This window comes from Triplophysa dalaica, chromosome 4, assembly GCF_015846415.1.
Source record: "Triplophysa dalaica isolate WHDGS20190420 chromosome 4, ASM1584641v1, whole genome shotgun sequence".
Taxonomy (NCBI): Eukaryota; Metazoa; Chordata; class Actinopteri; order Cypriniformes; family Nemacheilidae; genus Triplophysa; species Triplophysa dalaica.
The window spans coordinates 3,055,050-3,164,793 of NC_079545.1; the positions used below are offsets into that span (position 1 = coordinate 3,055,050).

The 109,744-nt window shown below is 37.0% G+C and overlaps 11 protein-coding genes across 14 annotated transcripts; 5 read left to right on the forward strand and 6 right to left on the reverse strand.

Moving 5' to 3' along the window:
- Nucleotides 1-15,274: 15,274 nt before the first annotated feature.
- olfm1a (olfactomedin 1a) lies at nt 15,275-31,100 on the forward strand. 2 transcript variants are annotated; one of them, XM_056745714.1, is made up of 6 exons: nt 15,275-15,709; nt 19,310-19,459; nt 19,592-19,747; nt 22,082-22,301; nt 28,407-28,513; nt 29,489-31,100. In XM_056745714.1, exons 1-6 carry the CDS (start codon nt 15,644-15,646, stop codon nt 30,161-30,163), a joined length of 1,374 nt encoding a protein of 457 aa, XP_056601692.1. In that variant the 5' UTR covers nt 15,275-15,643; the 3' UTR covers nt 30,164-31,100. The 2 variants fall into 2 exon arrangements, with proteins under 2 accessions (XP_056601692.1, XP_056601691.1); XM_056745713.1 differs by lacking the exon at nt 15,275-15,709 and adding an exon at nt 17,570-17,953.
- Nucleotides 31,101-43,964: 12,864 nt separating this feature from the next.
- On the reverse strand, nt 43,965-51,400 carry lix1 (limb and CNS expressed 1). Its single transcript, XM_056746534.1, has 6 exons — nt 51,066-51,400; nt 49,106-49,269; nt 47,551-47,691; nt 46,981-47,076; nt 45,696-45,773; nt 43,965-45,192 (listed from the first exon to the last, which is right to left on the reverse strand). The coding sequence occupies exons 1-6, from the start codon at nt 51,106-51,108 to the stop codon at nt 44,809-44,811; spliced, it is 906 nt and encodes a 301-aa protein (XP_056602512.1). The 5' UTR covers nt 51,109-51,400; the 3' UTR covers nt 43,965-44,808.
- Nucleotides 51,401-54,958: 3,558 nt separating this feature from the next.
- On the forward strand, nt 54,959-61,711 carry lrrc8ab (leucine rich repeat containing 8 VRAC subunit Ab). The gene is made up of 4 exons (XM_056747113.1): nt 54,959-55,086; nt 56,555-56,852; nt 57,056-59,177; nt 59,254-61,711. Exons 3-4 carry the CDS (start codon nt 57,063-57,065, stop codon nt 59,527-59,529), a joined length of 2,391 nt encoding a protein of 796 aa, XP_056603091.1. The 5' UTR covers nt 54,959-55,086; nt 56,555-56,852; nt 57,056-57,062; the 3' UTR covers nt 59,530-61,711.
- Nucleotides 61,712-61,951: 240 nt separating this feature from the next.
- On the forward strand, nt 61,952-63,413 carry ppil3 (peptidylprolyl isomerase (cyclophilin)-like 3). The gene is made up of 6 exons (XM_056747110.1): nt 61,952-62,070; nt 62,321-62,395; nt 62,509-62,602; nt 62,704-62,771; nt 62,861-62,979; nt 63,184-63,413. The coding sequence occupies exons 1-6, from the start codon at nt 62,068-62,070 to the stop codon at nt 63,308-63,310; spliced, it is 486 nt and encodes a 161-aa protein (XP_056603088.1). The 5' UTR covers nt 61,952-62,067; the 3' UTR covers nt 63,311-63,413.
- Nucleotides 63,414-63,546: 133 nt separating this feature from the next.
- On the forward strand, nt 63,547-65,527 carry zgc:101858 (uncharacterized protein LOC449555 homolog). The gene is made up of 8 exons (XM_056747109.1): nt 63,547-63,814; nt 63,946-64,116; nt 64,195-64,373; nt 64,685-64,778; nt 64,891-64,960; nt 65,035-65,071; nt 65,154-65,217; nt 65,296-65,527. The coding sequence occupies exons 1-8, from the start codon at nt 63,791-63,793 to the stop codon at nt 65,452-65,454; spliced, it is 798 nt and encodes a 265-aa protein (XP_056603087.1). The 5' UTR covers nt 63,547-63,790; the 3' UTR covers nt 65,455-65,527.
- Nucleotides 65,528-65,564: 37 nt separating this feature from the next.
- Nucleotides 65,565-68,516, reverse strand: zbtb26 (zinc finger and BTB domain containing 26). Its single transcript, XM_056747108.1, has 2 exons — nt 68,400-68,516; nt 65,565-67,428 (listed from the first exon to the last, which is right to left on the reverse strand). Exon 2 carries the CDS (start codon nt 67,420-67,422, stop codon nt 66,193-66,195), a length of 1,230 nt encoding a protein of 409 aa, XP_056603086.1. The 5' UTR covers nt 67,423-67,428; nt 68,400-68,516; the 3' UTR covers nt 65,565-66,192.
- Nucleotides 68,517-71,437: 2,921 nt separating this feature from the next.
- krt1-c5 (keratin, type 1, gene c5) lies at nt 71,438-77,309 on the reverse strand. Of its 2 annotated transcripts, none has more exons than XM_056746782.1 (10): nt 77,170-77,309; nt 76,379-76,797; nt 76,161-76,243; nt 75,908-76,064; nt 75,477-75,641; nt 75,222-75,347; nt 74,157-74,374; nt 74,053-74,078; nt 73,863-73,971; nt 71,438-73,542 (listed from the first exon to the last, which is right to left on the reverse strand). In XM_056746782.1, the coding sequence occupies exons 2-10, from the start codon at nt 76,769-76,771 to the stop codon at nt 73,500-73,502; spliced, it is 1,320 nt and encodes a 439-aa protein (XP_056602760.1). In that variant the 5' UTR covers nt 76,772-76,797; nt 77,170-77,309; the 3' UTR covers nt 71,438-73,499. The 2 variants fall into 2 exon arrangements, with proteins under 2 accessions (XP_056602760.1, XP_056602759.1); XM_056746781.1 differs by having other exon boundaries at nt 73,863-73,974.
- Nucleotides 77,310-80,133: 2,824 nt separating this feature from the next.
- lhx6b (LIM homeobox 6b) lies at nt 80,134-82,998 on the reverse strand. The gene is made up of 6 exons (XM_056746783.1): nt 82,977-82,998; nt 82,699-82,820; nt 81,567-81,787; nt 81,334-81,428; nt 81,053-81,148; nt 80,134-80,850 (listed from the first exon to the last, which is right to left on the reverse strand). The coding sequence occupies exons 2-6, from the start codon at nt 82,767-82,769 to the stop codon at nt 80,707-80,709; spliced, it is 627 nt and encodes a 208-aa protein (XP_056602761.1). The 5' UTR covers nt 82,770-82,820; nt 82,977-82,998; the 3' UTR covers nt 80,134-80,706.
- Nucleotides 82,999-86,391: 3,393 nt separating this feature from the next.
- ptgs1 (prostaglandin-endoperoxide synthase 1) lies at nt 86,392-99,372 on the forward strand. Of its 2 annotated transcripts, XM_056746990.1 has the most exons (12): nt 86,392-86,720; nt 86,806-86,895; nt 88,322-88,438; nt 88,898-89,038; nt 91,996-92,139; nt 92,304-92,485; nt 93,107-93,190; nt 94,307-94,553; nt 94,876-95,162; nt 95,609-95,756; nt 96,545-96,751; nt 99,148-99,372. In XM_056746990.1, the coding sequence occupies exons 1-12, from the start codon at nt 86,714-86,716 to the stop codon at nt 99,222-99,224; spliced, it is 1,731 nt and encodes a 576-aa protein (XP_056602968.1). In that variant the 5' UTR covers nt 86,392-86,713; the 3' UTR covers nt 99,225-99,372. The 2 variants fall into 2 exon arrangements, with proteins under 2 accessions (XP_056602968.1, XP_056602967.1); XM_056746989.1 differs by lacking the exon at nt 99,148-99,372 and having other exon boundaries at nt 96,545-98,054.
- A 1,153-nt stretch (nt 99,373-100,525) lies between these two features.
- LOC130419963 (uncharacterized) lies at nt 100,526-101,672 on the reverse strand. Its single transcript, XM_056746991.1, has 3 exons — nt 101,148-101,672; nt 100,887-101,047; nt 100,526-100,810 (listed from the first exon to the last, which is right to left on the reverse strand). The coding sequence occupies exons 1-3, from the start codon at nt 101,633-101,635 to the stop codon at nt 100,683-100,685; spliced, it is 777 nt and encodes a 258-aa protein (XP_056602969.1). The 5' UTR covers nt 101,636-101,672; the 3' UTR covers nt 100,526-100,682.
- LOC130419409 (roundabout homolog 3-like) lies at nt 101,644-108,918 on the reverse strand. Its single transcript, XM_056746135.1, has 10 exons — nt 106,151-108,918; nt 105,891-106,077; nt 104,055-104,152; nt 103,630-103,783; nt 103,437-103,555; nt 103,090-103,281; nt 102,343-102,456; nt 102,186-102,238; nt 101,744-101,875; nt 101,644-101,649 (listed from the first exon to the last, which is right to left on the reverse strand). The coding sequence occupies exons 1-10, from the start codon at nt 106,263-106,265 to the stop codon at nt 101,644-101,646; spliced, it is 1,170 nt and encodes a 389-aa protein (XP_056602113.1). The 5' UTR covers nt 106,266-108,918.
- Between the last annotated feature and the right edge of the window lie 826 nt (nt 108,919-109,744).

A 109,744-nucleotide genomic window follows, 5' to 3' on the forward strand; every position in this document is an offset into this window, starting at 1 on the left:
GTATTGATTTGAAGAAACCTATAGCAAGCACAGACTCTGAATACAGAGTGACGGCTGCACCAATCTCCATCTCTTTCATGGTTTATAGTTCAAGGTTCGTGTTGTGCATGCAACCTGTCATTTCTAATACAACATTCTCTGTCTGTGCAGCTGGTTGGCTACTGATCCGGTATGTTTGTTTGAAAAAAGAAGACTGCAGTCAGTTTTATTAACTTCACATTGAGCAGCACTGTGTGAACTGTGATTTTATTGCTTATATAGTTGACAGAAGATTTGACTGTAGATTGCGGATCTTGGTGTCTCGGTGAAGCTGACAATAGTTGAGACATTGTTGAGAGAAACATCCGATTACTAGGGTCCTTTTGTCATGAATCAGTGAAAGGTGACACTTAAGCAAACCCAAAGGGCTTTTTTTTAGAGATGCACCAATATAACAGACAATAATCAGTATCGGCTTATTCAAAATAGGGACTCAAAAGAGGACTGGAAAATGCAATGAATTTGTGCCCATGTATAGAAAATGTTATGGAACATCACCAGTTTGATGTTCATAATTAATAGTCATTTTAGGAATTAATAACGTTCGGAAAGTTAAGAAATATTAATTTAATCTTCAGAATCAGATATCACTCTGAATAGCAGTGTCGGTGGAGAAAGTTATTATCGGTGCATCAGAAAGTGATCTTTCACAGCTCAAAGAGATTTGATGGAGTTCTCGGTTGTTCTCAGATGTTTCTCCTAAAATTGCTTAGAAGAAATTAAAACAGAAACAAATGAGACAATTGTTAAAATCTATGAAGAGTGTAAAGGTGTTAAATGCATTTAGATATAGATGTAAAATTATGTAGATTTGTACGGTGGACGCTAGGTGTCACTGCGCTGCAACAGAAGAAAACACATGCAAACACAAGCAAATTCAGAAAGCATCTTCAGTAGTTTGGCGACACATGCCCTGCAAATACTCGAAACACAAACAAACACAGAAACACGATGCAAATACTCGAAACACAAACAAACACAGAAACACGATGCAAATACTCGAAACACAAACAAACACAGAAACGCGCTGCAAGCTGCACAGACGACAACGGAAGTGTTTCCAGGGGACCGCAAAAACAGATGCACCTGATTGAGACGCATTTCATTTTGACTGTTCAAATTCGTTAGTGGAGTTGTCAACCACATTGAGGGTAATTGCTTTATAACTTTATTTTAACTTTCTTAACATACGTACGTAGGATATTATTAGCCTGTCGATTTGAACAGTTTAACAAAAACTATGAGACGTAGTTGCTGCTCGATTTACTTAAACAAGTGTAACTATAAAAAAGTTTAAAGGTTTAAAAAAATGATTAAAAACTTGTCAACCTATTCTAGTCGACATAGTCAATGTGGCTGACAACACCACTAACGAATCTGAACAGTCAAAATGAAGCGCGTCCCAATCAGGTGCATCCGTTTTTGGGGTCCCCCGGAAACACTTCCGTTGTCGTCCATGCAGCTTGCAGTGCGTTTCTGTGTTTGTTTGTGTTGCGAGTATTTGCAGGCGTGTCTCTGTGTTTGTTTGTGTTGCGAGTATTTGCAGCGCGTTTGACGCCAAACTTATGAAGATGCTTTCTGAATTTGCTTGTGTTTGCATGTGTTTTCTTCTGTTGCAGCACAGTGACACCTAGCGGCCACCGCAGATTTGAGTTCATGAGGAGATCTTCAATAATATTGACTTTTGATCACAGACTTGACAAATCTGAGCTCAGTTTGTGACATATTTGAGAGCGGTTCTGAAACTAATGGAGACATATCAGCAAGAATATCTGAGGCCACATTTACACAATGAAAAGCGGAAACGTTTTTTTCTTTGCTTTATTGAAAAGTTTCACCTACACATGACAGCGTTATTAAAACGGTCTGCATATACACGGATCCAGGAAAACAGATAAAAATGCTGTAGTATGTACGCCAGGCCAGTAGATGGCGATGTTGTTATGTAAAGAAACAGGACGCTTGGCACAAACACATGTACAGTTATAAGCCAAAAGTGCTTTTAAAATATCACTGCTCGACGTATAAGTGTTTAAAGTCTTGCGAATGTAAATACTGTGTCTCCGCTGGTCTTATTGGTGCAGCAAATCCACATTTTGCTGGTGAACGTTAATACATAGCGGTGCAGCGAGAACTCACAGTACCGGAAGCCGCCATATTGTTAATGGCTTACTCGCGTCGCTGAGCGCGTAATACGCATGTGCGTGACGTCATCATTTTCAGAAGGTTCCATCTTGCAGTTTACATGGAAACGAAAATGGCAGCGATATAAATATGTTGCACTTTGAGACCCGTTTTCAGAAGTTTAAGTGTAAACGAAAGTTTTTTTGCTTTTTCACTTGAAAACGGTCTTGTGTAAACTGCCCCTGATACGCAGAAAATTTCCATTTGCTATCCTTTTAATCTCAGTTGAATCTGAAGGGCAGTTTGTATTGTGGATGTGACAAAGGCCGGCTACAGAGTTCATCTGATTTTAAAGTAACCTACAGTTCAGGGTGCTAATTGCTGCAGGCAGTTATAGTCTTGTAACATTACTGAAAATCAATATCGGTCACCAGAGAGAAAGAGAGAGAGCGAGAGAGTGAGAACAAGGTCTAAAAAAAGCTTTGAAATAAATGACCTGCTGAGTCTCCTCACATCTAGCTCTACTACACCATGTCAACTTCTGATCATTTCATCCATGCTGGAAAATACAATCCTATTACTAACAGCTGCATTGAAATGACGTTTCAATTCCTCAGACCGGTTGAAAATCTCCATCAGCAAGCGCCCATGTCCTCAATCGCTGTAATCCTCGTTTAGGAAATGACCCTGAACGGCTAACAGAGAAAAGAGAAAATCAATATCTTTGAGTACCTTCAGACAGCCTCTGAACTGCAGGACAAGAAAGAAAACACAAAGGTTGCGAGAGGCATTTCAAAAGGAGACTTTGAAGACCCCTGTGCAGTGAGATCCAAAAATCCGTCTTATTTTGCTGCAGGTTCTGGGGGGGTCCCCCGTGTCAACAAGTTTGGCCCCCCTTTGTTCCCCCTAAATCTGGAATTGTATTACACCAAACTGCACAATTTTGTCTAGCAAATAAATGAGGATGAAACATTCATTTGAGTTTAACTTGTTTTATCTTATTTTCTGATTTGTAAATAATCCTGAAAATAAAAAGTAGTGTAGCCCCTAAAAGCACAAGTCCCCCTGCCTGATCCCCCCCCCCCCCAGTTACTGTAGTCTAGAACCACCACTGGCTACAATATCCAGAGCAGCCGAATCACATTTCAGAACTAAATCCCAAGGTGAATGCAGTAGCCAACCTCATTAGCTGTTCCCACATCAGTGAATCTGACAGTTACAGCCTCTGTTGTCCTATTAGCCGCCTCTAAATCCTGTTTATCTTGAGTTCATCCCAAACATCAGATGTTTTACGATTTCTGCGCCACCTAAACGAAACTATAAATCTGAAACTATGAAAGCTTTATTGTCTGACCACCGCGTTGTACCAACAACATATCGGTTTATTTTTCTGGTTATGATGTACATTTATTGGAGCAGGGTAACGGGGCTGACAGCTTGCTGTGAAATGTTATTCTGCGTTTCAGATTTGAATTAGTACAGCAGAATCGATGCATATCATCAGCCTGTAGACGTCTCAGCTGCGCTCCATGAGATGTTTTTCCTTCGAACGCTATTCATTATGCATCCTCAGTCAACAGCCAGGGCCATCAAGCATTTTCAAATGCTAATTGTTGCGGTCGGTTCCAGCGAGTCTGTTCAGCGCGACAGGAAGAGATGAGATGTGACAAATTAACACATTTGTTATATTTTTTATGATAGTATGCATTTACATTGGCCGGAATTTTGGTCCTCGTGCTCAAGGGCAACTTTAAGGTTATGAAATGCCAATAATAATACCCAAACGTGCAATAATACCAATACCAAATAATACTACAAAATATAAAAAAATCTGTCTCGGTAGAGCAAATATAGCACAGCATTCATCAACAGCCCCTTTTAAAGTTGTAAACACTGTGTAATATAGTCCTTTAAAAAATATATTTTGGGATGTTTTAGAAGAGTTTTCTTTCCTCCATCCCGTTTTAAAACACAAAATATCCATGCAGCCTACATGGTGAATTGCTAAACAGCACAAATAAATGTTCACATACAATGTTGATTAGATCTCACTTTGGCTCAGAGAAAAGAGAGCAACGCTCAAGAGGATGAAGAGAGATCACTTGGATCATGTTGCTATGACAACAGGGGGAGTGTCAGGTGGGAGAGTGATTAAGGAGATGTGCGGGGCCACATTTAGAGATGCTCGACGTACACCGGTGCCGGTCCAGACAGACTACAGGACCACCGATCTTCATCATAAACACCTCCTCATATCTATTTCTTATTCATTATGGTACCTTTAGCTTCATGTATAACACACAAACAATGGGGGAGGGTGGATGGTGGGGAGGTTGTGCAACACCTACTTAAGACATGCACAAGATTCTATAATCTTACCATTTATGTACATTTAATTTTATAGTATTGTGCAGTGGGAGCAATCTGGGAGCATTAGATTTTATAGGTACATTTTTTTGTTTTTCTGTCTCGTTTTCCAGCAAAAATGATCTAAACATTGCTATTTCAATATAAACTTCCTTGAAATACAAAATATAAGATAATAACATTTAAGATTATAAATGCTGTTTTCCAAAGGTAAAGTAAAAAAAGTCTATGTGTTAACGAAAACTTAATTCATATTGGAAAAGAATAGCCTGCTTTCCTCACCACATTGGAAGATATTTTACGTATCGGGATGCAATATTGTTTTTAATTAAGATTAGATTTTAAGTCATTTTTCTTGCCTCATAGCAGATCATTTTTGTATTTTCATTTAAAACTATGTAGAATTTCAAATCATATAACAAACACAGATTATTTTGTGGACATGATTCTTCTTAAAAACAGGAAGGTTATTCTAGAACTATTTATACATTGATGTCACATTATTTTATAGTTGTTGACGCTGTTTTTTGACTTTTGTTTTGGTTACATTTTTTTTCTTGGGGAAGGGTCCCTTCCCACTATTCTAACCCCGTGTAAAAGCTATTTAAAGTCATACTTTTAGACCTGTGATTTAGTGCGTAGACAACCAAATTCAGCGCATTTGGGATTTATCAAGTTCTGCTACAATATTTTTATCTATTTTTCTTACCTCATAGCAGATCATTTTGGTATTTTCAGTGAAGTTTTTTTTTAAGGTTATTTTTCTTACTCCACTGGCAGATAATTTTTCATCTAGCTTTTTTTACTTAAGATAGATTTAAGGTTATTATTCTTACCATATTGGCAGATATTTTTGTATCTTGATTTCCAAAGTTTTTTGGAAAACAAAGCAAAAACATTTTTGTTAATTTTTTTGCCGAATAGCCAATGCTTTAAGAAGATGTAATAGCTTCTAGGATCTCTAGACATTGGTCATGCTATTCTGCAAGCTCATCATATTAGCAGGACTTGTGGGGTGCTGAGAGCTCATAAACAAACACGTACACCCACTCAACTACCACCCATACAGAAACCATCTGCTAACATAGGGTGGAATAGAACAAAATGTCACACACACAGGCCAGGTAATAGGGTTTTCCTTCCATAGAAAAAAACTGTCTAGGCCAAATCCTTTCAGTTATTATAAAATGTTTCTCAAAGTAAGAGTACGTGGACAATTTCAGGACAACAGACTCAATAGGGTCACTTGACATTTTCGTAAAAGGAAGCCAGAACGATAATAATATTTGGCAAATAAAGCAATAATCATGCATTAATATTTTGATTCAGTTCCAGTTGGATCTCACAACAACTATTGACTGATGTTTTATCAATAGGTTACAAAAAATTTACAATTAAAAAAATGTCACATTGTTTTATTGTTGTTGAAGCTGTTGTTTGACTTGGTTTTTAAAAATTTTATCATGGGGAAGAGTCCCTTCCCACTATTCTAACCCCACGTAAAAGCTATTTAAAGTCATACCATTAGACCTGAGATTTAGTGCGTAGACAACCAAACCCAGCGAATAAGTGATTTATCAAGTTCTGCTACAAGAATCCTTAACAGGGAGCTAGAGAATAATAAATCTGCACTGATGGAAAATATAATGAGAGGATGAGCAAATTCTAACAAGACATTTGATAGAAAATAAAAACTTTGAAACACACTTTTCTTGTTAGTCCCTATTGAAAACTGTCAGGGAAGGATTTCAAGATTTCAGAAGTCAGAGGTTTGTTATGTCATGATAATAATAATACATTTTTGTTTATATAGCACCTATCAAACAGCCAAGGTTGCTTTACAGAGTCAGGTTATAGCGACAATATATACAGTATACAGAGGTTATTACATTGTTATATTAGATTTATAATAATTTCTCTTACCTCATAACAGATAATAACAGTTTCAGCATCCTGCTGACTGAGAGAGGATCGAATACGAGAAAGGTGGAAAAAAGCTGACTTTTTAATAGTGAAAAGAGGAGGGCCCATGACTGATCCCTGGGGGACACCGGAACTTATATACTTGATGGATGATTTGTGTTTCGGTTATGTGACAAATTGCTTTCTGTCTGTCAATTAAGAGAAAAACAATCAAGAGCAGTGAGAGGAGTCTCTCATGACAGGCAGTGTCAAAGGCTGAGCTGTGGTTTAACAGTAGAAGAGTGCTAAGAACACCAGAATCAGCGGCTAGGAGAAGATAATTGAGAACCTTTACCAGTGCTGTTTCACCACAGTGTAGAGGATGAAAACCAGACCAATAGCATGTTTTTTTATCACCGAGGTTACAGCATGTTGCTGATTGTTGCGGCTCAGCAGACGCAAATGTGCGCTGAATTTAGACCTGCAGGCCGAGCAGGTGACACACATTATGTTCATGGAGGTGCCTTCCGTTCCAATCTGCTTTTGATTTAACACAGCTGGCAGCTGGTTCTGGCTCGAAAAACGTCCGTAATCCATTATACATAAGCGGAACGCATTAACACTATGAACAATGACAGCTCAATCCATAATAGAGCATGTTGAACTAGAACTGTACATTAATGATCAGGCTTTAACTCAAAGCTCACCAGTCCTCTGAGAACTCGGCAGTAATTCTCAGATTTTTGTGCTTGAAAATGGATGAATAAAATGCAGCGAGAAAGAAAGACAGTTTTGCGAATATGCTTAATGTACCCATCTCTAAAAAAGGCTTATCATATAATTCTAAGATATGGAACAATGGACATTGTGTTAATAAATTAACCAGAAACTTGTATACTTTTATAGTTTTTCAACAATATCCTAGTTACTCATATACCTGCATGAAAAAAAAGTATAGGGCACCTTCAAAGACGGCATGTAGATCTTAGGTTCTTTCTATTTTAAGGGACTGGCTTTTCATGAAAGCTCTGCCAATTATATTGAAAGCTCTGGCTGTATGACCCAAAGCACTCTGACACCCATCCAGGTCAGTCTGGGGCAGTTCTTGACGCATTAAGAGCTGCTACCTCAGCGGCTGATGGGAGTATTGAACAGGACATGTTGTTTACACTTGATTTGTAAGAGAATTGCAAGCGAAAGCATCTCGCCCTTCATGCTGCAATCTGTTCACAGAACACAAATCCGTTTAATGGAAATTGACCGTTCTGTACAGAACTTCAAAAGCAGGATAATTATATTGCCAGGCACCTAACGTTGCACAATTGTGAGAATGGACAAGAAAACCAGTCTTATGGGTTATCAATTTAGATGTTTACATCATCTGAAAGTTGAATCTAAATAAGCTTTCTATTGATGTATGAGTTGATAGAAGGACCATATCTGGCTGAGGTACAACCGTTAAATTCTGGAATCTGAGAGTGCAAAAAAATCTGAATGTTGAGAAAATTGCCATTGGAGTTGTTTATCATGGGCATTATATTTATACAAATAGGGGCATGATATATACAAAATATTTTTTTATATATGTTAAGTAGGAAATTTACAAAATATCTTTATTTAACATGATCTTTACCTAATATCCTTGATTTTTGGCATAAAAGTTAAAGAAACGGTGATACTCATTTTGGAAATAAACTCTTCAAATATAGGACAAATAAACCGAACCATGTGTCCTGGTGTGACAGCAAAAATGATGTGCAAAACCCATGAGAACCAAACTATTAGTGTGAACAATGTATATCTGATTGAAAGCTCACAGGTTGATGCAGTTTCTTATAACAAAATAATGATTTAAAGCGTGAAATAAATGTAAGATGTCATTGTGTGTTTAACTCGCCTTGATAAAATGCCATAGCTCCAAAAATGCAAATTATCAGTTATTTTATCGCTAAGGTTTAATTTTCTGTCGTTTCATGCTGAGACAAAAACAAAACACTGGTCGAATGTCTTTGTTCTCTGAAACTCTATGTTTGCACTTTTAAAGAGTTGATAGCTCAAGGCATTCTGTAACCGCACTCGTGGGGAATGTCAGACTCACTTACACAATGTTTTATGATCAAACCAAGCAAAGTCTCTACAGTCAAATCGAAACTGAACGCAGTTTAATAAATACAGCTTTGTTTGCGTTTTAACCTTTCTTTAATCCATGTTTGAGTCCATAAAGGCTGATGTTTTATGGCTGTTTTCCTCTGTATCAGTTTTATGCCTCACAGCTATGTTTCTATTAGACTCCTGTGAAATGATGGGAGGTCTGTTCATCTGCTGGCGGGTTTAGCTTGTTCAACAGCTTCCAGGCTTTACTGCGCTCCAGTGAGCTGTTTCTTACATGATAAACTGACAGGCATGCTCACATCGGGACTGTCAAAAAAAGAGTAGATATGAACGTAAACTCATTACATGAGATTAAACACAATCCATCATCAACCACCTGACCTTTGCGTGAAGTCTACTGATGTCTTGATAAACTGCTGCATGTATTACCAATGTTATACCTGTGCAATAACGAAGGGAAAACAATATTTTTGGCCATTAATGTGTTCTAGAGCATGGATTTTCAATCTTTTACATGCCATGAACACCCAAGTAGGACAACCTTATGTAAGGGACCCCCATCCTAAAATTAAAAAATCATGTTTCTTTCATAAACACCTAATTTACACACTGAAAACAATCTAGATTAATAATATCATGTTTCTTTTTATTAAGATCTATTAAATCTATAAGTATATTTCATATTTATTGCTGTTAAATGTATAAATTGTATTTATTTTAATTTCATTAATGTTTATTATAGATTTTTAGTTCATGTATATTTTTTCCTCAGGACCATAATGTGGTATAATGTGTATAATTTGTTTATTAATTATTCAGTTTCATTTATTTAATTGTAATATTTCAGCATTTAATTTTTGCATATTTTTTACATAATTTATTTCAATGTATTTACTTTAATACAATTTCAGCTACTTAACAGACTAAAATCTAACTCTCGCTATGTTGTTATTGTTATATTTTAATATAATTTTATCTATTATTATTTTTGAGACCATTTTACAGTTCTTTTACAGATTTTCACACTTATTTTTAGACTTTTCTGTGGAAAAGTAGCAAACAATGAAAGATTGAATCAATATATTTACTCTAATACAATTTTAGCTAGCTACCTAACAGACTAAAAAACTATTTTTGTAACTATTGTAACTTTGAAGTTGCTTTATTTTAATCTAATTTAATTTATTTTGACCTTTAAAGTTATTTTTCAGACTTTTCTGTGAAAAAATAGCAAAATAAATCTCATGATGTAACATGAAAATAAAAACGCATGAAGTGCAAGTGGATGGCAAAACATTTTAGATTGGGCAAACATTTAGGGTGGCGAAGCATTTTACACTGCAAGGTTTGTAATACAATTGATGCTCATGGAAAATTCAAGCTCTCAAGCATCAGCTTTATCGCTATGGGAGACGTTTCATGTCCTTTAGGCCAGTGTCTCCATTCCCTCGGCAGCAGTGCACTGTGGGTAAGGGAAGGAACCGTATCGAGGTGCTTGTTTGGTTACTGGATTAGAGAGCCAGATGGTCCCCACCGTCAGATCTGGTCCGTCATCCTCCTCTACTTGGCAGCAAACCTGACAGACTATGACTCAAGTCGGAGGCTTTTGGAATCGCGTGTTCTCATTTAACTGAGAGTTTCAATGACTAATTTGGATTTGCAATTATAAATTGGAGATCCTGTGAATGAGCAGTCACCATGAAGAACCCTGGACACTATTGGCCTGTTAGTTCGCTTTAATGTAACGACTTCTTGTTATTCCCCGCAAGCTAAAGCCTGAACATATGGTGATGTTCTCAGCCCTGTCTTTTTGTCTCCCGGAGGATTGGTTTAATAGGGGCAAAGGTCTTTTTAAAGATTGTTACAGAGACTTTTACTGCAAAGAACAGGAAACTGCATTGTTGGAAATCACATAATGGCAGAATTGAAATAGCCGTCTGATGGTGACTAAAAAATCATATTCAGTCATATTTTGTTTCTTTGTTCTTAAAATGTGCAGGGGCATTCTTTAACAAAGAGTATCACATCTCTCCAACTACCTGTATTTACAGCTAATTCATTGAGATTGATAACATACTGTCTACAACTACATCAAGTCCTTAAAATCAACACCATTATCCGAAACCAGTGAGAAATCAGAGATGAGATCTCTTTGATATCTCAGTTGTTGCTCTAAAACGCAAATGAGATTAAACGGACAGAAAATGAAAATGTTTGCTAAAGTCTCACGCATTTCAGATATTTCTTCTGAGAAAAAGAAGCAGAACGCTCACAAATGTCTCCATTAGACTTTCAGAGATCTCATCAAAATGAGATCAGATTTGCATCAAAAGCCAAAATCGCTGAAGTTTGCTTGAGACTTAATATTAAATAACAGATATATCAAGACAATGGCAAATTGTTGTTAGGCAGGTGTATTAACTGAACAGATGAGCAAAAATAATCCATTTGTTCATGGCGGGGAACACATGAAAATAGATTGAAGGAAAAAAGAAAGAGCGTAGGAAAATGAAAGAAAATTAAAATTCAACAGGACCGCAGTTTTCTAGGACAAGCATTTCACATCACGCTTTGAATGCCTGTGTGATGCAAGGAAAAAGGTGTCAAAAATGTGTTCACATGACAAAGGCTCACAAACTAAAAAGGTTCTTCAAATCTCGCAACAAAAGAATTTATTTTGATGCTAGCATGAGACAATCTGAGACAAGCTCACTGCACATAAGTCCTTGTGTGATGTTATTGATCATGTGGTTTTGAAACCGTGTACAATACAGACAATGACAAACGCTGCTCTCGAAATCGCATACTGTGACAGTACGTGATGAATTTGAAGTACCTACCTATCGGCCGTTAAAACAGTATGTTCTATATAGTGTGTGTGGGAGTATTAATACATTTAGGATATACTGCGTCCGCCATGTTTTATGGTCATGTGACCCGTATGTTCTTTGACCTGTATGACGTATTACAACCTACACGTGAGCCTTTTTTAAAAACATATTATTTAATCAGGAGAAATTCATTTATTTGCACTTACGTAAAAAAGCCTTAAAGTTTTCTGGTATATTTATTTTATTTCCATTTGAAATGTGACCATTGCTCGGCTCCCGTGGCATCATGGGATAGAGAAGTGTCCATCCGATCCACACTCACGAATCTCAGCGGAAGTAGTAGACCATCCTGTTTTTTTCCGCCTACTGTTTTGTGCATACTGAGGTTTCGGACGTACTATTCATGACTCATACTCAGTTTCGCCTACTATGTAGTATGGAAGTGGGCAATTTCGGACGCAGTAAAAGTCATTACATTCTTTACCCTGGAGACCTTACATTTCTTGTTATTGTATTTATGCCAAGCAGAATACTTAATAACTGAACACTGAGCTTTAACCATTTGTATTCTCATAGTCGTGCATATATAAACCGATGCATCACTAAGCAATCACAAGAACATTTTGTCCTTTACAACAACTAAAATTATATTCAACAATTATATTCTTAGTGTTTTAGATTCTAAATTAAAGGCTTGGTTGCTTTCTATTGAAAGTGTTTCAGAGAGAGGGTTCTTCCTCTGATGATACTGTAAAACAGGCACTGAACGCTATTGAGGATGGGTGAGATAATAAGAAGTCTCTTTGATGCTTGTCACAGCATGATTTTAATTCACACTTCTATTTTTGAGCGTTGCTGCTAGACGACTGTCGTTACAGAAAGAAAACTGTACAATTTTAAGTCATTCATGTCATTACCAGAAGTTCGTCATTAACCGTCATCATTTTGAACTTGAACGAGACACTTGGCCACAGGTAGTTCAATTGAACCGTCTGTCGCACGTTGATGTAAAACGTTCCGTCAAGTGACAAGTAACCAGGCAACAAAGGAAAAAGTCTTTGATTATGGAACCCTGCACTTGTGAGAACTGAGATCTCTTCCGCTGAACGTTATATGATGAGTGTGGCAGGGTAAAAAGATGCGGGAAATTGACGCGTTGAGAAAGCAAGGTGGCCTGATTTTCTGTAAATGAAAATGTCTGACGCTGAACGCCTTTCCTGTAGAAGCATCAATCAATGTCCAATCTGAAAAATAATGAGTGTTCTTTTGTGGTCAACGGAGCTATGATTAATCTACAAACCCAGCTTCAATTCCCTTTTAATTCGGCTTTCCTCATTGGAAAGCACAGGCATATAGTTTTGTTTATGCCATTGTTTAAGACAGATGCAAAGGTATTAGTAAGATTGAAAAAGCATGGAGCATTTCAAATGAAAATCAAAATGAACGAGACAAACTGAAAAGTGGGACACCTCCCCAAGCCTGTCTGGAATCTCCCAAAGGGCTTCATTTTGTCTAAGCGTGAGGTTCTATTTATGCACTCGGTTATAAGCCGGGTGCAAGTATTCGCAATGGATAAATCATTTTCCAGCCACTAAAATACAGTAATATCCAAGATATGCGAGAGCACATTTGTCTCATTGGGTAATTTTGGTGCCATGCCCTACTATTATTAGATGAAAACAAGACATATTCCAGCGTATCTTTTGTTAATGGCCGGCTCCGCAAATAGAACAATGTTCTCTGACTTCTCCAGTCTCCTCCCTATGATAATAAGCTCAGGTCCATGGAGGTGGACTCTCTTTCTGGATCATGAATACTGACAGGTAACGTTTGGCAGGACTTTGTGTCAGAGATGTTAGTGAGCAGATCTAAAGCCCTGAGGGAGATGTGTGACACATGTCCTATATTCCACTAGTTCTTCCCCAAAGCTTTTTTCACCCACTGCTGACTGCACTGAAAACAGAGAAAATGAGAATGTATGAAGCGGAGAAAGAGAGCAGCTGTTGGTGGATATTAGAAAGACAAAGGGGTGGTGATGGATTATCATCATGCCACAAAACCTCTTGCAGCATGGAAGTGATGGATGTTGTCCTGCTAGAACACAAGAGTCTACCTGATCAACACACTGGGTCTGACAAATGCAGACATGTTCAGGACAAGCCAGAGCTTGTTGTGTTTTTAGAAGTGGTTTGGATTTATAATTGGTGCATTAAGGAAATAGAGCATTTCAGACCGTTGTGGTATTCTACATGCATGTATTTATGCCAAAGTGCTTTAAAATAAAGGTGCTAAAGAGGGTCATTTGCAGCGATGCTATAGAATAACATTTTTGGTTAGCAAAAAACCTTTCAGTCAATTAAATTTCTCTCTCACCTTTTAATAGTCTGAAAACGAAATCCACTAGATGTTCCAGTTCCATATAAATCAATAAGGAGATCAAAACCATTTGAGAGTGTGGGTGTTGCTTCATGTGTTAAAAATTCATAATGTAGCCTGGTAATTTATTTGTTCAATATTATCATAAATCTATCAAAGTTTGTCTCTAAGTTCTAATGTAATGTGTTTGCACATGTAATTCTGCAACAGCAGGTGTAGACTCGACCTTTAAGGCACAGAGTTACTCTAGACTGTAGTGCTTCTTTAAAGATGACGTGGTGATGACATTTACCCTATTGCTCTTTTACTTGAGGTAATTACTGTCAGTAAACAGAGAATTATTAAACCTTAACGATGCCATTTAAGGTTGTTTATATTGATAACATTAAGGTATCAAAACGCCTATATTTAGTTTCAAATTATTGTTCTTGTTTTCCAATAAGTTTTATGTTTATTTGATAGATGAAAAATGTATTGTGTTGAGTATAATTAAGTATCACTTACAGAAAAAGAAATTTGGTAAAATATTGTAGTATACTTTAGTATTTAATCTAAATTTAATTAAAAAAATATTTAGTAAGAAGACTGTACGAAATTATTTACTACATCAATTCAGTTAAAGGAGTAGTTCACTTTCAAAATGATTATTCTGTCATTATTTACTCATCATGGTGTCTTTTTAAAGGTGTGATTTTCTTTCTTCTGCTAAAGAATAAGGTATTATAGGTCCCCATTGACTTCTGATGGTTTTCTACCAACATTTTTCGAATTATCTTCTTTTGTGTTCTGCAGAAGATAGTCATGAAGGTTTGATATGACAAGTGGGCCTGTAAATAATGACAAAATGTAATTTTGAAGTTAATCTATTCTATTGATCAATTCACCATCCAGTGTTACTCCTCCACACCCGTCACAATTTTCACTAACTGGACTTCAATGTATAGCGTGCACATCTACAACGTATTGTGGATTATATTTTGTATATTTCCTGTAAATTATTGTTTTTTTTGTATATACTGTAAATGAAAGTATACTGTTATTTGTAAAATGTCTAAATGTGTATAGTATTATTTGTTAAGCGTTTATTGTAAACCTGTATGTTATTTGTTAAATATGTCAATTGTATTCTGCTCTGTCTGGGGCATGCTCCCGCTTTTCACTCTTCACGGCACACGTGCTGTTAAAAGTGATTTGTTTTTATATACAGTTGTATCTAAATTACGAAATACGTACTATAATCTATAATATGATATGCTAACGTACTACAATATACTACAGCAAAATAAAATCAACATTTTGTGACCCGGTTCAACTGTGCATTTTCTCATCTTCCAAAGGAGGATGCAGTTTCCATGGCAACCTGACTCCTTTTGTCATCTTTTAGTTTAGCCCTCACACCTTTGCTGTGAACTGAGCTGTTTCACACTCGTGCCGACTGCTCATGTCCGACAGCGATAATATATTATCACGCGCGCACTCCCGCGTCGTTCACGCAGTTTAAATTTCCCACGCCAGTCCGCGTGTCACATCCGGTTCAGCACCATTGCTTGGCCCCGCTTCGCAAATTTCCTGCCCACACCTTCTCTGGTGTCTTACCCTGCCAAGTTTGTGTCGAGATGAAGTAGCCTAATAATAACACTGCTTTCCTCGCTCATCCCTACATTCGCGATCGGACCCGCGGTCGGCAAGCAAGCGGACGAGGACGCGTCGACATGCAATGAATATGCAAAGAGACGGCTCTGCAAACCAGCACCCTCTTTCCTATTATTTCGGTGCTGAATTTTACATCGCATCTTTATTTTAAGCGGAGAGTCGCGATAGAGAGCCGGACAGTTGAGGAGAAACAGATCTGCATGTGATATCTCTGGACCAGGTGGCATCGGAGGCAGAAGATGCAGCCTGCAAGCAAGCTCTTGAGTCTTACCCTCCTCGTATTGATGGGCACTGAACTCACCCAAGTAGGTTTACAAACGCCATTTGCAGCACACATGACGGGCTAATGAGCATGATATGAACAAAATAAACCGAATTCGTGTTTTATCATAAATGGGCAGAAACGGCAGATTAATTTTAGGGATGGAGTAGCCTAATATGTCTAATCCGAGTTCAGAAGAAAAATCACAGCGGGGTTTCTCGTATCTTAACCTTTTTTAGGCACATGGTTAATACTAACTTTTTGATGGATGCTCTTTTTGAGGGATGCACCATTATTACTGTAATATGGTTTCAGAATAAATCATTATCAGATTAATATTTGAAGACAAATTCAGCTTGGTAGCAGTGAGATCTCCAACTGTTTTATGTCCTTGTGAGGGAATCGTTCAGTGTTTGACTATTGGAGATCAAACACATGGGCTTGTGCAGTATATTCTCATTATCTGCATAGCGATTGTCTCTGACACAATGGCAAAACAGCAGGTGAACCGCTTTGCCCTCTTCAGCGCATTAGGTTTTTTCCTCCTAACACCTATAGATTGTAGGAAATGCTTTTGATGAGTTATTCTTTTCTGTACATCCTTAAAATGTTTTGCCTCCAGTTATTAAATCTCATTTCACTCCCTTTTTTAAGTCTTGACAATTCTTAGCTGGAAGACGAGAACGTAATGTATGTTAATGTTACATTCCTTTAAAAACTGTGATTTACTGGATGTGAATTAATCAATCCAATGAAACACAAGTGATTTGTTCCATGATTTGCAATACAACCCAAATGATGAGTAACTAAAAGAAGAATGTTCATAATGGAGCAGTAAACTAAGTTTTTCATGATACATTTCAATACATGTTAGCTAACTATTGAGTTGAAAACACTACATATCACATAAATGTATAATCTTAAAAAAAAGATCAGACAATATGTCAACATTAGACTAGTTGCATTTATAGTTTAAAAAAATCTACACAGCATTTATACATACGATAATGTAATTTAGGGAAATATGTATTAGGGTTGTGCAGCCCGTAATAAGTTGAGCCAAAATTGCAAAAAAGACAAAAACAACAGATGTGCAAGAAAGAGGACAGTGATGTGCTCATATCATGATTTAAATCTTTTAAAGGCTGAGTTGACTGAGTGTTGTCACCATTTTATAAGAAATGACAAGGAGAATGTATATTATATATATTCTAAATAATATAATTATATGAACCCAATATTGGTTAACATACTGTTTTTGTCCAACAAGACTGATTAGACCTGTCCAAGAAAAAATGTCAAAATAAGACAGCAACCTGCACTGCCCTCTGTTGGCCAAAAATATCATGACTACTAGAGAAGGGCCATTGGTCAGATATCGTAGTAAATGATCTAAAAAGACTCACAAAACATCGTTATAGAATGCAGATACACGGTTCATTTCTTTAATCTGGCACTGGGTGCAGTTGTATTATTTTTTAAATGTACATAGAGCAACAATAGCAATCCATAACCATTACATGATATTATACAGTACACCTCCGGGTGTGTCCGTTGTATTCTAGGTGGCAAGAATTACAACGATATTACATCAGCGATCCATAACCGTCAATCACGTTGAAAAAGTCAACATGATATTGAAAAAGTCAAAGAGAGGCAGCAAATATTAAATTAGCTCTATGCGCAGAGGTGCAATATTGGATTGCATTACGCAATGACAACAATGCCCGTTTTAACCTGAAAACCCTTCTGTGAGGCTATGCAATAACTTTTTTCTAGTGTTTAGTGATTTTGCATGTTCGTGCGTCAAGCGCCCGGAGGAGGTTTGCGATCTTTATGAATATTTCCCCAGCGCACTGGGTGGGAGGGGCACGGACCCAGTGAGACGAGATGGTGTGCAGAATGTACCGTCATTATTCGAGCGGAGAGAGAAGACAGAGCTACACTCCTCCGATAAACCTCTGAGCTCGTGTAATATAAAGTTCAGTATATGATAGTGCGCGTAAAAATGTCCGAGATGAACTCGTTTGCGATGGGCGCTGATGGGAAGCGCATCACCTCATTCAGGAGCGCGGGGTGCGAGCGCAGTTGTGAGCTGGGATGTTTATAATGAAGGTTACTGGGAAAAAGAGCAGAGATGTCGGTGCCTTTACTGAAAATTGGAGTGGTGCTCAGCACGATGGCGATGATCACCAACTGGATGTCGCAGACTTTGCCCTCTCTAGTGGGTCTGAATAACACCAAATTAAGCGTGGCACCTCCGGGTGTGCCGGACCGCAGCACCGGCGTGAGTTTCAATTATTCTCCTCATTTGTGTTTTCTTTATTATGTGTAATAATAAAATATGAAGTTACTTTAAACAAATTGTATTATTTAAATAATAATTTATTTCTAAACAGTGGAAACAATTATGTACTAATAATAATTACCTTTCCATAGATTCTAGTATCCATGGGTACAATTTTTCTTGACACGTTACCGTTGTACAGTAATATTAATTTGTAGCTCTACCATTCTAATACATGTTTTTGTATTTATCACATCAGTAACATAGTGTCTTTTGAATTACCATGTTATTCCCATGACACAAGAATATGCAAAACCGTTAGCACCATGGTATATACATCAAAGCATTTTGATTCCATGTAATATCATCATGTCTCAGTTTCTGCAATGATGCACAGATTTTAGTGTAATTTAGATATTTTCACGGTGAAACAAAACTACATTTCATTAATGTTACATTGACTTCACCAGTTGTGTATGAGGAAAAAAACATAGTATAGCAGCTAACAGCACAAAATACAAGGGTTTAATTTACACAGGGAACATATAAAACTGCTAACACGTATATAACCTGAATCCTCTCCGAGTCTGACATTTGCCAAATTTGCCAAACAAGTTAAAATATTAATGATATTAATATTAGACAATAATGTCTTGTAGTTGGGATATTTTGTGATTCATTTTCAATGATTTTCAATACTATGCATCACTTCAAACAAACAAAATCAATTTTAACTCCTTGGTGAAAAGGTGCAAAATGTGTCTCAGTGGGGAGATTATTGACTGTTGAAATGCTTTATACAGCAAGACTTTTTTGCAATCCCTCTGTATTTTTATAATAGCTTTCACTAGTTTGATATTGAGTGTAAACTCTGTCCAACACAAAATGATTAGATTTGATTATAATCTGAATTCTGCATTATAGTAACGCCAGATTTGCGACGACATTCTTCAGATTGAATAAAAAGCGCTTTCGGCCATCGCTTGTTACCAATATGGATTATTCATTGGATTACTCAGGATTAGGGCGAGGCATACGGAAACCGTCACTCTTCCAGATGGCTCTTTTATGTAAAGCCACTGGGTCACAAAATCCCCTTTGATAAAAGAGCATGTCACGTCAAAGCATCAAGTATAAAAATATATAAAAATGGTATGGCCGTATTTGACCGCTAATACACGGCTCAGCTCCAAATAGTCAGAGAGAAAAGATTATACTGTATAACGTTAAGGGAGGTAACCTTCTCAAAAAGCACACACTTCACAAGACAATTGTCACAAGGCCTCCCTTCAAACAATATCTTTGCTTTGGTCTTCAGCCGATGACCTTTCTTTTCTTTGTTCTGCCCCTGCCCAGGTGCTGCCCGCTAACCCCGAGGACTCGTGGCAGGTGTACAGTTCAGCGCAAGACAGCGAGGGCAGGTGTGTGTGCACTGTCGTGGCCCCTCAGCAGACCATGTGCTCGCGCGACGCCAGGACCAAACAACTGAGACAGCTCCTGGAAAAAGTACTCTCACACACGCACATAACCACACAAAGACACGACAAAAGAAAAAACGCGTCACTCACATTCTGTCACGGTCCCTTTCAACAAGATTCTCATACAAGATCTTATGTTTTTGCTTTTCCTCTCTCACAGGTCCAAAACATGACCCAGTCAATCCAGAATCTGGACCAGAGGACCCAGAAAGACCTGCAGTATGTGCAGAGAATGGAAGTTCAGCTTAGGGGCCTGGAAACAAAGTTCAAACAGGTGGAGGAAAGCCACAAGCAAAATATCGCCAAGCAATACAAGGTATGAATGCATTTGTGCTCGACAATATGTGGTTCAGATATCTGTTATTTCATTGTCAAAAATCTGAAAAATCGATTTTTCTCCATGTACAAAAATCGACTAGCTTATTTCAGTCACTTCCCAATACTGTTTTATTGTTGTTTTGTTGTTCTTAATGCTATTTACAATTACATTACCTAATCAATAGCTGTGCAATGAGCAAGTATCGAGCGAATGCTATGTTTTACAGTCCTGCGACATTTTTCAGTCCTGTAAGCTAAATAAGCAAGCTCGCTGAAAACATCAGTTACGAGCGATTTTCTCGCCACCACACGGATGAAATGATAAAATATGAATTATTTCGACATTATAGCGACCTGTACTTTTCCATTTTTGCTGTTGTTAGCTGGCTAAGCACATAAATTAATTCTGCACGCTAGGAAGGCTATTATGGCTAACTGACTATGCGTCGAAATCACATGCAACGATGGATGGATGGATTTATAGTGTCGCAATCGTTTAGCTCCGGAGGCATGCCCTTACGTGCTGGGTCTAAGCATTTCGCTTGTCAAACTGAATAATTCGATAAGGAATGAGTCGCTGTTCTACCGAAGATGTTTTGGGCACCTCCTGTTCAACTAAGAAAACATTTCAGATTATTTAATGGGTCTGCCCTTTTAGCGCCTGCATCTGATATTTGGATGCAAAAAGTGGAAAAGGTCAGCCTACACAGCATCAGATGATACACAAGTCCACTTTAGACATTCCGGCAGACGTAGAGCATATATTGAACAAACATGGCATTTCACGTGAACTATGATTATATTCTGAATACTGTATAGGGGTACATATCTTTGTTTAGATGAGGGTTATTTCAAACTGATCTGAAAATATAACTATTTTACGAGATGATTTTGTATAAATTCATCCAACTTGAAATATGGAAAATAAAATTCCGACCCTCCCCATCTCGAAATGTGACTTGTTGCATCTCAAATGGGTTATTAATATAGTTAATATTAACAGCTACTCAGAAACATTTTAACAATTTAACGTTTACTTGATCTGCAAGCCCATAGACCATATAACACAAATTATGCTTATGCACATGGTGGTTATTACCTAGATAGCACAGGTAAGATCAGCTTAAGATCTGGAAAACATCTGCGATGTAAAAACATCTGATAAGTGTCTTAGAAAAGGCAGTTTTGCATACTGTAGATCAAAAATCATAAACATCTTGGAGACATCATCATACAGTATAGACATCTTCTAGATGTCTATATGACATCTGATAGGAAACGTTTTAGAGACATATTGCAGATGAGCAAACAATCAAGAAATTAAAGGAACAGACTCTTTCCAACAAATGACAATTGTGTCTATTTGAAAAAAAAATTTACACTCAAAAATGTAGATGCAACAACTCACTAGAAAACTTTGTACAAATAGTGACAATGAATCCCCACCCCAAATCTTACGTCACTGCTGCGAAAGTAAATCATACTATAACATAGAAATGAGATCGCACAATTCATACAAATAAGCCACCTCGTAAAATAGTTATGAATTTGCATGAGATTGTGCAGGTTTTTTTGCAACTGATGGTCCATAGGCAATATACAATGACCTCAAAATAAACTACTAATGTTGTGCTTTATAAGTTTAATTAAACTTTATTTCAACAACATAGACACGTTCACCTCCAACTGTATATCATCGTGATTATTTGCATATCTGCAAATAATTTAAAGCATGTGTTTGTCTGTTAGTTCATCCATTTAATTCATTTTAAAGGTAAATGTGTTGCACACAGTAGCTTGTTTTCTGTGTGTATTAGAAAGGCTAGCGAGTTAGTTATTCAACCGAATTTCATTTCTTTGCTTGCAGGGCTAACTTTATGAGTTAAATCAAAGCCGCAGAGACTGAAGAGCAAGTTCAATCCCATTGTAATCCTGAACTGGTCAACTGAATATTTGCAACATTTAGTTTATTTGAAATGCGAAGCACCTTCGAATTCTGTTTGCAGTCTTTTTGTGCATGCCACTATTGCAGGCCTTCATGGATAGATTTTGTTCATCTCCATGTCTTTCCATGACTTTGGTTATGCATATTTGGAAAAAAGGGAACTGTTGTTGTATGTATAAGCATGTAACCCTTAACCCTTAATTGAAAAATAAAGAGAGTTTTTCAAATTTTTGCTGGTGTACTGAGAAGTTGTTTCACGATACGCATCCAACATGTATTTGCTAGACACACTCAGCATGATAGACTATAGCGGTGCAGGGCAAGACAGGTGTTTGGACCGATCGTTGCACGCATGCCTACTGAACCAAGCCTATTTTAACCTTTCAGGCCATAAAAGCGAAAATGGAGGAGCTTAGGCCAATGATTCCAGTGTTGGAGGAATACAAGGCCGATGCAAAATTGGTAATGCAGTTTAAAGAGGAGGTGAAGAATCTGACGTCAGTGCTAAGTGAACTGCAGGAGGAGATCGGAGCCTTTGACTACGAGGAGCTTCACAACAGGGTGTCAAATCTTGAGGAGAGGCTCCGTGCTTGCATGCAAAAATTAGGTAGGATGAGTTTGAGCACAAACACAAACAACCTCTCCATTTCATTTCAAGGCAGGCTCGCAATGAGGTTCGTTCAAGACGACACATTGCGTTTCATAACACAAATCTTAACATGTAAGCAAGTAGATGGTGTTTATTATGAAGATCTTGCGCCATTTTTAGTTTTGATTTGATAATAGAACATAGCAAATGTTACAGCAGATTTACTGAAAAAGTCACATATGCTTCCTTTAGATGTAGCAACTCAGCTAATCCAACCTGATTTTACAGAAATTCCTAACTTTTTATAAAGTGATTATTAATATATAATAATAATAAATACGATTAATTCATATAAATAATTAAAATGTGAATTGTACAAAAGCGTGTGATTATTAAAAAAATGCAATACTGAAGCCCCTCCCATAAACCCCACCCCTAAACATAACGTCAATGGCGCGAAAGCAAATCATACTAAAAAGTACAAATAAGATTGCACGGATTCATATGAATTAGCCACCTGATAAAATAGTTACGAAGAGAGTAGTTCATCCAAATAAGAAATTTACCTCATAAATTACTTCAACTAATGCTATTCCAGATGTAGATGACTTCGATCAACAAGTCATGTATCTATGTCAACATATAGATCGCCAAGGTAGGTTAAAATATGGCAAGCAATGATAAATTTAAATCTAATTAGTTCTAGCGTGTAACTCTGGATTAAATCATCTTTAACTTGGTGTTGATGTCAAGAGATTTGCTTTTTGAAGATTTACTTAAGTTTTCAACACAAAGAGTAGTTGTGTTGAAAACACAAATAGTTCACCTTAAAAATGAAAATTCTGTCATCATTTACTCACCATGTTGTCATTTTAAACCTGCATGATTTTCTTTCTTTTGCAAAACACAAAAGACGATATTTTAAAAAAGATGGCAACCAAAAGCCTTAACCCTAACCAACCAAAAACCTTTGGTCCCCATTGACTTCTATTGTATGGACACAAAACCAATGCCAGTCAATGGAGACCAACAGTTAAATATCTTTTGTGTTTTGCAGAAGAAAGAAAGTCATATAGGTTTGAAATGGAAATAGTATATGGCGTGAAAATAATGACAGACTTTCATTTTGAAGGTGAGCTATTCATTTAAGAAAAGAAATGGTAAATAAGGTAAATAAATGAGATTTTTCATATTTGGACAAAACGGTGAACACAGCTTTACAGCACAATACAAAATCACATGCTAGAATTTCTTCAACAAGTTTTCTCCTTTAAAACATTTTATCTCAAAATAGCGAATTTGACAAAGATAGTGACAGCAGATTCGGCTGTTGCTTTATTCTGTGAGTAATGGTCCTCGTATGGATGTTTGACACACATGTGACTAATGAGAACCTGCTGTGCTGTCTTCTCTAAGAAATAACTTTGGGTACACCTGAGACATGGCTTGGATTCATGCTGGCTTCACAGGTAAATTAAATAAGATGATCCAATAAAACATGACAGGCCACAATATCTGATCCAACCTGATCTTATTTACCGACAAAACCTCATCTTAATAAACATCATAAGGTTTACTTGAAAGAGAAATGTTCATAGCCATCTTAATAAACACTCAAGTGGTACAATATAGGTCAGCAGCAGCAAGCACTATAGACAATAGAGAATTGCTCTTCTTTTTGGAGCGTTTATTTTGGATTCAGTCGAAACACAGATTCAGTTCTCATGCATAATGTAAATGCAGCTCTGCTTTGATTGATTAAAAGAGGACGGCACACTTAACAATAAATACCAAGACAGAGCTGCGCTCTAAAGTTTTGCACCGAGCCAAAAGCTACCAACAGTGATAAAGAGGGCCATCTAAATATGATCATGGGATTTCATTGAAAGATTATTGCTCCCTGTACAGTAATCTCCTGACTGCATGAATTTATAATGCTGCATTATGCAGGGGAGTTAAACCTCGGGACGAGAGAAAAGTCCCATTGATATTTGCCAGACACGATTTCACCAATATAAATAAGGTGAGCTACGATAATATGCTTCGCTTCAGAGAAAGCCTGAACTAGATGTTCGTTGACAGTGCTTGATTTATTTTGGGGTAGTTCTAGCAGGTTTAGCAGTGTCGTAAAAATATTATAAACAGGGTGATATATTAATACATAAACTCATATTGAGTGACAGAAAACATGAAACCTTAGTCTTGTAGAACTGGAGGCAAAAAGATTATTTCAATTTTGATCAGACCTACAGTAACAGAATACTTTCCCATACATGTGTATGTAACGTGATGTTGAAAGAATTAAATCTTTTTGTGACAATCATTTATTTTATGAATTCTAGTATTTAAAAGTAAATAAAATATGCCTTAAAACGACATGGAAAATGTTTCAGCTAATCTGTGTAAATCCTGTAACAGATTATGCGACCTGTTGAATTTCAAATATTCATATCATAGCAGATTAAAACATTTCCCTGTCGTTACATCAATATTGGAGGAAAATACACACACTGTTAACCCCGACAAGTTAATATAACTCAAAACATTTGCGGAAACTGATTACCTCAAAACTTTTGAGTTGATAGTTCAATTCAATTCAAATTGATTTATAAAGCGCTTTTCACAATGTGCATTGTTCCAAAACATCTTTACAGGAGCAAATAAGAAAAAAACATAGAAAGGTAAAACACAGCACAGTGCATGGTGTTTATAGAACAAGCAAGATCATTCTAATAAATAATATCTAATAAATAAATAATTAAATAAATAAATGTAGTCTCCCGGTGAGCATGCCAACACTTCCTTGCTGTGGCGAGGAACCCAAACTCCAATGAATGATTAATGGAGAAAAAAAAAACTCGGGAGAAACCAGGCACAGCCAGGAGGGCCAGACCCCCTCTGACTTGTCATAGCTGCACTCAGTGACCCCGACCAAAAGCCACCGAGCAAACATCCACGAAGACTGGGAGAGCCCACCACCCGCAACCCAGGAAATCCCACTCGCCAAATCCGTGCAAGTCCAACCCAAGTCCCACTTCGAGATCGTCACCAGAAAACAGAGGAACGACCAGGGAAAAATAGTAACGGCATAGTGTAGCTTTATTCCTCTGCTTTCCGACATCGACTACAAAACAAGACCAAACCAGACCCACACATCCCCCCCAACCACAACCAACGAGCCCCCCCACTCCCCAAAAACGCCCACCCAGCAACCTCCAATCAGGGCCACTGAATGCTTCAAAACTGCTGTCATGTGATGTAAATATCAAGTATTGTAACTATAGCATTAATGTGACAAGTTGTCCGTCTTTGCTCTTGGTTGGGGGTGGAATTGTATGAGCTGGGGTGGTCAATTATTTTGAGTTAGGAACACTAAGTATAGTAAGCTTAAAATAATTAATTTTGAATAAACTTCATTTTTCATTATTTCATTTTACATTTACTTGAGTTTAACTTATCAATGTTGTCATGAAGGATCAACAGCCAGATACAGCTTGGCATTACCAATGTAATGCCTTGAGATCAAAACTTAAAATTTGAAATGAGTCTGTTTTCCTCCTAAGCAAATGCTCTACTCGTCATCTTGCAATGGTAACCTCATTAAAATCACCATTGTCACAAAACTCTTTAAAAAACAGAATAGAACAGAATACTAAACATTTAATATACTCTAGATACTTTTAATTTTGATATAAATACATGAAATAACACTTTATTTCGAAATTTACTTTGTTTATCCAGTCCACACAAAGTGTTCTGGGATTCCTCCTCATTGGAAGATAATATTAACATTTTTGAGTTAAGTGACTTTAATTTTTGTGTCCCTGGAACTCAAAATATCAAAATAGTTAAACGCACTTAAAAGTTGTAACATAAATGAACTTTTTCACAGTTTTGAGTACAGTTTGCTAATTTTTTAATGAGTAGATTATACTGTTTGGGAATACAAAGCATTAACACGAAATTAACCCTATTAACTATGCATAGAAACAGTCACAACAATGACGCAGGGGTTGTGAACTCAGCGTTTTGCATAATTTCATAATTGGGTTTAAATACATACTGCTGTGCACATAATCCTAATATGTGTACTTTATTATATTACACTTTAAACCAGTCCCAGATTATTGAACTAACGTTTGGCCATCAGGTGTTTTAAAGATTGAACAACTGTGCCGAGACTACGCTGAACATTGTGTGTCATACAATATTTTTGAATGTAGGTTATGTGTGCAACAAATCAAATGCTTAAAGGTCCAGTGTAAGAAAATAACCTGCATCTAGTGGTGAGATTGTGAATTGCAACCAATGGTTTACTCCACCCCTCCCTCCCTTTCAAAGCACTACGGTGGCTGACACAGGACAAAGATGTCGTCACGTTTTCACATCTTTCCCGAAGGAGAAAACATATTTAGGAAACACGCTCTGCAGAGAAGTTTGTCCCGTTTAGGGCTACTGTAGAAACAACATGGCGAATTCGCGCTCATAAGTACATTGCATACACTTATTTCGTCTATTCAAATGAAATATCTCAAAAAGTAAATACATTTACCCAGCCAAGGTGTATGGCTGGGTAAATGTGTTTGCTTTTTCAGATATTTCTTGAAAGAAATCACGACAGAAGTGGTCAAAAGTGGACCAAATAGACGCATTACAGTTGCAGGTGTAAATGGGTATGTGCCTCTTTCGTTCACTTGTGATCGATTGACCAAAACGCATCTTAATACCAGTCATAAACAGGGCCTTATAAAGACTGCAGGGGATCAAAAGAGCCACATGCGGCTTGAGAGCCACGGGTTGCCGACCCCTGTTCTAAGGGAATAAAAACATAACGCTTTAAGGTCTTTGTACACCTCTGAACACATAGTTATGTATATTATATTGCATTTCTGTTAATAGATCCTCCAAACAATGACACACAGCACCTTTAAAAATGCAATCTGTAAGCAGCTTTAAATGTCAGATATGGAAGCATATATTAAAAATCAAGGAGCCAGTATGACTCGCTGATCACTGCTTTGAAACTAAAAATAAGAATACGATATAAAATAGCTAGGTCAGTAAAAATCCATACAATACATTCACCAGAACTGGCTCTGCCGAGGCTTTATATAAACCAGAACAATAATGATCACATTTCACTGTCAGAAACAGAATATTGGAAAGATATCACAGGCAACCGAGGAGCAGCTATAAATGGACGTTTCGTTTAAAAACGGCAGTTGCTATTGCCCAGAGGACTGCCAGAAGAGCACAGCAGGAGAGAGAAAGAAAAGGAGTGTGAAAGAGGAGCTGTAGCATTCACGTTTCTAAAAGGAGAAAAGGGAAAACGACAGGCAGAAAGGGTTAAAAATGAAAGAGGAACGTGTCTCTTCGTGAATCAGGACTCTTACAACGCTGCAGACATCCACACAAGTTATGCTTCATTGAATCTGATGACACTGTGTCAAAACAGAGAGTATGAGAGCTTCACTGATGCCTGCAAACTCTTGCCCGAGTTCATAACACAAGCTGAAGTATGACAGAAACAAAAACACCCCCCTCTATCACATTTACCAGAGTAAAAGGGTCAAGCTGCATCACTCACTCAGAATAAAGTAAAGGAGGAATAGTTCACCTGAAAACAAAAGTTCAACAATATGAGAAAAAATAAATGACGATACAAGTTTTTTTTCTTTTTTGTTGAACAGAAAGTAAACAGAGTTGATTTTCTTCATTTATGGTATATGGATGGTTATCAGATGACAATTTAAAAATGACCATCATTATTGAAGTGATTCATATATTTTATATCTTTATATCTTCTTGGGGCCTATTGCCTTATTTCTTTTCTCATCTGTTGTAGTTTTTAAAATTGTGCTGCATAACAACCGACAAATAAGACATTGAGCACCAATTGATGTCATCTTAACATACCACATTAGAAGCTTTTTTATAATAGAAAACATGGAAAACAACAGAATAAACAGCTACTATTGCGTTAGATGTCAACTTAAAAATGATACAGGTTTGGAATGATCTGAGGGTGAGTACATGTTTACACAATTTTCATTTTTGGCTGAACAATTTATTCAAAGTTCTATCGCAATAACCTTCCTGTAATTTATTTATTGTGTTGACCAGCTTGCGGAAAACTGACGGGAATAAGTGACTCTATAACCATCAAGACGTCCGGATCCAGGTACGGCTCGTGGATGACCGATCCTCTTGCCCCTGACGGCGACACAAGGGTAAGTTCATCGAATCCAAGCTGAATTTCCCTGGATGTGTTACATAAATAACTGGCAGCCGCATTGTTTGGCGTAGGAGAAATAGCTTTAACCACAGCCCGCCCTTGACTTTAATCACGAAAATGCCTTTCACTTCATCTTATCAGCCCTCCTTCTATCCCCGCAGTGCATTTTCTTGAAAACAGGCCAACAGTGTGGTTTATTAAATTACCACCACACATTAGGATGCAAATGATAGGTGTAAATCTTGCAAAATTTCATTAGTGTATAGCAGAAAAGTCATTCCCAGTAAAGCTGAATGATGCCTGCTAATTCCTCTGTCAGAATTTATCCCACACAAGTGCTGATACACTCATTGCTTTCATTTCTGACATTCAGTGGAAACGACTTTTTAAGGTCTTTTGTTTTCAATTTGTTTAACATTGGTCAACATATGTCAGTAGTATGTAAACTGTTTTGCAACTAATCTATGACCCTATCATATACTAATGCAACAGCTGTAAAGAGGATAGCTTTGTGGAGTTATAAACTCTTTGAAGTGGATCAATACAGTTGAAAAGCCCTAAAACAGAAAAGCATCTGGCGTGCATATCTGTCTGGGCTCTGAATGATTGATGAGGGGTCAGAGAGTTGCCCTTGCGGGATGCCTCTGATAGACTTAGCGTGTGACTTCTAAACGTTTTGGTGGTGAAGACACACTGAACCGGATCAGACAGCACTAAAACAGAACTGGTGAGGGAATGACCGTGCACTGCATAAACATTAAGATCCATTACGTTCCATATGAAAGTGGCCGTTACTTGTCCTATGCAATATAATGGATTGCTGTGGTCATGATGATGGAGAATGAGTACTTACAAAGAAAGCTAAGCACTGGCTAAAATGTACACTGCAGCTATAGCAAACACACTTTTCAGATAGTTCATATGACCTTGGTTTGTATAACACAAAAATATGATATCTTCCCACCACCAGGTATGGTACATGGACGGTTACCACAACAACCGCTTTGTCAGGGAATACAAATCCATGGCCGACTTCATGTATTCCGACAACTTCACTTCACATCGACTCCCTCACCCCTGGTCGGGCACAGGGCAGGTGGTCTACAACGGCTCTATCTACTTCAATAAGTTCCAAAGCAACACCATCATCAAATTTGATTTCAAGACTGCCACCATCAGCAAATCAGGTCAACTGGACTTCGCCGGCTACAATAACCGCTACCACTACTCATGGGGCGGTCACTCCGACATCGATCTGATGGTGGACGAAAGCGGGCTTTGGGCCGTGTATGCCACCAATCAAAACGCGGGGAACATCGTCATCAGCAAGCTTAACCCAGCAACCCTGCAGGTCATCAAAAGCTACACCACCAACCACCCGAAGAGGAGCGCGGGCGAGGCGTTTATGATCTGCGGGACTCTTTACGTCACCAACGGCTACTCAGGAGGGACAAAAGTGTACTACGCTTTCAGTACCAACTCGTCAACTTATGAATATATCGACATACCCTTACAAAACAAATATTCCCATATCTCCATGCTGGATTATAACCCCAGGGACAGAGCTCTGTATGCATGGAATAATGGGCACCAGGTGCTGTACAACGTCACCCTTTTCCACGTCATTCGATCTGAGGAGCTCTAAGTGTCCACAAAGTGACATTCTCCATCCATACGAGATATACAGTAGCACCCATGGAATTTATTACTGAAAAACAGAGTATAGCCTAATGATTGTTCAATAAAAGAAGACATCATCATGTATCAAAAGTAATAGTTAATGAACAGCTGCCAAAAGATCTTTTTTCTGTTTTTTTAAGACTATGAATGCTTAGTCTAAGCTATCTTTTAGGCTAGATGACCCTGCTGGGATTTTCTTATCACAAAGTTCTTGTACAGCTTTATCTACGGACATGAACCCGAATCACCCTGTTAATAGGGGGTAAAAATGTACGATGCAAGAAATATGATATTTAGTTACGCCGTCACGTCCTTTGTATCAAGAGCAATCAAACCAACCGACATCCACTAAAGATCAGAAGGCACTGACTGTTGGAGACGCTCTGTTAAATAACCGCAGTACGTTGTTGTGATTGTATGTAGATTCTGACGTTCATCGAGATTTGCATGGAGATTTTTAGCACCGAGATTCACATGATTGTTTTGACCCGTTTTGCAGTATTTTGTGAATAGGAGATTAGATTAGTAATGGGTTTGCTATTCTTCCTGCCATGTTTACTTTTTGCTGTATCATTTGTATTCAGGTTATCTATTATTATTTTTAATTTGTGTTAATAAAGTGACTTAAATAGTAGGATGGATTGTATGTTAAAGAAACTGGAAGTATACATTCATATATATATACAGTATATATATATATATATAGGTTGTCAACCAAAAAATGGGTCAAATGACATGACAATGTAAAACAAATGTATTTAGAAGGTAGTAATCTTCGACTGTATTTTAAGACGGCTTTGTGTGTCTTAGAAGAAATAGACGGCGGCATCTAAAACTGTTACGCTTGCATATGTGTTGTACTTGCAATGTGATTCATATCAATAAAGCCAGTCTTTATTTTACACATCTGAACATATGACAAAGAAACTCAATATTGTTCAACGAAACCATGTGAAAAATAAATTTGATGTATATTATATGATTATATATATGTATTTAAATCAGAGATGCACCAATCCTAAATTTCTACACCAATACCGATAGCCGTGATAGAGTGAAATCTGCCGTTGCCGATTCAGAAGATTAAATTAATATTTCTTAACTTTAAGATTTTTAGTCATTCATAAAATGATTATTAATATTGAAGATAAAAATGATGACATTTTCTTAAGACATAGCACAAATTCTTTGTATTTTCTGTTCTCTTAATTAACTGATAATTGACCGCTATATCGGTGCAAATATAATATGTAATGCTGTATATGTCTGAGCGTTAAATTATAAGAGATGTAACAATATCAAAATCTCACTGCACGATAATACCGCTGTACTAATTCCACAGTACGATATTTATTGATATATTTAAAATGACAAATAATGACTTGGAAACGTGTCATAAGCATCCTCTTTTCTTTATCCTATAATTATAACTGTTGCTTAGAGGTATGAGCTATAGTTTGAGACGGGTCAAATGTCCTAAAAATCCATTCCATTCCATTTTCTACCGCTTATCCGAACTACCTCGGGTCACGGGGAGCCTGTGCCTATCTCAGGAGTCATCGGGCATCAAGGCAGGATGTCCTAAAAATCCCTTTTATTTAATTAAATAATTGCACCAGATGGAACTTGCCAAAGGTAACATCTATTATTTTTTCTTACACTCTCTATGTTAGGCCCGGAAGACCTATCGTTTCATACACGTGACCACGATAATATTGAGACAATTTTGCTTCTGCGATAACAGAATATGGATAATATTGTTACATCCAGTGCTCGAATTGAAGAGGGCTTGGGGGATCTGGGATACCCCATAAGAAGTAAAAAAAGACTACTGGTGGTCCCTCAGATATTTTTATTTGGGTAAAAATGACAAATATGATTAAATTTACATAGATACACCACGGGTCCCCTTGCATGTAATTGGACATGTTCTGTCAGCCATCGCAGTGTTTCGAAAGGGAGGGGTGGAGTGAGCAGTTGGTTGTAATTCACAACCTTGCCACTAGATTTTACTGATTGGACTTTTAAAATATGTTTTTTCCATTTCCTGAAAAAGGCAAATCTGGACATACAAGGTTTCAGAAGTATAGTGACGATACATACAGATATATCATATATGTATACAGTACATAAAACGGTCATCTTTAGAGATACAAGTGTCTGTGGAAGAAGTTTTTTGTGAAAAATGACCTGCAGGTAAGCAAAATACCATAAGCCGATAAATCCAGGGTGATGTCAAAAGGGACCAAATAGTCCAAAGAAAAAATAAGACCAGTCTAAAGGTGGAAATCATTAGCAGCCCATATTCTTTCTCCATGGCAACGGGGGTGGAAAGTGATGACCTCATCTCTTTGGCTGCTGTGAAACAGCTGATCTTGGAAGCAGTGGAAGCGCTGGGACATGCAAGACAAAGAAACTCATTAGCCCTCAGCTCTTGTCTAAAGTCACTGTCAAATTGAATTGTCTGGAATGTCTGCTTTCAGCAAACCTACGTTGAATTCAAGCCACCGTCACTGTTCAACCGCCGCTCGCTGAACACATCAAGGACCGAGGGTGCTTTGACTTAATGGATTTTTGTTCTTTGTTCATCTCAAGGTGGCCATCAGGCGAGGTGAAGTTTCAGCATGTTTTAATGTCTAATGTTCATCCTGGATTGGAAAAGTGAAACAGCAGCAGAACGGCTAATGTTCTTTCCCTTAAACCCTCAAATGAGTCTCTGCAGCCATACATGCCCTACGCTCAAGATAAGTCATCTGTTTTATTGCCTTTAAAACAATGTAATATAATCACAACGAATTGCATTGCTACAGACAATGACATCATCCCTGCAAATGCACAGATCATGTTATACCATATTGAACCTCACAGAGGGGTCAACGCTAGCATGGTCCCTTTAACACCTGCTGGTTGATGGCGTAACCACACCATCTGGTTCCAAAAAGCATTTTCTGCTTTGATAACGTGAAAGTTTTGATACATAGCAACAACATATAAATGGCAAAATCCTAATAGATGCAATTGGGACTTTCTCGTTAGATAGCTCACCCAGAAATTAAAGTTCTGTCCTTATTTATTCATTCTCATGTCATTCACAACCTGTATATGATATATGATGGTATATGTATATCCATATCTTTCTTCTGTGGAACACAGAAAAATATATTTTGTCTCTCTGGTTTTGTGCCCGTTCAATGATTAATCACGATTAATCGCATCCAGAATAAATTTGTGTTTAATACATGTCTGTGCACTGTGCATGTGTATTTTGTATTTATAAACACATACACATATACCTGTATATTTAGTAAATATTTGCATGTATATATTTTGTATATGTACTGTATGTGAATTTGTTTTTAAATACAAAACTAATATGCACAGTGCACTATGTAAACAACTTTTAGTATGGGTGCAATTAATCGAGATTAATCGTTGAACAGCCCTGGATTAAAATAGTTTCTTTAGTGTTCTGCAGAAAGAATAAAGCCATTCAAGATTTACTACACCTTTCAACATTATTTTCACATCAATACTCAGACTGATTAGTCACATGACAATATGACAGTTTAAGAAAATCTGGTTGAGGAAGACACTTCCAGTGAGATGAATGAAAATGCTAACAGGCAGCTGTCTCCAGTTATTACGGAACTCTAGAGTCTAACAAGCCCTGGTTAACAGACCATTTTCCATGTCTTTTTTTATTCATTTGCTGACTCTTACCAGATGAAATTAAATTGCGTAATGTGAATTAAATAGATTACATGCTATGACCTTCAGAGTGCAGCACTTGACCCTTCACTCAAACTTAATTAATGACCACAGATGGTCGAACCGCCACCATACTGCCACGATCACATGTTCGTCATGACAGTGAGTAATGTTATGTAACATCATCATCACCTGTTTAGATCAACGATGAACTCAAGGTATCACGTGTGTTTTGAAATTAACCTGTTTAAAAACGCTTTCTGGTAAGACGCTGCAGTAAATGCATTCAGTTTGGAAAATTGTAGCCCGGTTTTAGGACACCAATTGATGGATGTCTGAGCGTTGCGCTGCTCATCGGGATCCGAGACAAGGGCCAGTGGGGCCAGTTCTTTCTGTCCCTGCAGACGACGTAAATGCGCACTTATCTTTTTAGCTACAGCATCGAATTTCTTCCTCTCCTAGCTCTGCTTTTTGTTCCCTATCTCCCTCTCTCAGTTATATTTATGGGATGGCTTTTACGTAAGCTACATGCAGAATGCATGAACCATGTGCTTTGTCGTGAAACTGTTGCATCTTATATATGAAATCATTTGAAGTTAGACAGTTTTATAAATCAATATCACACCGGCAAGAGAGATTCTACTGAATATCAAAACTGCGGGTTTCTCCTCACGTGCAAAACATGAGGGCATGGTATAATAAAAGATCTGTGGTGTATTTTGAGCTGAAACTTCACAGACACATTATCTGGATCCCAAAGATTTATATCGCACATCGTCTGGGTAACTAAAATAGGGGTCTTAAATCACCTTCTGTATGTTTACTGTACAACGAATAGCAACTACATTAAAACATGAGCTGATGGTTTATCTTTTGCAAAAACTGAAGAACCAAGAACATCACCAAGTCTCATGCATTATTTAGCAGATGTTTCAGCACAATATTCCTTTGCTTGCTGCTTCTGCTCTTCTTGCCTCTCTCTCTCTTTCTCTCTCTCTCTCTCTCTCTCTCTCTCTCTCTCTCTCTCTCTCTCTCTCTCTCTCTCTCTCTGTCTCTATCTCTCTGTCTCTCTGTCCCACCTCACCTGGGATTCGTAAGGGTGCTAAAGTGTCAGTGTGCATACCTGTGCAACAGCCCGGAGCAACACCTCTCTGCCGACTGATAATGGCTTTTCAGAAAACAGACCATCTGCTTGTTGCTATTTTTACCTTCTTGATTCCCTCTCCTGTACGGTCTTCGGTGGGCCGAGCTATCTCGAAGATATACAAAGATATACAAAGACACCACCGAAAACCTTAGTCAACTCAAATGCTCCAGAACCATCATCACTTAAAAGGTTCACCCCGAGGACTTTACACATAATCCCACCTTTGAGGAATCGGCGTTGATGTCCCGGCGCGTCATTAATAGGAAAGTGCAAATGCTACCGAAACTTACTAAAGCAATTTAGTTTATTCGTTCTTTCATCTAATTAGGAATTTTTACTGGAGTTGATGCAATATGAAAAAAGTGAGAGAGGGAAAGGATATGATTCTTTCTATGTTACTAAGAAGATCAAGAATCTGCATAGCACCTGTGCCCATAGGTATTTAGATGTACATTTCTAATTATCATATGATGAATGTTCATGATGCGTGTTACTCTTATCCTGCGTGCCCTCATAAGAATCCCACTCATTCATAACTCAGCAGCTGAATCCAAGATGACTGGTTTCTTTGATGGATACTATTTCAGGATCACGGAGGAAGAAATTATTTAAGAACTTACATCACAAGGGAAGAGCATGTGGAACTTCAAAGATGTTTGAACATTGTGGAACATTGTGCATTCTGTCAAAGAGAGAAAGACAATGGAATATTAAATTAAATTCAATTAAATTGTGCAGGAGAAACAGTTTGATGGCAGACAATGATTCATTGTGAAATAAACTGATATGATCATTCTGAAAGCATCACTTATTTGACTATGGAAAATCAAGCTTTAAAAATATTTAAAGAATGCTTTAGGAGAGATTTCGCACAAGTATTTCAACCACCAAATATTGACATTTGTGCTTTCGATATGGTGACAACTTAGATTTACTTAAAGTGATGATTCACCCAAGAATGAAAAGTCTGTCATCATTTACTTACTCTCAGTTTGTTCCAAACATGTATACATTTCTTTGCTCTGCTAAACACAACATAAAATATTTTGAAGAACGTCAGATTTCGTCCCTCATTTACTGCCATAGTAGGGAAAGTAAATACCATGGGAGTCATAGTATGAGATCTGCTCGGTTACTGACAATCTTCCAAATAACTTCCTTTGTGTTAAGCGGAACAAAGAGAATTATAGAGGTTTAGAACAATTTGAGGGTGAATAAATGATGACAGAATTATATTTTTGGGTGAACTATCCCTTTAAGAAGCATAGAATGTGACATTTTGTTTTCAGAAAACATGTTTTCATGCTTATCTTTATCAGTGTCATGAATCTATTTTTTTATACCAAAATGTCAAATTGCTTTTTCTATCTTAAAGCAAAGACTCAACTAAATTCTGGTTTATGCTTGCCAAAGGGCAATTCATCATATCTTTAAAAGTAAAATGGATTTTGCATCCCATAAAAATCCTGTTTTATGGATATTTTGACATTTCTCCAGTAAAAGGTAAAGACAAAGGTAGAGTATAAAATATTTTTGCAAGTGTTGAATCCGAACAACGATCAGCAAAACATGTATTTCAGTGACTGAAAAGCTGAACTAAATAAAAAATGTGTGCTAAACATTTTTCATCGGATTAAGTACTCTACCCAACCATTTTACACATTGACTGATTACATAAAAACACATCAACAGTCAAAGCATTTTTTCCTGTCTTGCTTATAAAAGTTCCAGAGGAAAATGCAGATGTTCAGATTGGATTAAATGTTACATGGCTTTCCTTTGAGTTTATGAGGTTCAAAACATTTAACTACAAGCTTTGTTCTCTCTATATTAAGCTCTGATACAGTTAGAGCTCTTTGTTTCAGGCTATTGCATAAGCATTCTTGTAGCACAGAAATCACGGAGATACTGACCTGACTTACAGGCATCAAAGAGGCCTTATGTAATGAGCTTCCACCATGACGTGAAATGACAGGTGTCTTCTTCCAAAAGTAATAATCTAGTTACATCACTTTGAACAGGGTACACGTCAGCGATATTTCACTTCGCTTCACTGTCTGTTTTGTGTAGATGTGTTGAGTTTATACATTTAGTTTGTAAATATAGGCTATAGCGTAAATGCTTCATACCATTACGTGCTGACGTAACCAACGTATGATCTGAATCATTAAAGCAGCAGTCCGTAGTATTGCACAATGGGTGCACAAGTAGACTCATGTCACTTCAATATATATACCTGTATATAAAAAATAAATTACAATAAAACGAGCAGTTTGCTGATCTTTGTCTTTATTGAACATTACACTTTGTTTGGTCCGTTTTGTAACATGACTGCAATTAAATTACAGTGCTATGCATAAGTATACATGCTGGACACCTTTAACCACATGAATGCATCCATATATTATTTAATAATCCCTAAAGTACTTCATTCAATTCTTTGACAAGTTGCAAACGCTGTCTACTGTTGTTAGCGGTTAGCACTAGGTATATGGAGGGGCTCTGGGATAGATAAGTTACCCTTATTTTAGTGAGATGGAAGGGTCTGTAATAATTCCAACTGGAGAAAGCATGACAACTAACAAACCCATTGGCATCCATTTAAAAAACTAGCCTGTGTTCCGATGAAGCCAATGTGATAGCATTAGTATAAGCATTAGATATCTTAAACTATAATCGGGACTGGTCGAAACTCAATTAAAGATATCTTTAAATAGGTTTGCGTATGTGTGACGTGTTGATTTTAGATATCTATGACGTCATTGCAGATATCTCAAATAGAGTTTTGACTAGTCAAAACATATTTACAGATATCTCGAATCAGATTTCTTACTATCGCAATTATAATTGCAGATATCTCTAATTATCAATTTGGATAGTCAAATATTTATTATGACTCATCTGTCATCATACAATTAAAAACATATTCCTAAAAATTAAATGGAACCCCTAAATAAACTAAATATCTATAGCAAAGAGAGTACTTTTCAAAGACAAAATTGTTGTTAAATAATAAACAAATATATCAAAAGGCCTTTCGCGGTAAAATGTTTGAGCACACTCGCATTCCCCAGAGGATGTTACACGTGCTCTAGCAAACAATGTGTTCCGCTGAGAATAATCTAAACTGACGGAATAGGCCTACTCATTATAAATAATCGATTTTTTTTATATTTGAATATATATTTTAAGCAAAACATTTATGATTCTCATTTTATCCCTTATTGCGCAACCCTAGTTTGTATGACACTAAACATGTAGCCTAGTAAAAAGACTGTATCAACATAACGTTACGCCATACATAGTTACACTTAAAAGTAAACTAAAAAGTGAAAAATGTGAGAGTTTGTAAACTATCTTCTAACTCATATTTTGAGTCATTTATTTTACAGTTTTGCTAACACATTGATACATTTTCCGACTGTTGTTGGAAGTACAGCGCTGTTGCACCGACCGCTGGGCAGTGAGCACTTAGCATCACTCTTTACCTAAGGGACCTCTGGTCCTGTTTGCTCCACTCACCGATCAATACAGTACTCTCTCCTCAGGATAAAGATAGTTCAGCGGATTGAAATACAACTGTGATGTGCTGTCAGCTCGACAACCGGTTCAAATTGCGATTTAGATGCACATTATGTTTGCACATAGCAACACGGAGGAAAAACCTCTGCAGAATGTTTTCTTCTCACACAATATTATATTTCTGGCGGGTCTATAAAGAGCAAGACATAGCAGAGATAAATGTTTTACTTGTTTTGTCATCTAAATCTTATTTTCTCTTCCATTTGTTTTTCAAATTTCATCAAACTGTTGTTTTCTGTCTCAACAGAAATTGCTGTGTTCAATTACCCACTCAGAGCTCTCATGATCTTGGCACTAATCTATCTGACCTACACATGACTTTGTGGTTTCCTCTTTTGGAAATGTAATTTGGGGATGAGGCATTTTGTCATTGGCACAACCCGACTGTGTCAGACACTCTGATCCCGCTGTCTAGAAGAGAGAAAGGAGAAAAGGTGAAAAGAGTGACAGAGATATATAGAGACTGAGAGAGAGGGAGAGCTGAAGTGTCCAAAGTGGTAATTCCCCTGTTATCCTTCAGCATTAGGGTTGAGCTCTCACAGAGAATGTTGTAATGTCTTCGGACATCCTGTGGCACGTCGCATCTGTGCAACAGACAGCGATGTTCGAATGAAATGCCCCAGACGCGTCCGTTCAGTGTGTGGTTCGAATATATTTTTTAACAGGAAATTGAGATAAAGATGTGTTAAACTGTGAACATGAATTGTTCAATACTGAATTCATCTTGTTGGTGTTGTTAGGTGACCAGGGCTCATTGTGATGGGGTTCTGAATCACATGTCCCATGATGTTAGTGCATGTTTGTGCTGGTTTCTATTTTTAGTTTTCTCATTAGAATAACCATTTTGAATTCTATATGTGTTTCATAATTTCATAGCTGTCGAGCACAATAAAACCACATTGGCGCACTTTCCGTTGAAGAGATTCACCCAACAATGAAATTTCACCATTTACTCACCCTTGTGTCATTCTAAACCTGCATGGCTTTCTTTCTTCTGCAGAACACAAGAGAAGATATTTTGAAGAACGTGTGTAACAATATTGGCCCCCGTTGACTTCCATTGTCTGAACACCAAACCACATTTCTTAAACAATCTTCTTTTGTGTTTTACAGAAGAACGAGGCATGTACTGGTTTGCAATGTCATGAGGGTGAGAAAATAATGAAAGAAGTATTATTTTGGTGCGAACTATACCTTTAATTGTCATTTATGCATAGTTTAGTGTATTTTGAATGTCAGTTCAGAGCAGCTTGGCCCATTTTTTGTTGCAATTCATTCGTTGTTTAGTGTTTCATAATTGTTTTACTGTTTTCATTCGACAGAACGGCCTATAAAATACATAATGTTGAACAGCTTGTACTATGACAACTTATGATCTATTCTGGGGCATGTTGTCTAGTAAAAAATGTATGGAATTCATTGAAGTGATTTCTGTACAGTTCCTCTATTTAATGCAAGAATAGATATTCATTCACTTCTTTGTTTCATTTAATGAAGTTATAAGTTTATGTGAACTTTACTGTATTCGAAAGTCATCACACCACAGCTCCAAAAATAAGTCTTTGGTCTTCCCACCTTGGTGATGTTTTAAGCCAGACAGTTCTTGGTCTGATAGAGTCGGATGCCGTCATCAAGGTGGGAAGATACACATTTTTTATTTTTAGAGCTGTTGTTTTCCAACCCTTTCTTTTTTACCCATAGCATGGTCTCCATTGCATGTTTTAAGAAAGACATGTACACAAGATTGTTTAAATCCACAGTTTATTGACATAATGACTCAAAAACTTGCAAATGAGGAAACAGCACCGTTAAAATATTTTGAATGTGGCCCTCCATGTTCGTGTTTATAGTTTTTCATGGCTAATGTACCTTTATTGAGGTTTGTATAAGGGTCCTTAGCTTTGGTCAACTGCAATTATCCAAAGCAAGTTGAGTAGTGCCTGCAGTATATATCCATTTTTAATTCATTAGAGACAAAGAAGAATGAGAATAGCAAATTAAATCTAATTTCTTTCTCATCAAACCGTTTCTCCGGCTTTTTCCATTCTATTTAAGTGTACCCGAATGTTCCCGAATGAAAAGCTAACTTGAGATATACTGCCAAAACCTTCCTTCTTTCTTTTTAAGTGTATTCGACTTCGATCTGTTAAAACACCTTTTTTCTACCTGTGACTTTGTTTTCTAAAGCTGGTGGTTATTCATACCATCTTCGTACCTCCTTCGTGGTTGTCTTGGCACGCTTGACAGACAGTGAGCGGTGTGAGTAAATCTCATGCTGGGTTTCTATTTCTGCGTGTTTCTTCACTCGGTTTGTCTGGGGTGGATGGGACTGCGTTGGGAAGAACGGAGCATTTGCGCTCACTGCTGCAATAAAGCAAATGTCTGCACGAGGCTTCAGGGGCTCAACTGTGCATAGAGGACAAGCTGACAGTTCCATCTGCCTCACAATTTCTCCACAGATGTCCACACACACAGAGGCGTGCTCACACTCAGACACACACAGAGCTATTTCGTTCGTCCCATCACTCATTACGTTTCTTTCTTGCTTTGGCATCAGTTTCTGGCAGTGTCATTCAGGCCGGCAGCAAAGAGATAGACAGGTCTGATGGAAAACTCAAGCCATTTGTTCAACAAACCGCTGAATGTTTGAAAAGGCTAGCTTGAATTGAATGAGCTTAAAGGGATAGTTCACACAAAAAATGACAAATCTGTCATCATTTACTCGCCATCAAGTTGCTTTATTCTTGCTTGGAACAAACAAGGAGGGAGTACAATGCACCGGTTATTTCTTCCATACAATGAAAGCAAATGGTGACCATATCCATTTATTGTTCCAACTGTCTTTCATTGTATAGGAAAAAGTGAACATTCTTTTTCATCCCTCGTTTTATTCTACACAATAAGAAGCCGAGCACTCATTCGGAATAACAAAAGCGAACAGTTTACCAATTATTATTATTCATTATCATGTCATTCAGAACCTGTATATTATTCTATAGTCTGTGAGACACAAATAAAATATTTGTGAAATGTCTCAATGGTCAAAAGTAAATGGACGCCCATCTTTTGGGTTCTACAAAAGAAAGAAAGGCAAATGGAATGGAATGACATGAAGGCAAGGAAATGAAAGAAGAATTTTCATTTTTGGGTGAACTATCCCTTTAAGAACATTGTCCAGAATGAAAGTACAGTTGCTGTTGGTTTAATGAGAACCGAAAGGGTGAGATGTCCTCTGCTGGTTGAAGATCAGGCGAGTGGGTGAGCTGGGACACGCGTCGGAGGAAACAAGGGCCACATGGCGTTCACGCTGCGCCTGGTTTAGCTCAGCATGCTGCTGCACAGACGCCCTGACAGGTCCCTCCACGCAAGGTTAACAAGATGCAGAATTATGAACGTAAAGAACGGCCGGTCTGTCTATCTGCGTGGCACGGTACCATAGCAGAGCTCTCCTGAGATTTCAGACAGCACTGCAGGATCTGCAGAAACAGCACTTACATCCACGTCAATTTTGAGCGGATTGCAGCGTCAGATGGAGATTGCAGTCGGGTGTGTGTGAAAATCGAAAGGTGTGTTTTCAGCTGAGGGGAGACGAATAGCACAGCGCCTCTCATTTGTTGTTTTTCGTCTTCAATCATCATGGTGGATTCTTTTGTCGTTTGAAGGACAGAACAAAGCTAGTCTCACACTAACTTTTAAGAAAATGTACAGGTGTTTCACTCCATAAGAAATAAGAAATTCCATCTCCTGAAAAATTTGGTAAAGCAATGTCAGCAACGGATAGGTGTGGGTTCAGCTCCCAGGGAACACATACTGATAAATATATGTACACCTTGAATGGACTTTCAGTTGATTTGGATAATAGCACCTATCAGATATGTGGTCCAGGGTCAAGTTTATGCTGACGATAATAACGTTTTAGTTTTACGGTATTGTTTTCATGGTATACAATGAAAACATGATACTGTATTATAGAAATTGGGTTCATCATTCAAATTAAACAAGAATCTGGGAAGGGTACAATTTTTGTTTTGCAAAATGATCATAAAAATATGTCTCATAAATGTGTTTTCTTATTTGAAAGATAAAAGTGGTCTCTTAATTCTCTTTATTTATGATTCCTAGGTGGAACACCCATACATTTTATGATCGGTTTCGTGAGATTTACTCTCAAAGAAAATGAAGGCTCTTTGACCCCACAGCAACTCAAGCCAATCATTTCTATAGCTCACGATGCAAATGAGTTTTATTTCAATTCTCCGCAAAGTTCCCTTAAAATGATTAGAGGTGGACCTGAGAAAGATGGTTTCTAAATGGTTTTCATGATATGTTGAAACTGAAGTTTCCATCAAGTTATTAATTCAATATTGAAATAGGAAATATGATTTCTGCCCCCTTTGGTCAGCCATTGTGTGAAATTACTCTAATGCGCTCCATCTCATTGTCGTTTCCTATCAGCCCTGAGAACGGAATGATGTAATTTACATCTCATTGTCCTGAGAAGGAAAAGAAAGTATAGAATGTCACGCTTTTCAATTTGAGAGTGAAAGGGTTTTTTTCAAAGTAAATTAAAGCCAGCCACACCAATGGCTTCAGGTCTGCCACAATCCCTGAATGAGGAAAATTGCTGAGCCTCCCAAGAGTACCATGTACTCTCTAAAACAGCCAGAAACATCATTATTTCACACTTTCCATCCACTGTAGGTCGACCAGCTATATCATACCTTAAAGAGTGAAAAGAAATGCAAATTGGCATGGGAGGAAAGTGTGAAAGCTGCAAATTACAGACGTCTTGTTGTTTAATTAGATAATTTATGCAAAATCATTCATAATGAAAATGATTCAGGACGTATAATAACACCTTTTTTGCAGATGGAGATTGTGTAGGATCTGGAGATGAGTAGGTGACTTCAAAGTATGGATCAGACACATCTGATGCTAAAACCCATAAAACACCAAAATCTCCTCCTGCGAGGTTCTTTTGTCTCTAAAGGGATATCTTCTTTCTGAGTCGCGAAGGGAAATCAAAACAAACTTCCAGCCCGGTTCAAGTGGAAGAAGATTAGAAAGGGGGCAAATTAGCATTTTATATAACGTTATCAATTCCCAGTAAGAGTGCTTTTTGAGGACGCATACCCATCATTGCTGTAGCTCAAGATTTCTTAGTTTAGGTTCAATAGTCTCCTAGCAACTGCTGGGTTGGAAAAAAATAAAAGTTGAAAAAAACAAGATGTATTATGGCCTAGTTTCGTCTGTTTGCTCGAAAAGAAAGAGGTGGAGGTTTTAATGACCCTTGTTTAGAGTGGAGGCTGTTACAGCCAACACATGCAAATCAGAGGAAAAACTTTTATTACATTTGCTTTTATAATAGAGAAAAGTATGGAACAATGTCTTATTTTATAGATATGATGTTAGTCCTTAAGAAAGGAAACATTGTGCAAAACACATTTTAGCCCTCACAAAGAAGCAATTTGTATTGCCATCACTCCCAGCCTCCATGTACCAATTAACTCAACGCATTGCAAATCGACTCAACATTTATTCATAATTGCTTTGACAAAGTCCTGATTTCACAAAGCCTATTTTAAATAGGAGCTGATTAGGTGTGTGCGTGCATTTGTTTAAAAAAAAGACCTATTCACAGCTACATAATGAATAATGACGGAGCTGTTAGCGCTTTGTCCGCTCCAATTATGAGCGAGAGCTCTTTACAAAAGTACAGAAACACCTCCCTCTAGTGGACGATAAGTGCATGACACATAAATGCAGCGCTATGTTAGTAAATATCTTTCTTATATTTCATTGGAGGACCTTAACCAACATGTGACTAAAATATTTATTTCTTTTGATTAGTGAAACGTCAACCTTGTATCTTTAAAAAAACAGAAACAAAGTAAGTAATTCTAATGGTTTTGATGGCTAAATTGGAAAATGTATAGGTGGATAAGGAACGGTGTCCATAATGCTCTATGTGGGTTGTAGTGGTAACTTGAGTGTTCTGGTGGCATGTTGTATGAACCAGTTGAACGCCATCCATTAATACTAATGGTTTTAGCTGTGAACATCTAATGGTTCACAATGGCACTTGTAACAGAACCTATTAGATTTTGTAGTTTTGTTATCAGGGTGGTAAAAATCTTACATTATATAATACTACATTAAAACACAAAAAAATCCTAATTAAAATGTACAGTATATACATTTGATTCCTCGTCACTCACACTCCCCTGAGAGTAAAACTGTCTTGGCTCGCCATCCACCACACTGTCCTCCTGATGCTCAAACTCAGTCTCTTCTCTCCAGTACATCTCTTCACTCTGGTATCCTTCCAGATCCTCAGCGTTAGCATGACTGAGAGCCAAGCTCAGGATCTCTTTCTTCTCTTTGTAGAAGCGGAGCTCCCTGCCGGCTCGTCGGGCCTCCCCGAGCTCCTTCATGGCCAACTGCAGCTCCTGAGAGAGCAGACCGGGAGACTGACGCTCCTTCTGCAACCAGTCCAGAGCCATGTGACTGCGTGTGAGCTCGTTCAGACGCTGCTGTGAATAATACAGGATCACCTCCTGTTAAAGACACAAGAAATCAAGTTGATGTTGTTCAGTTTTATTTGCAAGTAATACAGTATCTCTTATTATAAGGGATGTGATGTAATAAGTCCATAAACCTTATATATGTGTGTGACCAAAACTTGAATGAATGATGATCAAATTGTGCATGAAGATTTAATCTTTTCAAAGACAGATACTGGATAAAATTGAAAATGAAATAAGACATATTTCAGATATTTAGTTACTGAATATAGACACTTCGGACCACCACCCAAAAACATAACACATTTAAAAATGCTGTAGTATATTTTAGTATTTACTATTTAGTATGTACTGTAGTATGTTAAAATACACTTTGTTTATTTATAACTTCATATAGTATGCTGTAACATTAACTATAGTGAATACGGTGTAGTGAATACTGTAATATAGTTATTATTTCCTGTAATACAAACACTAGCATCTAGAAACAGTTTACTGAAGTAAATATTCAAGTATGGTACAGTATTTATTCTCACCTGTCTGCTACATCTCATTTCCCGAAAAGCCTTCAGAGACCCATTCCAGTGCAAAAGCTGGAAAACTGTCATTATTTCCTTGACCAAAAAAGAGAGAGATGAGTTAATATTGTCCCATTTTAGTCACTAGACATTCATTAAAACCGAGAGATCAACAGTTAGTGTAGATGTGTAAATTAATTGTGAAAGGATCACATGATGGTTATTTTTAACCTTGGCGCTGAGTATTTAACACAAGTGCTATCTTAACAGATGTCTTGTTGCTTTACTGTTTCTCCTTCACGTCAGGCTGATGTCATCAAGTGGATTCGTGCAGATGGTGTGAAAAACAACCTCAACATGAGTAAAGTGACTGATTTTAAGATCTCTTTTTTGTTACATGCATTTGCTCCAGGAATAAAAAAAAACGTTTTGTGCAACAGAAGGTTCTCAACAAAAGGTTTTCTGGATGTTACAGGTCCTTTGTGGAACCATTCGGCCAAAAATGATTCTTTTATGGCATCATTTAGCACCTTATATACCCGATTCAGAAAAATTTGCCCTTGCAAAAAATAAAAAGTATACTAGTAAAATGAATAGAATTGCTATGAAGTATACCAAAGATCAAATATATTTAGTGTTATACTACTTGGGACTTGCCTGCTTTTTTTAAAAGTGTGCTTTAAAATGTACTTCAGCATAAACTTTAAGAACACAGCTGGTTCACAGCTACACTCTTAAATGTTTGGTAATTTGGTTCAAAAAGGGAAAGACTGAACTGTTCTGAAAATGTTTATATTTGACCCGACAATTTTCCGCTAAAACAACACAGTTCCTTTATAACCCTTTGGCTGGGTTGAAAATAACCCAGCAATTTTTAGACTGTACATAATTTTTTTTTCTTATTTTTAAGCAGAAAGAACACTTGAATAAACATTTTTTTTTTAAAGGCGAGTGAAGTTTTGGAAGCATAAACATCAGACTGCTAAAAGCTGAAATATTTCCATATGACTATAAGAAATATATGACATCACATTTAAAAAAATCTAAATGCTGAAAATCTCTTTTCCTGCTGAAAAGACCTGCTGTTCACCAGCAAAGTGAAGTTTATACAGCTGGTCCCCAGCATGGGATGCTGTTGTATTAGTCTCCTCATCAGGTTTCTTAACCAAGATTTCTTTGGTCAACAAGCTTCAACAGCTACGTTTTGCCATACCACCATAAACCTGCTTGAACCTGCATTCAAAGAATGAATGCTGGTCTAAGCAGGTCTTTTCATCAGGGTTGCATAAAGACTTTTCTCAACCTGAAATTCCAGCATGGTTCTCCCGGTGTTCAACTCCAGCATGAGGCAATAGGCTCCTATACTGGTACTGGGGTCAGAGGCGTCCGCAATGTTACCCTGCCAAACACAAGACGCGTCATTACTCAAGCCGGCCAGACACAAATACAGAGGGTGGTCTGGGTTTCATTAGACACCCCTTTGCTTTGTTTTTCAGTCATGGAATCTTGTCTTCATTGTTGGAGGAGAAAACGCCAAGACTGAGGAGGATAAATGACATGAGAGTGAAGCGAGACCACACATGCACACCCACACATGCACACCCACATTCCCACAAACTGTGAAAATCTTGGCAGCGAGGTTTAGGGTGAAGGAGGGTGACATTAGCTTTCTCTTTCAACGTTTTATTTTTGGTACAAAGCCAGTTTATCATTAAAATAGCTTCTTGGCTTTTTAATTTATGGTCAAGGCAAAGCATGTGTGATGAAGCCAATGTATGGACATGTATCTTTCAATAACTTCCATCCTTTAAAATTGAATGAGTGTGAAAATCAACAATTTGTTACTAAACAGATCAGTAGTATTAATACTCACGCTGGTGGTGCTGACTGCCTCCTTCACGCTGAGTGATATGAAGTCAGGTGTGATACGACGACAGGGCAACTCATTAAACGTGGAGTTCATCAGGGCGATACGAGCAGCATCACGTCTGGCCTCTGCTTTACTGTGACAATACTGCGAGAGAGAGAGAGAGAGAGAGAGAGAGAGAGACTATCCATTTCTCGTAATCATGAAATGTTGATAAAATAATCATGAAACATGATGAGCTGCACTGATTGGATAATCATTAGAAATTTTTCATGATAGCATAAACACTCTGATTATGCTTCACGTTAAACAAATTCTCAAAAGCCAGACACATCATGCACACAAACCACGCCGTGGGATTGTGTTTCAGATTATGTCTATGCTCCCTGAACACGATCAGAGGCAGATAGAGGTTAATAACGCCAAGAATCATTTCTGAATTGGTAATATTTATAAAAACCCTTACTGTGTTATACAATTAATATATGTGGAGGCAGTGCTGGAATGAAAACAGCTATATTGTACTAGGAGCAAAGTTGTTAAAACACAAAAGAGTGCTGACTTTAATCTGATACATTTTTCGCTATTTGAGATACACTGTGGATTAAATATTCAGTTTGATGTGCCATTGTGTGTCTCTGTTTTACAAAGACTTATCGAAAAATGTAATCTTTTTAAAGAGTGATGACTTTGCAGCTTTTTAAATATTAAGACATGTTGTCACGGAAGGTCAACATGTGTTGCAAGAACATTTATATTCAGTCATTTAGCAGATGCTTTTATCCAAAGCGATTTACAGAACGTTCGGGGAGCAATAAAGAGATATGTCATACAGGAGCAATCATACAATAGGTGCTAATACTAAGTTTCAACAAAAAACAGAAAAATTACTGTTAAGAGAGAGAGAGGTTTAGTGTTTTTATTTACTATAATAGTCACTATACTGATTTTTATTGGCTTTTGCATGGTTTTCCATGTACAGTGGTCAAAAGTGATGCTTATATGTGGGCATTCGCGTTAAATATTTGCCCTAAATGTTCAGGTTATCAAAAGATGAGGAGTATGCAAAATGGAGAAAACGCTAAACTTGATTGAAGTAGGCCTATTTGGTTGGGTGAAGATGTCAAATTTAAAATATCGGACCACTTCCGTATTTTAATACATAGCCTATGATTTTTTCACAATTTTTGATGGACAACAACTTTTTTAAAGTTAACAACTTTTTAAACTCAGGCAAATATACATTTCCTTTATTAAGGGTTTATTTTTCCAAATAGTATTGACCAGATTTATATGAGCGTTTGTGTGTCACATGCTTCACAATGACACATGAACAAATAAACTCAATAATGTTTTTTCTCATTTTCATTGCATTTAAAGGGGCTGGCAGCTGTTTTTGAGCAAATCCGAACCATCTGGTGGTCCCACTCAATTTTACACAACAACATTAAATAATCTGATGAAACAGTAGACAGCTATTTTGTGCTGGAAAGAAACTTTTGAAAAATAAATGTCAAAAATTTAATTACATTAAATTAATTTCAGAATGTTTTGAAAATACCTTAACGTTTCCAAAGCAGCTGCCACCTGGTAAAGTGACGTAGCATATGTATGGTTGGCTGGGTGATGGGACGGACTCATAGACCACCAAATTTTCTGTGTCCATCATCACATCCTTAACTTGTTTCTGCTCCCAGAACTTGTGAAGCATCCCCACAACATTCACTGAGAGGACAAACAGAAGTAATGATTAAAAAAGTACATGTTATAGGAATGTGTGAATGCTAAGAGAGATCAAAAAAAGCCAAATGACTCTCATCTCTCAACGCTATAACTATATTACATTTTGATTTATCCATTGAAGTAACTTGTTGGGGGTTTAGGTTGTGACACTCTCTGAACTGAATTTTGTTTGAAGACCGGCCCAATTTCAATAAACACAGCAGTCAAAAACCTTCCGTGTAACCACTTAGACTCTTAGATGTTATAAACATTGAACCTCTATACATTATAATGTTCTACGAGGTGTCCAGCTGACAGGATTTTTAGGGGCCACAAGGAATTCTTTACACGGTTTGTTCACACATGAGAATGAAAAATAGCAGATCAAATCTTTTCATCCCTCTAGGGAAAATAAATGGAGAGTAAATGGAAAACTTTACTTAAGTCTCATGCCACTTATTTCTCGTGATATTAAAACATACATATCTCTGATAGATCTCAACAATGTGTCAAACTGAGATCAGATTTGTTAAGTTTACAATCAAAAGTCAATATTATTGGAGATCTCAATAATATGAACTCTCATTTCTGATCGACTTAACCCAGATTATTTTAAATCTCCATACTCATGTATTCATGTATTTTAACAATTACAGTCCTTAGCATTTTTAGAAACATCTGAGACTAAATTGAAACTTGAAACATATAAAATACAACTTAGAAAATTATGAAAGAGCAACATCTGAGCAATAACATTATCCTCTGATTATTTAAGTTTGTTTATTTTTTATTTCTATGAGAGAAATCACAAAACCACAGTTTTGGTCAACAAATGGTCAATGACTTGCCCCACTGAAAGTTCCTTTTTAGTTCAGTTGCAGCTATCTTCTTTATTTGGTGAGAGATGTCAAAATATGGCCTGTTTTGTTCTTACTGAGTGTTTGACTGAGTGTTTTCTCCCTTAAAACAGGTGGTAAAAAGCAATGCTTTAAAAGAACCTTTTAGTCACTTCAAAGAAAGTTTGTGCAACAGAAAGGTTATGTCAATGTAATGTTAATGTTCTTTATGTAACCATACAGCTCGACAAAGAAGCTTTAATGAATCTTTATTGTGTACATCGTGTTTTACAATCATATATCCTATTTTCTGTTGATTTGTTCTTACGTATTAATTATGACTTAATTACTTATAGTTACTTCATCATTAAGTCATTGCATTCATTCTGGATTTGCTGTTTAACTTCATCTTTTCACTCAAATACCATCATCCACGGTAACATCAGTACTGTATGATGGCTGTCCAAACATCAGCACATGGAACAGATTTTCCATGCAAAAGCAAACAGGTGCCCACGGGTCCGTCCCTACAGCTCAGAGAATGTCACAGTGCTGTGGTGTGTTTACAGTGTTTCACACCCACAGTTACGCCACTGTTTGTGCAGTCTCGATTTAATCACATTCCTTCAAAAGGGGTCAGCAATAATATTGAGAAAGGGAACCGTAGATATATTTTTGCAGAACGACCATGTATGTGGGTTGTTTTCATAGCGTGAATATTTTGTTTGTTTAACAGAGTCAGCTGCTGTGAGCAGTGAGCACCACCCTGTCTATGTGAGCGTCCACTTTTTTGGCACATGAGTCGCCTAACTTACCAAACAAAACTTTGTGTTTTTGTGATTGAGCTTAGATATAAACAAATTCTAGAATAACAGCTGAACATTTCTGGACATGTTTTGGAGATGCTGAATTGCTCATTTCAAAGACATGAACATCCACATTCTATTAAACACTTTTACTCACAGTCTTTGAAGGTTCTGTCATCGTCAGACTCCGGTCCCGACATTATCTCCAATTCTGTTACCAGGCGTCCTGTAAACCACGTCCAGACCTTACATGCTCTGAAGAAGTGCAAACTTAATAAACATCACTTAAGTTCCCGAAAGGGTGAACACGAGATCCCCTATCACCCGTCTCCTCTCCAGCCTCGGGAACAGTCTATGGAGCCCGTTACGCTCGCCCCGGGGGTTCTCTTCAGTTGCTGGCCCACCTTTTGTCTGGGGTTGAACTAATTAGCTGTGTGGTTGCCGTTGTACCGCATTCCCTTATATTCACACGGGCACACAGCACATACACACTCTCGCAACCTAATGCACACACCCACTCAACTGAATCCACTAAGCTCCGGCCCAGGAATGCAGCCCCCTTCTCCATTCATTCACAGCATGCATTAGCCTTCCTTCACAACACTGTTTACACATGCAGCGGTCAAGTGACTACAGAAACTCACAAGATGGACAGCAGACAAGTTCTGACTGCATCATTGACCACTTTTATGGCAACTTAATCGTAACAGGATTTTAAAATTGTGGGGAATATATATTCTAAACCAAGGCAAGGCACCAAAAGCAGGTGCAAGCAAAACATTTAGCAGAAGATAGTCTTTTAAATGATATTCAAGAAACGGCATAAAACATAGTTACTTTATTACAGCTGTACTTCCAAAACCTCCATAATTTATGGTTTGTTTTCACCGTCTCACCGTAAAACGAAAAAGTAAACGAAATTAAAAAGTGCTTGTCAACTTCTACGACACAATATTTAATCATTAGAGAAGTTAAGTGTTTTTTTTTCATTCCTGAAAAACTGCGAATTTGGACATCTGAGTTTTTGGAAGGACAGCGACGAAAGATAGGGCAAATAGTTGAGGTTGGGAAAGGAAATGATGTGCTGTAAGTGATGCAATCCAAAAATATTCAAAGTAGAAAATAAATAAATATGCATATGAAGAGTTTGGTACCAAAATCTAGTTATTTTATATTGCATTCCAAATAATATCAATCAAACCGCAGTTGGTTTGTTTTGATTTACGCCATTATTAAAAAAATACAGCTAACTAGTACAATATAGCATAATAAGAAACATGATTTTAGATTTTTTTTTTTACGGAGTTATCTGATCAATATGTATAAAATATATATTAATTGTACAAAAGCAATGAAAACGGCAACAATATGCTAAATTTATGTTGTGTGATGTATATGTAATGTTGAGCAACGTTGTTGCAAACAAGAAAAAATAATTCTAGTAGCCTACACCAAAAATTACAGAAGGTCTAGTGTCATTTATTTCTAGATGCCACTTCAAAAATGTTGTATAGAGGATATTTCACCTTTTTCTGTGGAATACAGAAGACGATATTTTGATGTATTTCTAAGTAGTTTTGTATTTACAATGGAAGTAAATGGGGTCCAGTTTTTTTTTGTGTTCTGCAGAAATAAGAAAGTCATGCAGGTTTGAAAAGAGTGATTAGGCTTAATGATGAAATAATTTTCATTTTTGGGTAAACTATCCCTTATCCCCTATCCCTAATCTTTGGCACGTGATTTATGTTTGCATGTTGTACTTATACACTGTTATTGAGCACTTTAGTGAACTGTTGTCAAACCGTATTACTTTTTTTTAGAACGAGATATAACCTAAATGGTAACTATGGGAAAACATTTCAATGGTGCTCTTCTGAATTGTTTCCTGAACAAATCCAAGTGGTGGACTACATCCGTCTGAATACTTCACTCAGTCCGGTGAACTAAAAGCTCACCCTATTCCCTCTTCTCCACTTAGCATCCATAAGCCCACTTCCTCTTTGCTCCAAGCTGAATTCACTTTACATCATTGCCTAAACCACATTTTTCACTGAGTCCGATGCCCCTTTTTCAACTTTCTTGTGTCTTTCATTCTTGGGAATAAGGCCTCTATTCAGAGTCAAGCTCTATTATGAAACTGCCTTGGGAATAGAGAGAGGTGTTTAGCATAAATGACAATCACGGCATCACAGGACCGAGGAGGGGGGCAGAGAGATGTCTTTGGAGCTGAAATTACAAGACATTGAGTGATATACACTGTACATGTTTTGATTGATTTTTTCCACCAAAAGCCGGCTAGATGTTGTTTTGTGAAATTACTATATTAAAATTGTATGAAGACTAAATTAAACAGCGTTTTTAATAATCTTATTTACCCCTAATGATGAATAGTTGTGAGGTTTTCACTGGGATGAAAAGGCCACCTGGAGTGGGGAACCACCGAGCTCGCTGAAAAGCTTTAAGCTTGCAGCTGTCAGATCAAACTAATAAGTGATGTGAAAGTCAATCTGAAAAACAGATTGCGTGTGGTTGAGTCAATTTTTAAAAGTGTGTTTGCATGTTTTTAAAGCCATAATCATTCCTTTCCTTTATGTGGCTTTCTATATATTTATATCTGTCTATTATCTATTATATCTATTATCAATCTGTATAGGAGATCATTAAAAAGATCTCAATGTTGACTCTGAAATTGCACAAAAAACAACACAAGCTCAAAGAATTAAGTTTAGTTCATTTTTGCATTGTAAAAAACTCATTTGCGGGTGAGAAAAACCCAACAAAATAAAAAGAGAGATAATCAGAGATTTAGGTCTATACTACACATCTCTTACATTTAACAAAGTTACTTGGAATTTAGCTTTGGGCCGAGCAGAGTATGGGGCTTTGTTGAGATAACCTGTAGCCTTCCTGCATGAAGTGGCCCTTGTTTAAGCCTCCCGCTGGGGGAAATGTAAACGGTGACACATGGAAGCCTGCCTTCTTATGGCACTGGCTCACGATGGAGGTGCTGGTGGGAATCTTCTGCTAGCTGCTGATCTGAAAACAGATTTGCGACTTCGCTTGTGATGTATGGAGTTAACCTACACCGCCAGATGCTGTCCCTGGATCAGTGCAAAGTGCAGTTTCAACCCAGGAGTTTATTAAGAATACAAAGGCCGGCTGTGTGTGGCAGGTCTTGTAGCCGTGGCATAGTACACGCAAAATGATGGAGTAGCATACGCAATAAATGGAAAATAATATAAGCATAAAAGTAACTGCTATCATTAAGAATGACTTTCAGAGGTTTGTTTGGTAGTCAATTTAAGGTTGATCTAATGGCCTTGACCCAGGTGCCATCGGGGTTGTCTTTGATTTACATTTATTCATTTAGCAGACGCTTTTTTCTAAAGTGACTTATAAAAGGGAGGGTATGAACATTTTATCTGTGCGCTGTGTGATTTGCAAAGCTGTAGGCGATTTCGATTTCAATTTTTTTAATGTCTACCAAAGAATTTGACGTATTACAAAAACAATATATTTCTGATTAAAAAATGTTTAAGTAAAAATATATTTACTGTCATACGGAATTCATATAAAAACTCACGCATAGACAATGCAAAAGTTGTTTGTATCATTTTATTATTTGAAAAAAATAAAATGTATTCCATTTTATTTTCATTTAGACATTTTATTTTTATGTATTCTATTTGTATTTACATTACATTTAGTTGTGTATAAAGTCATTTTCATTGTGGTCCCTTTAAAAGCACCTTTTTCACATTTTACTACTATTTGTATACATTATTTGTATTCTTTCTCTTTGTAAAGCACTTTGAATTAACATTTTGTATTAAATTTACTTGATTTGCGCTTTTTATTCAGAAAAACCTCACCTCCTGTGATCATCTGTATACTTTTAAAATTGAATCTTGCCCTTTCCAATATGGCAGCGACGCTGACACACGATCTTGCAGCCAATTCCTCCGGTCCACTGGGGGCAGTAATGAACGGCAAAAATGCGAAAACCCAAACCTGAGTTATCACTGCCCTCTAGTGTGCTGATCTGGGTATTAAATATTCATCTGATCCCTGCAGCAGAGATTTTGCCGTGTTTTTCACTCTCGGTGTTCTTTATTCTCATCTCAGCTGCTGGTGGATAGACACATGGAGCGGTGACAGCACACGTACACACACAGCTCGTGAGTACACACGCTTGTTACACACTTTCCCTTTACCAACACAGCAAACACACACTGTCCCGTTAGTGACAAACCGTAAACTATAAACAATAACACATACAGAGCGGCTTGTTTCATTATATTCAGATCAACATGAACTGTACTGTTCCTCTTTGTTTGTTTGATGGCTATTGTTCTACATACATGCGCTGTTTTTAGTGTAACTGGTGAGTTGAGTTAATATCTCTGTGATAGTGGACATCTCAGATAAACTGGATTAATCCAGTTGTCCAGTTGCTTAGTAATCGGTCCACATCTTTTTCAATTTGACTGTTTTGATTTGTTATCCAAACCTCTAGTCTATCCATTAAAAAATGAAAAAGGGTTAACTTCAGTAAGCATAGTTTAATACAATTGTAACTTAGTATCGTTTTATTGTCTAACTATAATAATCGTATTATCCATTCCGTATTAATCCATTTTATTTGTAGTAAAACTATTGTAATCCAAATTTGCATATCATTTGCTTATATATAAGGGTAGGTCTATATACTTTTACTTTAACAACCATAGTTTATTTTGCCAAGCCCTTGCAAATATGATCCATTTTTCTGCTATAAATAGAAACAATAAACCTGGTTACTACAGTTATACCATAGTAACCACAAATGAACCATTGTTTTGCCATAGGAACCATGTAGGTTGTAAAATCATCGTCAAACAGTTTTCATTACACCATAAACATGGCTACTACACTTTTACTATAAAGAAACTATTCACTGCAAAAAATGAATATCTGACTGTTTTCCGGTACAAAGTCTTAAAATAACAATATCAAGATACATATTTGAGAAGTAAAGAGACCTATGATATTATTCTGAAAGTAACAATTAAGCAATGTTATGCTTAAAACAAGCAACAATATCTGGCAATGGAGTAAGAAAAACAAAACTTGAACTATGTAGTCACCAAAGAGATCAAACTTAGCCTAATGTGTTTTTTTAGGTGTAAAACAGCTTTCCTGTAGCTCAGTGGTAAGAGATTTGTGTTAACAACGCAAGGTTGTGGATTCGATCCCAGGGGATTCCAGATACCAATGTAAAAATGTATAGGATAATGAAATGTAAGTCGCTTTGGATGTCTGGCAAATGCATGGATGTAAATGTATTCTTCTTACCCAACTGGGAGTTTTTTAACCGATTGCTTTTTTTAAGTATAGACTGACTTAAAGGGGTCACATGACACGGCTTGAACAAATATTGTCGTTTGTTTTAGATGTAATGCAATGTGTATACACAATTTAAGGCTAAAAAGTGTTGTGAATTTACAATCTGAAATATGTCATGAGGCTTAAATGTTTAAAATAAATGAAGGAAACTAGTTTTCAACCTTTTCCCTCGAGAAAGGTGTAACATTGCTTTGAAAATGGCTCAAAGAAAATACAGAATACAAATATTAGACATTGTATTGTACACTTTTTTTATCACAGCAGGAAGAGTGCGTCCCATCCTGGCTACAAAATGAACTGCGATGAGTGCCAGTTCCTGAATGGACATGACTGTTAGGTAAGACCCCACCGAGGAGACAGTACTTCAGACACTGCCCTGCCTTTGACAAACAGGATTTGAACCCTGGGGTCACGGACTCGCCATTGCCAGAGGAGACAATTCTTCAGTGTTGTTATCGGAAATGGCTAATAATAGATGACAAGAAAGCCAAAGTGTTCCTTTGGCGGAGTCGTCTTTTGTAGCAGCCGCAGCCAGAGAAGAAAGCTGTGCTGGACTTTGGTAAAGCAATTTTTTTATTCTCAGTATGTTGGTATCTATATAAAAAAATTAATTGGATTGTATGAGCGAGACTGTGTTGAAATGTGTACTTGTTTTGTTCTTGCATGGAAAAACATTTGAAATGAGATGCATTCTTTCCAGTCTAAAGCGTACCAAATGAGCTAATATGCATTCACTTATAATGCCCTTTCATTTCCTTTTAGGTGAATCATGATCCCTATTACCGAGCTGCGCTACTTTGTGGACACGCAACCTGCGTATCGCATTTTAAAGCCGTGGTGGGACGTGTTCACGGACTATATATCAGTGGTCATGCTAATGATCGCCGTATTCGGAGGCACACTTCAGGTCACGCAGGACAAGATGATCTGCCTGCCCTGCAAATGGGTGGTTAATGAGACCTGTAGAAAGTATTTCAACTCCTCGGGTTCAGTGCCCCTGACCCTGGAACCTCAAGGGATACGGTATGACCTCGACCGACACCAGTATAACTACGTCGATGCTGTGTGCTACGAAAACAAGCTCCACTGGTTCGCGAAATATTTTCCTTATTTGGTGCTTCTTCACACGCTCATCTTCCTCGCTTGTAGCAACTTCTGGTTCAAATTCCCCTGGACCAGCTCGAAGCTTGAACACTTCGTGTCCATCCTCTTGAAGTGCTTCGACTCGCCGTGGACCACGCGAGCTCTGTCCGAAACGGTGGTGGAGGAGAGCGACCCCAAAGCTTTCGGGAAAATGAACGGCTCCTTCGACAAGAAGGCTTCGTACGTCAGCGAGGACGTGGAAGCGAGCGCTCCCATGCTGTCAACAACCCGGTTTCGTTTCGAACAGGGAATCGTGGACCACTCTGAGACCGGTGTACTGGACAAAAAGGAAGGCGAACAGGCCAAGGCGTTGTTTGAGAAGGTGAAGAAGTTTCGAATTCATGTTGAAGAGGGAGATATAGTCTACAGACTCTACATCCGACAAACTATCATCAAAGTTGTCAAGTTTATCGTCATCATCTCTTACACGGGTTACTACGTCCACAAAATTCAATTCAGCGTCGACTGCAGTGTGGATATCGAAAACCTCACTGGTTATCAGATGTACAATTGCGCACATCCCCTGGCCACACTGTTCAAAATCTTAGCGTGCTTTTACATTAGCTTGGTGGTTGTGTATGGGATGATCTGCGTGTATACCCTCAGCTGGATGCTTCGGCGTTCTCTCAAGAAGTATTCTTTTGAGTCCATCAGAGAGGAGAGCAGCTACAGCGACATCCCGGACGTGAAGAATGACTTCGCCTTCATGCTGCATATGATCGATCAATACGATCCTCTTTATTCCAAACGATTTGCGGTTTTCCTCTCGGAGGTGAGCGAGAACAAACTTCGCCAGCTGAATCTTAACAACGAATGGACTTTGGAGAAACTTCGGCAGAGGGTTACCAAAAACTCCCAGGAGAAGTTAGAGCTGCATCTGTTCATGCTGAGTGGAATTCCAGACACGGTTTTTGACTTAGTCGAGCTGGAGGTCCTAAAACTCGAGCTCATCCACGATGTCACCATCCCGCCAATCATTGCCCAGCTTACTAACCTCAGAGAGATGTGGCTGTACCACACGCCGGCCAGAATAGAAGCTCCGGCTTTGGCGTTTCTTAGAGAGAACCTGAAATCGTTGCACATCAAATTTACAGACATCAAGGAAATACCTCTATGGATCTACAGCTTGAAGAACCTCAGCGAACTTCATCTTACCGGTAACCTCAGCGCTGACAACAATCGCTATATCGTCATCGACGGCCTTCGAGAGTTGAAGCGACTTAAGGTTTTGAGGCTGAAAAGCAACCTCACCAAGCTGCCCCAGGTGGTCACGGATGTCGGGATGCACCTCCAGAAGTTGTCCATCAACAACGAAGGAACAAAGTTGATGGTGCTCAACAGCTTAAAGAAGATGGTGAACCTGACCGAGCTCGAGCTTGTCCGCTGCGATCTGGAACGTATACCGCATTCCATCTTCAGCTTGCACAACTTGCAGGAGATTGATTTTAAGGACAACAACCTCAAGACTATCGATGAGATCATAAGTTTTCAGCATCTTCATCGGCTTGTTTGTCTGAAGATGTGGTATAATCAGATTGCTTATATACCATTCCAGATAGGTACGCTGACAAACCTGGAGCGCCTTTATTTGAACCGCAACAAGATCGAGAAGATACCGAATCAGCTGTTCTTCTGCCGGAACCTTAGGTTTCTTGATCTGAGCCATAACAATCTAACAAGCATCCCGTCGGAAATAGGAAGTCTACAGAACCTTCAGTACCTCGCTGTTACTGCCAACCGGGTAAGTTGGAATGAATTACCCTATATTACCCTAATTTCACTAATTTCAAAAAATTCTCATCCGTGTTTTTTTCTAGATTGAAGTTCTTCCACCCGAGTTGTTTCAGTGTAAGAAACTGCGCACGCTCAACCTCGGAAACAACTGCTTGCAGTCCCTACCCTCTCGGTTTGGGGAGCTCACCAATCTGACCCAGCTAGAACTGAGGGGCAACAGGCTCGAGTGTCTCCCCGTTGAACTTGGAGAGTGCAGACTGCTAAAGAAGAGCAGTCTGATTGTGGAGGACAGTATCTTCAACACGTTGCCCCCAGAGGTCAAAGAGCAACTGTGGAGAACTGAGAAAGAAGCTGCTTGAGAACCATACATTAACCACATTAACCTGTAAGCACTTCAGTTTTCATAGCGGGCGCAGATGTCGCTGATGGTGTTTAGCCAAGCAATAGACATGTGCGCAAGGTTGTCATGCTGGTCATGTTTATGCTGGAGGACAGTGTTTGACATTGATGTGATGTCATGATTTAGTGATACAGAAGGAACGTTGAGTAACACAGGCATCAATGGCATTTCTGAGGGTGAGTGAGCAGACCAAATATCACATTTAAATGATGGTGCTGTTCAATTATGCCTTAATGAATAAACACAATTATATTATGGTATTGTAAACATTTTCACTACATTTTATACTTGTGTTACAGTGTTATGATGCGTCCCAATTCACCTATTTATACAATGCCTTTAAAGTATGTACTGTTTTTGTTATGGAAAAGTATATACATTTTAGTGTGTAGCAAAACTGTATGCATGCACTGGGACATACTAACACGAAAAGGAAGTGGCCGTTGTTGCCTAGATGATACTGTGATCCTTAACTGTCACGGACATCAAATTACAGCTCTTCCTTGCATTTAAGTATTTTTTTTTTTATTATTTTGTATGTAATGTTTACTTACATTTATTAATTTATCGAAGCATTTCTTACAATTTTATTAATTCAGTGTAGCGTCTCTAAACTGTGTGCTCTGGCGGTGAGTTGTGGGTAATTTCAGTCGTTAAGTGTCCATGGATTCACACTTTGAATTTTCACCGGAAACAGTGACCATCCGGGTATTTTGACTATACTCATTTCAGAATACTAAGATTTGGGACATACTAATTCTTCTTTCGAATACTATTTAGGACGGATAGTATGCGAATTGGGACGCAGCATTAGTGTTATCTGTACTACTAAGACCTCATTAGTGTTTAATGTTTACCGCTATACTATTCTGTTGACTGATTTTGTACTTTTATATTACTGAGCAAATATTTCAAAACATTTATTCTTGTGTTTAAATTGCTCTAGCTTGATTGTGATGGTAATACGTTTTTAAGACAATTAATAACAATAATATGCTGTACAGCCTTTTTGACACATTTACTATGTACAATTCAAGTAATCTCTAGCATGAATCATATTATCCCTTAGATGTTAAACATTTGAAAATGCATAGTGTTCCTTTCAACCAGTAGTATCAAGGGACTTTGGTATAGCCTACTCCCTTTTCTCTGTTTCGACAATATTGTATGTTTACAGATGAAGTGAGATTGTTAATGGGTTTGCATATTTGCAGTTTTTATTCACTGAAGAAAAAAAGAACATTGAAAATGTACACTATGAGAATGTGGGATCTATCTATGTGTATTTCTTTTGTATTAAGCAGATGCATATTGGTATTACAAGAATCTTTTTCCAAGAAGGCAAACTAGACCTTCATTATAGTCTATTACTCCTTACAAATACATCACCTTATTTTCATCAGTCTGCTCACTTTGAAATGCCTTGAAAAATGGATGCTTCTAAACATTTATTTAGTTGACAGACGGTTGAACATTAACATTGCAAAATTAAGCTAGTACCCCCAACTTTGCACTTAATGTTTACTGTTCCTCAGTCTCCTGTCAGTTTATTCTCATGACATCACTGTTCACAAGACAATCAGAAGTATTCCATCAAGTTTTGTATGTGTATGCAGTGCGGTTCTGTACGGTTTGTGAAATATTTACATGGAATTATAACTCTTAAGTGTTAGTTTCATTCTGTATATGTCAGTTGTATATGTTGTTGTGTCTTGTCTACTGTTAATAGATTTTTTAACGTAGCTTGTTGCTTGTGGTTTATCCATATTACCTCAAGTCTGAAACATTTAAGGGAAGAAACATTTCCCCCCATCTATTTAAATTTGAAACTCAAGCTAATACAATTCAGAACTTATAACCGTAGGCTACTCAGGTAAGTTCAACTTTGTATATTTGCAGCTCGGACAAAATTTTGTCAGGGGATTTTTTATTTATTTCAAACAAATGTTACCTGATTGTTTTCTTCCAGTGTTAATGTTTGTAACCATTTGGTATATTTATGGTTGAAAACTTGACGTATGTATAATTATGTTGTTTGTTTTTGCCAAGTAGTTGATGTGGTAATTAATTTAATGTATGAGGCCATACAATGTGAATTAAACAATCTTTTTCCTTTGTGTCAATAAAATAACTGAAAATCAGTAGTTAGAATCTTAGTTGTTTTGTTTTATAATTAATTTTGATTAAATAAGAGCTAAATTACAATGTCTGTTTTATCAGCTTTATTATTACTGTCGTTATATTAACACCGAGTGCACAACTACACACACAGTAACACTAGTCCTTTGTCTTGTGCAATATTTTTTTAAGAGTTTATCTTCATCATTTTTAAATTTATGGAATCGTGACCTCCCGGAACTAAAGTTTTGAGCGTAATTGACGTCGGACGTTTTACAATGAAACAAGCTGAAGGCGATTTTCCTGCTTTCTTGCGATTCTTGGCTGTGGCGTCCTTATCAACGCATTACTTTATGACAATAACTTTTAATTTAAGAAGATGGTAAGAATTTAATATTTTATTCTGAACCGTTTCTGATTTGGCTTCCTGTTTTATCTTTGCAAGTGTGAGCATGTGTGTAAACGGTGTAGCCACATTAAGTTTCCTGTCTGGCACGAGTGCAGTAACACTATTGTTTTTCAGAGAGAAGTTAAATTATTTTAAAGAATTTCTGCGATGTTGTGAAGTATATTTGTTTTATATGTATAGTATATATGTGTATTTGATACGGAGCTGATCTTTTTCATCACAGGCTGTTACTCTGCATACAGACCTTGGTGAATTAAAAATAGAGTTGTTCTGCGAGAAGGCGCCGAAAAGCAGTGAAGTACGACACGTTTTCTGAAGAGTTTGTTTATATCCCAAAAATAATAGTTTGCCTACCTATCCTTTTAGTATTTGTAAAGATTTGCACACTAAAAGTGATGTCAATTTCCCCAGAACTTTCTTGCATTGTGCGCTGGTGGGTTTTACACTGGATGTATTTTCCATCGAAACATCAAGGGCTTCATGGTTCAGACTGGAGACCCGACAGGTAACCAATCTTATATTTCTTTACATTTTTTTGAAAATGTAGATTTATAATAAAGAAAACATCTATTGTCCAGATTTATTTAAGGATTTGTTTTGCTCCAGGTACAGGGAAAGGGGGAACCAGTATTTGGGGACGGAAGTTTGAAGATGAATTCAGTGAACACCTGAAAGTATGTATTGTTGGTTTAGGTGACATTATCTTTGTGTAGCATTATATTGTTGTATTGCATGGATATCGTGTAATGCTTTTATTCTGTAGCACAATGTCCGGGGTGTGGTCTCCATGGCAAATAATGGACCAAACACAAATGCATCACAATTCTTCGTCACTTATGCAAAACAGCCTCACCTGGACATGAAGTACACTGTTTTTGGAAAGTAAGTCATCTGTTAATGTAGTAAAAAGATCAAGTTTTAAATAACTTACATTTTTGTTTATTTATTTGTAAATGTGTTCCTTTAACAGATACGGGAATAAATGAGTTGTTAAAATGTATTTTAATGCTGTTATTTTTGTTTGCTGTTAACTGCATCAATAATGTAACTAATTTCAAAATAAGAGTAACTCGTTCTCTTCTACAGAATCATAGATGGGCTAGAAACTCTGGATGAAATAGAGAAACTCGCCGTCAACGAAAAGACGTTCCGGCCAATTGACGATATCCGAATTAAGGATATTACTATTCATGCCAACCCATTTGCCGGTTGATTGATTTTACTGTGACGCATTAATGTTGATTAATGTCTGTTCTGTAAATATATATTTTGTGTAATGTAATTTTGCCAATTACATGCTATTTCATACATTTGTACACACTGCCTCATTGTTTTTTCTTGTATTACAAAAATATTTAATATTACTACTTAACTACCTTTAATTACAGTTTTCTGCTGTCTGCGATTTACAATTTAGAAAGATAAAAATACGGGCTACTATTTTGAAATTATGACGCTATTGACCCGGAAATAAAGGTAAAAATGCTAGTATAATCAATAATATATAACCATGCAATTTGTAAAAAATAAAAATATTAAATCTTCTTCCAAAAAGGAAAGAAAAAATAACAATTCGAGCTACATTTGCCACCCTTTATCAGTACAGTCAACGTGACGTCACTTGCTTATGGTAGCACGTGAAAGGAGGATAAAAGTTAAACAACTGTGAACTTTAGACGTCATCAGAATCGACATGGCAGCTCCAGATGCATTCAAAGTAGGTTGTGGCTTATCTAAAAGTATGTATACAAATATAAAATTCTCATGTTACTTTCTGGAATGATCACCGTTAACGCTTATGAATGGCAAAGCACACGTTAAGGTAAATGTGATGCGTTCGTGTTTTAGGTTTCCTCCCTAAAGGATAAAGTCGCACTGATCACAGGTGCAAGTTCAGGGATAGGAGCTGGAACGGCGTTGCTGTTCGCTAAACTCGGTGCCCGGCTGGCACTGAATGGACGGGACGTCGAGAATCTCACCAAAATCGCACGAGAATGCGAAGAGTGTGGCGCAGTGAAAGTAAAGCAAACATTACAGTGTGTCAGTAGATATTAGCAGAATGTTTCCATACAGATTCACAAGTGTCAATTTCTTTAGCCTTTACTAGTGCCAGGAGATTTAACTGATGAGGATACTGTAAAGAAGACAGTTGAAGAGACCATTGCACACTTTGGAAAGCTGGATGTCCTTATCAACAGTGCAGGGATCTTGTCTATGGGCAGCATAGAGACTACTGATATGGCCCAGTATGATAAGGTCATGGCTGTGAATGTTCGGTAAAAATGAACACAATGAGACACTTAAAGTGTATATAGTATATTTTTAAGGCATAGTCCACCCACAAATCATGTCATCAAAACCTTTCTTCTCTGGAACACAAAAGATATTTTGAGAAATGATTCAGTGGTTTGTCCATACAATGCAAGTCAATAGGGGCCAATGTTGTTTGGTTACAAACATTCTTCAAAATGTGTTGTTTTGTGTTCTACAGAAGAGAGCAAATCATTCAGGTTTGGAATGATGAACTTTTTATTTTTGCATGAACTGTCCCTTTAAGTTAAGGATTGTGTATAATTTATCCTTTCAGATCTGTCTATCATTTGACCTGTCTGTGTGTGCCACATCTCATCAAAACTAAAGGCTCCATTGTAAATGTGTCCAGTGTCAATGGACAGCGATCAGTGAGTATAAATTCAACATTCATGCAACAAACCGTATAAACGCAGCATAAAAACTTTGACAAAAATGACCTTGGGTGATACACAGCAAACATGTTTTTTTCCTCTTCTGTAGTTTCCTGGTGTACTTGCCTATTGTATGTCGAAATCAGCCATTGACCAGTTTACATGCTGCGTTGCTCTCGGTGAGATGATATCTCTTGAATACAGTGGTGATTCTTAACCTCCAGTTTTCTTGACCAGATTATTTTCATTTTAGAGCTGGCACCAAAGCAAGTACGCGTCAACTCAGTATGGTAAGTTTCTGTTATTATTGGTTTTACACAATGTACAGTATTTTAATGTGACATGAAATTATTACATTTAAATGGTTTACAGTCCGGGGGTTATTGTAACAGAGGTTCACAAGCGTGCAGGACTGGATGAAGATCAATATACTCAGGTACATATTTTCACTTTGATGCGTGTTTATAATACTAAAAAGGGCCTTTAGTAACATGCCATGTGTCCTTGCTTTCAGTTTCTCGAGAAATGCAAACTGACCCACGCTCTCGGCAGACCGGGTGAAGTAGAGGAGGTGGCTCACGCTATTGCCTTCCTGGCCTCTGATGCTGCAACCTTTATAACAGGTGTCAACCTTCCAGTGGACGGAGGTCGACATGCTATGTGTCCACGGTAATGTTTTGGTGCCATGCTACAGTTTTGACTGTACTGTGTGTGTAAAAGCAAAATAAACTTTAAATAAATCTTTGCATTACGTGTTTTTTAATGTACCACATAAACATTCGGAAAGAAAGCACTTTTCATTTCGTATCTGACATTATTTACTACGGAGTCACAGCAATGTTCGCAAAGTTGTTTACACAGATGGATTTTGGCGACATTTAATACAGACAGAAGTGTTAAACACAGTGTTCAATAACAGTTGGAAAGTTTAGAGTTGGAAATATTACAATAGCATCCATTCATACAGTTAGCATTTCAAATCTGAAACACGGTGTGATCAGATATACTGCAACAGTATATTATTATCTTTACAAAAGATATGACACAAATAATGCCACAGCAGCATTCAGAGGAAACTCAATACTATAGTTTCCTTATATAGTATTCTTCAGCCTTAAATGTGAAAATATGACCGAAAACCTGATTTTAATTTGTACATGTATTAGCACATGTTATTTACAGTTTCCAGAGTTTTAAAGACAAATGTTTTACATCTTGTATAATAAAGAGGCCCCATTGACTTCCATTATATGGCCCTAAAACGGCTTAAAACCTTTTCTTAAAATATCTGCTTCATGTTTCACCGAATAAACAGGTCCTGAATGACATGAGGTTGAATAAATGATGACAAAATTTACATTTTGGGGTGAACTATCTCTTTAAATATAAATGGTCTAGACTTTTATAATCCTTATAGCAGACTGCCTTCATTGGCATTGTCGAAACTGTTCTTGCCGTGTATCTGCTTGAGGTGTTTGCGGAGAACTGGTTTATGTGCGAACACCATGTCACAGTAGTTACAACGGTGCGGTTTGTCCCCGCTGTGAAGGTTCAGATGGTCTAGCAGCGAACACTTCTGAGTGAAAGTCTTTCCACATATCTTACACTGGAAAGGCTTGATGCCAGCATGGACACGCATGTGCCGATGCAGGTTGCCTTTCTGGGTAAACGTTTTTCCACACATGAGGCACATGAACAACTTGTGCATCTTCAAATGATTAGCGTAGTTTTCTAGTTGACGGAATACACGGGCACATTTAGGGCACTGATGAAACCACTGCATGCCTTTTTCGCCATTTCGTGAGCATCCCCAAAGATTCCCCTTCCCGGAAAAGCTGGGTCCCGGTGGGGACAGCGCATATTCAGCCTCAGGGTTAGCGGCGGTCTCGGTGGGGCGTGTTTCAACTGTGGAGTTAATAAGCGAATGTTGTGGCTCCCCTGAGCACAGTGCCGGAGAACGAGATGAGCGTTGGAGGTTATCAGGATCATCTTGCATCCGGTCTTCAATCGACTCCACCTTGATGATGCTAATATGCCTATCCTCTTCTCTACTCCTGCACTGAGTGTTTCTAAATGCTGGCTGAGATGTTGGCTCTATGATTACATCTTCATCCAACTCATCTTCCCCTTCATTGTCCACCTCATCATCATCATCATCTTCATCATCACATATAGTCTCCACGAGAGGCGCACCACGCTGCGCGTTAAAGTCAGAAGGCTGCCGGGACGATGTCCGTTCATCTTTGACCTCGTGTGGTTTAATGAATTTATTTAAAGCTTCAGTGCACTGCTCTACGATATGTCCCATCTGTAGGAAACTGGCGACCGTTAAATAGTGTACTAATTCCAGCTCTGGAAACTCGAGTGTCCCGGTGTAGCAGGAGAGAAGAAGTCTCTGTCCAACTTCTGCATCTTGTTGTGTGGAAATTTGTACTTCGTTCGAGTCCTGAAGGAAAAACTGGTCTCTTAGGAATGGGGAGCCGGCAGCAAACACCACTTTGTGTCCCGGTACTTCTACATCGTTGATGCGCACGATGACGTCACAGAAGCGTCTGTCTCTTCGAAGAGCATTCATCTTTTGAAGCATGGAGTCCCCAAACGTGGGAAAGTTGAACTGCAGAATCACCCCGTCCTGGGCCATGATATACTACAAATAAAGGTAATGTGCAATTACTTGAAAATATTTTGATATTCACGTTTGTACCCTCATAAAAGGTAACTAATACATAGTTTAACTAAGGTATTTGTTGTAAAACTACAGGAACCACAAATTTACCATGGTCACACTCAGTGTAACTAGTTACTAAGTAGTTAAGTACTCTGACTTAATTACTTTTCCCTTGAAACAATAAAGTTATTTTTCTGTCATTTAATAAGGTACTTCTGCTGTAATTAAACTTAATACTGTGTAATATATGTTCAATAGTGGAAATGATATCAAAATTATAAGTCTAAGTTTAAAACGTATGCTTTAATGTATCCTTTTCACAAGTGTATACTTTCGTCAGTTAAAAATAATAATTTATGTAGTTATTTATTCTTTTATGAATGAATTAAATAAGCCATTTCATGTCCATCCTTGAATCAATTCTAATAAAGGTTGATGTAGGATATAGAAAGTAATTAGCAATAAGTCATTAAATTCTCTTTGGAAAGACTCATTTGTATTCATAATCTACATGTAATCTAAACAAGTAATTCATTATTTTTTCAGAGTAATTTACCCAACACCGGTCACATTATAGTTATCATATTTTAACCCTGAAATCTGTAGTAACACAACTGTAAGAATGTCAATCAGTGATAGCCAATAATACAATAATAAAGCAATGGATGATTTCTATAAGGGTAACGTTATGCACAGTCAGTACATCTAACGTGTCTGTCTGTATTCTGCTATTTATAAACGCGTGTTTAACGACATACTTATATATAAATGATACAATGCTTAAAATTAATTTGACATTTTGTGATAACAGATTGAGATGGTCATATGTTGGCACAGGCCTGTATTTGTGTAGCAACACAAGCAGCGGATTAAGAACAGTAATGAATACCGGGACAATGAAGACGAAAACAAGAGTAAGGTTAAAAAAAGAGAGTTTATTTACAACATACCTTTAATGGATTTTTTCATACGTTGTCTTGGAGATGTATGTAATAAAGCGACTGTGTTTTTGGCGCGTGGCGGAAGACCTTGTGCTATGAGCTTAGCTACACGAGACACCACGCGCGATTGGTCGGCGAAATTTAAAGGGACAGGACATACATACATGTGGCTCATTGTGAAAACAACACGTCATGGTGTATTTTCTGATTGATTTATTTTCTGATCTCGTCATTTTATTATACTGAAATGCGCTACGTTATCCAAATTAAGGTGGTATTTGGGTTTTCCATTCAGTTTAATGTATTATATGAAGTACACCTACTGTAAGCTATGCCAGCTTGTCTAGTCATTTTTCACCTTCAAATAACGTCGTTCCTAGACAAGAAATATGTTGTTTTTCAGTAGAAATGCTCTTATGCTCTCAAATTACATTATTTAAAGCCGGTATAAATGCCTCATTCATTCATCTTTACCACACATAAATACAAACATTGCAAATAATTGAGCGTATCCCCTTAGAGGATACAAAATGAGAAGCAGAGTCAATTTTGGATCTGGTTTTATTTGTTCTTTTGGGTTTTTAATAAAACATTACCTTTGTTTTTATCCGGGACTTTTTGTTTGTTTATAGTATTCTAGTTGTTCACCTTGTGGCCTGTTCATTTAGTTAATCATTACTATGTTAATCATTGGTAACTCTCTGGTAGCTCAGTGGTAAGAGCATTGCGCAAGGTTGTGGGTTCAATCCCACGGGATTGCAAATACCTATGTAAAATGTATAGGATAAAGCAATGTAAGTCGCTTTGGATAGAAGCGTCTGACAAATGCGTAAATGTAAATGTAATAAATCCTACATCAGTTTCTATGGTTTTCTGTTAATTCCACTTGTGTCTTTAGTTCTCTCACAGTTTGTATTTATACTGGTTCTGGGTATTGACTGGCACAACACTTTTTTCAACTTGAAGAAGTGAAACATATAAAACCTTGCGTTTGTATTTTTTATTTGTAAGAGGAACAGGAAATATGAGTTTGTCAATGAAAGAACTGTTTTTCTCATCACTTTTTCAACATTTCATTATAAACATGTCTCTAAATCAGGAGAATAATGAATAAACAAAATAAAGATGTATATACTTTTAATTCAGATGAAGTCCACAAAAATGCTAAAATTTATATTGAACTTTAGCAATGTTTGTAGTGGCTGAAATAAAAAATGAAGGGGTGGTTTCTCAGACAGGGCTTAAGCCTATAGTCCCAGACTAACTAATGTTAGAGGTGTCTTGCTTGATCAAAAACAACTTTCACTGACATATCTTTAGCACATGTAAATAAAGGGTATGCATTGGCGTTACCTTCCCACGTGAACAAACTGGACACGCTCCCTTGAGAGCCTGGACACGTTCCCCTGAGTGGTAAAACACGCAGAAAAATGGCTGAGGAGAGTATTAGAAACCGGGCATAAAACACTCAATTATTTGCTGAAATAACAAGCAGCTGGACTCGACGTTGATCATTACGGCTTCCCTACAACTTACAAAGGAATCAGGTATTCCTGGACACTGAAATGTTGCGCGGAATTGCATTTCCTGGTATTGTAAGCAATTAATTTATTGAGTGTTTTGCCACCCAGGACGGCACTCTCCAGCGTGCTCACGTGGTAAAGTAACGTTTATGCATACCCTCTATAGTCACACACTATATGTTTAGCACAAGTAAATCGTTTTCTATGTTTGCATTATATTAATACAAAAAGAAAGAAGGAAAAAAATGACTAGTCCTGAATACTGCCCCATAGTATTTTGCAGCATAAACAATACTGGCACTATCTACCGAAGGCCATCTATCTATGACTATCTAAATGAAGTGAAATATTTGTCCCACCAACACCCCCTCGCATATTACAGAACAGTGTGTTCCATTTTTAGTGCACATAAATTAAGTGTTAGTAAGTTCTTGTAAAATGTCCCAATAACAACTTTTAAAACACCATAAAAATAAACTGTCTAGCTGATTTACGGTATCTAATTCCAAGAAAATGTATCCGAAATTGAATTAACAAAGGTAAGCAGAATCTTCCTGTGTCTTGAAATCTTTCAGAGGGAGAGAAAAGACAGAAAAGAAGCTTTTTTTTTATTACAGCAGTTTAGCGCCATTTCAGAAGGACTCACAAGGACATCCACATCATGAGCACTTTTGTCATGCACATTTTATGTGTGCCATTTTTATGGACTTACTCACATAAATGAAGTGCACTTTTTTGCCCACCACCACCCGCTCACAATGACATTCACATCATGAGCACTTTTTGTCATGCACATTTCATGTGTGCCATTTTTAGTGCACATATATGAAGTGCTTTTTTTTTGGCCCACCACCACCCGCTCACAATGACATTCACATCATGAGCACTTTTTGTCATGCACATTTTATGTGTGCCATTTTTAGTGCACATAAATGAAGTGCACTTTTTTAGCCCACCACCACCCGCTCACATAAATGAAGTGCACTTTTTTTTGGCCCACCACCACCCACTCACAATGACATTCACATCATGAGCACTTTTTGTCATGCACATTTCATGTGTGCCATTTTTAGTGCACATATATGAAGTGCTTTTTTTTTGGCCCACCACCACCCGCTCACAATTACATTCACATCATGAGCACTTTTTGTCATGCACATTTTATGTGTGCCATTTTTAGTGCACATAAATGAAGTGCACTTTTTTAGCCCACCACCACCCGCTCACAATGACATTCACATCATGAGCACTTTTTGTCATTATCATTTTATGTGTGCCATTTTTATGGTCTTACGCACATAAATTAAGTGCACTTTTTTGGCCCACCACCACCCGCTCACAATGACATTCACATCATGAGCACTTTTTGTCATGCACATTTTATGTGTGCCATTTTTAGTGCACATAATGAAGTGCACTTTTTTGGCCCACCACCACCCGCTCACAATGACATTCACATCATGAGCACTTTTTGTCATGCACATTTTATGTGTGCCATTTTAACGTTAGCTCAGAAGAATCAGGCAAATATTCAACCTCCTACTTTCCTACAGAATACCTAAGATGTGGGGACCAACTGATACATCGTTGTTGTTCCAGGGCTTTTCCTCGGGTTTAAGGCGTGATATGGACACGTACGCGTAAAGTGAAGTGTGCCCGCGGCTTAACGTTAACCGTTTTATGTGCTAACGTTAGCTCAGATGAAGCAAGCATTTCTTCAAGCTTTGATTTTAAAGACGGCGTTTGCAGATATGGAGCCCACCTCTCACATCGTTGTTGAAAGAGAGCCGTTTCTCTTAAGGCGATGTCGGGTTTAAGGCCTCCCATATATGACTTAGATCGTCGTCTTTCCATCTCAAATCTGTGGCCTCGCAAGCTGAACTTGTCAAGCATTTTCGCGAAATCCATTGTTGCAATGTCAAACAACCTCAATGTGTTGAAAAACATGACTTACTACCCGTCAGATGATAACTACTTGTCTTGTACTGGATCCGTTGCGAATGAGCTGGAAGGGTCAGTGAGGACCTATTATCGCTGCAGGGGATTATTCTATGATGTCATAAGGTCTGTTTGTCGAGTCCACCGACCAAAGAAGATGTGTTAGCTGCAGTATTGTTATGTAACGTGTATAAAACGGTGTTGTTGTCTGGAAATATATAAAAATACACGTCTATATTACACCCACAACAATATGTGGAGCCAAATACGTATAAAACGAGTGTGGCTTTAACGCTCAATCGGCGCTAAACGGTTGTAATAAAAATGCAAACATGCTAAAAAATCTTCTTTTAGGTCTTTTCTCTCCCTCTGAATGATCTCAACACAGGAAGATTTTGCCTTTACCTTTGTTAATTCAATATCGGATACAATTTCTTTGAATTAGATTTTAAATACATTTATTTTTATTAACTTTATGTTCTGATTAAAAACTGGCCAGTAGATGTAACTAACACAATTGGTGTCTTAATATCTATATAACCACTTAGTAATAGGCATTCAAGAGTCGTTCACTTCCTCTAATATATAGATTTTAAGACACCAGGTGGAAGTATACGACTTTTGAATGCCTATTACTTAAATGTAATTTTGTAAATGTTTTGGAGAACACTTGTTTATATCCTTAAGGCTAACATAATTATACTAAATTATTTCAGCGGGGTCAATATCAATGAATGAGACACTAAAGAGGCCTAGGAGTGTAGTATTGAAGAGGAAAATGTGTTTAAGAGCAATGTCAAAGAAACCCACCTTAACTGCCAAAGGCACAGAGTTGGCACCTATTACACGTACAGTATGTTGGAGGCTTGTGTAACTTTTATTGTCCATTATATTGCCCAAAGTGTAGGCTGTAGTGTGTAATGTGTGCATTTGTTACAATCATAACGGCAACAGTTATCAGACAATGATGAGGAAGACCTACTCTGCAGTTTCAGAGAGCAAACAGCATCTAATGTTTCAAAATCTCTCAGCTATAGCAGACTAAACAATACATTTGGAGACACTAGGTGCACTTGTGTCTTATTGTCGCAGCCTTGTATTACATGACTTATGGGTTTTCCATCAGCTGTACAAAGGTTTCCTGAGGAGTTAATATACAGTTTTCTAAAGATCGAGGCGATTCAATAGATGCCTTTAAGCAAAATGTTGTGTACTTACTGATAGATACTTCATATTAGATTTGTTTCGATAACATTAGATATGTTACAATTCTCTTCAGACTGGAATGTATCTAAGCCCAAAGTCTACAAATGAAATGCAAGATACAGAGAGGGATGTCTATGTAAAAGATTACTCATCTAAATTGTTACTTGTTTACTAGAACTATGATGGGTGTTTTATTTAGAAACCCTCACAAAAGCATGACATTTGAAACTACACATTTGTGTCAGGGCGGTTCTCAAAATGAGGAGGTCTTGATTTCGTCCTTTGGCGCGGTTCTCTCACACACCACCGTGGACACTGTGACCCGACAGGTGTACATCCCCATGCGAAGCTACATATCATTTTTCTACTGCCTGTAAAACTAGTACTTCATTCAGGACACCAGCTAGAATCGTATGCGTTTTGTTTCACTATTGTGCTATTCTTAAATGACCCGCTCTATTGCGACTCGCCTTATAGACTCAGACCTGGAGAAGTGGAGAAGAAACAATATCAGAATAGAGACATTCAGATATGTATAAAAATGTTTGTAGGAATTATTTGTACCCTTCTGGCTAATAAAAAGGCAAAACAAATTTAGTGGATTTATTTATTCAATTCTTGCTTCTGACAAATCGACATCGATACAAATGACACGTCACTTCTTTTTAATAATTTGACTGTTTATTTACTGCTTGGAAAATGGAAAAGCTCACTGGTAACAGTCTTGTGATACATCTCATGTACCCATGAATACAAAACATAACAATGTGGACTACGATCAGAATCTCTTGTGAGCTCAACTCACTTTTTTCGGTCTTCTATCTCTTCCACCTCACTTGATTCATCCACCACCTTTCCATTTATCATGGTCTGGGTTACCACCTTGACAATCTTTCTTGTTCTGACTTCAGGATCTTCTTCAAAAAGACAAAAAACATATATGAACATATTCAAATTTTAAAAGTATCATCTCTGTCCGTTTACAGCCGACTTACTTTTAGGAGGTGGCTTCTCTTTAATTCTAAAAAACGAACATGAAACATGTAATTAATGATTGCTTATGTTACAAAGGCTTCAATAGAATCAAGATTCTTCTTACACTTCCTCTCCATCCAGCAGTCTTCTGTAAGTGGCGATTTCCAGCTCCAGATTCTGTTTGATTCTCAGTAACTGCTCATAATCTGTTTTGATTCTTTGCATGTCCAGACGCAGTTGCGAGAGTTCATCCTCCAGTTGTGTGAGCGTGCCCTGGAGTCGCTCGATCTCAACGGTGTACTTCTGATTCGTCTCTCCAAGGTTTCCCTCGAGAACACTGACCTGTGGTGAGTCATAAGGATTAAGTATTGAGCAAGAAAGAATAATTGTATGATTTGTGCACCACAAAAGCCAAACCATAAGAAATGAGCTACTAAAAACAGAAAATAACAAGAACTTAATTTTCACTTAAGATGCTAAAACAAGATTTCTAGTTGCAACATAATTCACATTTGTTTAGTGCAATCAGTTTGATGAATTAAATATTGCTGTAGGACATGGGGAAAATATGAATAAAGAATGAGAACATGTCTCGAAACTTTGGACCTATGTGTGAACAATTATTTGAACAACACACTGAAAAACCTTTATCACCTGTTCAGCCCATGGGATGTGTGTGTTTTTAGATTGTCATCACTTATGGTATCACATGTGATTACAGATTATTTATGACTGTACATGTTGACATGTGGTGTCTGTTTAAATGAGGAAGAACAGCAGATGGATGGAATTCTGGTTTCCTGTGCTGAAGTGATGGCCTTGACACGTCTGAACATTTGTTGTCAAACAAAATAAATGCAGATGTAATATATCTGTAATATATGTAATATAAAAAACATGTACTGTGTATACATATATTTAAAAATGAAAAGGTCTTTTAAAATCTATTTTGGAGTATTGAAAAGCTGACATAAAAAACAGGTTTTAGGGTTAAATAATGCTTGTCCACAAAACACATTTTGTCATTTGAATTCTCTTATTTGGGGGGATGTTCTTAGCAAATATTTATTCTGATTAATAACCATGTCATGTGATTAATTACATCTTAATTGATTAACAGCCATATTCAAAGCATAAAGGTAAAAAGACAATAGGATTTTTTTTTCATTTCTTTGAGAATGAGAGTCACCTGTTTCCGCAGATTGTCCAGCTCCACCTCCAGTGCCTGCATGAAGCGTCGTCTTTCATTCAGCTCGCTCTGAGCACATCGCAGAGCTTCATTGCTCTCCTTCACCTCAGACTGCACGGTCTCCAGCTGTCACATGTGTACACATCAGCCGTGTTTATTGTGTCGCAGAATACACATTCATTCAAACACACCTGTGTTTACCATGAACTTGAGAATTTAAGAATAGATTTTGAGTTATGCTGGCTGTGGACTGACCTTCTTCAGGTACCACATCTCAGCGTCCTCTTTGTTCTTCCGTGCAATGCCCTCATACTGTGCCCTCAGCTCTGCCATGATGGCTCCCAGGTCTGGCCCCTGTGCCGCATCCACCTCCACATTAAATTGCTCGTTGGCTAGACGGGTCATCAGTGCGCTCATCTCCTACATGTAGACAGACAGGATGGAATCCGTGTTTGATAGGATGTATTTGAACGTGTATGTATGGATCGCATTACATATCAACATATCAAACCAAGTGCCATCGGCAGACAAACGGTGACCGAGATATTGTAGATAGTCAAACGTGCGACATGAAAAGTTTGAAATAGATCAAAAATACTTCAATGTTTAAACTATAGTCTGTACATATATACAGTATTTATATAAAAACATATATACTGTAAAGTCTTTACGTGTCTACATATTACCTCGTCATGATTCTTCTTCAAGAAATAGAGCTCTTCTTTCAGACTTTCCAGGTCTCCTCTGAGGGTGGCGATGATCTGATCATGATCAGATTTAGCTCGTCTCAAAGCGTGGCAGTCTCTCTCAACTGACTGACAAAGAGTGGCTTCTGCCTCCCATCTGTTAATAAACCCAACAAAGTATACCACCAATACCTACAAGTACAAAAACATCCCATCGCATTCATAGAAATGAAATAAAAAGAGCAAAACTCACTTGACCCTAAAATCATCTGCTGCAAGCTTAGCGTTATCAATCTCCAGCATTATACGTGCGTTCTCCAAGGTCTTCTTTCTCACCTAGAGAACCCAGATGTGACGACAGCGCTCTCATATAATGACACCACTAAACAAGACAGTCTTTAAATTTTGACACACGTAACCTCAGCAATGACATAGAAGAGTGGATCACGTGACATTGAGATTACCACCAACCTCTTGTCCAATTGCATACGCTTGAGCCATCATTCCCTCGATGTCATGACCCTTGGGTGTTCGATTGATCATCATCTGTTTGATCTTCATCTCCAGGTCGGCGTTGGACTTCTCCAGTGTGCGCACCTTCTCCAGGTAGCTGCCCAGTCGATCGTTTAGACCTTGCATGGTTTCCTTCTCGCTAGCACCTACGCCAAAACCATTCAGCGAGAGGTTGCTGAGGATGTTTAGGCCGTTTCCCAGTGAGATGGATCGAGACCGGGACAGCGTACTGGCTGAAGAGAGGGACACGGGGACTTTAGACCGCCCCCGAACCCCACTGTCCCGCACGGACATGCTGGAGAAAGAGGGCTGCCTATGAGAGTAGCTATAAGTGGAGAAGCTGGAGGTCATGATCCTCGCAAAACGAGACAAGAAAGCTGATGAGAGAAATATAGATGTTGTTCGTTAGTCAGAGTGCACTTATGTTTCACTCAGGGTCAAAATGTTCTTCAATGCCATTGAATAATATTTTTTCTGAGTATTTTTACAGTATAGCTCACATTAACATTGGCTAATGCATTCTTTAGTTTTTGACAAACAGTTTACAACCTTTTGTATTATTTTGTCTTAATCTGCGATTTGATGACGTTTAATGTTTTGTTTAATATGGTAACAATATAACAATATTATGCATTTGTGTGCAATATTGTTAAAAAATCCAAAAATCCATTGATAAAGGCAGTTATATGCAATTAACAATGAATTTGTATGCAAATAAAGAAGAATAAATATTGCAGATGAGTACTTACACTGATCAGATGAGAATCTCCTATATATTGTTTGTCCTAAGAGGATCTGGTGGCGTATATGTGGCGTGTTCAGGTGAGATAAGTATTTGAGCTGGGACTGCTCCAAAAAAGCTGTTGGCTATGGAAATCTGTGACTGGCCAATCACGTTGCTCCACAGGTAAATGGGTATTTCCTTACTGAAACCAATAAAACACAATACAGTTTTCCCAAGGCACTATGCACAAACTGAGCTATTTTTCACTTAAGTGAAAATTAACACTGAAATAAAGTAGAAATTAAAGTAGAAAATAATATTTTCATCAAGATGCTTTTATTTAAGTTTGTGAAATTTTTACCAAAGTAATTTACACCAGGTAATAAGACTGATAACCACTGTTCACAATGGAGGTGACTTAATATACACCATGGGACAGGATGTACTGTTATGATCATTACCCCAATTTTTTTAATCTTAGGTAACCTGATATGCCTCAGACAAAGTCCATTTCTGTACACCGACACCATTCAGGGAGTAGACAATGAGCAGTAATGTGAGAGCCGGGCTTCGCATGGAGACAGTTCTCCAAAGCTTTACTATAGGCAGAGAGAAGCTCGAACAATGAGGAGAGAGAGAGGGAGTAGAAAGGCAAAACCCCTGAGAAATTGTTTAGAGATGAGGTGGACCTGTGGTTATTTCTCGCTCTTATTTAAAAACGTATTCTGGAAAAAATCTATTGTCAAGATAATGTTAATATTATCACTATTAATATGACATATAAGTAGAATATAAGTTATAATACATCATTATTGTAGAGAGAATAAACCGTTCAAAGTGCTATTCCAACATGTTTTTCGTAGGACTCTGTTCCTTCCCTTGGCAATGCAGTTTCATTTTTTTTAAAACCTTGTGTAAGTGTGTAAATAAAATACATATAGGAATGATTCAATATTTAATAAAAGTACCACAACATTACAATCTGATACATCACTTTACCATAGCACTACCACAGTATTTTTTATCGATGTTTTTAAAATGTTGTTTGATCTCTGCTTTATGCATTTGACCAATAAATGCTGAAATTTTAACAGAATAAGAAATAACTCTATATTACTGTTAGTAATATTTTAACAGTTTGTACTTCTACAATAAATGTGTTTGAATGTATGTAGCATTGACCACACACCTAGATTCAGCTCCATCATGCCCATTTATTTATCCATACACAGTCACATGGTATCAAAGCTGAAACTAGACATTATTAAACCCTCATGAGCTATTTAACTGTGACTATCTGCTGACAATAGATACCAAATTATACAGTTTATTTATACAATATACGTGCTTGTATTTGTCCAAAAGTCTGAGAGAATGTTGAGTGCAAAAAGTGAGCCATTTATACTTTATAATTGTTAAAACTTTGTTGCATTTGGCTGAGAGTACGCTATACATTCGCTACACATTGTTTGCTGTGCCCTGGTGTTTCCTATTGTTTTGTGACAGAGAGATCAAAAGAAATCTGACGCTTGCTATCTTGACAGTTATTGTTTCGCTGAAGAATAGTGACCTTTACAGTCAGAAATCTTGCGTTTTAAGAGATGAGGGATGTGCACTCAGAAATGAGTGATTGTAGCATGCAGTTAAAGATGTTAATAAAAGAGTTGAACAAGTAAAAAACTGTGTTGAACTCGAGACAATATACTGCAAATTGCTAAGAATTAAACTAGAGCCAGATGAAAGAGGAAAGCTATCAAGGAAAGTCACAATGCAATTTCCCGGAGCACTGTCCACACAATACACCAAACAATTTTTACACGTCAAAATAAAAGTTGACAAAACTAGACAGTAGAAAATGTAAAAAAACAACAGGTTCGTTGTGATGCTATTCTTTTATCCCCTGAAAGTAAAGTAGTTTAAGCGAATGTTAAAAGTAAGCTCTTGTACATGACTTCTGTGCTGATATTGTTGTTAATCAAAGTTCTCTCTATAGGTACAGATGGTGACCCTATTAGGTTTGACTGAATTGATCACTTGGTGTGAATAGAGCAAGATAAACAGTGTAGGGGTATAAAAGAAATTGCCCAAATAACAAGCCGTTTAAGTTTCATTTTTGTCCATTGTGACTTATTTTAAGTGTGTTCAAATCAATAGAACACTTTATCTAAGACATGTTGACTTTAATGGACAGAGCAGTGGATCAATGCATCTTCAGTATTTAGTGGTCACTGGTAAATTGCTGGCTGAATGAAAAGTATGGTGGTCATTATTTGATTGGACATTCAATTGTAGTTGTAATTAAACACACAGTCAAAATTAGAGCCCTATAACCTCTGACACAATTTCAATGGATGAAGAACAGTGATGACTGAATTATATCAAGTCATTAGATGAACTGTGACAGATAATTGTTTTGATAAAAATGTCTATTTTAGGGGAAGAAGCATGTCAAACTTAACTTTCTTTTCAGTAAGTGACTTTTAGCAAAGCCTTGTGACTTTTTCAGTGTTTTTTATCTTTCTAATTTGTTTTAGGGTAAAAAGAGGCAAATGTCAATGTCAGTATTAAAGCCGTGTTCACACTTGACTTCTTTTTTGACAAGAAAAGTTGACAATGGCACCTTTTTAGTAAAAGAAAACGCTCGTAGCGTTGTGGATACAAATAGCAGCCGGCAATGTTCAAAGATAGCATTTGTGCAGGAAGGCAGACAGGCTTCATAGGCAGCGTAACAAAAGTCTATTTTAATTATAAACTGAGAGCATCTTTGCAATAACCAATCACATATTTGAAGCTAAAATACTATTTTCTCACTAGAAATGCAATCAGAAGTTATTGAAAGTGAAAATTAAACTTACATTTATACAAAATAATGTTCCAACGGGATTTCGGATGGCATTTTATTTTTTCGAGCTTGAGCCTTTTCGACTAATCACGTTCCTCGCATGTTGTTATGAAAACGACAGGTCTCTGTCATTGGTTAGATGTGAAAAAAGGGTGCTTGAAATAAGGCAGGTTTTTTCTGAAAATTTGAACTTTTTCCATTCCTATAAGACGCTCTGAGCCGCAGAAAAAGAAGCTGGCATTCAAAAAAGCACTCAGGACTATTTTTGAAAACACGGTTTACTCCATAGGATTATAATGTAAAACAAACGCTAGCAGCTTCAAAATAGAAGTCAAGTGTGAACACGGCCTTACTGATTTTAATTGAAAATGTAGGCTTAAATACAGATGTTTACTGTTTTTACAGAGCAGTTTGTGATTTTAAAATCTTTTGAGGACAGGTAACATTTCATCATATAATGCCTTATTTAAACGGTTGCTTTCATACTTAAATAAACACAAATAACAATTGATAAAATTACAATTACAAATTGGTTATCAAGGTTTTATGCCAGTTTAGATTTTCACACTTTTTGTGAACTGTGTACATTGTGTCACAATTTTCTTTTATAACAGTTACCACTTCAGTTACTTCAAATGACACACACAGAAAAACATACATCTTAGAGTAAAGGAACAGAGTTAAGAGAATGAAACATAGGGCAGTGTGGACACTTTTGTCTCAGTGAGTCTCGAGTCTACCTGAGGCCAAGAAGAGAAGGTTATCTGACAGTAGCGGCATTTCAGAAGTCTTGCTGCCCAGTGGAGAAATTATTTCATGAACTTCGTTCCTCTTCTGTCTGGCTCTACAGTTTTGGAACCAAACCTAAATTAGAATTAAATAACATAGAATATTAATGAGACCTTAATGGATAGAATAAAACGGCCTTATTGTATACAGAGTCTTTCAATCCATATTTCCAACTAAACTACTGTGTTAGCAGGGTAAAGGATCACACGAAAGCATCTGCCAAATATTTAAAATGTTATGTAAATTAATATCATAACTTAAGCCAGCTGTTATGTACCTGTACGACTCTTCTGCTCAGTCCAGTTACATCTGCCAGCCTCTGCAGGGTTTGTGCATCCGGGTTCTTGTCGTGGATAAACTGAGTCTGCATAACCTGCACATATCAGACACAATGTTTTCTGCAGATGCATGCACAAAAACTTTTAAATAATAATAATAATAATTATTGTTATTACCACTTCCATTATTTTTTTTGATATCTTACCATATATAAAGAAAAGGTCGATAAGCATTAAAATGATCTTTAATAAATAAAAATGACAATGACAAAGCACTTACCTGAAGCTGCTCTGAAGTGAAGGATGTACGAGGTCTTTTCGCTGTTTTTGGGATGCAGTCCATCGGTAAATTTCCCTTCAAATGTGCTACACCCCCTGTTATAAAGTAAATAGTTTATCACTTCAGATGTCATATGTAAAATATACTTATAAAAAGATTTTTTGTAAAAAGCTAGCTATTAGTAAAATCTGCTAACAATAACTGCAACCAAGATATGAGAGAAACAATTGTACCACTGTCTGACACACGACGTAGGTGATGCAGCATTAAATCGTAGTGAAGGCGACAGAGAACTTGGTTCTCCACCAAGCCAAACTCTTCGCCTGTAGACAGCTGCCTTTTACAGGACATACATGCGAAGCAGGCGAGATGGTATATATCCTTTCCTGCCCGCCGAACCCAGTCATTGGCACTGACCGTATGTCGACATCGAGCACATTTTATGGCAAAAGCACTGAAAAGAATATGTGGTACAACATACTGTACATCATGGCATATAACATCAGTGAAGTAAACTACAGCATGCAGAGATTATGGGTTGTATTTGAAAAGTAAGTATAGAAATACAATATTGTTCACAGAAAATAAAGCATACATTAACCACAGTTTTATCGGTTGTTATTTTTTTGTTTATATTTTTGTGTAACTACATTTTGTAGATATTCTCCTGGCTCTTTGCTCATGTGGTGGTGTGTAATTATTCCCCCTTTAAATTCTTCTAAAAAATAAGCTTCAGTTTAAACTCCAAACACAACTACCATGAATACTAAATTTGTGATAGTCTTTGAAGAAATATTTCATCTTCAAAATGAAATCTCAACATTTCCTCACCCTGTTTTAAACCTGTTCGATATTCTTCCTTCTGCAAAACACAAAAAAGATATTTTGAAAAGTGTTGGTATGGCTTTTTGGATACCAACATTTATCAAAACATCTTTTGTGCTCTGCAGGATAAAGTCATACAGATTTGAAATGAAAAGAGAACTTATAAATATTGACAAAATTCGCATATTGAAGGTTAAATTAATAATATGTTTAAATAAAATGTAAATGCTTCAATCTTCCAAAGCTCCATCCTAAATTTTGGATAATTTCTAGGAGCTAAATACATTAGCTTAAAGCAAGAACAGGCTACTTGGCTCCAATATCAAGCAATAGCCTGCTTCATTGCAAAGTTTGTAAAAATGTTTACTTTTCATGCATTTTTTACTGAAGTATCTTAATAAATGCAGAACACCCGTGTTAAACTACACATCAGACTGCCAGCCAGCTCAACAGTCCTATTATGAAAGTTAATTTATCTGAAATGGCGAAGACTTTTATATTTCTAAATCTAAACTGACGTATGAATATAGCGTCGTATACCTTTTATAATCCGTTTTACAGAAAATCTCTTTATTTCTGATAAAGCAGCTGTTGTGGTGACCCAAAGACATCGCGCACACCGAACACTTCAAACACTTTAAATGCCAAGTTAATCCATGCACCTGAGTGAAGAAACATATTAAGTTTAAATTACTGTTAATACCATATTTTATTGTTGACATGTATCCATTATTATCGCAATATTGCTTGTAACATATCATTTTTATCATCATTTTTCATTTTAAATGTGGCTATATTTCACTCGCCCATATACGCACCTTCAGCAGTTGACGGTCCAGAATTTCCCGCGCACAGCGCGCGCACGTGAATAACCGTAATGACATCGTTGATCTCCTCAGCGACACGTGTTCCTTCAAACCCCAAAGCCCGTTCAAAGCTGACTTTGGAAAATGCACATATTTTTAAATATTTAATAACTAAATTTCAATAGCTTTTGACTAGTTTACGTTTAGTTAATTGTTTTGTAACTAAAAATTAAATTCAACAACCAACCATTTCTGTGCGTAACGGTGCGCGGTGCAAAGAATCTGATGTCAAAATTTACGCCGCCATTTCAGACAGGTCCTGAGTGTGCCACACTTATATCAAACCAGGCCCAATTATAAAGGAATGATCGATTAGCTCATGATATTAACATCGGAGACCTTCAGAATGATTACTATGTGCCATACAGTAAGATAATAGTCCATATAATTGGGATGATTTGGGATTGGAGATGAAGTGCAAATTTTAACTGTCAATCAAAGGCGATCTAAGGCCATAATTCAAGGACATATGTGGGAAATTCAATATTGGCAGGATTTTCAGAGTAATCTTTTGGCATTGCCAGCATTAGACATGCCGAACAAAAAAGGTTTTCTCACAACGCTTTCTTTAAGGCTACGCCTTTAACCACATCACTGTATTTCATAAATACTTGGTTAAAATACATAATACTTAGCAATGGTCAACAAAATGTCTGTTTTAAGAAAGCCAGATTTTTTGTGTGTGGTCCTGGTCAACCATACTTTGTCCATATACAAAGGTTTTCTGTGAGTTAAAGGGCTAGTTTGATATAGTGTGCAATGGAGGGATTTATCCACTAGGTGGGGCGCTGACAAACACTCAGGATTTTAGTTAGTAAACTCCTGGGAAATTAAACAGCAAGGATTTGTAGGCTGCTGTTTATTATCCATCCAGTTTAAACAAAGACATTATTTTTGGTTTTCTTGTATTGAAACACAGTTTATAATTGTAAATCAAATCGACTTCATGATTTCTAATTCGGGAGTCTATATAAAAAAATCGCAGTTTATAAATATTTTCATTAACCTTTGCTCCCTACACTGGGTACCACTGATTGAACTAAAACCCAACCTTTGGGGTATTAACTTATTAACCAAATATGAACATTGCTGGGATAATTTACCACATCGGTTGGGCTTGTCTCTTTTTGACATAACCAAGGGTTGAAAAAACCCTGCATTTTTTAAAGTGTACAGCAAAATGATAGTAAGAAAATGTTTAAAAGTAGTTTCCTGTTGATAAGTTACTTACAAACAGATGCGTCTGTGTATGTTTATAGCAGGTCTGGAATGCTTTTTATAAACGCTTAGACTAGAATTCAAGAGCACTATGTTCAGGGTTCTGTTGTTAGCATCCTGCTCACACTTTCAATTTCTCAATAGAACTGCAGCCATGCTGTATGCCGTTGAAGGAATTAAGAATTGCATTTTGAGCATTTGAGTCTCTATTGAAGAAATATATAAGCTTTTTATGTATTACAAAAGCTAATATTTTTTGTTGTAAAGAAGCTCAAATTAAGACTATTTGCTGATGGTCATGTAGATATGTTCTGTGCGAGAGAGAGGTGTGGGTGTAGTTTACAAGAGGGTAATTTATGAGCTTCCACCCCGAGGTGCAGAAGGGTGTGACAGAGCAGACTGAGATTGTAAATAATAAAGATAGGGTGGAAAAGCATTCTACTTTATGGTCTTATCACCTTTGTGAACTGCTAGAGGCCATTATTTAACTGACCGTGACAATGTCAGGAATGATGACGTTTCTTTCAACATTCTGCAATTGGTCAGATAAACAAGCCTTTCAACATTTAAAACCTTAAAATGTTTAATATCTCTTTGGACTCTATGCAGACTGTTCACTTTAAAATTGTAATTAAAAAATCCAAAGAAATTTGCAAGGCAGAAGGGCCGGCCCAGCCTCTGTTGGTGCCCTGGGCAAGATTTACGATTGTTTCCCTCCTATACAAATTAATAAATAAAGATAATTTTAGAGAAAAATGTATTATTTTAATATAAATAAATAGTGATTAGCATGAATAGGAAGTAAATAAATAACAACTATAAATATTTGTAAAAAAATGTTTCTAACAACCTACTCATTGTTTGAAAATAATATTGCAAATAAACTGTATTTGAATATTACAGCTCATAAAACGAATATTTGATTATAAATAATTGTTATTATTTCGATAAGGGTTCATGAGAAGTCTTTTTTCTACAATTTGTCAACCTCTGTGCAAGTGGTGTTTTGGATTTTCTTAAATCAATGGTACATGCTTTAGTGCCAAACACTTTTCAGTTCACTTAGTTTAAAGCAGTCAAATACAGCACGCATCCTTGGTACCAGTAGAGTGATTCTTAAACAGCAATTGTGACTAAAAACTTGCACCGCTATATTGCAAATTTTTTTGTTTCCTACCCTTTCACATCTGATATGTTTTTTATTTTAACTCACTTTTGTATAAAAGTTTCGTATAAATGGTTTGTGTTTGCACACGTGGCTGACATCTGACCCTACCTGAACCTGCTCCGAGCGGGTTTCGAACTTCTAACCAGCGAAAAGTACAAAAAAGGAAACATGCACTCTATTCACGAGTCCAAACACTCTAATTTGGGGTACATATGCGAGTTACATACTAATAGAAGCAGACTCGCGGCGGGCGATGCTACTACGCCTATGCCCAGGGCCTAATTTGCAACCCCCGCAAGATTACGACTACCCCATTCCCCACTAACATTAGGTGTTAGGGTTGGTGTGAGGGAGGGGTTAGGATTTAGGGTTAGGTGTGGGGGAAGGGCCAGGATTAGCGAATCCCCATCAAAGTCTATGAGGGGAGTCATAATATGACGGGGGGTGCAAATTAGGCACAACACCGGTGTTGTGCCAAAAACACATTCCCCGGCAGATTATGCACCCCCTTCAATAACACACTGTCCGATTGGCTAATTCTAACCCCTCCCCACACCCAATCCTAACTAATTATGGACCCCCCATCCATAATCTGGCAGGGAGGGAGTTGCGATAAAAGGAACCAAAAATAAGATAAAGGCAAGAATCAGACTTCAAGAGAAAGACCAAGTTTCATAGACCATTTGTCACCATACTGACCTCCATCATTTATTTAAATTAAAGAAAAGTCTTTAAGGTATGTAGCCTATATAAACCATGTACATATTTATACCATCAACTTTTATTAGAAGCAAACAGCAACCTCTCAAGACGAATGAAATAAATAAAAAATAAGATTTTGTGAATGTAAGGGATACTCAATCATGTTGTTAAATGCCACTAGATTCGCTGTCAATCGTAGTTGGGTTTAAACTCACGGTGGCTTTGCACAAAAGTCTTTTTTCTCTGTTATTCACAATTTTTCCAGCAGGGGAGCATCTGTACTTCCACACACCGATATTTATCCAGCAGGGAAGGATCTGTACCTCCACACAGCGATTTTTATTGTTATAAAAGGGGTAGAGTTACGCGTTGTTTCCGCTCTCAAACTCCCCACGAGCGTCTGTTCTCATCAGTTCGTGGCTGAGCACGTCTGCACGAGCTTCTGCACGCAGCTCTGCGATGTGTACAGATTACAGAATACGAAATGGCATTATTATTTTGGATGCATTACCTTCTATAACAGCACTTTGGAGTTCCTTGCGCTTTTGATCGTTTTTGTATTTATTTTTATAGACTATATTTTGTTTCATGTGAAACTGCAATGAAAGGTAAGAAGTAAAACTTCTTATAAAGTTACGGTCCAGTCTTGTGATGTTTAATATAATTCATGTACATTATCTTTTTCCTTGGTAGTGTTTAGCTTTTTACTGAAGTGTTCGTTTACCCTGCTGCTGAGTATCTCGTTATGTCTTAGTGAGGAAAGTTCAGCTTCATCAAACATGGGTAAGTATCTCCATTAATCCATTATTCAAATAGAAAACGATAAGATTTACATTATTGTGTATATGTTGGTTGGCATACTGAATTCTGGTGTAATGGTCATTTGTTTTGTTTAGCCTGTTACATACAATTTTGGTGAAGGATTGCTGTGTAGATTACTAGAATATTTAGAAATGACTATATATGCTAAAGTGGTTTAAGTAAATGATATAGCTATTTATTAAAGCTTTAGCCAAAATGACTTTAATCCATCCATGTGTGTCTGAAGTCTGGCAAAGGTTTCTTTCCAAAAGTTCACAAAACAATTGATATGTATCAATTACTTAAAAATTGTCTAGGCTCACCACAAATTGATGCAATATCACATAATTCAGTGCGGTTTCTGGCATGTCCCTTTCTTTATGACCTCACATAGGTATGTGTGAGCTGCTCGCAACAAGTCTGGTCTTGGTTAGGGAGCTGCGTATGTTATCCTTGTCCTTTGTCTTCATCTGTTTACATATTTTAGTTTATTGAATGAATAAACTACATGGTGCATGCGGTTGCTTAATGGATTAAGAAATATACACTGTGGGGGCTTCTGTCTCCCTTCCTGCTTGTGGGAGAAGGCAACGGTTGTTATCTGCTGCACAATTTGTTAACAGCAACGGCATGTCATTCACAATTTCTTCTTTTTTGGGGTTGTGTCTGTCATATTGTTGTAAAAGGAAGCCGTGGGTCATGCCCCTGACTGACATATATAAAGATATGTGTGCTGGGATTATAAATTGGCTTTATCAGAGGAAGCATTGCTGTCTCTTATTTACTCTAACTCTGAATTATGTGTGGGAACGGATTTGGATGTAAAAGCGTTGTTTAACCACCCATGGACCTCTATATAATGGTGACGGATCATGTCCCTTTTCAATAAACTGAGAGGAACAGGTCTGAAAAAAACATTAATGATCATCATAATACCATTATAATCTACATATTGTATTCGGCCAACTGTGCATTTCATATAGCATTTAAAAACATCATTTTTTTGCAATGTATTTGTTTTTCTTAGTGCCTTACACCGTGTTTACATCGGACGCGACAGGCAAGCCGCATCCAGTGTGGACAAAATGTTAAATTATAATGAATTCTAATGCGTTGTCTAGTCACATCCGATGTAGACACGGTGTTAGAGCTTTAATGAAATGAAGGGGTGTTGAGATGCTCCTCACTTTAAATAAAATGATCTGGGAAAATATTACATTTAAATGCATCTTTGTGTGTATGGAGCTCTGTAGAGCATGACATTAAAGTTCAATTTTAAGTTTGATCCCCCAAAGGATGTCATTTAATGCACTGTCAAGTGCTTCGGCTAAAAGCCTCAAATGTCAATTATTCTGTTTCTAAATATGTGTAATTAAAAAAATAACTTGATTATTTTCATTTTCTGCAGTGAATCCTTGTTGCTATTATCCTTGTCAAAACCGGGGGGTTTGTGTTCGATATGGACTGGACAGATATGAGTGTGACTGCACCAGAACGGGCTACTATGGAGAAAATTGTACTATATGTACGTATCTAAAGTCTTTCATAAGTGAGCTTGTGTGTATCATTTCATTATTATTACATGGCTGTGCTGTGGGTAAATAATTTAATATTTATTATTAATTTAATTGTATTATCTTTTCATAATGCTATTCTAAAAAACTAATTTTTCTACAAACTTTTTATAAAAAAAGTTTATAAAAATAATGAAAAGTTTTATTATCAGCCATTCTATCTCAAACACACCCTTTCCTGTCTCTCTTAACATTTTGGCTGTTGCTACACAACTTAGCCGGTAGCTTACGAGATGAAAAGTGATCTTGTCTTATGAAAGATTAGTAGCTTTGTACTATGGACGCTCATTTCACATTAAACTAGATTCTACTTTCAAGCTACTGTATAAATACTTTTTTTAATAAATCATACTCATGCCTCCCGTATGTGGCACCTTACCTCTTTCACACATATTTTTTCTGTTCGGTAGCCGAGTTCTGGTCAAGAGTCTATCGCCTTCTAAAACCCAGTCCTAGTGTCGTCCACTACATCCTCACACACTTTCAATGGCTGTGGGCAATCATCAACAGGACGGTCCTGAGAGATTGGCTCATGCAGAAAGTGCTTACAGGTATGTTTTGATATAAACACAAGTTGAATGGTATCCTGTTGCTCAGATGCTGGATCATTTGCCTATGAATGTTAGGACATTAACTTTAATCTTCACTGACAGGAAGATTAAAGAAAGATTAAAGTTTATCCAAGGTTTAAACTAAAATTTGGTAAATGAGTTTTGAAGTTGTGCGTAATGTACAGTAATGAATAATGACCAAGCCCAGAGGAAAATCTCTTGGCTCAGAAATTTTCATTGCTCAGATCTCTTTCATAGCTCAGGAGACGTTTTGGAGCTGCCATTTTTGTTTCTTAAAAAAGAAACGAATGAGACAATTGTTAAAATGCATGATTGAGAGAATGAAAATTAAAATTGTAGAGGTAAAATAATCTGGATTTGGGTCAAATTGATGAGAAATGTTTGATATTGAGATCAATAATATTGACTTTTGATTATTATTGGTCATTGATTTTTTTAACAGATCATTATAATATTAATTCCTTTAGTTTGGGGCTGAAGAGCAGCATAAAATAAAACAGTTTTTCATTTTTATACAGCCATACGGACAAAGTCAAATGATCCATAAAATATAAAATAATGCTTAAATAGTTCAGTTGATGGGGCCAGCAAAGCTAAGGTCAAGGGTTCAATTACAAGTAAACAGTACTGATTAGAAAAAATGAATACCTTGAATGTTCTGTAAGTCACTTTGGATAAATCATATGCCAAATGTTATGTACGTAAACAAACAAATACCTTAATGTCTTACTAAACACCCTTAAACTGTATTGGATAAAATGGCAAATGCCCAGAGTAATTTTAAGACTCATTAATCTTTAAAAGCAGCTTCTATTTGGGAGAATAAACTACTCACAAAGCACACCGACATGTTGAAGTCATTTGGCTGAGCGTTTGTTTCTAGACTATTGAAGAGGTGGGTGGGGGGCCTTTCTAACTGAACGTAAATCCTCTTCAGTGGACTTTGCATGTTCACTGTCAAAAACAGACCACACACGTGTATTGTGGACAGAAGTTCGATTTGTTTTTTTTAGCATAAATGCTTAAAGATTGTTTATTAATTCAATGTAATAGCTAACTTACTGTGTTGTATCTCAGCTAGGTTTTATGGCTCTTAATGGATTTTGCTTACTTGTGTTCACGTTATGGGAGTGTTTGTCGGCATCCTTTTCTTATTTTTTCAGTCACCGCTCCGTTTTGAGTGGCCCATTTTTGAATTGCCGCCTTTTTATCACTTCCTCTCATTGTGTTCTTGGTAAAATGCTTTTTCATAGACGTAAAAAAATATGTGTGGTGGTGAGATAGGCCGGGGTCAGCAAAGGCCGGGCCAATCTCCTGAAATAATTAGTGTGTTTAAGTGCACTACCATTCCAGTAACTCCGGCGCTTGTTGCCATGGAAACATTCATTCACCCTGCCAGAGGCCCCAAATTCCTCACCTCCTTCGTGCAGCATGCGGGCCAAAAGATTGAGCCAAAGAACTGAATATTGAGGAATATTGTTACCATTGAGATATTGTTACCTGTACTACAGACACCCAGGATTTCTAAAACCTGTCGCGCAAAATTATTTTTCTATGTAACTTGAAATTCAATAACCATACGTATACAGAAAAAAATGCAAAAGACTCATTCACACCAAGAACAGTATTATACAATAAAGATATCGCTTTTGATATCATTACAAATTGAATAGAATAACCGAGTCTAGACTACATACAGTATATAATGTTATTGTTAGGATCATGTTAAGAGTATCTTTTTCTAGGTGATGAACGATAACACAGTTACATTAACATTTACATTTGGTCATTTAGCAGATGCTTTTATCCAAAACGCCCAATAAAGTAGGGGAAACAATAGAGGCAATTTGTGCAACAAAAGAACAACAATGCATAGGTTTAGTAAAAATGGTCTCAGTTAGCCTACCTCAGTATACAAAGCTAAGAAAATATATACAGTATATATGTACAGTATATGAAGATTGGTTCCAAAATGAGATAAACATTTTCAAAAATCATGTTTTTTATTATGTTTCATGTTTTTTGTGTGTTTTATTGTGTTAAATAGCTGTATTTTTTTAGTTATTACGGCATAAATCAAAACAAACCAACTGCAGTTTGATTGATATGAATTAGAATGCACAATAAAAAACATGATCTTTTAATGAATTTTAAAAACGAAGTTATCTCATTTTGAAACCAAACTCTTTATATACGTATATACTGTATATATTATTATTTTTTGGGGGGAAGAAGTAGAAAACTATACTAATGGGTCCGATGTTGACAAATGTTTTTTTAGCCAAGTCGTGGAACACATCCAGAGAAAGTGCGTGAGATTGACGGCACCAAAAGACCTTATTCGTTTGCAGAGCGCAGGGATCGGGCGGATACATAAGTCTGAAATAACATGATAGCCAATTAGAAGCATCTGCAATATAAAAATCCAGTAAAAAAATATCGGCATCCGGGTATTTCAGTAGAACACCGTAAAATAACATTTCTTCAAGTATAATTACATTTTTGTCTAGACATTTCTCTCTGACAGTTCTGATCTGACGTTTTGTGTAAAAACCTTTTTTTTTTTTACAGTGTAACCTTAAAGACTTGCCCACTAAAAGTTTAACAGCGTCATACATTTTTTAAGTTAAATCAAATTAGCCTTGTGAGTCAATTAAACTTCAATGTTGTATTTTACAACTTGATTAATTCAATCAATATAATTTAGTTCAATTGGCTCATAAAGCTAATTTAATTTGACTTTAAAGTTTAAGGCAGCTGAAATTGGTAAAAAAAAAAAGACAGTGTACTTGTACCTTCTCAGTTATCATCTTGGTATGAATGAGCCTTCATTCTTTAAAATGTGAGAAAATTGAAAAAACTGAAACATAAACTGAAACGTTATTTTTAAGGGTAACTGATATGATTCATTTTTCTAACATTTTCTCCCATCACAGTTAGATCCAATTTAATCCCAAGTCCTCCAACATACAACTCCAGATATGACTACCTGAACTGGGAAGCATATTCCAACCTTACCTTTTACACTAGAATTCTGCCTCCTGTCCCTGAGAACTGCCCCACACCAATGGGAACCAAAGGTAAGACTTATTCTTAGTGATAAGAGTTCATCTCTTTTATCCAAAGGAGACATGTTTAATGAATTTTTTTATTGAACCCCATATTAAAACGCTTCAAGCAAAGCAGTAGGAAGTCAGAGGAAATAACTTTTGATCCATAAAATCTTTCCGTGTCTCTCTGACAGGAAAAATGGAGCTTCCAGAACCCAGGCTGCTGGTAGAAAGGTTCATGTTGAGACGGAATTTCAGGCCAGACCCACAGGGATCAAACCTAATGTTTGCCTTCTTCGCTCAGCACTTCACGCACCAGTTTTTTAGAACTCACAACCGCGTGGGTCTCGGTTTCACCAAAGCACTAAGTCACGGGGTGAGTCTTGTTATCTTCGCTTCAACCCCAGCAACTCAAATATCTGACAGAACTACATGCATGTATAAGAAAAAGGATTTTGATAAGTCTTGAAAGAGGTGATAAGGTGTTTCTCTTAGCCTGTGAGTTTATCAGACTTTAACAGACTTTATTACGTATTGAGGAAGCACCACCATTTTATTTTTTTCTATTGTTGCATAATATTAAAAGAACTGAAAGGGAGTTTAAAAAACCCTTCCAACCCCTATAGGGCTGTATTGTTTATTCCAAAATATAGCTATGTGAAGACTTGATCAATTTTCAATTGGTAGCAGAAGTTTCTTGAACTCTCAAAGTGTCATGAAACGCCCATGTTTTAGCATTTGTTTTTCACACTTATGATACTAAAATTGTTCAATGCTGTGATGAAATGGGTGGGTAGAGTGTGGAAAGAGGGTGCATAAAAAGCACTTTTTTAAAGTGATGTGCGAAAAAATGTGAGTTGTTGAGTTTCATGACACTTTAATGGTTATAGTTCTTTTTACAAATCCACTGTGTTGTTTACAAACATACTATACCTCAATACTTTTCAGCCTAATCCAATGCTCTGTATTTATAAACTCATTTCACGTTGAAAACTAGGTGGATGGTGGACACGTTTATGGAGACACGCTTGATCGGCAGCTAGACCTCAGACTTCACAAAGACGGGAAACTCAAGTACCAGGTACCGTTCAGCAGTTAAATGTCAGGCATGTAGTGGAATTGGCGGGCTGTGCTAGGCCGAGCATGTCTCGAAGTCAAAGTGATCCGTCATGCTGCTTTTTAGCATCTTTCTCAAAAGGGCTACTCAAATTACTTTCAATTCCTATTAGATGTACTATAGTCCTCACTTTTGCAGATGTTCAGATGTTCAAATGCATTGTTCTGCTTTATTTCATGAATGAGAGCGTTCATGTAAAAAGCGTTCATGTACATTTCCAATGACCTCATTTTACAACTATGAACAGTCCCTTCTGACTGTTGAGAAACTCTGAATATGAATACTGTGTGTATAACATTATATAATTACCACCGGATTGTGGGTGTCAGTGTTGCTTCAACATGTGGTTTTTGGAAGGTGATGTCATACATTGTCACGCATTGTTTAGTCTTTCAACACAATCACTAAGTCACTGTGGAAATGTTGCTGTCTGTTTTAGGGCAGTTTTTGTGTTTTACATTTGCGTTTTACTTCTATGAATATTAATAAATATTTGCAATTTAACTAAATGGTTAAACTTGTAGTAGGCCTATACATACTACTTGGGACTAAATTGACAATTTTTTTGTGTATAAACGTATGCTTCTTGTATACTGAACTACACATACAGTTACACTATTTATTTGTACTGCATCTATTCTACATATGAAATGATATGTACTGTATACTTGTGCAATACATATTTAAGTTAATGAAAGTAGCACTTCGAAGTAACTCTCAGTGAATTAACATCATACTTACAGTATAGGCCCGGTTTTACAGACAAGGCTTGAGGCTAGTCCAAGACTAAAATTAATGTGTGTCCTGTCTTAACTGAAAATAACTTGCCCAGAAATATCTTAAAATATATCAGTGTAACAAATAAGTGCACAATACTGTATGCATTGTAACTTCTTAGATCCGATTTAAGAGGCGTTCCCGATGCACTGCGTGGTTACTGCTTGATTTTCAATCCAATTTTTTATCAAAAGTTTTTATGACTTTCCAAATAATAAACTGGCCGTATAAAGCAATAAAAAGTAATATAACACCCCCTCCTATGGCTTTTTTTGCTTTTTTTCCTGTTTGGCTCGACTATAGGTGGTAAACGGTGAGATGTATCCCCCCAAAGTGGAAGACGCGCAGGTGAAAATGAGCTACCCGCCCTCCGTTCCTCTGGACCAGCAGATGGCTATAGGACAGGAAGTGTTTGGACTGCTGCCCGGTCTCAGCATGTACGCCACCTTGTGGCTGCGCGAGCACAACCGCGTGTGTGACATCCTGAAGAAAGAACATCCCAGCTGGGGAGATGAGCAGCTCTTTCAGACAGCCAGACTTATTATTATAGGTGAATCTCTCATTTTTGAGAAATGTCTCAATGGTTTCCTGTTCATACAATGGAAGTCAAAGGGGTCAATGCTGGTACCAACATTTTTTCAAAATATGGTCCGTGTTCTACGTGAGAATGAAAGTCAAACAGGTTTGAAATGACTCGAGGGTGTGTAAAGGATGAAAGTGAGGAATGAGGAATTTTACCCACCCTGTTGTTCCAAACCCCTATGGCTTTCTGTCTTATATGGCTCACCAGTAAATATGGACTGGGACTTTTTTCAGAGGTAGTAAAATGATTATTACCAGGTATTAAAGATTGTGATCTTCTTTAACTCCAGGTGAGACCATTCGTATTGTGATCGAGGATTACGTCCAGCACCTGAGCGGTTACCTACTAAAGCTGAAGTTCGACCCCTCGCTGCTCTTCACCTCTCAGTTTCAGTATCAAAACCGCATCGCCGTGGAGTTCAACCAGCTGTATCACTGGCACCCACTCATGCCCGACAGCTTCCTCATCGACGGAGATGATATACAATACTCTCACTTCCTATTCAACACCTCTATCCTCACTCACTATGGGGTGGAGAAGCTAGTCAAGGCCTTCTCAACCCAACCCGCAGGACAGGTAATGACCTTGTGACGGACTTGTAAAAGAACTAAATGACTTTAGCATCTGTTCGGAAAACTCTGAACAGTTTTGTAATGAGGTTGCATCCAGATTGTTTCCGTAAGGAGGTTAAAACGTCTTTGGGGTAAAAGGCCATCCTGAATTCTGCAGATATATTCCCATAGGCGTTACAGAAATGTTTTTAGATAGAGTGTGGCCCTTTTTAAGCTATATATAAACTTAAATTACATGCGTAGTGTGAACAATGTTAAAATGGGTAAACAAACATGCTGAAATACATGTCTTGAATAACATGAGGGTGAATGAAGACACAATTTTATTTTTAGGGGAACTATTCCTAAATTCATCCTCTGCCTAGACATCCTATATTCCATTCGTTTCTGTGGTTACTCTGACTCAATTGGTTATGTTAATAGATTACAAATATGTTTGTTTTGGAACAGATCGGAGGTGGTCAGAATATTAATAAAGTGATATTGAATGTAGCAGAAGGTGTTATCAAAGAATCAAGAGAACTTCGGCTTCAACCCTTCAACGAATATCGCAAGAGATTTAATCTGAGACCGTACACGTCCTTCTCAGATTTTACAGGTATCATCTTATATAAAAAAATTATATTTTTTATTAAAATCTAATGAAATCTTATCAAATATCTGAATTTTTTAAGCATTTTTATTTATTTGATTTTATTTAAAAACGGTGTTAAAACTTGTAACATTTTAATTAATTTATTATTTATGGCATAACATGAAACATTTTTGCATTACTTATTTTTACATAATTTTATTTCATTTATAACCAGGGCTGTCAAACGATTAATTGCATCAAGAATAAAAGTTTGTGTTTACATATTATATGTCTGTGTGCTGTGCATATATCACTTTTTTTTTATAAACACATACACATACTTGTACATACTATATAGGAAATATTATAATATATGTATTTACCAGTAATTTTAATTATATATAAACGTTTATTCATTTTTATATTTGAAGTTTTCTTCAATATATGCATGTGGATGTTTATAAATACTAAATAAATATGCACAGTACACAGACATACTGTATATGATGTAAACACAAATTTCACAGCCCTATGTATAACATAACATTTTTATTTAATTTATATTATAGCATTTATTTAAACAGTTTTAAACTTTAATAACTACATAACAATAACTATAATATAGCAAAAACATTTTATGAATCTTTTTATTTTACACTCCTCAAAGTTGTTTAGCTATTTACAGTATTAGTTACCTTCGTAGACAAAGTCGTAGACAAAATGTCATCCTCATAAATCACCAGTTAACACACATCATGTGTATTGATGGTTACATTGCAGGTGTGTATTATTGATGTTTGATGTTTTTACAGGTGAGGAGGAGGTAGCCAAGGAACTTGAAGAGCTTTATGGTGACATCGATGCCCTGGAGTTCTACCCCGGTCTCATGCTGGAGAAGACACGACCGGGTGTGATATTTGGCGAAAGCATGGTGGAAATGGGAGCCCCGTTTTCCCTTAAAGGTCTATTGGGAAATCCCATATGCTCTCCTGACTACTGGAAACCCAGTACGTTTGGGGGTAAGACAGGTTTTGATATAGTGAACTCTGCCTCTTTGAAGAGACTGGTTTGCCTGAATACGAAATGGTGTCCGTATGTCTCGTTCCACATTCCTCCAACAGATTATGAGAAGCAGAGATCTCAAGGTGAACTTTAGCTCAATGTGCCTCAAGCGAAGTAACTGTTAAAATTCTTATAGATCATAGATTGTAGGTATGGAATCTGCAGTTTTCATACACTGACTTTGGGAGATCATAGCCCATTGGAAAACATTATGCTTTCTCACGTTCATAGAAATGCACTTCAACTTTTCTATTTCATATATATATTAATTCACATTTTACTTGTCTGAACACAGATGCATCATTTTAGTACAATAACCGAACAGAACGAATAGTCTTGTAAATCAGACATAAATAAGCAGTGAGGCAGTATATTTTTTAAATTCACACATCTATTTTCTTGTTGATCTGTATTCTTTACAGCCTTACTTGTGTTGCCAAATGCAACACGTTCAGCTTTAATACACACAATCTTATGATATTCCGTCCATTTCACCAATTTAATTATCTTTTTATATGGGTTTTTAAAGCACAGTTGAAATAAACAATGAACTTTTGAGACATGATCAACCAGTATCTTTATCGTCAGTATTTTTTTTTGGTGGTATGAATAAGCAAGACCTTGAATGTCTTTAAATTAAAACATTTGAAGAGTTTGTTTCCAAAGTGAGAACTTCAAAAATCATGTTTTTTATTATGTTATGTTTTTATTGTGTTTTATTGTGTTAGTTAGCTGTACTTTTTTAATCATTATGGTTTCAATCAAAACAAGCCAACTGCAGTTAGATTGAATTTGGGATGCACAATGAAAAAACATGATTTTTGTAGAAAAAAAAATCTATCTCACTTTAGAACCAAACTCTTCATATACTGACAGCATTTCTTTCAGATTGTCTGCTCAATATTACAGCATAGATGGTTTAAAAAACATCATCCAATGTATGAAGTGTTACATTTTACAGCTTATGGGATCTTTAAGTGAAATATTGCTGATGACGTTGTTATTAAAATTGTGACATAGTGTATGAAATGTTTGAATGAAAAGTTTAGAAGGATTACTGCGCCATCTGTTGTTTTACATATTGTAATAAAATAAACATTTTGTGGACATTAAAACATTTTAAATAGATCAAACTGATATTTTTTTGCTTTCTGAAAGATGTATGCTTGGTGTTTGTTTGGTTATAACAGAATCCAAACGGTTTTAAATAAATGAGGCATTTCCGTAATATGAACTCGCGAGTGAGAGAAAGAGCCAACAAGAGACTACAGTTATTGTATTAATTGGTTATATTTACTTCTTTGTGAAAGACAGCCGAGTGGATTACAGAACAGAACAGCACATAAATAAATAAATAGAGAATAATTTCTTCAAATTTTCTTAACCTTTGGCACATGCAGAAGTAACAGTCGAGTTGTTGTGCACAATAGAATCATTTTACATTTCATTGCATTTACAACATTTTTTTACATACTGTAATATCTTGGCTGATTTTCTAAAAAAATTATCTGGTTTTAAAAATAGCTAAATCTAATGTTTAGAAATACACATACAGTATATGAACTATTATACATTCCTTGGCATTAGCAGAAAGATGATAGTGTCTATTAAACTGCCTTTTAAAAAATTTAATGGCTTTTTAGAAAACATGTAATGTTTCAAGCACGTTACACGTTATATAAAAAAATCGTAATTATTGAAATATTTTTGGAGCTCTGGTATGCCCGACTTTTCATACATTTTTCAGATATGATTTGTTTTGGTTTAGCACCCTTTTCAAGCTGAAGGTGCATACTTTTGTTGTATTTTTGTCAATGAACCTGAAAAATATTAATCAATATCATCAGGAGTGTAGCTAAAATGTTAAAACTGGGGGCGTGGGCACAAAAGAAAACTTGCTCATGAATATTAATCAAATGATGTATCCACTGTCTTATTACAATATGAGCATCTTGTGTTCCACTGAAGATGAATAAAAAAGAATTAAATCATAAATATAATCTCTTCATAACCTTAATTATTTTTCTTACACATCACTTAGATTAAATGGAGAGCAAATGTAAACTTTTGCTGAAGTCTCCTGCATATCTCATCTAAGAATTTTTCCCCACAAATATCTCCATTAGAGTTTTAGAAGAAACCTAAAAAATGTCACAAACTGAGCTCCAAATTATTCAAAGATTTTAAAATAAACATTTTAAAAATTCCATTGTTTGATGATCTGAATATTCTAATAAAAAAGAAGAGCAAAAGAGCACCAACCCTAAAATAACTGAACGTAGCCCTGTGACAAGAGCCATTAAAAAACAAGCTTTCTCACTGCTTTGTTTTGTCTATTTACTGTGGCTGGTAGATGGTGCGGTTAATTCATGCTCCAGTCTGGTGTTGATCTGCTGGCCGGGGGCTCCGAAGACAGAACTCGAAGTATGAGTGGCTGCCGAGGGGGATGATGGGTAAAAGTGAACATCAACTGCGACGGACGTCATGCCCATGGACACGCAGTGAGACAGCAGGAGGGGAGAGAGCCCGTGGGAGATGTTAATGCTGTGACGCACGGGAGTCGAGCAGGGCTCGCTTGTCTGGAGGGTCAGAGAGGAGCGCAGGCCCTCCTCATGGGCGGGTGGGGGATTGGGTGGAAGAGGCGAGGGGGCGTCCTGACCGGCTTCAAACTCACTGCTTCTCCAGTCATCCATGGACTGCAGCTGAATGTCAGAATGCGGTAAGGGAGTGGCCTTCCCTTCCTCAAATATAGTCTCCAACTGATTTAATACACAGGTTAAACAGAAAATGTGTTATTTGATGCGATCTGACTATAGGTTTGCCATTAGGGATCAATAGCCATTAGTCGGATAGTACGGAAGCTCTAGTATGATCTCTGAGGATGATTTGACCCCAAGAGAAAATATGCTCGCTGTAGTTTAAAGTAAGTTATACCTTGACAAAAATAAATAAAGTTTTAAGTATACTTTATGTAGTAAGTATATCAATACATTATCAATGTGCTATAATTGTAAGTGTACTATTTCAATACTACTTGGAACTAAATTGGCCCATATTTAATCTATAAATAAGTTATTGTAGAAGTAGTATACTAGTCCTCAACTAGTTTACAACCACTTCAAGTATACTACAATGACCTTACTTATAATGTAGATATACTGAGTTTAGTTTGCTATTTCAATACTTGCAGCACATTTGTAATTTATAAGTGTATTAAATTAAAAGCGTACTCTCAGCAAACTACTAGTGAAAGTATTGAAATAAGAGACAAAAAATAATAGGCCTCTATATCAAAAGAGTACACATAACTACAAGCCAAGCATAATTAAATCTTGCATCTTTTGATCTAGATATACTTAAAATAATTACGTTCGAGAGCATGCCAAAAGTTTCTGTCAGTGTAAGTCAAGTGCAGACAAGCGCAATTTTAAGTATAATTTTGAGAAGTTTATACAACAGAGACTTTAGCATACTTTATTTTAGTTTTAAAAGAAGAGTACTAAAAGCCTGCTTGAACAAACTTTTTTTTAAGTAGCAGTACGGGTTTGTTTCAAATATTGACTGACAGAAAGGAAAGGCACGTTTTTAAAATCCCCGGCTGTTTCAACCCATGGACAAACCCAACCCTTGGAAAATGTCCATAACCAGGGCTTTGTACTGACCTGGTCCTCTTCTCTAGGCTCTGGATGCGTCTCCACAATAAGTGGGAGATCATGGCCAGACTGGTGATCCTTGCTGAAGGATGGTTCCATGGGCAGGATGCTGGGGCTGGATTCTGGTGGAAGTGCTCTGGCTTCTGATGTGTTGGGGCTTTGCTCAATAACAGCCAACAAATCATCATCTTCATATGCCCTGAAAATGCCATCATACTGTTACAAAAACATCTATTCATTGGGCATGGAATATATCAGGATCATTATTTGATTTACTTGTTGACTCAACTAACTTGTTATCGTAAGTCCCTTCTTTGGCAAGACGTTCCCCATGTCTGCATGGCCCACAGATGCCCCTAAAAGCTATGAAGGAAAAACTATTTCATTCCACAATCACAAATTTGACAGGTTCATCTGAGAATAATGAACAAAATCTCACCTGCTCTCCCAGTAGGAACAGCTGCCGAATCCTTTGTCTGAATCAAAGAGTAAAAAGCCATGGCAATGAAAATAAACGCCAGGGAAACACAGACTCCAACCACGATAGGAATGTCATGTTTTTCAATCACAGGCCACCACGTCTGAGATTTCACCTTCTCCCTAAAACAAGCATCAGAGTATGTAACCATTACCAAACCCATTACAATGGGTTACAAGCCATTATAGCTGAGTTGGTAAGCCTGTCCATATTTCCTACTACCTTTCATTATTGTCAGTAGTCCTCATAGGGGCTTGAGAAGTATTTTTCTTGAGAGGTTCAACAAGGTCTGTATTGTTTGTCGCTGACATCTTGGTTTCTTCAGATTGCTCGGTTATTTGGCTCTGGTTATGGTGTTTTTCCATAGAGGTTGAGGCGGTGAAGTTGTCCATATCCAGAAGAGTTAAACCTGACGTCTGGCTCTGAATGTTTTTAAATTGAGTAAAGGTATATGAGTCTGATGGGGACTCACCAGTTGTGTTTGGGTTCATTGCTGGAGATTCAGTGATCTGTTGTGTTGGTTGGATGTGTGGTTGTGTATCTTTTAGTTTGAGAAATGACGTAAGGTTGGTTGGCACAGCTGTTGGTTTTTGTGTTTCTATGGATCCTCTTATGCGCTCATTACTTCCTTTGTTTATACCAGTTGGCTCAAGAGAGACAAACTGTGTCATGTCTTGGGCAGAATGAGTACGTGTAGGCGAGTCCTCCATAAAACCTTTTAAAGCTGCATCAAAGACAGAGATTTACCAGAAGAATTATCATTTTTTATTTAGCGAGAAAGAAAGATAAGTAACAGGGGGATGTTCCTAAATGTTTACTGTGTACTCACATGATGTCTTTGTGTAATCTTCAATTGCGTGTTGAGTGGGATTATTTGTCTCTGCGTAGCTTGGAATCTTCGAATCGTAGCGATTGATGTTCGTAAAAAGCTCTTTCGCACTCTCGGAAACCTGCAAGAGTCATGAGTCATTTAAACAAGCCAGTAGGCTATTCAAAATACTTAAAAATGAATGCAAATCGTGAAATGTATGAGGGTCAATTCGCCCAAAAACCATGAGTCATAATTTAGCCATTGTCATGTCAAAAGTATTTTTGTCCTCAAGGAATTTTTTTTCTCAAATCCAACACAAGATTGAGTTTGGAATGGTGAATGGTGACTGCAGCTACAGCTCATGATGAGAAAATCAATCCTTTTGGGTGAACTGTCTATTTAAGAAACCAACATCACAGACAACTATCTCTCCACATTGCATCACTCACAGTGGGCTTGTTTTCACTCAGCGCTCCCTTATTAGGCAAGACATCAGATTCAGCTTGAAAATAAAGGATTAGATGAATGAAAATAATCCAGGATTTACAAACAGAGTGATGTATATTTAATGCATGTATGAGACAAGATAAAGTCTCATTGGCTCACCAGTCACAGTGATGATGGCACGTCGCATATCCTGACCGACTCCATTTTCTGCAGTGCAGTGATATTCTCCTGCATCGGCTCGATGGATGTTGGAGATGACCAGTGTCCCATTTTCTGTGAAATTAAACATTACTTTAAAATATAGGCTAGGCTACATATACTTTTACATGAAAACGTGCAATAATGTAAAACTTTTATTTCAGCGCAGAGTATATTGGATATGGTTTAGCACTAACTTAAAGAAATTAATTAATGGATGGAAATATGATTGTTCATCTACAAAAAAAGAAAAATAGTTCCTGTTTCTCAGTTGGCTAAAAATTGCACAAAGGCAATATCATTTTAGCTTATTTAAAAACCTTTTTTATAAATCAAATTGAATATTGTCCTAAAAAGTATCGGAAAAAATTTAACTAACTAAAATGCCTAAAAAATAAACTGAAATAAATCGAAAGCACTTAAATAATAATAATAAACAAAACTAAGCAAAAATGTATCGTATATAGCAACATAAAAAAATAAAAAAATAAATAATAAAATGATTGAAGAAATTAAGATGAATGATACAAAAGTAATTAAAAAAATAAAAGCAAATTTAAAATGTTAATAAAAATGAAATAAATCTATAATCAAAACTATAATAACTCTGTGCAAATGTCATGGGTTCGATTCTTTGAATAAAATGTTAGCCAAAAGCATAACTGTAAATATAATATTAACACTAAGAACAAAAACTTCTTAACAAACCATCAATATGTATCTGTTGTGGGAGGGATGTAGGAGCATTTGGATCAGACAGTTCAGGTGTTTCTTGGATCAAGGCAGCTCGGATCCAAGTATATTTGACAGGAAAATGTCCAACGGCTTGACAGGGTAGACTAACACGAGATCCTTCTGAGACAGTGACTGATGCAATAAATGAAACGATGACCGGTTTCTCTGAAACCAAGAGGAAAATCGACTTTGTACTTTTATACATGGTAAACCAGATTATTTAAAATATATATGATTGTGTCCAAACTCGTGGTATTACTGTATACTGTACTTTTTATTTAGAAAAAGTATAGCTCTATATTTTTTAAAGTGTGATTTACCAGCAACATGAAGAGTCATGATTTTCTCATCATGACCCACTGTGTTGGAGGCGGAGCACGTGTACAGACCTTCATCATAAACTCTCACTGATGAAATGTAGAGAGTGCTGTTTCTTACCCTGGGAATGAAATTACAAGTACGGTGAACATTAACCATAAGTGTCTGTTAATAAACTGTTCATGCAGAACTTACCCCATGATTATTTTGCCACCGGTTTGTACCGACTGGCCCTGTTTTGTCCACTTTATTATAGGAACAGGGTGTCCTGACACCTGACAGTGAACTTTAACCTCACCTCCTACAAGAGACGTTACCAACTTCGGCCAGATAGTCACGGATGGAGGTTCTAAAAAGGTGCGTATATAATAATCAAACATGAGGTGTGACACATGAGCAGTCAAACCTATTTTTCATTCTAGATTTTGTGAAAATATGAAAGCCAAATTATATTGTTAAGGATAAATGAAGTGAACATTTTATTCTTATCTTGTAAGATGATGTATATAAATGTATATACATCATCTTGAGCTTATATTTACTGTCATTCACAAAAAAATCTAACATTCCTATTCTTATTGTGATCTAGTGCATGTAAAGACAATGTAATCATTTCTTACCAAGAACACCCAGAAAGATTTTTTTTGAGGCGAGAGCCCTTTTGACAGGAGAATTAGATGCTCTGCAGAAATAATATCCCGTATCTGTTTCTTGCACACTGAAACACAACAAGCCTTGTTTGAAACACTATAAAATATGTAGAGTTTGGTTCCAAAATGAGATAACTCTGTTTAAATAGTTTTTCAAAAATCAAGTTTTTATTGTGCATTCCCATTAATATCAAGCAAACTGCAGTTGGCTTGTTTTAATTTAATCCATAATAATTCAAAAATACAGCTGACTAACACCTTAAAACACAATAAACACATTATAGCATAATAAAAACCAAGAATTTTTAGGACATTTTGAAAATAGAGTTCTCTCTTTTTGGAAGCAAACTCTTCAAAATTATAGACATGCAAAAGGCAGCGGTGTATAGTACTGAGTATTTTACTCAAGTATATTTATCGAGTATCTTTGTCATCTTTGAGTGTTTCTACTATAACTTCACTACATTATGAAGCATATATATATATATATATATATATATATATATATATACACTCAGCTAAAGGATTATTAGGAACACCATTCTAATACTTTGTTTCACCCCCTTTCGCCTTAATTCTACGTGGCATTAATTCAACAAGGTGCTGAAAGCATTCTTTAGAAATGTTGGCCCATATTGATAGGATAGCATCTTGCAGTTGATGGAGATTTGTGGGATGCACGAAGCTCCCGTTCCACCACATCCCAAAGATGCTCTATTGGGTTGTGATCTGGTGACTGTGGGGGCCATTTTAGTACAGTGAACTCATTGTCATGTTCAAGAAACCAATTTGAAATGATTCGAGCTTTGTGACATGCTGCATTATCCTGCTGGAAGTAGCCATCAGAGGATGGGTACATGGTGGTCATAAAGGGATGGACATGGTCAGAAACAATGCTCAGGTAGGCCGTGGCATTTAAACGATGCCCAATTGGCACTAAGGGGCCTAAAGTGTGCCAAGAAAACATCCCCCACACCATTACACCACCACCATAAATGCATTAATGAGAAATTGAACAGGTGTTCCTAATAATCCTTTAGGTGACTGTATATGTATATGTATATGTATATGTATATGTATATGTATATGTATATGTATATGTATATGTATATGTATATGTATATGTATATGTATATGTATATGTATATGTATATGTATATGTATATGAAGAGTTTGTTTCCAAAATTAGATAACTCAAAAAAATCATGCTTTTATTATGTTATCATGTTTTATTGTGTAAGCTTTATTTTTGTGTTATTATGGCTTGAATCAAAACAAGCTAACTGCAGGTGGATTGATATTAATTGGAATGCACAATTTGAAAAATATGACACATTTTAAAAACAGAGTTATATCATTTTATACTCTTTATATATATATATATATTTATATATAAATTTCCTCCACTATATTTCATAAAATATTATATATTATATTATATATTTTTGACATGTTTCTACCTTTAATACTATTTACCTAATACATAAAAAATCTATTGTCTTACTTTTATTCAAGTAAAATGATTTTTGTGTAAATTACTTGATTACAATTTTTAATGTAGTTTTTTTAATGTAAAAATTGCTAGGTATTTTTCAAATATAGTAAAAAGTATGATATATGTCATGCTTTATAATTTATGGAGGTTAAATATTTCCAAAGTAAAAACACTAGTAAAAAAGTAAAGATACTTCATCCCTGAGTGGAAAACACTCAAGTCCTTTACACTGGCAAAAGGTTTATTAGGGTTAGAGTGCTTTAGGTTAAACCATTTTTGTCTAGCTGTGTGAAAACAATTCAAGTCTTCACCTGTGGATGCGCAGGTCTCCATTAGGATCAGTTGTGTGGTGAAGTCCCGGGTGGAGTGGCTGGTTGTTTTTATACCAGGTCACTTGTGTTTGGGGTCTGGATTGTGGAGGTCTACAGAAAAGTATCGCAGAATCCCCCTTCCTCACTGTTATATTGACTGATTCCAGATTTAAGGACCAATCCATAGCTGTGTAACAGGGAGATGAAACGTTATGTAAAATGTGCTTTGAGTAGATTCATCAGACGTGAAGGTACAGTACCTGCAGGAAGGAGGTAGGCTGGTTGTGAAATCACGTTCTCCTTCTTATTGCTAGCTTCACAGAGATAAAACCCTTCATCTTCTGACAAAACTCTCCTAAGAGAGAAGAAAATCATTTTTTTGTTTTTTTATACAGAATAGTGCTTCATGTGCAGAGCCCTGCAATGTTTGTAATCCATTATAGAAATCTCACTGAAAAACCAGCAGCTGTCCATCCTTCTGTAGACTCCATCTAGAGGTATTGAGTAGTGGACGTCCGTCTTTAAACCACTGTACTGTGGGAATGGGAAAGCCTTCAACAACACAATGCAGAACCGCTTCCATTCCAACATCTACAGTGATGTTCTGAGGACCTTCAACGATCTTTACGTTCATGCTGGAACCTGTGCAGGCAGAAATAAGGACAGAATTATTTTAAGTTTATCCAGGCAGTGTGATTTAAAGACATATGTGATTGTATGTATGTATAACAATGATATGTGTTTTACAAAACATTTTGTTGAAGAACTACAGTATATCTCACCATATACGGTCAGAGTTGCTGCATGACTTTTTTTGCTTATGTTTAGCATGGGATTGTGGGTGATGCAGACATAAATTCCTTGGTCTGCTTTGGTGACGTTAGCCATGTGCAAAGTGCCCGATGTCTTCCTTTGGCTCCCTCCACCATACTGCCCCTGGTGGTGATTTTTAGGGTTTAAGATGTGAAGAGCTTTTAAAAAGAATCTAAACACTTTTCTTTACTCCATGACTCAAAACTATCTTTCGTGTTCTTTTGTTCATGGAACACCGAAAGAGATATTACGCAGAATGCTAAGCACACCATAAACTTGAATTCTACAATATTCAGTGAAGATGCAATGAAAGTGAATGGTGACTGAGGCTGCCAGATCTTAAAGGGATAGATCACTCAAAAATGAAAATTCTGCAATCATTTACTCACCTTCAGGTAGTTCCAAATCTGTATACATTTCTTTGTTCTGCTAACACAAAGGAATATATTTGGAAGAATTCAGTAACCAAACAGATCTCTTCCCCCATTTACTGCCAAGCAAAAATAAATACAATGGGAGTCAATGAGGGATGAGATCTGTTTGATGTTCCAAACCTGTATCGATTTCTTTGTTCTGTATAAGATATTTGGAAGAATGTTTGTACTAGTTCTGGGGCACTATTGACTCTCACGTGGGGCCGAAACCACCATTTGTCTGTGTTGTGTCAAAATTTTTGCAATTACTGACTAAACGCAGCATTGCAATATCAAAACAAGAGCTACAAGCAGCACCACCGGGGCCAAGACCACACATTGCACCGCTTAACCTATAGCGTACCCAACACACCCAGCCCACACTTGCACCACACGCCCACACCAAGCCCACACTTCCCCCAGTGTACCCACAACACGAAATGAGACAGTAGAGCAAAAGTAGCAAATATGAAGTGTATTGGAGGAACAGATTCTCTTTGAATATGTGTACATGTATTACAAACCACTTTACGATGCATTACATACATCACACTTTATTTTAATTCATTATTAAAATGATGTTACATTTCGTTTGTTTACATACTTGCACTGTTTGTGCACATACCTGCAAACTGAAAAATGTAAATGCGCAACAAGAGGTGCAAACCCACAAACTCTTCTACCCCAGGGTTGTATCCTGAGGAGAGCTTTCATAGGTTCAAACATTGACACGTGCCAATCCTGAAAGGGCTGAATCAACAGCATAGAGCAAAAGTATGAGAAATACAGAATATAGGAGGAGCAGATTTCAGAAGTGACAATGAAAGAAAGAATGTCATTTTGTACTAGTTGTTTCTGTTTGAATATATTTACATGTATTATAAAACACTTTGAGTTGTACTACATACATCGCACTTTCTTTAATTGTATTACTAAAAAGACATTGCATTTCGTTTGTTTACTTACTTGCACTATTTTTGCACATAGAAATGTGTGACACGGGATTCTAACCAGCGACCTTTCGTACCAGAGATTTGTAAATTATCAGGTGTACCATTCAGTAAGCATGCTTGACCATGCTTTGAAATAGTTATATCTCACGAATGCTAGTTGGCCCTGTCTTGAAACATCAAAGGCACATTTGGGGCTACAAGTTGGTTACGCGTGTCAAATTTGGTGGCGATATATCACACGGTTCAAAAGATATTGCGATGTATTACAAATCACACGGAGCATCACTTCTACGTCTCAGCCGATTTTGAGTCACATGACTAACGAGTACTACCTCTACAAGTGTGCCAATTTTCACCATTTTCCTACGTACGGTTCATAGGGCTGCCATGAAAGCCATTGGTTAAGATGAAGAAGAAGAAGAATCCTGACAAGAACAGGAGTGACCTATGGCCCTTCGGGCCTTGGCCCCTAATAAGTGAGGTGGGAAATCAAATGAAAGGAGGCGGGAGTTACTGTTACAAAGCCGAACATTGACCAAACATATCAAAGGAGACAGAGCTAATGTCACCTCTTTAGCTGTTCAGCAGAAAAATGTTTAAAGTCACCATGAAATCATACAGGAAAATTCTGATTGATTTCCACAGAGTTGCAGTGATTATTATAAATGATTTGTCCGTGCACAGTGTTTTCACTTTTTTTTTTCAAAATTAATTTGCACTTCTCAATCAAAAACATTACGCTCCTCTCAACAACAACTCTTCACCACATGACGTCAGCAACAAAAAAGAGGTAGGACTTTATGACTGTCCAATGGCCAGGCAGTTTTAGCTATCCCATCCCGACCCAACTTACAACAGACCAATCACAAAGGCAAGGGCAAAATGAAGCCCTGCGTCACGATACAAAAAAGAAAATGAATTGTAACTTCCATCTGCTGCATCCAAAATTGGCTACTTCCATACTATATAGTAGACAAAAATTCCATGAGTAGTATGTCCGAAACCTCAGTGTGCACAAACCAGTAGGTCCATTTATAATGCAAGTCCCAATAAATACATTTCTTGTGACTAAATTATGTTTTTTATAAACACTCAGGTTGATGTTAAACCGTCAAAGAGCATATGGGTTGCATGATCATTAAACATGTCAGAAATCCACTCATACTATATATAACGTACTGTTTTAATGGCTGATAGGTAGGTACTTTTTTAAATTCAGTACATACTGTAACAGTATGCGATTGGGGACACAGGGGGACCCCCCAAAAAAATTATGCTTAGGGCCCCATAAAGGCTTTGGCAGCAGAACAACAAATTTTATACAAGTTTGGAAAAACTTGAGGGTGAGTAATGAGGTCAAAATTTATTTTTTTGGTAACATATCCCTTTAACAGTCAACCATGTGCAGCTCTAGTAATACCTGAATCTGGTTTCCTATGGTGAGAACTCGGCCATTCTTTAACCATGAAATCTGTGCAGGAGGAAAACTATCACCAGAAACGCATTGAAAGAAAACATCATGACCTTTTTCAGTGCTCAGGGACTGGGGGTGAAAGAACACATCCTCCAAACCTAGAAGCACACACACACAAATCACACACTTGAGACCTGACAGACAATTCTCCTGTCCTATGTGTAACTTTCAACCCTCATTTCCTGTTTAAATACTTTATTT

Bases quoted from the DNA above. Each gene is read 5' to 3' on its own strand.
- olfm1a (XM_056745713.1), top strand. From the start codon at position 17,804: ATGTCGGTGCCTTTACTGAAAATTGGAGTGGTGCTCAGCACGATGGCG. The intron at 17,954-19,309 runs GTGAGTTTCAAT...GCCCCTGCCCAG, and splicing joins TGCCGGACCGCAGCACCGGC to GTGCTGCCCGCTAACCCCGA. The intron at 19,748-22,081 runs GTATGAATGCAT...TTAACCTTTCAG, and splicing joins ATATCGCCAAGCAATACAAG to GCCATAAAAGCGAAAATGGA.
- krt1-c5 (XM_056746781.1), bottom strand. From the start codon at position 76,771: ATGACCTCCAGCTTCTCCACTTATAGCTACTCTCATAGGCAGCCCTCT. The intron at 76,065-76,160 runs GTGAGTTTTGCT...GTTTATTAACAG, and splicing joins GCAGATGATTTTAGGGTCAA to ATGGGAGGCAGAAGCCACTC. The intron at 74,079-74,156 runs GTAAGAAGAATC...TTCGTTTTTTAG, and splicing joins CTGCTGGATGGAGAGGAAGT to AATTAAAGAGAAGCCACCTC.
- ptgs1 (XM_056746989.1), top strand. The intron at 88,439-88,897 runs GTACGTATCTAA...TCTGTTCGGTAG, and splicing joins TGGAGAAAATTGTACTATAT to CCGAGTTCTGGTCAAGAGTC. The intron at 95,757-96,544 runs GTATCATCTTAT...ATGTTTTTACAG, and splicing joins GTCCTTCTCAGATTTTACAG to GTGAGGAGGAGGTAGCCAAG.
- zgc:101858 (XM_056747109.1), top strand. From the start codon at position 63,791: ATGGCAGCTCCAGATGCATTCAAA. The intron at 64,961-65,034 runs GTGAGATGATAT...TTTTCATTTTAG, and splicing joins TACATGCTGCGTTGCTCTCG to AGCTGGCACCAAAGCAAGTA. The intron at 65,218-65,295 runs GTACATATTTTC...CCTTGCTTTCAG, and splicing joins ATGAAGATCAATATACTCAG to TTTCTCGAGAAATGCAAACT.
- zbtb26 (XM_056747108.1), bottom strand. From the start codon at position 67,422: ATGGCCCAGGACGGGGTGATTCTGCAGTTCAACTTTCCCACGTTTGGG.
- lrrc8ab (XM_056747113.1), top strand. From the start codon at position 57,063: ATGATCCCTATTACCGAGCTGCGCTACTTTGTGGACACGCAACCTGCG. The intron at 59,178-59,253 runs GTAAGTTGGAAT...GTTTTTTTCTAG, and splicing joins TCGCTGTTACTGCCAACCGG to ATTGAAGTTCTTCCACCCGA.
- LOC130419409 (XM_056746135.1), bottom strand. From the start codon at position 106,265: ATGATTTTCTTCTCTCTTAGGAGAGTTTTGTCAGAAGATGAAGGGTTT. The intron at 104,153-105,890 runs GTGAAGACTTGA...GTTGTGTTTCAG, and splicing joins GGAGACCTGCGCATCCACAG to TGTGCAAGAAACAGATACGG. The intron at 103,282-103,436 runs GTAAATCACACT...TCTTGGTTTCAG, and splicing joins CATGACTCTTCATGTTGCTG to AGAAACCGGTCATCGTTTCA.
- ppil3 (XM_056747110.1), top strand. The intron at 62,396-62,508 runs GTACGACACGTT...CAATTTCCCCAG, and splicing joins AGGCGCCGAAAAGCAGTGAA to AACTTTCTTGCATTGTGCGC. The intron at 62,772-62,860 runs GTATGTATTGTT...TTTATTCTGTAG, and splicing joins AATTCAGTGAACACCTGAAA to CACAATGTCCGGGGTGTGGT.
- LOC130419963 (XM_056746991.1), bottom strand. From the start codon at position 101,635: ATGGAGGACTCGCCTACACGTACTCATTCTGCCCAAGACATGACACAG. The intron at 101,048-101,147 runs GTAGTAGGAAAT...TGCTTGTTTTAG, and splicing joins ACTACTGACAATAATGAAAG to GGAGAAGGTGAAATCTCAGA. The intron at 100,811-100,886 runs GTGAGATTTTGT...TTTCCTTCATAG, and splicing joins TGTTCCTACTGGGAGAGCAG to CTTTTAGGGGCATCTGTGGG.
- lhx6b (XM_056746783.1), bottom strand. From the start codon at position 82,769: ATGTCTTTGGGTCACCACAACAGCTGCTTTATCAGAAATAAAGAGATT. The intron at 81,429-81,566 runs GTACAATTGTTT...ACTTTATAACAG, and splicing joins ACGTCGTGTGTCAGACAGTG to GGGGTGTAGCACATTTGAAG. The intron at 80,851-81,052 runs GTACATAACAGC...ATTCTAATTTAG, and splicing joins TGAGCAGAAGAGTCGTACAG to GTTTGGTTCCAAAACTGTAG.
- lix1 (XM_056746534.1), bottom strand. From the start codon at position 51,108: ATGTCGGGACCGGAGTCTGACGATGACAGAACCTTCAAAGACT. The intron at 47,692-49,105 runs GTATTTTCAAAA...TCTCTCTCGCAG, and splicing joins GCTGCTTTGGAAACGTTAAG to TATTGTCACAGTAAAGCAGA. The intron at 47,077-47,550 runs GTGAGTATTAAT...TGTGTTTGGCAG, and splicing joins AGGCAGTCAGCACCACCAGC to GGTAACATTGCGGACGCCTC.